At 44.9% G+C, this 136,133-nt stretch overlaps 21 protein-coding genes and 1 long non-coding RNA gene across 53 annotated transcripts; 11 read left to right on the top strand and 11 right to left on the bottom strand.

The window, feature by feature from the left end:
* The first annotated feature begins 11,998 nt into the window (after window positions 1-11,998).
* Window positions 11,999-13,665, top strand: LOC6615104 (innexin inx6). Its single transcript, XM_002039484.2, has 2 exons — window positions 11,999-12,753; window positions 12,828-13,665. Exons 1-2 carry the CDS (start codon window positions 12,073-12,075, stop codon window positions 13,575-13,577), a joined length of 1,431 nt encoding a protein of 476 aa, XP_002039520.1. The 5' UTR covers window positions 11,999-12,072; the 3' UTR covers window positions 13,578-13,665.
* A 9,744-nt stretch (window positions 13,666-23,409) lies between these two features.
* LOC6615103 (N-acetylglucosamine-6-phosphate deacetylase) lies at window positions 23,410-25,733 on the top strand. Of its 3 annotated transcripts, XM_002039483.2 has the most exons (4): window positions 23,412-23,793; window positions 24,498-24,766; window positions 24,858-25,398; window positions 25,449-25,733. In XM_002039483.2, the coding sequence occupies exons 1-4, from the start codon at window positions 23,532-23,534 to the stop codon at window positions 25,628-25,630; spliced, it is 1,254 nt and encodes a 417-aa protein (XP_002039519.2). In that variant the 5' UTR covers window positions 23,412-23,531; the 3' UTR covers window positions 25,631-25,733. The 3 variants fall into 3 exon arrangements, with proteins under 3 accessions (XP_032582453.1, XP_002039519.2, XP_032582454.1); XM_032726562.1 differs by lacking the exon at window positions 25,449-25,733 and having other exon boundaries at window positions 23,410-23,793; window positions 24,866-25,230; XM_032726563.1 differs by lacking the exon at window positions 23,412-23,793 and having other exon boundaries at window positions 24,599-24,766; window positions 24,866-25,398.
* A 94-nt stretch (window positions 25,734-25,827) lies between these two features.
* LOC6615102 (ras-related protein Rab-10) lies at window positions 25,828-29,066 on the bottom strand. The gene is made up of 4 exons (XM_002039482.2): window positions 28,662-29,066; window positions 27,973-28,172; window positions 27,818-27,907; window positions 25,828-27,360 (listed from the first exon to the last, which is right to left on the bottom strand). The coding sequence occupies exons 1-4, from the start codon at window positions 28,786-28,788 to the stop codon at window positions 27,163-27,165; spliced, it is 615 nt and encodes a 204-aa protein (XP_002039518.1). The 5' UTR covers window positions 28,789-29,066; the 3' UTR covers window positions 25,828-27,162.
* A 262-nt stretch (window positions 29,067-29,328) lies between these two features.
* Window positions 29,329-32,105, top strand: LOC6615101. Its single transcript, XM_002039481.2, has one exon. The coding sequence runs from the start codon at window positions 29,483-29,485 to the stop codon at window positions 31,565-31,567; it is 2,085 nt and encodes a 694-aa protein (XP_002039517.1). The 5' UTR covers window positions 29,329-29,482; the 3' UTR covers window positions 31,568-32,105.
* A 350-nt stretch (window positions 32,106-32,455) lies between these two features.
* On the bottom strand, window positions 32,456-35,404 carry LOC6615100 (protein obstructor-E). Its single transcript, XM_002039480.2, has 5 exons — window positions 35,299-35,404; window positions 35,136-35,196; window positions 33,207-33,422; window positions 32,945-33,139; window positions 32,456-32,801 (listed from the first exon to the last, which is right to left on the bottom strand). The coding sequence occupies exons 2-5, from the start codon at window positions 35,185-35,187 to the stop codon at window positions 32,572-32,574; spliced, it is 693 nt and encodes a 230-aa protein (XP_002039516.1). The 5' UTR covers window positions 35,188-35,196; window positions 35,299-35,404; the 3' UTR covers window positions 32,456-32,571.
* A 1,816-nt stretch (window positions 35,405-37,220) lies between these two features.
* On the bottom strand, window positions 37,221-39,819 carry LOC6615099 (protein obstructor-E). Of its 2 annotated transcripts, none has more exons than XM_032726564.1 (4): window positions 39,659-39,819; window positions 38,443-38,649; window positions 37,936-38,139; window positions 37,221-37,865 (listed from the first exon to the last, which is right to left on the bottom strand). In XM_032726564.1, the coding sequence occupies exons 1-4, from the start codon at window positions 39,705-39,707 to the stop codon at window positions 37,609-37,611; spliced, it is 717 nt and encodes a 238-aa protein (XP_032582455.1). In that variant the 5' UTR covers window positions 39,708-39,819; the 3' UTR covers window positions 37,221-37,608. The 2 variants fall into 2 exon arrangements, with proteins under 2 accessions (XP_032582455.1, XP_032582456.1); XM_032726565.1 differs by having other exon boundaries at window positions 38,443-38,646; window positions 39,659-39,818.
* A 3,215-nt stretch (window positions 39,820-43,034) lies between these two features.
* Window positions 43,035-51,253, top strand: LOC6615098 (cytoplasmic dynein 1 intermediate chain). Of its 25 annotated transcripts, none has more exons than XM_032724783.1 (10): window positions 43,037-43,268; window positions 43,605-43,842; window positions 43,917-44,063; window positions 44,427-44,554; window positions 44,939-45,001; window positions 45,878-45,928; window positions 47,219-47,266; window positions 48,810-48,986; window positions 49,167-50,089; window positions 50,159-51,253. In XM_032724783.1, exons 2-10 carry the CDS (start codon window positions 43,688-43,690, stop codon window positions 50,510-50,512), a joined length of 2,046 nt encoding a protein of 681 aa, XP_032580674.1. In that variant the 5' UTR covers window positions 43,037-43,268; window positions 43,605-43,687; the 3' UTR covers window positions 50,513-51,253. The 25 variants fall into 25 exon arrangements, with proteins under 25 accessions (XP_032580687.1, XP_032580674.1, XP_032580679.1 ...); XM_032724788.1 differs by having other exon boundaries at window positions 43,038-43,268; window positions 44,969-45,001; XM_032724787.1 differs by having other exon boundaries at window positions 43,038-43,268; window positions 45,908-45,928.
* Window positions 51,254-51,928: 675 nt separating this feature from the next.
* LOC6615097 (annexin B10) lies at window positions 51,929-54,089 on the top strand. Of its 2 annotated transcripts, XM_032724677.1 has the most exons (5): window positions 51,929-52,085; window positions 52,531-53,242; window positions 53,312-53,493; window positions 53,603-53,605; window positions 53,884-54,089. In XM_032724677.1, exons 1-5 carry the CDS (start codon window positions 52,071-52,073, stop codon window positions 53,938-53,940), a joined length of 969 nt encoding a protein of 322 aa, XP_032580568.1. In that variant the 5' UTR covers window positions 51,929-52,070; the 3' UTR covers window positions 53,941-54,089. The 2 variants fall into 2 exon arrangements, with proteins under 2 accessions (XP_032580568.1, XP_002039513.2); XM_002039477.2 differs by lacking the exon at window positions 53,603-53,605 and having other exon boundaries at window positions 51,930-52,085.
* Window positions 54,005-55,307, bottom strand: LOC6615096 (TIP41-like protein). Its single transcript, XM_032724678.1, has 4 exons — window positions 55,169-55,307; window positions 54,774-55,108; window positions 54,467-54,686; window positions 54,005-54,402 (listed from the first exon to the last, which is right to left on the bottom strand). The coding sequence occupies exons 1-4, from the start codon at window positions 55,178-55,180 to the stop codon at window positions 54,154-54,156; spliced, it is 816 nt and encodes a 271-aa protein (XP_032580569.1). The 5' UTR covers window positions 55,181-55,307; the 3' UTR covers window positions 54,005-54,153.
* Window positions 55,308-55,548: 241 nt separating this feature from the next.
* On the top strand, window positions 55,549-57,488 carry LOC6615095 (xaa-Pro aminopeptidase 3). Its single transcript, XM_002039475.2, has 2 exons — window positions 55,549-56,035; window positions 56,093-57,488. Exons 1-2 carry the CDS (start codon window positions 55,664-55,666, stop codon window positions 57,356-57,358), a joined length of 1,638 nt encoding a protein of 545 aa, XP_002039511.2. The 5' UTR covers window positions 55,549-55,663; the 3' UTR covers window positions 57,359-57,488.
* On the bottom strand, window positions 57,453-58,855 carry LOC6615093 (delta(3,5)-Delta(2,4)-dienoyl-CoA isomerase, mitochondrial). The gene is made up of 4 exons (XM_002039473.2): window positions 58,715-58,855; window positions 58,411-58,573; window positions 57,716-58,340; window positions 57,453-57,656 (listed from the first exon to the last, which is right to left on the bottom strand). The coding sequence occupies exons 1-4, from the start codon at window positions 58,764-58,766 to the stop codon at window positions 57,558-57,560; spliced, it is 939 nt and encodes a 312-aa protein (XP_002039509.1). The 5' UTR covers window positions 58,767-58,855; the 3' UTR covers window positions 57,453-57,557.
* Window positions 58,856-59,845: 990 nt separating this feature from the next.
* LOC6615092 (PHD finger protein 7) lies at window positions 59,846-64,376 on the top strand. Its single transcript, XM_002039472.2, has 5 exons — window positions 59,846-60,028; window positions 61,144-61,226; window positions 61,287-61,592; window positions 61,685-62,187; window positions 62,252-64,376. Exons 3-5 carry the CDS (start codon window positions 61,491-61,493, stop codon window positions 63,216-63,218), a joined length of 1,572 nt encoding a protein of 523 aa, XP_002039508.1. The 5' UTR covers window positions 59,846-60,028; window positions 61,144-61,226; window positions 61,287-61,490; the 3' UTR covers window positions 63,219-64,376.
* Window positions 64,377-65,049: 673 nt separating this feature from the next.
* Window positions 65,050-68,585, top strand: LOC6615091 (ras-related protein Rab-35). Its single transcript, XM_002039471.2, has 3 exons — window positions 65,050-66,007; window positions 66,681-66,980; window positions 67,103-68,585. Exons 1-3 carry the CDS (start codon window positions 65,956-65,958, stop codon window positions 67,354-67,356), a joined length of 606 nt encoding a protein of 201 aa, XP_002039507.1. The 5' UTR covers window positions 65,050-65,955; the 3' UTR covers window positions 67,357-68,585.
* A 708-nt stretch (window positions 68,586-69,293) lies between these two features.
* Window positions 69,294-76,532, bottom strand: LOC6615090 (neurogenic locus notch homolog protein 1). Of its 2 annotated transcripts, none has more exons than XM_032725561.1 (6): window positions 76,409-76,532; window positions 74,468-74,645; window positions 73,935-74,173; window positions 73,736-73,817; window positions 69,985-70,601; window positions 69,294-69,716 (listed from the first exon to the last, which is right to left on the bottom strand). In XM_032725561.1, the coding sequence occupies exons 1-6, from the start codon at window positions 76,409-76,411 to the stop codon at window positions 69,507-69,509; spliced, it is 1,329 nt and encodes a 442-aa protein (XP_032581452.1). In that variant the 5' UTR covers window positions 76,412-76,532; the 3' UTR covers window positions 69,294-69,506. The 2 variants fall into 2 exon arrangements, with proteins under 2 accessions (XP_032581452.1, XP_032581453.1); XM_032725562.1 differs by having other exon boundaries at window positions 74,579-74,645.
* A 4,081-nt stretch (window positions 76,533-80,613) lies between these two features.
* On the bottom strand, window positions 80,614-81,054 carry LOC6615089. The gene has a single exon (XM_002039469.2). The coding sequence runs from the start codon at window positions 81,003-81,005 to the stop codon at window positions 80,679-80,681; it is 327 nt and encodes a 108-aa protein (XP_002039505.1). The 5' UTR covers window positions 81,006-81,054; the 3' UTR covers window positions 80,614-80,678.
* Window positions 81,055-83,889: 2,835 nt separating this feature from the next.
* Window positions 83,890-85,681, top strand: LOC6615087 (putative odorant receptor 19b). 3 transcript variants are annotated; one of them, XM_032726078.1, is made up of 3 exons: window positions 83,890-84,629; window positions 84,838-85,198; window positions 85,565-85,681. In XM_032726078.1, exons 1-3 carry the CDS (start codon window positions 83,893-83,895, stop codon window positions 85,646-85,648), a joined length of 1,182 nt encoding a protein of 393 aa, XP_032581969.1. In that variant the 5' UTR covers window positions 83,890-83,892; the 3' UTR covers window positions 85,649-85,681. The 3 variants fall into 3 exon arrangements, with proteins under 3 accessions (XP_032581969.1, XP_002039503.1, XP_032581971.1); XM_002039467.2 differs by having other exon boundaries at window positions 85,252-85,658; XM_032726080.1 differs by lacking the exon at window positions 85,565-85,681 and having other exon boundaries at window positions 84,833-84,968.
* A 95-nt stretch (window positions 85,682-85,776) lies between these two features.
* LOC6615086 lies at window positions 85,777-88,618 on the bottom strand. The gene is made up of 2 exons (XM_032725158.1): window positions 88,410-88,618; window positions 85,777-86,063 (listed from the first exon to the last, which is right to left on the bottom strand). The coding sequence occupies exons 1-2, from the start codon at window positions 88,616-88,618 to the stop codon at window positions 85,802-85,804; spliced, it is 471 nt and encodes a 156-aa protein (XP_032581049.1). The 3' UTR covers window positions 85,777-85,801.
* On the bottom strand, window positions 88,006-92,994 carry LOC6615085 (centrosomal and chromosomal factor). The gene is made up of 5 exons (XM_032725157.1): window positions 92,980-92,994; window positions 91,787-92,003; window positions 91,078-91,235; window positions 90,061-90,973; window positions 88,006-89,533 (listed from the first exon to the last, which is right to left on the bottom strand). Exons 1-5 carry the CDS (start codon window positions 92,992-92,994, stop codon window positions 88,635-88,637), a joined length of 2,202 nt encoding a protein of 733 aa, XP_032581048.1. The 3' UTR covers window positions 88,006-88,634.
* Window positions 92,995-101,936: 8,942 nt separating this feature from the next.
* LOC116802244 lies at window positions 101,937-102,947 on the bottom strand. Its single transcript, XR_004362610.1, has 3 exons — window positions 102,428-102,947; window positions 102,321-102,366; window positions 101,937-102,155 (listed from the first exon to the last, which is right to left on the bottom strand). It is a non-coding gene; the product is annotated as an uncharacterized LOC116802244 (long non-coding RNA).
* Window positions 102,948-103,605: 658 nt separating this feature from the next.
* Window positions 103,606-104,167, bottom strand: LOC6615084. The gene has a single exon (XM_002039464.2). It carries the CDS (start codon window positions 104,144-104,146, stop codon window positions 103,814-103,816), a length of 333 nt encoding a protein of 110 aa, XP_002039500.1. The 5' UTR covers window positions 104,147-104,167; the 3' UTR covers window positions 103,606-103,813.
* Window positions 104,168-116,260: 12,093 nt separating this feature from the next.
* LOC6621061 lies at window positions 116,261-116,727 on the top strand. The gene has a single exon (XM_002045216.2). The coding sequence runs from the start codon at window positions 116,319-116,321 to the stop codon at window positions 116,661-116,663; it is 345 nt and encodes a 114-aa protein (XP_002045252.1). The 5' UTR covers window positions 116,261-116,318; the 3' UTR covers window positions 116,664-116,727.
* A 1,642-nt stretch (window positions 116,728-118,369) lies between these two features.
* Window positions 118,370-119,140, top strand: LOC6615081 (fork head domain transcription factor slp1). The gene has a single exon (XM_002039461.1). It carries the CDS (start codon window positions 118,370-118,372, stop codon window positions 119,138-119,140), a length of 771 nt encoding a protein of 256 aa, XP_002039497.1.
* The last annotated feature ends 16,993 nt before the right edge of the window (window positions 119,141-136,133 follow it).

The following is a 136,133-nucleotide window of genomic DNA, read 5'->3' as shown; positions in this document are numbered from 1 at the left end:
GGGTGAAAGTAGGAGTAAAAGGCACAAAGGCGATATGGGAAACAACGGTAAGAGCGATGGGAATTGATTGAATAGTGGAGAGGCTCAGGAAAGCCAAAGGACGCAAGGACACAGGCGCTCAAGTACCTCACTAAAGAATTAAGATATACGATCGGGCCAACATGCTCCACATCCGTCCGCCCCTTAACGAGCTCCCCCAGTTCCCAGCCTCCGGCGATTTGATTATGCTAATGAAATAACAAGCCTATAATACTGAAAAGAAGTCGAGAACATCGGCAAATGGGTAATGGAAGTGAAAAAAATAAAACTATGCCAATGTCAATGCCAATTCCCATTCCCATTTACACGCACGCACATCCCCGGAATGCTGGTATCCTGGGAAAGGAGGTGTAAAGTGGAAAGGCTTCACATATTTGCGCCGTAAAAGGGGCTGCCCTAAATGGAAATGAGAAAGCCAAATTGGGCCGGGGCTGGGGAGTTGGAATTAAATCAGGAAACATTAGTGCTGTTCAATGGTCAGGTGCTCTGCGTACAGTATTACGGTTCAATTTTAAATTGAATTAATTTCATAGAACATCTTGGGTAAGTTAAACAGTGTTCTAAAGTTGAATGTGCGGGAGTTTATTTTAAGTAATACTAAAAGCTTCCTTTTTTTGTGATTTTTGTGTGAAACTAATAATTCTATGGCTTTAAAAATTACTTTTATTATTAATAAAATTATTCTATTTAAATATTTTAAATTTAACAAACAAACGCAATAGTTTACAATCCCTATCATTTGTATAATTGTTACAATTAATATAAAATTTATACAAAAGAATCGTCCTTTAGATTCATATTTATTTTCAAATCGAAAGAAAATTGGAAATATTATTTTTAAAGCGTGCATTTGTGTGTTCGAAAACGCTTAGTGAAGTGTAGACAGTTCCGAGTAACGAAACTCGTGACTGCTTGTTTTTTGAAGTGTACCAATAAAAAATACGGAGCCTTCCGCCTCACTTATGGGACACTCGAAATGCTCTGCAGGATTCTGTTGTCCTTCCGAGCACTCTTTCCTCAATGCCCCACTCTCCACTCCTTGTTGCCGGCATTATTCCGCCTTGCGCTTCTTTTCACGCGTTTCTTTTGGCCTTTTTGCATATTTATTGTATAGTTTTGTAGTCTTATCAAGTTAGCTAGTTAAAAGTCAAGATGCCACCAAGTGGCGGGTGGCAAGTGGTGGTAGGGGGGTGGTGCGATTGCGGGAGGCGGAATCACCTGCTGCAGGTGGATGAGCACGTGCACGGCGCCATGTCGGCAGCTGCCATCGTTCCTTCCACTCCGCCGGATCTCCATTGCCCCCAGCCCCTGCCAATGCCCCTGCTCCACCGGGGTTTTATTAGCTACGTGAGGCGGTCACAAAGGGTGGAAGTGGAAAGTGGGCGTTTGGTGGTGGGATGGGGTGGAAAGTGGAAAGTGGAAGAGGTCATCTGGCGATGGAGGTGGCGTGGAGTCTTGAGAACTTGCTAGGCGCTGGCGATAAGATGAGCGTGCTAAAGTTTTATTGGCGCATATTTAAGCTATTAAAAAATTCATGCATAAAATGACACACACACACTTACAGACGCACCCACACACACACGCAGCTCGAGGATGAACCAAATTAAAAAGAAAAACTCGCAGTGCCAGGATGGCCAGAAAATAGAGAGTAAAAAGTGTAAAGTTCCAGCTTAAGTGTGCTCCGAATGACTGCGGATATCCGCACTGCCGGTAATTGTCTGCAAAGAAACTTCCCGTGCGGATATTCAAGCTGTGCCGACTAGACGGGTACTAATTATAAACAAAAAGAACGCAAAAACTAAGGTTGCATAACGAAAAAGTTATGTGCAGGCCCGTTTTAGATTTCACTTTCAGAACATTTTGGCACAGTTTCCAAAGAAGCACAAGATATTTATCGCAAAAATTTTATAGATAAACTTGGTCTGATTTAACAGTAGTTTGCGTCAAGTTCTTAAGAAATATTTTTTATATTCAAGGTATATTTTAGATGAATGCATATTTTAGATTAGAAAAAGCGCGGATGTTCCGCGGATAATCAAAACTTCACACGTTTTACGACGACTAAGTAAGATTCGCATTTTTGACTGTGCAATGCGGATATCCGCACAACGGGTACATTTTCGTTAGGCAACTTCCAGCGCGAATATTCCGCGCATATGCAAGCAGTACAAGCAAGCAGTAATGTCAATATAGACGATCAGTAAGATTATACTACGAATATATATTGTGTACATACATATGTACATATATGGTCACTTAAGTTAAGATATTTCAAGTAATGCAATTGTATTGGCTCAATTTCAAGTTTTTTTTATACGTTTTCTTGCGCTTCCAGTTTGCATAACTGCACCTAGTGTTGGCTATGAAAGTTGAACGCAGCCCCAACTACGTGTTCTGTCCAACAACGATTTTCGTATGCTAATAATCCCACGCAGAATGCGTCTGCCGAGCGAGCGGATAGTTTGCGGATTGCACTTAAACCGAGTCGTCCACAGTATCAATCCTTTCCCTAAAAACCGGAAAATAACTTCAGATGGCAACGGGAGATGGCGGCGCAAGGGTGCAAGGGCGAGGCAGGGCAATAAGCAAAACGTTTTATGTTAAATACCGCATCGTTATCTCCACGGCGAGATGGGTTGGGTTGGGTTGCAAAAGGTCCTGCCCTTTTCCGGAGTCCTTTGGCGAACTGCTGAAGTGGCGGAGGCGAGTTGTCCGGTCCGGTGGCCCACGGCGCCTGAAATGCTGCAACACATTTCGCTGGAGTCCCTAACCCGGCGCAATAATAACTATAATAATCAACATGCGGCCACTGGCATCCTCACACCCACACACCCACACCCAAACACACACACACACTTGCACACACTCACGTATACTGTTGTTGCATGTTCCTCATTTCGTTTTCTTAATTTTATACATACGCTTATTTTCATTTGCTGCCTTTTTGTTTGCTTTTCCTGTGCTGCGGCTTATTCTGCCAGCCACCCACCCACCGCCCCCTCCACGCAGCTTTGTATTTATTGCGAGAAACCCCCCATTGCAACGCCCACCCCCGCTGCCCGACCTGTTCGCCACCAGTCTGGCATCTTTTTAGTATTCATTAAACTGCATAATTATACAATAAGTGCAATGGCTCCGCACCGACTTTGCAGCGTCCTTCCTCCGCCCAGAACCACCCACCACCCACCACCCACAAGCTCTATCACCAAACCGCACGCACTGCGACCGGCCACGCCCCCAGCCCCCGCCCAACCGAGTACATATACATACACATATGTAGGTGCAGTATATACAGCTTTGATGTGGCCTGTGTGCACACGCCACACATGTGAGTGTGTGCGAAAGGATCTAATCGAATGCAAGGGATAATATGCATGTACATACATACCCATACATACGTATATAGTATGCTATAGAAAACAGGAAACTTATTCGGAATGAGCTCAACATAAGCTGAACCAAATAAAATGGGTCTCGAAATGCAAATAATTTGTATTTTACAAAATTCTCCACATGCCAAAAGCGTCATAAATGCTATCTATGAACTTTTCAAAACCATTATTGTATTTACTATTAGTATTAATATCACTCGTAGTGTGAAATGCTATACTAGATTCGATCAAAAGTATGTAACAGGTGGAATGACCTTATAAAGTTTATATTCTTAATTAGGATCACTTGACGAGTCGATCTGTCCGTTTGTCAGGTTGTCCGTTTGTCCGTCTGTCCGTTTGTCCGTTTGTCCGTTTGTCCGTTTGTCCGTCTGTCCGTTTGTCAAGTTGTCCGTTTGTCCGTTTGTCCGTTTGTCCGTCTGTCCGTTTGTCCGTTTGTCCGTCTGTCCGTTTGTCAAGTTGTCCGTTTGTCCGTCTGTCCGTCTGTCCGTTTGTCAAGTTGTCCGTTTGTCCGTTTGTCCGTCTGTCCGTCTGTCCGTCTGTCCGTCTGTCCGTTTGTCAAGTTGTCCGTTTGACCGTTTGTCCGTCTGTCCGTTTGTCCGTTTGTCCGTCTGTCCGTTTGTCAAGTTGTCCGTTTGTCCGTTTGTCCGTCTGTCCGTTTGTCAAGTTGTCCGTTTGTCCGTCTGTCCGTTTGTCAAGTTGTCCGTTTGTCCGTCTGTCCGTTTGTCAAGTTGTCCGTCTGTCCGTTTGTCCGTCTGTCCGTTTGTCAAGTTGTCCGTTTGTCCGTCTGTCCGTTTGTCAAGTTGTCCGTCTGTCCGTTTGTCCGTCTGTCCGTTTGTCAAGTTGTCCGTTTGTCCGTCTGTCCGTTTGTCCGTCTGTCCGTCTGTCCGTTTGTCAAGTTGTCCGTTTGTCCGTCTGTCCGTTTGTCCGTTTGTCCGTCTGTCCGTCTGTCCGTTTGTCAAGTTGTCCGTTTGTCCGCTTGTCCGTTTGTCCGTCTGTCCGTTTGTCAAGTTGTCCGTCTGTCCGTTTGTCCGTCTGTCCGTTTGTCAAGTTGTCCGTTTGTCCGTCTGTCCGTCTGTCCGTTTGTCAAGTTGTCCGTTTGTCCGTCTGTCCGTTTGTCCGTTTGTCCGTCTGTCCGTTTGTCAAGTTGTCCGTTTGTCCGTCTGTCCGTTTGTCCGTCTGTCCGTTTGTCAAGTTGTCCGTTTGTCCGTCTGTCCGTTTGTCCGTTTGTCCGTCTGTCCGTCTGTCCGTTTGTCAGGTTGTCCGTTTGTCCGTCCGTATAAACGTCGAGTTCTCGGAAATGATAAAAGCTAAAAACTTGAGATTTAGCATGCAAATTCTAATTGCTTGAATTGTCCAATAATTCATACAGCTTTTTAAGTAACAAACATTGGATCGGAAATACAAAAATTGTCTTAATTTGCATCACTAATGTACTCTATATCAAACTTGAAGTGAGTATTCACTTCGGCATGGCTGTGCCTTCGCAACTTTACGGAATCCGCAATGCCGTGCAGCTCTTTTTCCGAGTAGAGGCTAATTTATTTAATATCCCTTGACCTCCCGGAAATGCCAAAACGGGAATTGACCGAGTTGGAAGCCGGGCCAAATGGAGAACGGACTGGGTCATGGGATTATTAAGCAGGATTATGAATAGATAGGCTCATTCATTCGGACCGTTCACGCTCTGGCCGCTCATTGTTTTTATGTTTTGGCAAACTGTTACCAATTTCAAATGGAGAAGGGGAAGCGAAATATGTGCGGCCACCTGAACTAGTCCAGTTGAGTCCAACTCGCTTCGGCACATAAACAAATCCCTTAAACGTTTTAAATGCCGGAGCCCAGCTGCATCTGACCACGCCCCCCGCCCTCGTCCTTGTTGAACCACCACAAACGTAACGGGAACCGAACGGAAAAAAAAACACCGAATAGACAAAACAAAGGGAACAGCATTGGCTGTTCGCAGTGGTCAGGCGAACTATTCATACACTATCCGATAGGTTCGGAACTTTAATCGTTTCATCGATCACATGCGATTGAATATATTCAAATTACAAGCGATCGATAACGATATCCTCGAAAAAGGATATGGACTGCTCACATTGGTTGCCTATGTTTTTGTATTGATGGTGAATAGTATTAAAATAAGAGACTAATTTGAATTTAAAATACCCTTTCGGTCTAAAAGCAAGATTATATTGCTTCTTTTAGTAATTTTATATGATTCCATGTGCATTTTGAACTAATTGAAACGAGTTCTTGCTAGTCAAACGTATCCACTCGGGCGGACGACCCCGACCTAAAGAATAGGGTATGGCGTAGGAAAAAGTGGACATTGGACGCACTTGGAGCATGTGTCCGCACCATTTCATGCTCGAAAATAGTTTTGGCCAACGATTGGGCAAGGCGTCGGCGCTGGCTGCCAGGAGGAGTCCGAGCTAATCGGACAGGATATGAGACAGGACCAAGACCCCGGGACCAACCAAGCATCGCCCTCTGGTGCATCGTAAAAAATAAGCAGCAGCAAATTGTATTTTTATGAGCTGAAACTGTTTTGGGGCCACATTTCAATGTCGATAAAAACAACGACGGTCCTCTAGTCGTGGCAAACAGGGGAGGGGGAGGTGCGGTTGGGGCAAAAGGGCGGGGTGGCTGGGGGCGTGACCGGACAGAGGGTTCAAAGAAGGCCAAGGAGTGTGGACAGCATGTGTGACCACTGGCAAGCTAACAGGCCGACTACCAAATACCCATTACTCTCTGCCTCGCATGGTAGCAAAACTCCAGAGTTGCCTAATCTGTTGATAAAAATTACGTACTAAAAATAATTAAATAGGTGTGCTCACTTAGATTATTTATTAACCAAGTAGTGCAAGTTCTCAGAAATGCACTCAGCACGAATACAACATACCCTATTTGTCCCCAGACGGCATGTATAAATACTGAAACAAAAACTTACAGCAAATTACAAATAACGAGCCAAAACCGGAGACCAGCGCCGAACGGGCGGTCAAACGGAATGGATTGTGGGGGATTGGGGAATTGGCGGAGTGGCGGAGTGGTTCGGTTTGGACTAATAGAAAATCGTGTGGGAAATTCCACAGGCAGCCTGGCCTCGAAAAACTAGCTCGGGAAACAGGAGACGTGCCCTGTCAGATGGCCATTCATTAGAGCTAATTAAACGTGATCAGAACCAGAGCCGGACTCCAAACCGGGCCTTATCCATATCCGTGTACGGTTTTAACCGGAGGTTAGTTGTAAAACTGTGAGAATACTGTGACTCTAACCGGTGGTTAATTGTCAGACTTTGAGAATACTGTGACTTTAACCGGAGGTTAGATGTAAAACTGTGAAAATAATATGACTTTAACCGGAGGTTAGACTGTAGACATGACCAAAACGCAAATTGTAAAACTTACGACGAAAAATAAAGAAAGTGCAATGTGAGTTAGCATAAATGTATGGTATGAATACTACTGTACTTTTAACCACAGGATTGCTGTATTGCTAATATTCAAAGATGTTCAAATGCACATGCACATTTTTCCACAATATATATTAAACAATTTCAAGGGGTTAAGTGCTTAGGAAGCAATCGTCACAATACTTAACCTCTGGTCACTTGAAATGACTTGGGCAGATCCCACCTTAACCCCTAACCCATTGTCCTGGGCGACGTAGCCATTTTATTTGGATGAGCTGCTCGAGCTGTGCTCCTTCGTCGGCAATATCACATCGAATATGTTCATCATGCGCCTCCGTTTGATTGCTACGGGGATTCTGATAATAATTAAAGGCTCAAGGCAGCCAGCCCCACTTGCTGGTGTCTCCCATGTCCACCACTCGTCTCCTCCTCCTCCTCCGACTCTGGGCACGCCCAGTAAATAAATATAATTAGCTGGGAGATGGAAGAGCTCCAATACCCCAATGCTCCAGAGCTATAGAGCCTCGGAGCTCCACAGATGGAGACTCCCCATCGCATGTGCTCTGTGCGGCACGCAAAATGAGATGACACTAAATCAAAGTTATTCAACTCACGTCGTTAAGTCATTAATCGAACAATGCACGGCAGGAACATGTGGGCACACACACTCGTGACATATGCTGATATCGTGGCCTTTAATTTAACTTGGCCTTAGCCTTTGTCTTGGCCAACGACATCGTATTGACGACCATGTTGGCACATAATAACGGACAGTACCCCAAAGACGATGAAGATGACGATGGTGATGATGATGATGATGGAAATGGAAATGGAAATGGAAATGACGATAGAGATGGGGATGGGAATGGGGATGGTGATGTGGCCTTTGAGGTGAGCAATGTCAACGCGGGACCCGTCGCAGTGAATGGTCGCGCCCAGGAACTTGGACTTTTCGACTGTACAATGCATTATTAAACGCATAAATTGCAAGCCAAGTGGCAGGGAAACCCGAAAACGGACACAGCCAGGCCCCAGGACGAAAGGGGCATCCTTTTCCGCACCAAGTGACGACGGTCGCTGAGTGGTCGCGCATTTCAAGTGCATTTGACAAGACGCCCCGGCGGACGACATTTCGCAGGTGGACAGGAGAGGCGACCGCACATCTCTTTGGAACTGCTTATGGTCCATTGGTCAGGAAAACACTTGAAGCTTAAAGTAATTGGGTGTTTCTAGGATATATGTACATGCATAAGTGCATCTCACCAGTTCAACGATAAGTTACGATGAAATAGAAACGAGAATTCTTCAGCACTTATCGAATATATCGAATATAACATTCAAACAGCAAAGCGCATCGGACAAAAGAAATTCTTTGGTATTTAGTAATCACTTTAATTAGTATTCTTTGGCATTTAGTGGAGCCTACAAATATCTAATGACTTTTAAATCCCCGTTTAGGCTCGGGCAAACAAACTAGAAACTTTGGGCGGAATTGATTAAATTCAAATAGTTTAGCAAGCTCTTTAAACATTTTTGGCTTGCGAAAGTGATTTAATAATGAGTTGCGCCATTGTGAAAATAAATGCTGCTATTCAGAGTAAAATGTTGTGACACGCCATGTTTTTTCTGGCATTACAAATTTCCATTTGTTTATCTTTGTCATCTATCATTAAATCAAAATCTCTAATTAAAGGCTTTAATGCCGTCAGACGCGTTCTTGAAATATGTTGCGTATAAATAATTTCAAATATACATATATGTATACTCGTATAGTGAAATGCAATGGCACTTGATTTCTTTATTAGATATCGATTTAAAAAACTAATTGAAACTCATAATTTCGAGAGTAAATAAAAGGCGAGCGATACAATCGAATAAATAAAATAATGAAAATTGCTTCAGATAATAAACACCCATCAAATGAATACAGGCTGATAATTAAAAGCTTCTATCTATAAATATGTGCCGACCAAACAGTTTGACCTGCGATGATGATGCGACTAAATCAAAAAACCCCTTCTCTCTGGCAAAACAACGGCAATTATGGAAATGAACACGAGCCGCGTTAATTTATTATTCGCAAAATCGTAGCCAACTTTAACAAAGTTTAACTAAATTGGCCATCAAATAATCGAGATGGGCCGAAAACCAGCTGCTTTGGCTTTGCCATATTTATGCAGAAAAGTAAACCGCCATCGACCATTCGCCATTCGCCATTCACCATACAGCAGTCGCCGCACCCAGGAGTTACATCCATGCTGATGAAACTGGTCATGGGATTGGGATTGGGATAGGTATCGGAATGGGCATGGGTTTTGGTAGTGCGAGTGGGCCAGTGTCGAATGGAAAGTGGCAACTGGCGAATCGGCCGGTAATAGGATTATGCTTGGGCTCCATCAAAGCCAAAACAACCGCAACCACGCATAATTGTTAAATTTATTTATTTAAGCACGAAATGCGTGGCCATAGCCATGGCCCAACGTAATGCTCGCGCTGAAAGCGCCGCCATCCATCCTTTTCGGCCATCCATCCTGCCATCCTGCCATGCTGCCATCCTGCAGGACATGCCGCCCCCAGAAGTGGCAACAGAAACGCCCACTATTTGCCAGCGGCTGTACGGCAAACGTTTTTCGGTTTTTGTGGTCAATGAAAAATCGCTTTAAATAATGCATTTCATTTAAATAAATATTTAAAAAGCTGTCAGCGAACTTTTATGGGCTCGCCCAGTTGGCGCTCGCACGCAGTTCGAGTTGTTCGAGTGCTGCCAGCTGAATGGGGTGACTCTATCAGGATCAGCACCTGGCTGCGATTGATTGGTGTCGGTTAACGCTTTACGCCCCATTGTGCTCCACACTGACCTAATGGCGGCGAAGGGCATCCCCAGCTCCAGCATTCTGCATTTTTGATGGTCCCGTAGAATTCACTCTACACACGTGACACATTTAAGTGACTTAACATGCCAGTGTTGCAAAGATATTCAAGATGACAGTTCTTCGGCAAAACTCCCGTAATACGTTGACATTTGTCATTAACTTTCATCTATTAAAAAGCAGCCATCCTTTTCAAAAATCAATCAAGAAATTCGAATCTTACCGCCTTAAATTAAAGCATTCAAGTGAATTTTAAACATTTTTTAAATGTAAATATAATAATCATTATTCTAGAAATGAATAAGCCTAATACCAGGCATTACTAGCCAGATTTAGGATGTGTTTAATTCGGGTTCCATTTTCCATTTTGAGACTAGCCCAAAAATCGGACATCCTAAAACAGTTTTCCAAAGGTATCTTAACAGCCATTCAGTTGCCTCAGTTAAGAAAAAGGTTACAAGTAGATACAATTAGTAATGCTCAAGTTTTGGAAGTGGCAGTGGAAATTGTCATAGTTGAAATCCGCAGTATTTTCGATTACATAAGTGCTGAGTGTGTGTTTTCATCTCAACTTCTGTGGTAATTAACCTTGTGTTCTTCTCTGCTAATTGTTAATTCCCCAGAGTACAGCAAGGCATGTATAACTAATTCCTAAACCAAATTTATTAATTTGCCCAAGGCGGAGAGCCAAATCGACTGGCCAGTCCAAATTGGCCAACTGTGTGACTTCTTCATCGGGTTTCAGTCCGCTGCCAATGCTGCGAATCATATTTCATTGTCATTCTCGTTTTATTGCCAAACAATCAGTGGACCGAGGGGATGCAGGATGCCGGGATGCCGGGGACTGCGACTGGGCAATTGGCAGACACGAGAAATTATAATTACAATTTGGCACCATATAACGAGTATACGGCCAGGACTAATTAGTCTCCTGAGCGTGTTGCCTGATTCCCGATTTCTGATTATTGTAAATCTCTGGTCACGCACAAACGAAACAATTCATAAATTTAATTTTTGTGCCAGAGTTGTGGCGGGAATAGGTGGCAGGATGGCAGGATGGCAGGTTGGCAGGATAACAGGATGGATGGATGAATCGATGGGGTCCGGAACTGAACTGTACCGAAACAGAAACTGAAGCTGGAACTGGAACTTGGACTCCAAGCCAGTGGACACGTCGCAGCCAGCGAATTCCCACAATAAACATTTGCACCGGCAAATGATGATAATGTTGATGACGATGTATTTGCCAGACCCACCAAGCAACCACCCACCGGCCCCAACTCCTGATTATGATGATGGCTATGCTGATGATGATGATGCCGATGACGGGGACTGCGATGTGGGTAATGACGCTGATGACGACACACCGCTGGGAATTATTTGTATATGCAGTCATGTAGCATCGATTAATCATTTTATTATTATTGCCATTCGCCGGCGCTCCCACAGCTCGTGATCATCATACATACGAGCTCTGAAAAGTCGACTCCTAGATGGAATTCCAAATGCTGTTCATAATCGCACCGGGGCAACGCCGCCCCATCGATGGGTGCACAAATCCGGCAGAGATGTCCCTTAAATCGGCCATCCCATTCAATAGTTGGTTGTGAATGGGAAACGGAATGCCTATTATCTTGGGACTAGGGTCTTTGCCATAATAATCCCTAATATACATTTAATATCAGCAATGCATTTGGAAAGATAATAATACAATAATACTCGTACATAATACAATGCAATTCAATTCAATTAACTGCGAAAGGATGTGACCAACTCGAAAAGCAAACTCCACTCGGATTAAATCAGCTCATAAGTGTATTATATTAATTACATCAGATTTCAATGCTACAAAGTATGTATTTTTTTTTTATTTTGCAGAAAGGACCCCATTCATTCTTTTCTTAATTGGCAAAAGAGCACTACAACTTTATATACTATTTTAAAACATATTTAATGTTGCTTTTCACAGCATGTAACTATTTAAAACGATTAGAAGCACAACAAAAGTTACAAAACACTAGATAATATAACTAAAACTTAGAGTATGTAAAATATTTAATTGAAAGTGACTTTAATCCAACATCAATAGCCTATTATACAGCTAAATGCCAGGCGAACTTTAGGTTTCCTGCTTAAGTACAAGATGTGTGACATTCGAAATTCAACGGTTATCATAATTAATCGAACTCTGAGCAACCCTGATGCGCTGGCAATTCAAAATCCACTCAGTCGAATTGTCAAGCAAAAGTCAGGACAGCCGAACAAATTCGAACAGAAGCAATCCATAACTCTTGAGACCAAAAGCCAAGCCCAAACGTTATCCCACACTTGCCACTTGAGTCCCGGAAAGATGTATGCCGCCATGAAGCCGCTGTCCAACTATCTGCGCCTGAAGACCGTGCGCATATACGACCCGATATTCACGCTGCACTCCAAGTGCACCATCGTGATCCTGCTGACCTGCACCTTCCTGCTATCCGCGAAACAGTACTTCGGCGAGCCGATCCTGTGCCTCAGCTCAGAGCGGCAAGCGGATTACGTGCAGTCCTACTGCTGGACCATGGGCACCTACATCCTGCCGGCGGAGGACGAGTGGTATGGCGCCAGAAGCTGGGAATACGCCCTCTACGCACCCGCCTCCGGCGCCGCCGACGATGTCAACGTGAGCAGCCTGCGCGCGCTGGTGGCCCAAAATGAGCAGTACGCCCGGCTCATATCGATCGCCGAAGGCGTCGGGCCGGAGACGCGTGGCGTGACCAAGCGGATGTACCTGCGCTACTATCAGTGGGTCTTCATGATCCTGCTCTTTCAGTCGCTGCTCTTCTACTTCCCCTCGTTCCTGTGGAAGGTGTGGGAGGGCCAGCGCATGGAGCAGCTGTGCTGCGAGGTCGGCGACGCGCTCATCGTGGAGGCCACCTACCGCACCCGCCTCCAGATGCTCACCAGATACTTCCGCGCCCAGTTCGCCCCCATCCACTGGTGCTACTCGATCAAGTACTCATTCTGTGAGCTGCTCAATGTGTTCATCAGCGTGAGTTAAACCCCATTGAAATGCCAAAAGCAGGTGTGACCTGGTGTGTAACTGCTCCTCCGCCTCCGCTGCAGATCCTCAACTTCTGGCTAATGGACGTGGTGTTCAATGGGTTCTGGTACAAGTACATCCACGCCCTGGCCGCCATACCCGTGTACGACTGGAACCTCTGGAACCTGATGACGTCGCGCGTCTTTCCCAAGGTGGCCAAGTGCGAGATGTTCGTGTATGGGCCCAGTGGCACCCCGAATGTCATGGACATCCTGTGCGTGCTGCCGCTGAACATCCTGAACGAGAAGATCTTCGCCGTGCTGTACGTATGGTTCCTGTTCATCGCCCTGCTGGCCACGGTGAACATCGTCTATCGCCTGCTGGTCATCTGCTGCCCGGAGCTGCGCCTCCAGCTGTTGCGCACCCACCTGAAGGGCATGCCCAAGGCGCATGTGCGGGAAGTCCTGGCCAGCGCAGGATACGGCGACTGGTTCGTGCTTATGTGCGTGAGCATCAACGTCAATCCTTCCTTGTTTCGGGAGCTCCTCGAGCAGCTCTACGCCAAGCTAAATCAGGCGCGGTGCACGGATCCCGTATTCGCGGAACAGCCTTCCCAGCAACTGCCGCAGCTGCCGCATCTGCAGGCCAAGCTGGAAAGGTGTCCCAGTCGCAACTGCAGCCTGTTGATTGATCCCACGGCCGATCGTCACTCAATTTGCACGGTGAGCAGCCAACGAGTGATGGCGGTGCCCACGGCCCCGACCATCAACATAATGGCGCCCAACGACGAGATTATCAACCTGGATATCTACTACAACGAGAGCCACGCATAGGTCCACAATGGTTGCCAGTCCACTTTCTGCGATTTATTAGCACTTCAATTAAATGAGCTTTAGCACAAGTGATTCTCAATTAACCAGATATAATCGCTACACATCAGTACTTTTTTTGTATACATACACATACATGTGCACATGTACATACATATAAGAATTAAGAAATATATGGATTGGTAGGGTATATACACTTTGACTTGCCGAAATATGCCGCTATTTCGATTTGATTGTCTTTCTTGAAGGATGAACTTACATGCATGTGCATACATATGTACATAGTTTCAAAACACATTATTATTATTCAGTTTTGCAAATAAGTGAATTGCATCAAAATGCAAATAAAATTCACTAATCAAAATGACAGCGGGAGGCCGGCGGGGTAAATACCAAATACCAAATACCAGCAGGCATAACAAAAACTTTAACAAACTTACAAAAGTTAAACAAGCCGACTACAAGATGCCATAGTAGCGGGGGTGGTGGGGCAGGGCGAGAACGGCGTTCGCTCTCGCTGAGAGATGATGACGATGATTGCGAAACTCTTCTCTTCCGCTGGTTAAGCTTTTGTCTGTCTGCCAACAGGTAAAACTAACAACAACAATTTGAGAGAGGGCAGGCAGCGGGAGTCAGTGCTGCCCGGAGTCGTTTCCGAAAAGTAGCCAATAGTTCTTCCAGTTTCTAGACAAGTGTGATTTAACAAAGCCGTTTCTTTCTTTCGAATTAAGTAATGACTTTGTTCAGTTAATAGGCTACAAAATAGCTGAATATACTATCTGTAACAGGAATCATTTCCAACAATGTCGGCTACAGACAAGTCTGGCTGTAAAGCAGCTTAACTGGCTGCACTCGCAGGAGCAGGATCAGCAAGAGGAAGAGCAAGAAGAGGCGACGACAACGCAAATGGCGGCAATTACATGCAGCTACAATAACACAACAACAGTAGGGGAGGACGGTGGGGTTGGGGGGAGAGAAGGACAGTGAGAGAGTAAACATCACTTTGTCTGAGGCGGCCGAAGAGCGACAGAGACGGCGGAGAGGTGGGTAAAAGCGCAAAATAAACAAAGTTAATTTTAATTAAAAACCGCAGGAAACCGAAAAAACAACAAAATGCTAAATAAAATGGGCGTGAACGGAGTGACTCAGCGAAGCCGATGACGATAACGATGACGTCGAAGGAGTGAGTGAGCGGGCAGGATGTCTTGCATATGCAACTGCGATAAAGAGAGATAGCGAAGGAGAGGTATCAGTGTTGTCAGCTGTTTTAAAGCGGAAACTTTGGTGGAAGTCTAGTGAGTACGATTATTGCTCCCAAAATAGGACAGAATTATGTTTGGTAGCCAAATTTTACCTAACTCAAGGAGCACACGCACTAGTTATTTAAAGAATACGTTTATATGCGTAATTACATAAATACGCATATAGTAAATAATAAGATGAATACGCAACTATTCGTATACGCGATAAGAAAACGTCACATCAATTTTGTAGCATACATTTTGGTGCTTGTGCGTTTTGAGAAAACGACCTCTTTTGCCCAACATTTAACAATTTAAGTTCATGTCTAAACTTAAGTTTCGTTAAATAATACATAAGTGAAATCTATCTGGAAAGTGGGCAGATCAGACAGCTCTGAACGGAATAGACAGACGGGCAGAGAAAACATGCCGCCAGCTGAAATGTAGGCTGAAAATGAAACTGAAACATAACATATTCCTTCGCTGCTCACAACCCCACCACCCAACCAACCTACCACCCACCGCCCACGGGATCCGGCGCCACCAATGGATAACTGTAACTGTAACAAAGACACATGTAAACAATTCCGTTTGTCTTCGACGCTGTTTCTGCCTAGTTTTAATTATACCGAGCAAAAACTTGCCCGCACTTTGCAACACCACTCTAATACACCCAACACCAACAGCCCACAATCCGCCCCCAAACCCCCCCCCCCCCCCCCCCCCCACACACACACACACACACTTCCTCGGCACGAAAGTTTAAAGTGAGCAACGGTAAACGATTTTTAGCTAACCACAATCCCCAATCCACATGGAAATTACTCAGCCTGCAAGCTTCTTTTGCATTTTAACGGAAAATCTTTGAAGAGATTTTGAAGGAAAAGCGGCTAGAAGACCGATTGAGATGCCAAAAATGAAGTAGGGTATATGCGAAAATTATCTATAAGTATAATAAATTACATATATCATGGAATAATTATGTAAATAATGCATTGAGACTTTAATAATATTTATAATAATAATATATAAAAATATAAATATTATTCCTTGATTGCATAGTAGTATAAGTATGAATAACATAAAAACTTTATATTTCATTTATTTATTTATTATCAACTTGTGCTACAATAGATATATACCATAATGTAGTTTAGAAACGAAGTTTAAAGTGATTCACCTATAAAAAAATATTAGGACATATTTTTTAACTATTCGCATACACTGAAACCAACTCAATATTAACATTTCCATGTTGTTTTCGGCAGAATATATGATCTAATGTGATTGTTGTTAACCCCCCAGCTGGTCAAAGTCTTACTAACTCAGTTTGCGTACTAAAGCTAGTCGGACCATTTAAACCAGGAGAATAGAAGCCGATTCCATAATCTTCCCATGTGCATCACTACAATTTGATTTGCTTGTTAATGGGCTGCCATCCTTTTGCGAAAATAGATTAGCCTGCTAGCAGAGCAGCAACTTCCATCCAAACCAGACGAACCATCCGAACCATCCGAACCATCCGAACCGTCACCTTGGTAACCCCAAAGTGGTTTTCAATGGCGAAGGACGACAAAGAAGATTTCAAATAAATTAACAAGTTAATTGAGTTTCGTGTTTAGGCAGCGAGCGAAAGTGATCCCGACCAGACGGGACCCGGGACCCGGGACCCGGGACCCGGAACCCGATACTCCATGCCCCATACCCCAAACCGATTCCCGAATCCCCAGACCGAGCCTTATGGCCAATAGTCGGTGGGTGTCGCCAGGTGACAGCCTCGCCCCCGCAATTGTGGTCGAAATATATTGACACTGCCAGCAGAAAGCCCAAACTTTATTAAGGGGCATCAAAGAAGGTGACAAAGAATGGAATTTATTTGGATATCGACAGAGTAGCTTAAGCTAGGAAGCTGGGAAAACCCTGTCCAGAAACACTTTTGAAAATTCCAGACTCAAGCTCCAAGTTCAGTACGAAGTATTTAGAATTCCATTTGGAAAAGATTCGAAGGAAAAATCGTGATCCTCACGCACTTAACATATGCAAATTTTTAAAAATAAGAACGTTTTGGTTAAGAATCTTTGTTTTCAGCACATTAAGCACTTAATATTTATTTATATGTTGTTAAATATTTGTTATAACTCATTTTTAAGACAATGAGCAAGTTGTAAATAATTAAATGGAAAACTGACTAAGCTATTTATTAATCTAGACAAACACTTTTATTCAAATGTGCCTATATCACCTTATTTAACTTTATTTTTATTATTATTATTTTATTATTACTAAAATAAAGCTATTAACCTTTAAAGTCAGGGGAAATCGATCAGAAATGTTAATTTCAAAAAGAGTGAACAACAATTAAGTTAAACTAAAGTCAACAGAAATCGATGAAATATCATTAAAAAAAAACAGGGGGCTAACGTGTTTACACTTTCAAAAGTAATCGGTGGAAAATGCTTATTATTTCAAAAAAAAAGTGTGAACAAGATGGTGAATTGAGTGATTTTAGTAATTCATATGCCCATCCATCCAGAGGTCGCCTTTCGCTCGGCGGCAGCTGTGTCCTTCTGCCCGTCCTCTGCCGGCGGCGAGTGTCCTTGCTGGTGACGAATGTCCTTGCTGATGGTGCTGGTCGGCGAGTGGGAGTGCGTTGCGGTTTGTCAGGTGCGTTAAACCGTGCGGTTCGCGCTGCGGTCGCCGCCGGTTATTAACAATTAACAATTAATGCTAAATCAATAAGCAAACACAATGGCAGGCATAAAGCGACAATGTCATTTATATGCTAATTAGCTGAGGCCAGGCAGCTCAAGCAGCTCAAGCAGCTCTCCTAACCAAGTTGATTCCGGCCAGGTCGGCGAATTAATTAAACTTTTTCGACCGCCCTCGAAATTGGCGAAAAGCCCGCCGCCGCAGCCCAAAAGCCAAGTGCCGAAAATGCAATCATCCCAGTTCGAGGAGTGGCCCGTCCTGGTTTTTGGGCCCATTTCTGGGCACTCTTCACCTGGCAGTGGGTGCCGCATCCGCATCCGCATCCGCATCCGCATCCTACCGTCCATGTGCAACAAAATCATTTTTCAATTACATTTTCGGGTTTCGTGTGCGGTTCTGGCTTTGGTCCCTTAAAAAGGCGACCATGACCACATGCCAGGTGGGATGGTGGGTGGCTACTTTTGCACCAAAAAGTGGCAGAAGGACAAGTGCCAAGTGGGCGGCATTCGCATTCGCATTCGCGCCCCCGATTGTTGCATATTGAAAATTTGCTGCAAAATTGATTTCACGGCATTTCTGTGGATGCGAAATGCAAAGCATTTTGAATGACCATTGATCACACCGGAGCGGAAATACAGGTGAAGGGGAAAGGGTTGCAATTGCTTTGGCATTTGGAAAACTATACATTCCGTCATCGTTTCACCACTGTCTGATGTTTTATATATGGCTAGCTATACTCTCAAAATGCCACGAAAATGATTAACAAATGTAATTACTGATCCTGATACGTTCAATTGTTTATAATATGAACTCATATGGTGGCTTGTTTGAGTAGAATCCCCTCAAATTAGATTTGTTTTTGGTAGTGACTGTAAACAAGAATCCAAAATCGGGTGTGTTGACTTAATCAGTTTTTGCTCGGAAAACGCATGAATATTGCCAACCACTGGACCGCATCAAATAGCGCGTACAAAGCGCAAAATGCGATCGGATTGTTTCCTCTGCTGCACACTGGCAAAAAATAGTGACTCCGACCAGTATTGCATAACGCACTAAAGTGATCAAACTTGGCAATGATTGCAAGGTGTAGATGTTTGGATTGGCAATCAGTGAAATCGTAAGACAACCTAAAATAAAGTGGATACCCATCTGTTTTGCACTGTGCATTATTATCCATTAGTTTGTGTAATTACTCCTTACATTTACTTTCAACACGTAAACATAATAACTTGATTATTTGATTTAAAAAACACAAGCTTCTAAGCATTTTAAGAGGCTTTGAGAAGGTTTACCACATTCTTCTTCAAGTTGCCCCAAAATGCAAAGTTCATGTTCCTCACATTTGACAAAAGTATCTTTGTATCTTTGGCCCACAACTCGCTACCCAAATCCCAGTGTGCGTGGCCCAAACGCTCGACCAGAAACAGCTGTAAACAGTGCTGATGCAATTGCATTTCCGCCCCCAGACTTCAACACCATCATCGGATTCCCAGGACGGGTTCCCCCCCCACTGCATCCACATCCACACCCACACGCACATCCACGTCCATTGCCGTGGCCATCATCCGTACCGTTTTAATCAATTATAATTGCTACCATTTTTGATTAGTTGGCACCTGCCTCAATCATCTGCAGCGTCCGAAATGGTCGGAATCGTTTTGGTCAACCGTGCACACAGCAACGGATGTTGGTTTTCGTTGGGCCGCTCGGTTCTGAATCGGATTCCATGAAAATCCGTTGCCCGAGCGGCGGGACTGGGTGTCTTGGTGATGATTATGGTGGATGGGTGTCGAATATACCGGCACGGATTTCGGGGGGCGAGGAGGAGCGGCTGGCAAACATTTTACGTAATTGCGCACATATTTAAATTGCGTTCCATATTGCAAAATACATCAAATTATGGCCCAAAGTAAAGTAAATCTGACACACGGACACGGATACGGACACGGACGGACAGGCAAACGGGCGGACAGACAAGCGGACAGAAGGACCGAGGACCTAAGGCCAGTCAATAAGTAAGCCGGAGCATTTATCCGGGCTGCCCGTGTCCGTTTTCCATTCGGTCCTTGGTCTTTGTCTCTCGCTCATGGCAGCACATGCATTTTCCATGAGATTTTTCGGGCGAAATATTCGGCACGGAGCATGCGAGCTGCACTGTAATTTATTTAGATTGTCTTGGCAAATATTTATGCACGTCGTTCCATTGACTTATAAATCAATTGCAGCCACCGGGGGGAGCACCCTCCTCGCTCCATGCAACTGGCCCTAATTAATAAAGACAAATTTCCCGGGAGCGATTTGGTTGCTGGCATTCTGGGAGGGAACTAGCCAACTAGCCAACTAGCCAACTAGCCAACTATTTTGCACAGTTCAAAGGTAATCGCCCGACCTGACTGCCCCATCTGGATTAGTCTTGAAGCGCCGCTCCTCGCATTACGGCAAAGTGTCCTTGAGTTTCAGCCGCCATTCCGACCGCATCCCACATCCTTGGCCATGGCTGGTTAGGTTTGCAACTGATTTGATTCCATCTTGGCCAATTTTCCCAGCTGGGCGTGCTGCCACGCCTACAGCTAAGCGCTCCATGACAAAGAGAACGGCTTAGAAGCACTCCTGCCGCCGCGCGCTCCGCAAAAAGGACTTATTGACACACACAGGCGGGGTCGCAAATCTACGAGATTTCGTCGCACTACGAGATTTAAGAATCGGAAAATTATACTAAATGCTATATTCAAATTTCCTAGCAAATGTTAGTATTTTAGGCATACTTTTGATTAAATGCGTTACTCTTGATTATTAAAAATGCTTAGAACTAAGGTAAAAGATGGTTCATTTATTCAAAAACATAAGCTTAGCTTAATTATACATAAAGCATTTCACTTTACAGTCCCTATTTCATAGCACAATTACCAAAAAAACAGGGAAAATTTCACAAAACTTATCAAATTAGATTTTATTTTACACTTTATAATTGATTTAACAATTATACTTGCATCTTAACATTGCATCGATCAACTAATTCAAATACAATAAATTATTTGATTTCTTTTTAATTTCTTAATCTTATTAATTGCTGTATTTTTGCCAAATGCTATTTCGAGAGTAGCTACTCCATTAGTTATGTTTTCCGTATGTTTGATCGGTGGCTTAGTGTGATGACCTCAGTTGTGGACGATAGTATTGCGGCGTTGTGTGTGTACACAAAAAATATTTCACAGGCAATTTCACAGCCCCCCACACACATGCACACACCCACACACCAACGCACGCCCACACAAGCGTCTTCGCCTTGGTCCTCGTATTGGTCCTGTGGTCCTGCGACATTCACTATTGTGCATACACAAGCTGCAATAAAAAATTCAGCCCACGTCCCGAGCACTTATTGATACGTGAGCATAGAAGACACACAATCCCGCACACACAATGGATAAGCAGCGCATACATATGCAAAAGGTCCTTTTCGCAGTTGAAGGCGCCCAAGGATATCGCCGCAGGCGAACAGAAGAGAACAGGACAAAAGGACAGAGCAGAAGGCGTGCCAGCCACAGGGACAATAAGTGACCATGAAAAATGGACAGGAGTCGCGACATCGATTGCGAAGGCGACTCGATCAATATCGGGCAGATGAATCAATTTGTGGCCGGCGAATCACAGGGTATCCCACCAACTGAGAGTCCGGATAAAAGCAGCAAGGATATCTGCAAATTGTCTTTAAAGTGAAAGTATTCGCTGAATGCTGACTGAATAAATGTGCATGGCAAAAGAAAAGAAACAACTGCGTCTATTTCTCTAGAATCTGTCTGCTTAATCTGAACCTTCTAGCTTTTATAGTTCCTTAGATCTCGACAGATAGACGGACATGGCCAGTTCGACTATTGATCCTGATCACGAATATATATATTTTATATGGTCGGAAACGCTTCCTTCTGCCTGTTACAAACTTTTTAACGAATCAAGTTAAAAATTGTTGCCATAATCTGGCAAATAATGGCATATCTCAGTTAAAGACCTGATCAAAACAAGAAAGAAAACTATAGTCAAGTTCCCCGACTATCAGATACCCGTTACTCAGCTAGTGTGAATGCGAAATTTCTTCATTTTTCAGGAATATCGATAGATACTGGAAAATAAATTTAGCATATCGACAAAAATTTTCAAGCCAAATAAAAAATATCGACAAATTTTTTAAAAGTGTGGGAGTTTGTGGGCGTAGGAGTGGGTGTGCCAACATGGGACAACAAACTTTCGCTGCATTTATGTATGTCTCTGGATATCTCTGGATCTGCATAATTAATCTCGACATTCTAGCTTCTATAGCTTCCGAGATATCGGCGTTCATACGGACGGACAGACAGATCCTGATCAAGAATATATATACTTTGTATAGTCGGAAACGCTGTCTTCCGCCTGTTACATACTTTTCAACGAATCTAGTATACCCTTTTACTCTACAAGTGATGGGTATAATTATAAAAATTTTATTTCGAAACTGTGGGATTGCAAATTTTTTAAGAACATCGCCGAAGTGCATTGTTTAAAGCATACTGTTGTGCAAGCATTCAAGTGATTTCAAATCACTAGAGACTCCCATGGCCATAAAGGGGAAACATGGGGCCAGCACACACAGAGTGGAGCATTTCGGTAAGGCCACTTTGCGACATTTTAATTTAAATGCTAATCAGTTGCCAATAGACAAAAAAGAGCGAACCTATCCCACCTCGAGTGCAGTTCATGTTCCATGAGCCGGCTGCACAATGTGTGCCTGGGTGTGTGCAAAAATTGCAACTCATTTGGAAGTGGGTGGCCCGGCTGGATGGGCTGGATAACCTGGATGGGCACAACAGCAACAGCGCTGCAATTTGTATTTAAAATGTCGGCCATTGTGGATTAGCTGAGACAGAGGAGCACCCAGCTCCCAGCCACCAACATTCAACACCCAGCAGCACGTCAAACACGAGGCACTCGGAGAAAAACATAGTTAATCATATCAAGTAAGTAACTAAAATAAAATGAAGCCGGTTTGGAAAAACGGAAACTGCTTTTGGGAATTTTTAAGTATGTTTATATCTAATAACATTATTTTGGTGCGTATGGTTATATCTTCTTGATTTGCTTTCTTAGGTATTTTATTATATATGAAGTTATAAAGTATTTTACTAGTAAGCAACTTCCACTTTAAATTTAAAAGGAACTTGATAAAGTGTGTGCATTATCGAACAACTTAAAATTCAAAGGAAATTCGATCAGTGAGCTTTCCTTCAATAAAGTGTACATGAACAGAGGAAACGCGTGTTTTTCCCAGTGTTCCCAGTCACCTGAAGCCCCTCTGTTGTCGCTGTTTGGGCGCCGTGTCGTCATTATCATCTGCATTTGCATTTTCGGCCTGCTCACCGACGGCTTGTTGGGTAAATATTGCCATTTTATGCAGCGTCCACGAGATGCCATCGAAGGAGCCGGCACTTTGGCTATAAAAACAAATTGGACGGGGTCGGCGACAACTGGTTAAACAGAAGGATGGCTAAAGGATGTCACCGGAAATTGATTTAATTCGGTGGATTCCAATTTGAATCTAGTCGATAACGATTGGCACAAATCGAATGCCCTCGACCAGAAGCTGATTGCTGCAGCACGTCAGTGCTGCCGCTTAATTAGCTAGAGAATAGCTATTCTCCTACTACAAATGCTATATATGTTGCTGTGTTATTTAAATCAACAATCATCCTATATGTGATGCATAAAAGTGATATTGCACGCAAATTGGCAGTTAGTTTTTCAGACAATCATGTTTAACAACTATTGGCGCTACGTAATGATGTAGCGAAGCAAATAGCCAAAAGGGCTATAAAATAGCTTATTTGACAGCACAACATCGGATTGTTGTTGAGTTCGTTTTTGTTTTTGTTTTTCGTTTTCGTTTCAGTTCAGTTTACGCTCCCCTGTTTATTTGCGAACCATCGCTCATTCCGCCCGCATCGCCAGCCCCGCCCTCTGCGCTCCGCAGCCCCCACCAATGGACGTCCGGATGAAGTGCAGCAGCGAGGAGCCAGTGTCTCCGGAGCAGATGATCCCGGCGAGCAGCCAGCGCCTGCTGCAGTTCACCAACTGCCGCCTGGTACGCGACCACCGGATCATCCACGAGGATCTGTGGGTTCGCGACGGTCGGATCGTGAACCCGGAGCCTGTGTTCTTCGACGAGCGGGCCAAGGCCCATTGTCGCATCGACTGCGGAGGCGCCATCATCGCGCCCGGCTACATCGACCTCCAGATCAATGGTGAGCCCTGAGAAGCGCGCGCGACCCCATCTCCCCGATGCACTGAGAAGAACGTATGACATCATGTCTCTAGGTTCTCAAGTGAAAGAACCCATATGGAATCCACTTTGTGTGCAGTAGATAAAGATAATTTAGGTTTAGGATCTACACATTTCGTTTTGGGGCTCTGCAGATTGCAGAAATCACATTCCTTAGCTATGATTTCCAAAGATAACAACTTAATCGTTTTAGATAAAAATCTCTGTCAAATTTATAGTTCCACGATCAAAAATTGAAACTTGTAAAAGAAAGAGCAGCTAGCTGTGGTCGTTGAACCCGGTCCCACTTCCACATTCATCATGTTTCCCATTAGAATAACATGTTGCTGCGCTCAATTCCGCGCCACTCGGCCTGGAATCCCACTAATTGGCACCGCGCTCCAATCAGCCGCCAAGGTCATCCGTTCTGTTTACCCGTTGACAAACGGCAAGCCGCAATATGGAGCACTCGTAATCGGAGCGAGTTAATCTTATCGTGACTTCGCAGGCCCCAAGCTGCTGAGCTCGACCGCAAGTGGACTACAGTGGGCACTTGCAGCGAAGGTTCGCTGTGGTCAAACTGAGTCGCGATAAGCGACCTACCTCCTTGTCTTCGGGAGACAAAGGCTGTCAGGAACATAATCCAATCTAAGATGGCTGATTAACCCGAGTGCACATTCTCCACAGGTGGCTATGGCGTGGACTTCTCCTACGACACGGAGACCATCGAGGAGGGCGTGGCCACGGTGGCACGCGGCCTGGTCAAGAGCGGGGTCACCTCCTTCTGTCCCACGCTGGTGACCTCGCCCAGCGACAGCTACCACACCATCCTGCCGCGCATTCCCGCTGAGGTTCCCAAGGGCGCCGGCATACTGGGCATCCATGCGGAGGGTCCGTTTATCAATCCGCAGAAGAAGGGCGCGCATCCGGAGCACTGCATACAGACTATTGATAAGGTGGGAGACCAGTTCTCATTGCTGATATCCTGATATCCAACATCTGCAGCGAGATCATTCAAATGTTACCTTTCGTTTGCCTCGCTTGAAGGGACTCAGCACGCTGAAGGAGACGTACGGCTCGCTGGAACGCATCAAGATCATCACCCTGGCGCCGGAGAAGGTCACCGATCCGGAGGTGATTGGCCAGCTGGTGGAGCGAGGCATCACCGTGGCCCTGGGCCACTCGATGGCCTCGCTGAGCGATGGAGAGAGGGCCGTGCAGCAGGGCGCCACGCTGATCACGCACCTGTTCAACGCCATGCTGCCGTTCCACCACCGCGATCCCGGCCTGGTGGGACTGCTGGCCTCGGACGCAGTGCCGCACGGTAGGACCGTGTACTTCGGCATCATCTCGGACGGTGTGCACACGCACCCGGCGGCACTGAGGATCGCCTACCGCACTCATGCGCAGGGCCTGATCCTGGTGACGGACGCCATATCGGCGCTGGGCCTCGAGGAGGGTGTCCACCACATCGGACAGCTGCCGCTGCAGGTTAAGCAGGGCAAGGCGTTCATCGCAGGCACAGAAACGCTGTGCGGCAGCATCGCCCCGATGGACGAGTGCGTGCGGATCTTCCAGAAGGCGACCGGTGAGTGCCAGATCCCCGCTAGAATTCGCATTAAGTACTCCGTTTTGCAGACTGCTCCGTGGTCTATGCCATCGAGGCGGCCACCTTGCATCCAGCACAGTGCCTGAAGATCGAGAAGCAGAAGGGCACCCTGGACTTTGGCTCGGACGCGGACTTCGTTCTCCTGGACGACCAGCTCCGGGTGCTATCCACCTGGATCGCGGGCGTGTGTGTTCATAGGACTGTCAAGTAGCGCATCGAATGCGCGACTGTTGCAATTGTTTTTATTTACCTGATGCAGGATGTATTCTACACCGAAGATTCTCCAAATAAATTGTTAAACTTATACATTCCAATTGAAGGAGCTTCGGATTTCTGTTGCGGGATGCCCAGTGAGTGCAGCCAAGGATCAAGGATGATACTTTGCCATTCGAAATAACGAGCCACTGGTTTATATGACATGGTTTAGGTTGTTCTTTATATTTTAATCGGTAAATCATTTGGTGTGGACAACTAAACTAAATCCATATACAGTTACAAATAATAGGTTTACACGACAAAAAAAAATGTAGAATAAAATTACAAGGAGACGGGAGGCGAGCGCTAGGTGGTGCGTTCGGTTTGTGGCGCTCCTCCCTTGCGGATGCGTATGCGAATGCTACAGTGATGGCGTGCACCGTCCTTACATACAAGCATGGAGATATACACGCGCGCACACCCACGCCCCCTTAAGTGTACAGATACATGTATATATATATATATATAAATTGGGTGTGCGGGCGCGAATGCACATAAAAACGATGCGATATAGTAGTTTCATATATATATATATATAGATATATATATATATATATATATATATATGCATAGGCAATTATCAGAAAACGATTTCGGAACACCTCGATCTCGAAACTCCCTATGGAACTGCAACTCTGGCCGAGGATCTGGCTTGATAGCTTGAGTGGCCAGGGCGCAGAGCAGGGCGTCCAGAACCCCCGCCCGCCCCATCGAACTCCTCCATCCTGGCTTGGCTTGGCGTCGACATAGAAAGCGAAAGCAAGCTAGGTATGTTTAGGCTATATACTATCCGATGTATTATATGTATAGGTGTTATTTATATCTAGGCTGAAACGCAAAACAAAAACGAAACACTAAGTGGGGCGCCTGGGGAGTGCGAGTGGTGGCGAACGAGCGAGCGAACGAATGACTGAGTACGGGAATCGTAAGACTATATGTGTATCAAAAGTACGTTACAAAAGTTGCTTATGTCTGCGTCTGCGTCTGCGACTTCGCTATCAGTATCGTTTCGTGTGGCTGGACAGTGGCTGGAGCTGATCCTCGTTGTCCGATCCACGATATGCCGATCCTTGCGTCCAAGTTGTTAGCTAACGTGGCCCATGCCCCGCCTGACCATTGCCCGACCACCATCCATCGTTCGGAGTTTTGTAAAGTTGCTTCCAAATGTTCGTATTACAATATCTGTTGCTTGTTGTTAAACTTTAGGTAGGTTGTTTCTGTTGCTTGTTCCATTTGCGTGTCCTCGTAATAAGTAAGTTTCCTACGTGCGAATGACCCCGGCTCTATTGCTTTGTTATCCTTCGTCCGTGCGGAGCGGTTTCAGAAACCGATCCCCACTGCTTTCGGTTCGATTCGTTTCGTTCCATTCCAATCCAATCTAGTCCAGTTCAATCCAATCCAATCCCATCCGTCCTTCGCCGCCTTCCCCACGCACAGCTGAGCACAAACTGGGCCAAACCACGCCCCGTTCGCCTGGAACGCCGCTTTTTACGCGCAGCACTTGCTGTAGCCCGGCGCCTTCTCCTGGTTCCGGCGATCGATGATCACGCGCTCCTGGTTCTCCGCCGACTCGCGTCCCGATGTCTTGTCCAGAATGGCCTCGGCCAGCTCGCAGAAGGCCCGCTCGATGTTTATGTTCGACTTGGCGGATGTTTCCATAAACCGAATGCCATGTTCACGGGCAATCTGAAAAACGTGGGCAGAGATGGGAAAGGGGAGCAAGTTATTGGCTTTGTAAACAAATTGATCAAACAGACGTGGAGCGTGTGCGATCATTGAGTAACAATCATAATAAATAACCAGAATAGTTCTAACATAAGTTGTATGCCTCCGGAAATTTTCCCTTGCTTTCATTACCACGGACATGCTATAGCACCTAAATAGTTTCGTCTTGAATGTGAGATATATTCGCTGTGTTCCAATTCAAAACGATAAGTGTTTTTAACAATTCAAGCAATTGAAAACTATTAAGAGACATGGAATTCGCTTGCAACAAACAGGTGGCTTTGAAACCTAAACAGACTAATAATATATGTATGATCGACTTCCGAACTCAACTCATATGGCCTAACTACGACTATATTTGCTAATCTCTGGCACTGATTGCTGTTGTGGGGGGACTCCATGGATGTCGGATGCTCACCGCTTCGCCGCGCTCCTTGTTGACCACCCGCTTGTCCGTCATGTCGCACTTGTTGCCCAGGATCATCTTCTCCACATCCTCGTTGGCGTGCTAAATGATGAAACAAGATTTCAGACTTTAGAAGAAGGTCATTACTCGCAGGGGGGCACACCTACCTCGTCTATATTCCGTAACCATTTGACTATGTTCTCGAAACTCTTCTCGTTCGTTATGTCATAGACCAGCATTATGCCCATGGCGCCTCGATAGTACGAGGTGGTTATCGTGTGGAACCGCTCCTGGCCGGCGGTGTCCCATATTTGCAGCTTGATCTTCTTGCCGCGCAGCTCGACTGTTTTGATTTTGAAGTCGATGCCTGGGAAAAACGGTTGAACGAGAAAGCAAATGTAGCGCGGAAAAACAAACGCAATTGGAGCCGAATGACGTCACGGCGGTGTTATCGATTACATTGGAATGGGAATTGAACAAAATAAAGCAGTTCGACAGTGATATCACGATGATTCATTACATTAGACGTACATATATGGAGCATTCATTCGAACCAAATGATCGCACGTCTGTGTTACGTGTTGCGAACATGCAGTAGCTTAGTACGAAAAGTTCAAGTTCAGGGAGTTACATAGCCCACATAAATTGCATATTTTGCTCACTTCTCCTCCGCTCTCCACTCCGCAGGCGATCGAGTCAAGCAGTGCATACGCCAGTCGATAAGGCAGTGCCACGCCCAGTCACACACCCACACACACGTATATATATCCTGGCTGTGCAGCTGACATGTGCGCGTGTGTGTGTGTGTGGTGCGGGTGGACAGATGCAAGTATGTGCGTACGGTCCCGTTACTCACCTATGGTCGATATGAACGTGGACGTGAATGCATCATCCGAGAACCGGAACAATATGCACGTCTTGCCCACTCCTGAATCGCCGATCAGCAACAGTTTAAAGAGCAAATCGTAGGTTTTCTTTGCCATTTCCAAAACGCAACGGAACGCTCGCAGAACAAAGCACAAACACACGCGACACTCTCACACGCACGCACACACACACACAAACGCACGGGCGCAGGTGAGAAGCGATATTATTATTATTATTGAAGCGCCCGCCCTTTTTCGCGCTTTCTCTCGGTTATGGCCGCTTAAGCAATGATCCTGAATCTCGAGCTAGCTCTTTTTACTCCGCGTGGTTTAAATGCGCCGAATTAATTAATATTTTCGCTTGAAATTGTTGCTATTAGAACTAGAGCTGGAACATGAATCGATATCTGTTCGATACCATTCATGCTCTCAAAAGTGTGGCAACTTCGATGGTTTTATTACAACTATCGTCTGTTATGGAGTCACAGTTTTTAAATAACAGCTAAATAACTAATTAAAGTTTTGAGATGTATAGCTTACTCTTGATATTACCTTAAATGTATTATTTATTTAAGTATTTTAGCCAGTAAACTTATAACATGACTTTTAATTATTACGCCATTGGGCAGCTCTCTGCTATCGATACGACGGCCAATCGATAGGTAACAACTATCAATTATCGCTATCGTAAAAAAATAACAATTTCGCAAAATCCCAAACCAATTCGCAAAAAGGTGGATTATTCACACAAATCAGAGCGAACAACGTTTGGATTACAGTGTGCCCAATCCCAGCAAATCCACCGCAGGCAATGGACATCGACTGGCAAAACGGCCTCACCGAGCTGAAGGATCGGGGCCAGTACCTGCTGCACTCGGAGAAGTGGGCCGACTGCCGCTTTCTGGTGGGTTCCTCGCCCACCCAGCGGCTCATTGCCGGCCACAAGCTGCTGCTAGCCATGGCTTCGCCGGTGTTCGAGCGGATGTTCTACGGCAACCTGCCCGATAAGACGGACCCCATAGTCATTCCGGACGTGCAGCCGGAGGCGTTCGAGGCGATGCTGGAGTACATCTACACGGACCGCATCACCATTGGGTCCTTCGACAAGGCTTGCGAGCTGTGCTACGTGGCCAAGAAGTACATGCTGCCCCACGTGGTCACGCGCTGCACCCACTTCCTTTGGGCTGATCTTAGTCCGAAAAACGCGTGCCGGGCGTACGAGTTCGCCAAGCTGTTCGATGAGCCGCGCCTCATGCAGAGCAGCATGGATCTGATCGCGGCCAACACGCGCGAGGTGCTTTCCGATCCCAGCTTCCTGGACATCGAGGTCTCCACCCTGATGGCCATTCTTGACCAGAATCGCCTGAACATCGACTCCGAGCTGGATTTGTTCAACTGCCTGCTGAAATTTGCCAGTGAGCGGGGCATCCTGAACGAGTCCGGCCAGGAAGAGGCTGCCGGCGGAGGTCAGGTGCTGACCAAGGAATCGCCCGACAATGCTGCCGGCCATGTGCTGGTCGAAGAGATCAAGATGGAGCCCGATGTGGCGGCCATGGTGCAGCACATGCACCAGGACGACGAGGCTGACAGCTTCGAAACGGACGCTGGGATGGCTTCTACTTCCTCTGCGGCTGCCGTGGCTGCAGCTGCGCCCACGGCTGCCTCCCCGCCGCTGGACGTGGCTTCCGCTTCCGACGACCTGGTAATCATCGACAGCGACGCTTCGGCCGATGCCGCCGCCAACATGATTAACATCATGGACGCCCAGCGCACCATTCTCGATGGCGCCATGCTCAGGCAGGCGGTCAAAAAGATTCGCTTTCTCACCATGACGCCGCAGCAGTTCGCCGAGGGACCGGCCCGTTCCAAGCTGCTGCAGCAGCACGAGGCCCTCTCCATCCTGATTAAGATCTCCAGTCCCTCGCTCAACGATTGTCACATGCCCGAAGGCTTCTGCGTGTCGCGGAGCACGCGCAACTTCTACGAGTCGGGCCACCGACACGCCCAGCGAGAATTGTCGTCCTCGTATCGCACTGGAGCCGCTCCCTCGGGCGTCTGTTTCCCGGGACCGGGTCCGGCAGTCCGCAGTGGAGGCCCCTCCGGCGGCGGTATGATGATGGGCAATGCGCCCCGTTTCGGATCCGTGGGCACGGGATTCAGCTTCGCAGGCGAGGAATTGGTCATGCGCCCGCCGGAACCAGTGGGCGTTCCACCAGATGCCGCACCGGCGCCAGCACCACTGCGCTGCTTTGGCGAGGGCTACGAAAGCGGAGCGCCAGTCCCAGCGCCCGCCAATGATGATGATGGCGGCGATCGGGGCGCACCGGCGCCCACTGGCGGCGCTGCAGCTGGGGGAGCTGGATCCGCAGCTGGAAACTCGCACAACGACATGGTGCGCGCGTACTGTATGCGCTCCCTTACCCGCCAATTTGACTTCCGCAACACCAGCGTCACGGATGCGGGCGTGACGTTCCAGGTGGACACCAACATCTGGATCCTGGGCGTCCAAGTGCCCACGCGCGTGCTGTGCGGCGAGCTGATGACTTCTGCCGGCTTTACGGAGCGGTACACCGAGGTGCTGTACGCCCACATCCAGGACATGCACGGCTCTCGCATCACATACACGCACTGCACGGCACGCGTGCGCTACGACTCGCTGCTGGACATCACGTTCGATCGACCGGTGTACATATACCGAAACCAGATCTACAAGATCTACGTGGTGTTCAACAAGACCGGCTGGTATCCCATGTACTCCTGTGTGCCCGATGCCAACTGCAATCGCGTGAAGTTCATGTTCAACGTGGGCAACCCCACGGAATCGGTTCGCGACGGTCTGATCTACGCAATCATCTTCTCCACGCCGCAGGACCACGGCCGTCACTTGGTCGACTGAATCCGGAGCAATATGAGTTCGTTAGTTTAGCTCCTTCCTTGTATTTCCGATGTGATAGTCTTTGGTTGGCGTCCTTGGCCATGAAAATTATTCGATCTGTTCGCTAATTTCTTCCCTTCTCAAATTTACCAGATGGGAACCAATTGTGCATAGTTTTTACATCACTTACCATGTGTATGGATTGTTTGTGTTCCTTATCTGTTTAGGATCGCCTAGCACATCAGTTTTCTGGTCAGCGATGGCTAAGGCAACTGCAATTGTTGCATTATGTGTGTGCACGTTTATTGCCAAGTTCGATTTGTTCTAAAACGCTTTAGCCAATTATGCATTTTTTGTTTTTTGCGTGCTTGATTTTAGCCGCCAAATGATAAAGATTTTCCGAACGTCCCTCTCAACGAACACCACTTAAATGTTTTTCTTCCAAACGTAATATTTTTGAGCTTAAGTTTTGTAAGCAACAAGCAAATATTTTAAGATTTACACAAGACTAAATTGGTATATTTCAATTTAATAAAACATATTCAATATATTTCCTAATGCCGTCGCGTGTGTCCTTCTTCATTTTAAAGTTCTGGGGTTTAAGAACCCTCCAAACCGAATCCCCACCAAGAATGGCTAATGTACAATAAATAAAATTAACTTTATTGCGATTCATATACAAAAGAGACCAAACAACAAAACAAGTTAATAATACGGAAAGAAGAGCAGGATACAGACGGTTTGGTTAGAAAGCGAGAAGGTTAACAAGCTACTGGGCTAGGACGTTTTTTACAGTGCAGCGAAGGTGCGGAGACGGAGGGACGAAAGTAGTTGGTTAGTCGGAGCCTACAGTGCGCACTCGAAGCAGCGAACCAGCGAAAACCCAGGGGGGCTGCAAAACAACATAACTCCAAGTTTGCAAGTACACATGTATGTACATATCTCCTTTAATTCGAACGTTCACATTATCGAGTTTGCACTGCAGTTTGTTTGTTCGTGGGCGTGTACGGATCGCTCGGCGATCCCTACTTGCCGTAGTTGGCACAGCTGCCGCTGGCGTACTCCGGCTCCTCGCAGGTCAGCGTGTGCTCGTCGAAGACCTTGTCCTCGCCGCAGCTGATCAGGCGCGGATGGCCCTCCACGCAGGTGATCAGGCGGTGGCAGTCGCCGGCGACGGGGAAGCGGGGGAAGGGCCAGAAGCGGGCGGCCACCGAGTTGGGGTCCACCTTGGTGGGGCACTTGAAGCCAACGACCGCTGCAATGGTTGGAGTTATATAAAATATCTACGTGAATACATCTAAATAGTCGGGAAATAAAAGGGGAAATGGGAAATAGAATGGAGCACCGAATGGAAATCGCTTGGAAGTCTAGGTAGTTAGCTTTCGCTTCAGATCTCACCCTCGGGATTGCAGTGCTCCAGCAGCTGATCCGGCCAGTTGCAGCCGTGGATCCTCTCGTCGTAGGCCAGCCCGGCGTCGCAGTCCTGCTCGTGGGGCTCACCGTGGGCGCACTTGATGTAGGTGGTGGAGCAGTCCTTGGAGACCGCGTACAGACCGAACTGGTACTCGCAGGCCGACGTGGAAATGGGAGTGGCTAGCGGGCGAGACAGAATAACCGCTTTAGTTGGGGAATCCGGCTCGTTGGACCAGCTGCTACTCACGATCCCACTGGCGGCCCTTGCAGTCCACCGCCCAGTTGTAGTTGCAGTGGTTGTGCACCGCGCCCTTGCCGTCGAAGAGCAGTCCGTTCTCGCAGGTCTCCAGGGTTAGGGTGCCGTTGGTGCAGAGGAAGAACTGGTCGCAGTTCTCCGTGTGGGCGTACGCCTGCACGCCGTACTTCTCGGGGCACTCCGGGGATCCCACGGCCAGGGCATGTCCTGCAAATCGGACAGATGGCAATTGATAGTGGGGGTCAAAGAACTATTTTGTTATGTTTGTAATCTAGGAAGGTAATATGTACTATACAACAAACTCACTAAATGCTTCACCTATTTCCCTATCCTAGAATTCATCAAATTACATTATCTTGTTTTTTTCAGTGTAGAAGTGCTATAGGCATATGCAAACGGAGCGATCGAACCGATCGATTGTTTGAATCAGTGTGTTGACCACTGTTCCCACCATTGTCAAACCCGAATCGCGCTGGCGTCCACTTCCTTCCTGTCCGCCAGTCGGTCTCCTCCTCCTCCCCCATCTCCTCCTCCACCGCCTCCGCCTTTCCACCTGCCCAACTGGTTTTGTTGCAAGTGCAAGTGACGCCACAATCGCGACCACGACACTTTCGCGCATCTTCGCACCGCGTCTAGCGATTCGAATCGCTTCGGAAATGGAAATGGAGTTGTGGAGATGGAGCTTGGGAGCTGGTGTGATGTAAGCCGTAAGATCGGGCAACAGGTTGATGGTTGACTGTTGACTGTTGACTGTCGGTGGCTAATGGGTAATGGTTAATGGCTAGTGGCTGCCTTTTCTCGAAGTCGCCAACCGAAAACCAAAGGCAAACACGCAGCTAAATTTAAATCTATGAGGATTTCCGGTATTTAAGTCAATGAGTTATGGACTAAATGTCATCGCTGCCTGATTCTTTTGTTCCTTATCGCAGAGGTTCAACTTGGTCCAATCTGATATCAGCTTGCCTTGGAAACTTTAAGTACTCCATTGAGCACAATGACCACCATGCTGTTCAACTAGTAGAGATTTGTAGGACCATGGAAGGTACTGCTTAGGATCATGGTGGTGAAGGAAGGCATGGTGGTTGTTGGGACACAAGCGACATTGATGGCTTTTCGAAAAGGCCAAAGCGGTTGGCGATTAATTAGCTATATCTGTGGCGATAATCCGATGCGATCCGATGTGATCTATGCACCTACCTTTCTCATGGGCCGGTTGGAAACTGGTTGCCTTGGTTAACCCAGAACTAGATCGTATAATGCGAACGATATCGTACCTAATTGTTGTCAACTGGTTTGACGGGCCCAAGTTCTACTTTTGTCGGGGTTTGGCATTTGTTTTACTTAGTTCATTAGCTTGCCGGATCGACTGGCCGATTTAAGATGGCTTACGTCTGCAGTCTATATGATATTATATGATATGATACACATGTGCATAGATATATGTTCAGCGCCCAGATCTCTGGCAGTGAGTCAGTGGTGGAAACAAAAGCAAAAGTGATCGGCCGCCTGATCTGCATGCCAAATCAGCTATGGTTATATGGCTATAGGGTGCGGGTAGTATATAGATAGATCGGCGGGCACCACCACGCCTAAGTGGAGCAGCAGCCTTCGGCTCGAGAAACCAGTAATTAAAATACATTAAGACTGGAGCTCGATTCGATTCGTTTCGATTCTAGAGGCGAGAACAAAAGAGCAGACCGTTAGATTCGAAGGGGCACTGCGATATAGACGTTCGTCCATAAATTATATATATCGCATTTGGACACTCCACGCGATTGCAGTGGAATTTTTGAAAGTAAAAGCTCCGTTTTCGAGGCGCAAACACGCGAGTAATTGAAAGGTTGTGCTAATTGTGAGCCAATCGTTTGAGGGGATCGCTCTGCCCAAGGCCCTGGAGCTATAATATAGTTGGACACTTACCACAGGCGATCCAGGCCAGGATCAGGACGCTGCACACTTGGAATCGCTGCATGTTCGCTGCCTGGCATTTAGAAACACATGCAAATATGTTACAAACAAATTATTAAGGCGGAAATGCATGGGGTGTTAAGTGGAAAAGCACAAGCAAAGCACACACACGCACCGTAAAAAAATATATATTCAAATGCGCGCAAAAAGTGGAATGGAGAAACTTGAAACTTCCGCTCCAAGATTGTACGTTTTAACGGTTACGCGTTCCAAACTCAACTGAAAAGATTTGTACCGCGCTCCAAGAAGAAGAAGAAGAAGCGGCCGAGCTGCGACTGCGCAGCGTTGACTCGCCAGCAAAGCCAAAAAGTCAAAAATCAAACAAAACACAAAAAAACATGAAAAAGGCAAAAATACAGTAGTAACCGAACAAAAGCGAAACCAAACCGAATCGAAAACAAAAAACCCCACAAACGACACCACAGTTTTGCAAAACTTAAGTTTTTCACTTCTTTTTTTTCGATCCCGCTTTGCCTTTGATTTTTTTTGGGGGCGGCAAAGGTGGGCGGTGGGCGGTGGGCGGTGCTGTCTGTTGTGACAGCTGCCATTGTTGTTGCATTGTTGCATTGTTGCTGGCTGGTGTTTAATGCAAAACGGGATTTGGGACTGCCAGTGCTGCCAATCCATCCAGTTTCCAGCCAGTGGAAATAGCCCCACAATAGCCGCAATTTGAGAAATATATATTTGATCTGAGGGCTTTTCGTTTGCTTTTCCCAATACCAAGCCATATACCAAATTTTATATCGATCGAATCCGTCTTACCAACTTGAGAGCCTATAAAAGCCGCAATTTAAGGGATTTATTTTCGATATGAGGACTTACAACTTGGTTTTCGAAATACAAAACCACATACCAAGTTTCATATCAATCGTATTCCAGTGCTTCTAAATCTCCTATAATGGTGTAAAATTCTATATTACGTTTCAGCTAGTTTTCTAGCTAGTTCGTGTCCATTTGCTGGCTTGAAAAAAACACGCCAGGGCGGAAATCGAGCTTCTCTGGCAACATGTGTGATTGAAAGTAAAAGGCAAAGCTCGCGCAGACCATAAGCTTCATTCATGATTGGGCCCCGTTTGCCGATTGCCGTTACATTGTTAACTATTGCAAAACTCTTGCTTTTGCTTTGCTTCGCTCGTGCTGCGGCGATTGCATAAGCACTCTTGCCTGCTTTCTGTGTTCATTTACATGTGTAAATGTGCGGTCCGCTTGGCCACTCGGCCAATTAAAGACTCTTTGCAAGCGATGGAGGGACAAAGGGCTATGATGGATAATGGATGCACCGATCCCGCCCGTCCACGGCGATTATCCGATATTGCGTGTGGAGTGAAAGGTTTGATGGATTGGTCAATCGCCGCTATCCCCCCTGCTATTTCCCCACGAGGTGCACACTAATTTTGTATAGATTCGAAATATATAGTTTTTTAATTCGAGAAAGATCGGAGAATGTGGAGTGAGGTTAGGTGTCATGGGTTTACAGTCGGTTGCATGATTACTTAAATAAGCTACGTGAAAGTTTCTTATCGTTTGGATTTTGCAGGCAAGTCAAGATGTTTATTAATAAATAATATAGCACAGTCTAAAAGAGTATTTATACATCGAAATACAAGAAAATATTTATGAGGAAGATAGAATGTATAGAAAAGATTTAGATTTAAGACTTGAGGTAGAAGTGAAGTACAAGATTACAGGATTGAAATGCTTATAAAAGAGCATTTTAGGAATAATAAACTTTAGCTTAACAGTTTACACACTTTAATTGTTTTGAAATATGAAATTTTTAGGGTAAAAAGGAAGAAATGAAGGAAATAGAATGGAAAAGATTCGAGGTTGAAACTTTTAGAAGAAGAGAAGTTTGTAAAGAGGGTTTCCTTATAGACAGGAAATTAGTTTAGGAATATAATAAGAAGTAAAGTAGAGAAAACAAAGAGAAACCAGAGGAAAATTGAAATTTCAGGCGAAGATTACATAGGATAGCTAAAACAGTATATGGAGTAGTAGTAGTCTTAGGATTTGGAAGATAGATCAGATTGACAGGAGTGGTTTATAAAAAATTCAGTTTATTCTTTTTGTTTAATAATAAGGCGAAAGTCTGAAAGCGGGAAATATATACACAACAATTTGGTAGCGTTCGGTTGGGCACAGAAATGGAGATTGGGTAGTTGGAAAAGTAGCTAGAAGTAGGTGAAGAACAGTCAGGAATAGAGAAAGATAGCTAAGAAATAGATAGTCGGAGTATTGAAGTTTAACTGCTACACATACGCTCTATAGGAAATGGGCTAGAACTACTAAATTTAAGTGACTAAGACGCGAATCTGTGTGTTTCGATTTGATTTGATTGATAATTTCTCTCAGTGTGCTTGTGTGTGCGTGCGCATGAGTGTGAGTGTGGATGTGATGAGGAGAAGGAGAAGCGACCGGAAGTGGCTTAGTCCTTCTTGTCGTCCACATCCTTGTACCAGTCCTCGCAGCCGGGCACATTCTCGGGAGCATCGCACATCTCGGTGGCATCGTTGTAGACCTCGCCCAGCTGGCAGCCCAGATCCCTGGGATCCTCGCCGTTGAGGCACACGTAGAACTTCTGGCAGTCGGTGGGATGCGGGTACTTGGGGTGGGTCACCACCTGGCCGCGGTCGTCGGTCTTCGGCTGATCCTTGGGGCACACGAAGCCGGTCTCGGAGGTTCCTGAAAGCACACACAACATGCCAGACCATTAGCCCACTCCGCCGCACTGCGACTCAACCGGTCCACTTACTCTGCTCCGGATTGCAGCCCTCGCGCTTGGCGGTATCCGGCCACACGCAGGTGCCCGAGTACTCGTCGAAGTGCAGGCCCACGGTGCACTTGGTCTCCAGGGCGTCGCCCTCGATGCAGTTGTAGAAGATGTTGCACACGGCGGGATCGGGATGCGCGAAGAAGCCGTTCTTGCGCGGGCAGTACTTGCTGGACTTGGGCTCCTCTGTGAAGGGAAACCGAACAGGGTTAGTTCCTCCGTCTACCAAGGAGCTACATAACTGCAATGAGCTATCATCTGAAGTGGCAATGCCAAAAGACGTAGGCCTACTCTTGGAAAGCTCATTGTAATGGTGTATTTGCTTCAAATATAGAGATGTCCAAAAGTATGCTACGTTTTTGGCAAACGGCTCCTTATTCTTTACCAACTCATCTTTTCAACTGATGCGCCCATTAGCAAGTTAATGATGCAATGTAATTGGAGTAACCAGTTTAGCTTTGCCTTGACATAGTTTCGGAAACAACTTACGGAGCTCAGTGCGGTCCTCGCAGTCCACATTGAAGGGCTGGTCGCACTTGTTGAACTTGCGGTTGAGGGGATCGAAGACCAGGCCATCGGGACAGAGCTTCGCCTTGGCCACTCCGTCGTCGCAGACGTAGAACTTGTCGCACTGCACCTCATCGGCGAACTGGCCATTGGGCTTCGGGCACTCGAAGTTGGCGGCGGACACGGCTGCTGGTGGTGGGGGGTGGGAAACAGAGGAAAGAAACAAGCACTTTAGTCAACTGGTTTTCCCACTTTCACTTTCCTGGCGACCCCCAGTCGCACTCGAAAGTGTAACAGATTAAACGCCGTTCGATTGCCGCTGGCAATTCCGCATTCGCGGTTTCCTGGTTGCCGCCACTCAGTGCGGTGGCCCAAGAAATGATCAGTGGTTTTCCATTGGAACAGGTTGCTATCGGTGGATAACTTTGACCAGAAACCCACTATGATATAGGGTGGTATCTACTCTATTTACTCAACCCATCTGAAATCTCTCACTTGGGCGCCTAAAAGTGTGCTACAAAAATGTACACAATGCGAAAATCACTGCATACTTTTATACATCTTTGCATCCGCAATGCTGAGAATATCTTCTACAAACGAAATTCGGAACTGAAACTTCAGATTTCCTCAACACACCGGTAAGTGATTTCAAATGTCGAAATTTAAATGTCAGAGCAGGCTTCATACTCAGCATGATGCCCAGATTACGACGTTCGCTCCGGGTTCAATGCACTTCTCTGGCGGCCGAGAAGAGCGGTTCTCCACTTGGCCAACAAAGTATGCAAGAGTTGCATAACCAGCGGCCCGACAGCCAGACACCCAGACAGCCAGACAGCATCTTGGGCTTGGCCAGCATTCCAGTTTTTCCAGACGGAAAACGGCCCTCCATCTCGATCTGCATGTGGCCCGTAGATCCGCAATCGCGACCAGATTCAACATTTGAGGCTGGGCCCAGTCTTGCTAAGTCGGCTAAATGTCATTAGCCACTTATGGCTCTTAGCTCTTAGCTGGCCAAAAACTCTCGATATGCAAAACACACAGCGACAGACCGAGGTAGTCTTGATTTCGGTGTCAGTGTCAAAGTAATTAGCAACAATTTGCGACTGTGACTGGCTGGATGGGCTGGGCACCACCACTGATCCACTCTGAACGATCCACATTGTTCCCACGGATCCATGATCCATTGATTCACACTCACTTGTCGCCACACACAGGGTCACAGCAATGGCACATAAAAATAACTTCATTTTGGACTCGGGATTTGAGAACAAAAAAAAAACAGCAGAGCAACCAACGATCCTGGCAACTGGGTACTTGAGCAACTAATCGCGACTCAAGCGCTGCGATGGTTAAACTAAACTAACAACGGAACGCCAAAGAGGCGCACTTTTCAAGACTTTTTACCGGCTCTGCTCGACGTCGCCGTCGACGACGCCGTCGGCTGCGGCAGAGTGATGCCAATGGGCGGGGCCACTACCGCCCCCGCCACTGCCACTGCCACCACCACCACCACCACCACCACCACTACTACTTCCACACGAAACCGAGCCAGGCCAAACGAGCTGCGGCTGGAGATGGGAATGGGATTGGGAATGGGGATGGAGCCGAGGCTCCAAAGGCGACGAAGAAAGGCGAGCCGGAGATGTAATGGCACAAAAACAAGAAAGTCCAGGGGCGAGGACCGGAAAACCGCTGGCGAGATGCCCTAGCTTAGTGTGCAATTCTTCAGTGTTGAAAGCGCCACCTGTATCAGATGATTTGGAGATTGCATCGGAATCTTGGAAGAATTAGGGAATGATTCGATGCATTTATAAGCGAACTCTTGAGGATAGTCAATGGCAATGTTATTTATTTATTTATTTTATTTATAATGTTATTTATCGTACCTAAAATTTAAATGCCGCGAATTCTTTAGTGCTCTTGACCTGCAGAGCCATCTAGCGGTAGCGGTCATTCCTGCTGGTAGAGCAGATGTTAAATGGATTTCCATTAGTGTTTCAATAAATAAAAAATAAAAGTAGATGCTAAAAACGGGTTGTTCTTAAGCATATAGGGTAATAAATAGTTGACACCGTGCAAAAATAAAAAATCGCCGCTTGTAAGCTGCACATTTCCGGGTATTGACCGTCAAAAAGCCAAATGCAATGGAGCGGCCAACGGATGCGATTCGAGTAGGGTATTCGTTCCCTGCGATCAGTGTGTCGATGTGGCCAAAAAAGCCACACACACACACACTCCAAAATGAACATAAACAAATTCATATGCGTCAACGGTCCCCGAGTTCAGGTGGCTCGAATTGAGTTGATGGTCCGCATGCAAATGGCTTACACCGATCGACAAAAGGCCAGCACACAAATGACCATAACAAATGAAGCCAAGCAGGTACAATCCATTTGGTGAAAAGTTGGAGTGGAAGACCGTCCTTTCGTCCAAAGTGCCAGCCAAAAGTTGAGGCTTCAAGGCTGAAGAGGACACGCCATGGGCGTAGTTTCGATCTGGATCGGTCTTTTTGTAATTATACTATATACACAATGCAAATATGCATATTTTAAGTCTTGGTAATGAGTAACACACCCAATTGGTCTCGAACGCCACTCCCGCAAATGGAAAATGTAGCAAAATTAGGTGAGATAATATATACGATACATGCATAATTAAAATACGAGCCCACTTTGATAAACTGTCATTTAGAAATATTAAAACATGATGAAATTAACAAGAGCAAGTGAAAATGTATAAATGTATCTCACAAATTGATATCTCTATTAGAAACATGCAGATCTATAGGAATCCAATGAAATGCCCGATACAATATAGAAATTCCAGTTTTGGGAACTGATCTACTGAGGATTTGGGGCGAGACGCAGCCATTTCCGAGGAGCTACGCCCATGAGATGGAAAACTGTGTCATCCCGATGCTTCCAGCGGCCGAGCGGCGGAGCATGCCGGTAATATATGTACATAATATATGCATAAATATGCTAAGCGACCACGAAATGACCCAAAAGCCGCTGTCCTTGGGAGATGCGATCGATCCGCTCCGCTCGGAGTAGGAAAGAAATAAAAAATAATGAAAATAAAATCAGAGATCGGAGATCGGAGAGATCGGAGATGCGGCCAAACCAGACGGGCTGCGAAACTAGTTTAGGTTGGCGGCGCGTAGTGGCTAATTAACAATACACTTTTACTCTCGCCCGATCCCATGTGGAGAACCCAGGTGGAGGTGGTTCTTGGTAGCCCGGCCAGCCGTCTAAATCTGAAATTCAATTGGCAAACTAATTTGTAAACTAATCGCGCTGGCATCTCGACTGGTTTGGCCTGGGCAAAAAGCGAAGATATTAAGTATCCGCTCATCGGTTGGCCAACACCCGCCCATGTGCAAGATCTGTCGGCCTGGAGCAAAAAGTTGAGCAGGCGGAGATTTGGCAATTCAAGGTTTTTGCTGCAGCATGGGGATCATCGGAGCGATTCCAGTTCGAGTCCGGTTTATCAATGCGGTTACGAAACGAGCCACTCGCTCACTACAGCTTTTGGGTCGTCCAATGCCTGGCATTTAAATGCAGATGTGCGGATGTGCAGATGCGCCAAATCGAAACGAAATAAGATCCCCAAAAAGTTTAATGGGCGCATTTACCCCATGAGAACCGCTTCCTTGGATTCGGTATCTTACAGATACTTTCAGTTGCGACCGAAGGCACGTACTGGACTCGGTGGTGCAGCAACAGCTGGCATTGGTGGCACAAATTGTGGCATACATCGCCCAAGTGCGCTTTCTATTTCCACGGCGGGTTCTGGTGATTTCACTGGCCCAAAGACCAAAGACGCGCATTGAATGTAATTGTCGCTTTGGAGGGGCAATTAAAACACGACATGGTTGCACATACATGGTTGTACATACTTTCAGAAGGTTTTTTGAAAAGTCAGTTAGTTTTGAGTCACCAGGGGAATTTCAGCGGTATTTCTTAATTCATTTTTACATTTCGTAGTACTTTATACTCCGCTTTCTTATCAAACAAATCCAATAAGTTGTAGGCATTAGCCGAATTTTAGACCTAAAAGGATTATATAATTTTGCATGCATATGGGGCATCTGTGTACCATCATTAGGGTTTTATTATTATTATTCCAATTTACCTGCAGATACCTATCTTGGATCTATAAATTAAAAGTTACGATTCAGAAAGCAACACAGATATTTCATAGTTAGATTATGAGAATACAGGTGCATAACTGTAAACCACCTATTACATAACAATTTTAAAATACTGCATATCTCCGTATTGACATATTTTTTACCTATTATTAATTATATGGTAATATAATTATATATTAAGCATGATTTCTAAATAATATAATATAATAAATAAATATAAATATTAATATATATAAATTATGTTGCAGTGTAGGCGAAATGTAACTGTAACTAACAGCGTGCTGTTAAGCGCAGCAGTGCTGCCAGACCGCTGCGCTAGAGCATGGGAGTAGTGGAACTATCGCTGTCACGACAGCTGTTCACAACTATCGTCGTACAGCAGTAAAAGCTTATTCTTGTGTTTAAACCTGTGTTAATTGAGAATTGGGAATTCCGCTAGGGATCCTAGTCTTCCACACCCTTTGGGCATATTTATAAACCAGCCGCGCCCATTAACTCCTTCGTATGCCAATAACTGTCCCAAGTAACTGGCCGTGAGCGATGTTCCATCTCTAGTTAGTCAAAACATTAAAGTCAGTCGCATTTTTACATTGTTGAAAAATGATGATTTAAGTACTTAAAAAGCAGCCGAACATCGAGTAAAGACAGTCAAGAGGTGGGTTTTTGTGCATTTCATGGAAAAATCACCAGAGCAGTGAGAGAAGGGATTTGAAAAACGCAGCCAGGGCGAAAAGACGTCACAGTCCAATCGCTGGATTATTGATTTTTTTTTTTTGGCCGAGCAAAGGAAAGTAAGGTGACGGCCACTCATTGGGTTACCGGGGAATGAGCTCCACTTGGCGATAGGAGACCATATGCGTTGGCTGCGCTACGCCAAGCGAGCGGTGGAGAACCACACAGCGCACCCACTTTCATTGCTTCTGGCCAGCAGTTGGTGACATCATCAGAGCTACCAATATTGGCGACCATTAATCATGCTTTCCCCTTGCAGAGAACTTGGCCCGCCAGAGATCGAGAGTCCCGTACCGAAAGCCCACTCGAACAGCAAATCGCAGCAGCTAATCCCCCCGAGAAATGGATCGCAAGGCTGAGCTGGAACGCAAGAAGGCCAAGTTGGCCGCCCTGCGCGAGGAGAAGGATCGCCGGCGGCGCGAGAAGGAGATCAAGGACATGGAGGAGGCGGCCGGTCGCATTGGCGGCGGAGCAGGCATCGACAAGGATCAGCGCAAGTGGGTTTGCCATACGCTGCTCCTCGGAGCTGACTCAGCACCGCCATCATCCGACTTTTGTTCGCCTCTTTCAGGGATCTCGACGAAATGCTGTCATCGCTGGGCGTGGCCCCCGTCTCCGAGGTCCTTTCCTCACTCTCCTCCGTCAACTCGATGACATCGGACAACTCCAACACACAGACCCCCGACGCCAGCCTCCAAGCCACCGTCAATGGCCAGAGGTGAGCCAGCTTATAGCAAAGCCTTGTGGGTAGAATTGCCATCTTAAGCAGAAGTGAATTAGACATATTAGGCATATTATACATATGTAGGCATTTCTATAGTCATAGAGATTTTATTCCCCAAATTGAATTAGTAAACAACTGTAGAATATGTAGAATCCTGGTTAGGAAGCGTGGCAATCCAGACACAATTTTTACGATTCAATTTTAGCGCTAGTCGTTTTAAGAATTGTTGAGGCTTAGTATTACACAAATGGGACAATGGGCTTTTTACGATCTATGTATCCTTATTTGAGGTACTATTACTATTGCTATTTAACCCATTCCTAACTAATACCGATTTTTTATGTACACCCTCACCAGCGGCGGAAAGAAACAGCCCCTCAACCTGAGCGTCTACAATGTGCAGGCTACGAACATTCCACCAAAAGAGACGCTGGTCTACACGAAGCAGACCCAGACGACCAGTACCGGAGGCGGAAACGGCGATGGTGCGTATTGCCCCCGGGCGGGGATCTGGTTGGGCTCTACTGTAACCACTATCCATAGTTTGACTCCATCTTTCGCTACTGTCGCCGTTCTTATTCTTGGTCTCGTTGTTAACTGTGTTTGGCTTCCCTGCGCTCCTGTTTCCCCGACTCCGTCTCCGTCCGCCGGAGGAGCAGTGCATCTCTCACCCTCACACTCTCTCTGTCCATGTCTGTGCTCCCAACTGTCCCTTTCTGTCTGGTGCTAGTTTACACCGCTGCATGCTGACCCTGTTTCCGCGCTTTGTCCCCCATCAAGTGCCCCCAACTCCCGTCCCTCCCATCAGAGAAAGAACAAAGATCCAAACAGAAACCATAATCCATAGTGAAATAAAATAACAAATACAGTTCTTTCTTGCCACTCCTCGCCTCTGTCAGGATATATGGAGGACTGGTGGCGTCCACGTAAAGGTACTAATCTTAATTTTAAGCAAACTCCACACCTAATCACACATCAGCACACGAATATTGTTGTGACAAAACGAAGCGGCTTACACATGTGAATACACGAGTGGCTCCATGTGAACCGCCCACACGACTTAGTCTAAATTTGCTCCAAGGCTCTGCAGGCAGAAGGATGTCAGCATCGTACATGCGCAGACAATTCGGCGGACTATCTACTGGACTGCTTGAATTTAGACAGCTTCCTTTTTGCCTCGGCCCAATTTGGTTGCAATGCCCAAGAAACGCAGTTGCTGGTCGATTGATCATCTTATGGCAGCTTTCTCTTGATTTGGCCTATCCGCATTATTGGTTTTTGCTTCCTTCTATCTATTCCATCATTTGTTTTTGTTAGTTTATTGTATATAATTTAGGAACTAGAAAAGCTCAGACACGACGCGTCACTATTTTGTTTACTTTTATGCAATTCAGCACACTCTCTAAACGCTTCGATCCGAACTTATTAAAAATATCGTTCCTGTCCACCCCTATGAAGTCTAAACTTTAATATGATATAGGTTGTAAATAGTACTGCAACGCAATGTTTACCCCCTCTTTAAACACTCATTTTTATTATTATTACTTTAATTTTTGTTGCGTTTTTGTAAAGGTTGTTGGTAGCACCAAGCATTACACCAATTGGCCTTGTTTCGCTTCATTTACGCCGCAGTCTCGACTCATTTCCGCATGGCTATCGCTGCCAAGCATCAATCTGTCCATCCACATGCATATCCATATCCACATCCATCCATGTCCACATCCGAACCCATAGATCATTAGAGTGTACACCGTTCGAGCGCATTTAATAATTTGTCTATTTACTTTCTCTTTCTTCCCTCTTAACTGTTTTTGGCACGCACGCAAAAAAAACTGCAGCTCATGCTACGGATTATTATGGTGAGTAGTCCCCGTTGTATGCGTAATTCCGTACCTAGAACTTTTCAGCCTCCGTAGCGGTCTGTGTGCCACCCGTAAGAAGCGTATCGTATTTATCTATACCCGTAGCCGTATATATTACCATTACCTTGAATCTAAACCTCTCTATGCCGAACTTATCTATATACTCGCATTATGTATTTGTGTAGTTTGCTCTATCTCTATCCACAACACGATCTATGCTCCTCCTTAGAGTTTTTCTGACTTGCTTAGTGTACGCTTGATATCGTAATCCTATCCTAGAATATACATACATCTATGTCTATGCCCTATGTCCTAGCCTCTCGTGGTTGCTTCTTCGATCTTTGTTTCCGATTTGGTCGTTTGATTTGCATCCCAACCGGGATTGTATACAAATATTTATTACATTTTATATGATTTATATGACATTTGTTTCAATTAGCTCGATAACTACCTGAAAAAAGATTCGTATCAGTTCGTATCAGATCTTATAGACCTTGTGTAAAAATCGTTCATATTGAATGGAAAATGAAAAGCAAATTTGTAATCTCCACCCAATTTTTAAGTTCTTTATTCGTTTAAGTACTTTTCGTAATCGCTTTAAGTTGAGTTTTAAACTAATTTTTTTTTGTAATTTGTTGTCTTAATTTATGTATGACCCATCATAAGTATTGACGGTTCTTCTAAAACATGCGTACCAAAGGTATAATTTAGATTTTTTGTACTTTTTAGCATAACCGATCTATTACTTAAATATTTGAATTCGATTTCTTTTCCCCAGAGTATTTTTAAGTCTATGCTACTGTCTAAGAATCAAATGCATAACCCACCCAAACATACACACGTATAAAAGAACCTCCATCTGTAAGCACGAATAGCCTTTATCTTAATATCGTTTGTATGATTGCGTATCAGATATATTAGCTAAACATCCTAAGCTGTATTATAAACACTTTCTCCTCCCCTCGCTACCTTTTGTGTTCCATTATATGAGCCAGGCTTGTGTGCTAATAGTACTTATACATATACCCTACTTAATCATATTTTAAATATTCGTGTGATAATTTCGCCAAGCAACAAGTGTTGAGCACACTAAAAACCAACATTTTTCACTTCTTACCGTATGCATTTTGTTTAAACATTGACTATCGATCGATTTGTCGATTTAAATGGGCGGTATGCTAAAGCCAAAGTCATGTTTTTTTTTTTTCGTTTTGATTTGAAGAATCACAAACTACCAAATACCAGCAATGTTTGTACAATATATTTATTTCTTTATATTTCTTCAAGATGAATACAATCTTAATCCGGGTTTAGAGTGGGAGGATGAATTCACAGGTAGGTACAGGCCAGCCGCCCGAACCAAAATATTGAACAGTGACGGAATCGACATGAAGCAAAATAGGAACGTTCCAATTCTCACTTTGCCAGCGAAACAAAATCAGAATTTAGAGCAAAATCCCAGAAAAGTCAGCGCGTTTAAATCGGTCCTGTGAGGTGTCAGTGTTGGAAAGCGAATTAAAAAGCAGACACACACGCCCCCACAAAAGTGTAAAAAACGGACCAATGCCCTTTCTCGCTCTATCTCCCTCTCTCTCTCTCTCTCTCTCTCTCTCTCTCTCTCTCTCTATTTATCTTTCCGACTCTTTCGCTCCTTCATCTCTGCTTGTGTACATCCTACATTTGCATGACTGGTGATGCTCCCGCATTGCCCGCCCCTCATTGTGTGTCGTGTTGCTAATCCCAGTCATTCATCCTGAAACCCGAGTTAACAATGTCCTAACCACTAACAAAAACTTATCGCACAAGAAAACAACGAAAACGCAGCAGCGACAGGAAGCTAGGCTTGTTCCATTTCACTCACTCTCATGCAAACTCGGCAGCGAGTGACTTCCTGCCTGTCTCTCTCGCTCTCTCAGCTATTGATCCCGATAACCGATACCCTCTTCAATTACAGCACTGTTACAGAATCGAAATCGATCAATCGGCCATTAGCTTAACCTTGTTTAATATATGTGTAATATATTTCTAGCATAAAACTAAATAATTTTAAGTGCAAGCAATTATAAATTGGGTGGAGAAAAATGCAAAAACGATGTACAATAGCGATAACGTTGATTCAATCGAAACAGAACCAGAGCAAAACCGCAGTAGGAAAAATGTAAATTTTTGATTTCAGTAATTGGCTTTGTATATTAACCAGGTGAAAAACAAAACCGAGAACCGAAAACCAAACACCACACCAAGCGCACACACTCGCACACTCACCTGTCCATGCCCTAACACTGTATATATCGATAACCAACTGCAGTCTGATATATGCACCTGTGTGAGTGCCTTTAACAGTGTTTAACAGTTTATTAACAGCCATGCACCTGCCGCCACATCTTCCCTTTCTCTCTCTCTCTCTCTCTCTCTCCCTCTCACTCACTCACTTTCTCTGCCTCTCTCTATCCCTTTCCCCCGATGTGATGCACGCACGCACACAGCCACACTCGAAAGAAGACGAGGACAGGCGAGAGGAAACAATGTGCTGCAATGCTTCTTCCCTCCCTCTCTCTCGCTTTCCCCCTCACACTTAGAGCTTCGTATAGCACCACTGCCACCAAAATCATGACACTATCCCATCCAGTCTCCAAATCCATACCAACAATCCCGCCCCAAGGAGCCCCACAAACAAAGCCAAATGTCTCAGACAATTGCAGTTCCTAGCCAAGCAAACGAAGGCGAAGAAGAACGCGTAATGATAACTCAATCTAAACTCAAATAAGTTCAAAACCAAATCGAATCAGATCGAATCAATCAGAGCCGAAAGTAGAATTGTTCCTGTTCTGTCGATTGTCATGTTCCTCTAGCTGTGTTAGTTTTATACCTTAAACAGTGCTTGCATTTGATGCCCAAGGAGACGACGAAGAGAGCTCACTGCAGAACCTGGGCAACGGATTCACCTCCAAGCTGCCCCCGGGCTATCTCACCCACGGCCTGCCCACCGTCAAGGACGTCGCCCCGGCCATCACGCCCCTGGAGATCAAGAAGGAGACCGAAGTGAAGAAGGAGGGTGAGTTAATGCTGGCCAACTATTTTATTATATTTAAGGTTTTGTTATGTTTTGCTTCAAAATGATGATGATATCATATTGATGCATTTTATAATAATAAAAGCTCAAATGCTGTTTCGATCAGTGCTAAGCAAGTAACAAGCTCTCCACAAATATTCCTCCTCTCCATCTTTCCCACAGTCAACGAGCTGTCCGAGGAGCAGAAGCAGATGATCATACTGTCGGAGAACTTCCAGCGGTTCGTGGTGCGCGCCGGCCGCGTCATCGAACGGGCCCTCTCGGAGAATGTGGACATATACACGGACTACATCGGCGGCGGCGACAGCGAGGAGGCGAACGACGAGCGATCGCATGCGCGGCTCTCGCTGAACCGCGTCTTCTACGACGAGCGCTGGTCGAAGAACCGCTGCATCACCAGTATGGACTGGTCCACCCACTTCCCCGAGCTGGTGGTGGGCTCGTACCACAACAACGAGGAGAGCCCCAACGAGCCGGACGGCGTGGTGATGGTGTGGAACACCAAGTTCAAGAAGAGCACGCCCGAGGACGTCTTCCACTGCCAGAGCGCGGTGATGTCCACCTGCTTTGCCAAGTTCAATCCCAACCTGATCCTCGGCGGCACCTATTCGGGCCAGATTGTGCTGTGGGACAATCGCGTGCAGAAGCGCACGCCCATCCAGCGCACGCCCCTCAGTGCCGCGGCGCACACGCATCCCGTCTACTGCCTCCAGATGGTGGGCACCCAGAACGCGCACAACGTCATCTCCATATCCTCGGATGGCAAGCTGTGCTCCTGGTCGCTGGACATGCTGTCGCAACCACAGGACACGCTCGAGCTGCAGCAGCGCCAGTCGAAGGCCATTGCCATTACATCGATGGCCTTCCCGGCCAACGAGATCAACAGCCTGGTGATGGGCAGCGAGGACGGCTACGTCTACTCCGCCTCGCGCCACGGCCTGCGCTCCGGGGTCAACGAGGTGTACGAACGCCATCTTGGCCCTATCACTGGCATATCCACGCACTACAACCAGCTGTCGCCGGACTTTGGCCACCTCTTCCTAACCTCGTCCATTGACTGGACCATCAAGCTCTGGTCGCTAAAGGTACGCAGTTCAAGTTGCCAGCTCGCTGTCCTCTCCGGAATGAATTTAAATATACCGCACCTCTTTCAGGACACAAAGCCGTTGTACTCCTTTGAGGACAACTCCGACTACGTGATGGACGTCGCCTGGTCGCCCGTGCATCCCGCACTCTTCGCCGCCGTCGACGGCAGCGGCCGCCTGGACCTGTGGAACCTCAACCAAGACACGGAGGTGCCGACCGCCTCGATCGTCGTGGCGGGAGCACCAGCCCTTAACCGCGTCTCCTGGACCCCATCCGGCCTGCACGTGTGCATCGGCGACGAGGCCGGCAAGCTGTACGTCTACGACGTGGCCGAGAATCTGGCGCAGCCATCGCGCGACGAATGGTCGCGGTTCAACACCCATCTTAGCGAGATCAAGATGAACCAGAGCGACGAGGTCTAGGACGATATGGTTAACTGGTAGTTGATAGTCGATACCACTTTTGCTAAGCTTACAGGAGCGTCCTTGAACGAAATTTAATTTGTATTTTTGTATCTTTTGTGATCCCGCTACTGTGTATAACCAGCCCAGAACTCAAAACTCAACCGCTGTCCAAGTGCTCAGAATCACTCCAAAGCCCCCAAGAAATCAGGGGAAACTGCAACATTCTCTATAATGAAACTCGACATACATGCATATACATATACGAAGAGCAGAACTTGAAGTTTATCTATTTGTTTGGTATATGCATTGTTTTGTTACTCCATATTGGTTTCATTCTATAGGTATTTCCCCAGTTCCGTTTCCACCACCAATCGCAACCAAATTGGCGGAAATTGGCGGAGTTTCCACATTTTCTTATCGATTCCGACTCCGACTCCATGGAAATTTGATTAGTGGTGGCAACGGAACAGCAAGTAGGATTCATACTTTATTTTAAATTAGTGGAACTAACAGGATTGCAGAATAATGATCGTTTACTCGACTGTCGGGCAGGCTGAGAGCCACACATAAATAAATTAAATGCTACATATTATACAACAACGTATTAAGAGTGGAAGTGGGGGCTCGGGAATGAAGGTACGAGCACTGACGATGGAGCTGCGTCCCCTCTCAACTGAAAGAGCCCAAATGTAAATGTATTATAGCGAAGCCTATTTAACGAGATTAAATAAACGTAATATCTATATACACCTACATGAACAAGATGTCTATTATTTGGCTCGGATATGAAGTGTATACCCTCAGAAATGATTTTATACGGTATTTTGAAGCATTGCTGATTGTTTTTTAAGATCTGAAAACATTTGAAGCGACTTTTTCCAAGCCACTTAAATCAATTTTTAACTCTTTCGGCACAAAGCGCATTAAAAATTCCATTAAAACCGAGATGTCTGTGCACATTTTACGGTTTCAATTAATTAATTCAAAAAATGTGCCGAATGAATCAGTTACTTTGGAATTCAAGTGAAGCTTCCATTAGAAGCGGAATTAAAAGCTCTCTCTCGCGCTCGCGAAAGCTCATACACTGAGAGAAACAGGATGGGCTTCAAACGGTGAAATAGCAGGTAACTTTGTTGCAATACATCGCATCCATTATCCAATACAGACAACAAACGCTTTTAAATAAAAATCTTTCGGTTTATATTTCGAAAAGAATTCAAAAATATTCCTTCTATGTTAAAACAAACGAAATTAGATAAAAACGATCGCTTTTGAGCCAAAACAAATACAAGATGTGTATTTTATTACGTAGCCGAGTGCTGCCTTCAGATTCTCCCATCCAAACAAGTCTCATTTTTCTCCGTGTGTAAAACTTGTGCTCTGCAGCGAGCGCAAACCGGAGAGCACGGAAAAGAGACCCCGGTGCAGTGCCTCCCAATCCGAATTATTCAGCAAAAGCAGGCGGAGATTGCAAGACGTCGCAAGAAGAATTCGCAAATAAGTCCCAGTAGAAAGGCTGATTCCTGTGAATTCGTCTACTGAAGAGCCCCAGGAACCCAAGGAATCTTCCAGCTGCATGATGGACTACAAAGTGAGTGGATTGGACTGCCAGGCTAGATATGATTCCATTATTGCACTTATGCATTTTATTGATTTGCCACGGCGATGCGTCACTCGCTACACGGAAAGAAAAATGCATATGGTTTGGAGGTATCAACTTTCCAAAATATTAGTTTCTATCGAAAACAGAGAGTTACCATAGGAAGAGCATTGTATGCAGCTACCAGTTGCATATACATACTTTCTCCTATGTGAAATGTGATATCGAAATGGAAAAGTTTAGGAGGCAGCGATGGTACTTAAACCCAGACCTTCCTTACTTTGCATGTTCCAGATATTGTCTATGAATGGAACAAATTGAGATCATAGAAATCACTATTGCAAATGTATGATGTGAATATGACCGTAATATGTGTTAGGCTGCTAGTATTAAAGATTACTTTTTTGGTAAAAATAAATACATTTTCACTGTGCAGCCCGTGCCCACGGTTAAGGACGCAGCTCCCTTCGACGCCGCCCAGGACGCCCAGGTGCTGCGGGCGGCGATGAAGGGATTCGGCACCGACGAGCAGGAGATCATCGACGTGCTCGTCGGCAGGAGCAACCAGCAGAGGCAGACGATCAAGGCGGTTTACGAGGCAGAGTTCGAGCGCGACCTGGTGGACGATCTAAAGGACGAGCTGGGCGGCAAGTTCGAGGACGTGATCGTGGGTCTAATGATGCCACCGGTGGAGTACCTGTGCAAGCAACTGCACGCAGCCATGGCGGGCATCGGCACCGAGGAGGCCACACTCGTCGAGATCCTGTGCACCAAGACCAACGAGGAGATGGCCCAGATCGTGGCCGTCTACGAGGAGCGCTACCAGCGTCCGCTGGCCGAGCAGATGTGCAGCGAGACCTCCGGCTTCTTCCGCCGCCTGCTCACGCTGATCGTGACCGGAGTGCGTGACGGACTGGACACGCCCGTCGACGTCGACCAGGCCAAAGAGCAAGCCGCCCAGCTCTACTCGGCCGGCGAGGCCAAGCTGGGAACGGACGAGGAGGTATTCAACCGGATCATGTCGCACGCCAGCTTCCCACAGCTGCGACTCGTCTTCGAGGAGTACAAGGAGCTCTCCGGGCAGACCATCGAGCAGGCCATCAAGCACGAGATGTCCGACGAGCTGCACGAGGCCATGAATGCGATAGGTCAGTATATTAAACTGTTCATTGTTGTAACAGACACTTGCCCAAATGACACACCTCTTAACCTTTCAGTTGAGTGCGTCCAGTCACCGGCAGCCTTCTTCGCCAACCGCCTGTACAAGGCCATGAATGGCGCCGGCACCGATGACGCCACGCTCATCCGCATCATTGTCAGCCGCTCGGAGATCGACCTGGAGACCATTAAGCAGGAGTTCGAGCGAATCTACAACCGTACGCTGCACAGCGCCGTGGTGGTAAGTGGATCTCGCAGAATCGCGAGTGCCTCGCACATGGTTAACGCATCCCTTTCCCCTTCTCTTCACCTACTTGTCGGTATTTGTTGCGGTGTTTGTGGTGTCCTAGGACGTAAGTATTGGCCACGCCTATGGTGAAACGGATGCATTCCTGGTCTTGGTTATTCCACGCTATCAAGTGCTCCTTTTACGCTACATATGCTGCCAAAATCCCCACCAAATTATTTCTAAAACGCCGAAGCAAACTGGCTCTTGGACTTTTTTCAAAATCTCATTATCGGCTTGCCAAAAAGTATTCTTGGGCAAAGTAGTAATTGTAGTGTAGAGGGCATAGCCAAAAAAGCAAGAACTTGGATCTCGCTTCAATACGTTCCTTTCTTTACTTTCCAGGCGGAGACCTCTGGTGACTACAAGCGGGCCCTGACTGCCCTACTGGGATCCGCCTAGGCGCGAGGATGTGGCAGCTGGTCCGCCCAATATTGTATTCGTGTTAATAGCATTACTCGTAGTGTGCCTTTTAGGAAAATCGCTTTTAATGTCGTCTGCGCATGCGCACACTGTTGGCAATAAATAAACGCATATAGCAGCAGTTTTAACCAATGCGAGGACTGACATAAGCCTAGAGATCTGGGATCTGGCATCTAGGATCGGACATCGGGACTACTTAAAGAAGAGCTTGTGCAACTGCTTGGACTTCACGGGCACAAATTCTTGCATTGCATCCGGGTTGGTCCAGGAGGCCACCGAGTTTTGAAGCTCCGTGCAAGGCGCCTCCCGATGGATGTACTCTTTCAGGATAAAGTCATTCTCGATCTCGTGGTGGAAGCGGGTGTCGTGCATCCGGATTAGCACGTGGTCCACGCGCAGAAAGTGGCGCAAAAGGATGAAGAAACCAGAGGGCATCACGCGCTGTGCCAGAAAGAGTTGGGCTTCTTGGAGAAGGGCTCTATAATATGTATATATCAGCACTTACGATTCGCACGCTCATCACCGAGATCCCGTGGTCGTGCAGCTCGTCCTCGAACAGAGTTAAATCGTGGTAGAAGATGATGTTCTCGCGCTGCATCAGCTTGAACTTGTTCAGCGTCTGATCCGTGGTCTCCGACCGCACTTTTTCGTTCATGGTGCCCTGGTATGTGGAGGTGAATGTCCAGTCGAAAGGCTTGAACTTCTCCTCCATTGTCTGCTCGTTACTGGAGTATAGAATTCAATCATTGGGGCAAATTATAGAAGAACAACAGTAGAACGATCCATATCCCAATCTCAATGGGAGTACGCACCGCGTTTCCCGCCACTCCTGAGCACAAGCGACCTCCAGCGGCTGCTTCCCATTGTCCACCAGCGCCAGCGCGTCCATGGGGCAGAACTCGAGAGCGGCGCCGTCCTTGTGCTTCAGCACCAGCCGATTCTTGTGGAACACCATGTCAGGCAGGTGGGGCAGCTGGAGGGAGTGCTGGTAGTGGCAGAGGTCGCAGCGGTCGGCCGAGTCCTTGGGGCAGCACTCGGCGGTTCCCAGTTGGCAGCTGCTCTTCAGGATGTGCGACTTCTCGTAGCTAATGACCCAGTCGTGGAACTGGATGGACTCGCTGTCCACCGGCAGCCGGGGCACAAAGCTCTGCAGGCCGGGATTGCATTAAGTGTTTGGCCATTGGAACTGGGATATACCAACACATACCTCCATGGACATTCTACAGATATGTCAAATGATTTCACAGCGTCTTTCCAAATCGAAAATACCGTTCCAAATCCTCCTATTGATCCTGTTAAAAATCTTTGTTATTATGTTAGGGATGCCAGTGTCGATTACTTCCGAAGCTTAGCGGCGGTACTATCGAGGTTTTTCGATTGCAGCGCAATATTTAAATGCTATGGGGCGGAAACAATCAAGTTGGCGTACTTAAGTGGATTCATAAGCTTAATAAGCCGTGGTCATCCACAATTTGAAAATAAGCGCGTTTTCGAAAAGCTGCTATAGGTAAGGCGAAACTACATTCACATATTTGTATAATTTTACAACGATAGTTGTCGACACCTGTTAAGCAACCGTCTGGCAGCCCTGGTGTTTTGTTTTTGTCCAGGATCGTTATTGTTTTTATCAGTTCGGGTTTCTTATGTGTAAAATATTGTAAAGATTTTAGTTGGCTACCAAAGAACCGGAACCGGCAGCACGATGAATACCCTAAGGCGCCTGGACCGCCTGATCGCTCCCAGCGTCCGCCGCAGAGCCGCCATTTCCACCAGCCTGTGGCCACACCGCTGGATGAGCCAGTCAACCACGATCGCCCCAGGAAGTCCCAGCAGCAAATCGACAGTGAACGCGGCCGAGGTGCGCGGCGTGGCTCAGATCTTGCGCCAGCAAAAGGGAAACCTGGGACAGCCCACCAGCGTCTCGCATCCACATCTTATCCAGCCGGACGAGCTGGTTCCGGGCGTGGAGCTGACCGAGATCAAGGAACGCCGTTCGCAGCTGATGCAAAACATCCGCGCATATGCGCGCAGCTTCGGCGGCGAGTTCAATGGGCACTCGAGCACCTGTCACATGGTGAGGATCTGCAGGCTACATAGAGAAACACAATCTATAAACTTGAATCTCTTACAGCTCGTTCTGGGCGCTGCCTCCAAGAAGTATATGAGCGGCAAGATCCCGTACGTGTTCCGCCAGAACTCGGATTTCTACTACCTAACTGGCTGCCTAGAGCCGGACGCCGTGCTACTGCTGACCATCGACGATGCCCAGAACGTGCAGTCCGAGCTGTTTATGCGTCCCAAGGACCCGCATGCCGAGTTGTGGGATGGTCCTCGCACTGGGCCCGAGCTGGCCGTGCCGCTCTTCGGAGTCACTGAGGCCCATCCGCTTTCCCAGCTGGAGGCGGTGCTGGCCAAGCGCGCAGGCGCCCTAAAACCGCACATCTGGTTCGACCAGAAGAGCACCGACCTGCCATCCCTAGCGGAGAACATGCTGCGATTGAGCGGCGATCAGCACCGTCCGCTGCTGCCGGCCTACACTTTCCTAGAAGCCATGCGCCTGCTCAAGTCCCGCGACGAGATGCAGCTAATGCGGCGCACCTGCGACATAGCCTCACGCTCGTTCAACGAAGTGATGGCCGAGACGCGGCCAGGTCAGTCGGAGCACCATCTGTTCGCCGCGATTGACTACAAGTGCCGCATGCGCAACGCCAGCTACCTGGCCTACCCGCCGGTGGTGGCTGCCGGTCAAAACGCCACGGTGATCCACTACGTGGCCAACAGCCAGTTGTTGGGGCAGCACGATCTGGTGCTGATGGACGCCGGCTGCGAGTATGGCGGCTACACCAGCGACATCACACGCACCTGGCCGGCGAGTGGGCTTTTCACGGAGCCGCAGCGCACACTGTACGACATGCTGCACCAGCTGCAGGGGGAGATTATTGGCAACGTGATGAAGCCAGGCGGCGAGACGCTCGATCAGCTGTTCGAGACCACCTGCTACAAGCTGGGCAAGTACTTGCAGGAGATCGGGCTGGTGGGCAAGTCGTTCAGCGAGTACAAGGAACTGGTCAGCCAGGGCTACCGCTTCTGTCCGCACCACGTCTCCCACTACCTTGGCATGGACGTGCACGACACGCCCCACGTGCCACGCAACACGCGCATCGTGCCCGGCATGGTCTTCACCATTGAGCCGGGCATCTACATTGGCCAGGATTGCGGCGACGTGCCGCCCGAGTTCCGAGGCATCGGCATCCGCATCGAAGACGATCTGCTCATCAACGAGAACGGCCACGTGGAGGTTCTAACTGAGGCGTGCGTCAAGGATCCACGCGCCCTGCAGGAGCTTTGCAAACAGCAGCAGAGGAAACCCGGCGCCTCATCCGCGGAGGCGTTTTAAGAGCTCACAACGAAAACAAAATTCCTAGTCATAAGCCTTTCATTCTCCCGACAACCTAAAGCGCTGATTTAGGTCCTAAAGTAAAGGCAGATGGTGTATTTATAAATACATTTTAAATTCTGTCCCCCGCCGTTGAATTATCTTTCTCATGTGCGGATTACAGATTGCATATTACATATTACAGATTACCCATTACCGATCACAGCTTGGCGAACACTGGCTTATCGTCCTTCGTCAACTGGGCGGCCACAGCCTGGGCGAAGTCCTCCGACAGCAGGTTGAGCTTGTTCAGCAGGAGCTGCAAGGTGTGAGGCGTGGTTAGCTCGTGCAAATTGGTCGAGAAATTAGGATACCCACAATGTGATCCAAGCCCTCTTGATTGGTGTGCTCCAGGGAGTAGACGAGGCTCTCCTTGGTTGTCTTCACGGCGACGGGACTCTTGCTGGCGATGAGCTCGGCCACGGCCAGGGCTCCGGTCAGCAGGGACTCCTTGTCTGGGAAGAGGCGACTCACCAGGCCCGAGGAGTGGGCCTCGGCGGCCTCGAATTTGCGCCCAGTGAAGCACAGCTCGCGGGCGAGGGACTGACTGCCCACTGCCTTGGGCAGACGCTGCAGGGTGCCCACATCGGCGGCCATGCCGATGTCCACCTCTTTGACCTGGAAGAAGGCGTCCTCGGTGCAGTAGCGAATGTCGGCGGCGGTAATCAGATCCACGCCGGCGCCGATGCACGCCTTGTGCACCGCCGTGATGACCGGCTTGGGGCAGTGCTCCAGGCTGCTGATCGAGTCCTGGTACACCTTGATCATGCGCTCCATGATGACGCCCTTGCGGGCGTAGTCATCGGTCTCGGCCAGCGTTTGGCCCAGGTTCATCATGTCGTTGAGGTCAATGCCGGCGGTGAAGTGCTTTCCAGCGGCAGACAGAACGATAGCCCGGCAGTCGGGATTAGTGGCCAGTCCGTCGAAGCACTCCTTGATCTCCCTGGAAATGGGTAACGCAGTTTTGTTAGCAGTCTGCGGAACCGGAAACGGGAAGCTATTGGATAACCCACAGCCACATCTGCTTGCTGATGGCGTTGAACTTGCTGGGCCGATGGAGCTCCACATGAAAGACGAACGGCTTGGGCGAACTGACGGCCAGCGTCTTGAAATGGCCGGTGGGTCCGGATTCCGGGAGGACGGAAAGGTTTCTCTGCATCTGGAGAGATCCGATGGCTGGCGGAAAGTGCAATTGATTGGACTTTTAATACGATGCTGGAGACAAAGGTTCATTCACCGGTGTTCGGACTTTGAACCGAACCCAAATTTCAAACGCATAAGACTGGATGTCGGATTATGGAAGCCACCGGTACTTACCCGTGGGCTTGGGCGCCAGTTTCATCAGAGTGTTCAGGCGGGAGAGCGACATAATAAGACTTCTTTTCACTTAAAGCAACTGGTTTCAAATCAAATCCACTTGTTGCGGCAGCGAAATTTGTTTTGTTTGTCTATCGATACGCAGCAGTGCTGCCACCCGGCAGGAATATTCAAAATAAGGCGGGCTCTCGGCTTATCAAAGCTTTTGGTTATATTTCGCTAGCAGATTTTCCATGGCGATCAGGCTGTATAACGACATAGTTGTTGCAATAAATGGGTTCTAGGTAAAATGCAGTCGTTGCGGCAGAAATTTGTTTGGCTACTATATCAATACGGTGTTGTGCAGCCACCCGGCTGGGGAATTCGAACTTATAAGGATGTGCGTCAAATTCGCGCCAATGACTTAGCAGCGATGGCGGAACGGTGGAATTTGGAGCTTGGAAATGTTTTTTAATTATTTATTTTTTCGTTGCTTAGAGGATTGGAGGAATTCCAAAAAATATAAATGCAAACATCTTCAGAAAATAAATATCCAACTATATATGTACGCCTTAAGTTTATAGGACTCAAGAAAGTATATAAAATGCGCAATTGAAAAATCGGCTCACCACTCTTTGGAGAATATTTCCACTCGCAGAGCGCGTTCCAAAATGAAAGGGCCTAGCGTAAAGGATATTTCTTAAAGTGAATTTCATGAAGAACTTATGCACAGTTTTTGAGTGGAGTAACAGTGGATCCAGCTATGAACCACCCCATACCAGAAATAGCCCTTGAAATTCATTTTTGCTTGTGCTTGTTCACAGATCGTGTTGCGAAATGCCGTGCATATAGACTTGTGTAAGCCTAATTAAGTAATGGTCCTGGAAAAATGCAGTGTGAGGAGTTTAAAGTCTCCTGGAATTCACCTCTAAATAACGAAAAAATTTATATATAAATAAAAAAAAAAAACCTTAATATATAAAGAAAAATACCACGTTCCATTTTCTACCGTTCCGCCATCGTCGCTAACTCATCGACGCTACCTTGACACATAAATTACATTGCCTGGAACATATATCGTCCCAGCTTCCATCACTTCTCGAAGTTATCGAAAGTTTGAGTTCTGTTAGTCAGAAAGTCAGAAAGGTGCCAAGTCTCGAAGCGGCAGCACACAGCTCGGAGAATAAATTTTCGGAATAAAAAAATACTTTGTACAAGTTTAAAAAATAGCTCACCCAAACCCATTTGACAAAATCCAAAGCATAAAGCAGTGAATAGTGCCATTTATCAAAATTTACCACAAAACAACAAGTTTTGGAATTCCATGCTGTTTCGGTAAGTTTTTATAGTGAATTACCATTGTGCAAAGAATTGAAACACAAATATATATACTTGAAAAGGAATTAAATAAAACCTATACACACACTTTGAAAAAAAAGGACTGCAACTTCCATTCAATTCGCATTTGCCGCGAGTTGCGCCAATTTTTGAAGGGAATTCGTAGAAATAGAAATAAAGCCGAGCGTTTGACGCTTGCCACATTTGAAAGTAGGCTTGCCTCTAAACAATGACAATCAGAAAATCATAAAGGTGCACAATCTCGAGGCAGCAGCACACAGCTCAGAGAAAAAATATTTTCGGAAGAAAAAAAAGTAATCTTAACAAGTTTTAAAAATAACTCCACACCAAACCCATTTAACCAAATCCAAAGTATAAAGCGAATAGTGCCAATAAAGTGAATAGTGCCAATTTACCACGCAAAGAACAAGCTTGGAAATTCCACGCTGTCTTGGTAAGTTTTCTCATATTGAATTAGCATTGTGCACAGAAAACACAAATAAATGTACTTGAAAAGGAATTAAATGGAACCTATACACACACTTTGAAAAAAAGGACTGCAACTTCCATTCAATTCGCATTTGCCGCAAGTTGCGCCAATTTTCGAAGGGAATTCGTAGAAACAGACAGTTTGACGCTTGTCAACTCTGACTTATTTGTGCATGAATATGCGTTCAATTTGCACACGTGCCACGTTTTTGTAATGCTAGCCCAATATACATATATTAATCATTGAGAAATTGTGAAGTAGGGAATATAGTAACGTTGAAAGGTATGTAGCAGGCAAAAGAAGAGTTTCCGACCCCAGAAACCTTACCTTATGTATATTCTTGATCATTAGCTAAATAAAATAACTAACTGGCAAATTTTGTTCAGATAAGACTTTCAGAAACCCATTAGAGTTTAAAAGAATTCATTGCGCCGCCGTCTTCTCATTGCATACAAATGCATTCAATCGCCGCGCGCTCTACAGCACTCGCCGTTCTTCTTGGAAATTGTAATTTCTCTCGCACCAGCTGAGTAACGAGTATATAACAGCTGGTTTTATTTTGTGATATTTGTATATTTATTTTTGAGATTGTTCCCTGATTTTTTATTTTGTTCCAATTTAGCTACGCCCATTCTCTTCGGACTTCGGACTTTGCAATAAATTGAAAGGATCCCTTTTTCACATCAGGGTTGCTTTGGAAAATATGTATGTACATATTAACTTCACAAGCTAAACAGTCAACTATTAAGATTAATATTTTTTCAGAACGGCAGTTTTCGGCAATTCGTGCCAACATAAATAAAATCAAATCAATTCGCGGCGATCTGGCATCTCTGTCTGCAGGGCTACTCCGATAAACCGACGTTCATTGCGCGCGAAAACAGTCAATCGCTTCTCAATCGCCGAGATTTGTTATTTTCGGCTGCTGTTGCTGTTTTAGTTGAGGGATTGGCCACCGGAAACGCAGCCATGGTGCTAACCTGCAAGCTGTGCCGCAGCAGCGAGCAGGACGAGCTGATCTTCGGCACTGTGCACGTGGTTGGCAAGATGATGGTGCACCGCAACTGCTTGGTAAGTAAGAGTGTTCGGGCAGGTTGCCGCGTCCAGGTAACTCCTTCACAAGCCGACCTTCTCACTGCCCTCGTTCTCCCTTCCTCCGGCAGTACCTCAGCTCGAATCTTATCCAGCGCGGCGACAGGAACTTGGACATCATGAACTTCCGCAAGGAGGACATCGAAGCGGAGGCCGAGCGCTGCCGTTCGCTTAAGTGCTGCTATTGCCGCCGCTTGGGCGCCAATATTATGTGCTGCAAATCGGGATGCCGTCGCACCTTCCATACCAAGTGCGGCGCCGATAATCTGGCCCAGAACCAGTTCTGCGACACGTACAAGTCGTTCTGCCATCAGCATGTGCTGGTGCATCGCCGCCGTCCGCTGTACAAGAAGGACGAGGAATGTCTCATATGCGCGGAGGACCTGATTGCCAAGGGCGAGCGCTTCAGCGTGGTGAGCTGCCTATTCGCGCCGTGCTGCCGCAATGGATGGTTCCACCGCAGATGCCTGCAGCGCTACGCCAACTCGTCCGGCTACTTCTTCAAGTGCCCGCTGTGCAACAACATTGACGTGTTCCGCAGGGTTGTATATATGGGCATCGCCGTGCTGAACCAGTAAGTTAAAACCTAATACAATTGGAGCAACCAAGCCCAACTAAGCAGTACTTGTCTTCCGCAGAGACGCCTCCTGGGAGACTGAGCCGGGCGCCTTTGCTGAGCAGTTCCGCCGCGATCTCACTTGCACGGCCACGATTTGCGATGCGGTGTCTGGTCGCACCGACATTGCCGCCATGATGGTGTATTGCACCGCATGTGGCGCCAATCCGTCGCACTACTTTTGCACGCTGAAGACCTACGATACCTACGTCTGCAAGGTTTGCTCAGCCGTCACCCCGGAGGCAGTGCCCATTCCCGAAGTGGACTCGGATGACGCCGACTCAATTGACGAGAACAGCTCTCATCAAGCCGTCGCCCACCGTTCATGGCACGAAAATGGTGATGAGATTCCAGAGAAGCTATCACCCTCCTGTTGCCAAGATTGCGGCTCCTCCGACGATGATGCCGTCTTTCAACGCGCGCTCGATACCCAGTCGCATGGTCGCGTGCAGACCCTCTCCGATGATCAACCATCTACTTCTGCGGCTGCACGCGCTTTAGCCAGTCGTGAAACTCGCACATTTGAATCACAGGGAACGCAAACAACAACAGTGCTCTCACGTGCAATGACCTCGTTCGCAGAGTCGTTTCGCCCTACTACTGCAACTGGGACATCCACATCTACATCCACATCTACATCCACATCGACATTTGATAACCAGGAAAACACTGCGCCGTCCACATCGACTAGGCGTCGTATCTTGCGTCCTAGATACACCATGCCAGTTAGAATCGCCGAGTCGGATAGCGATGACAGCGATGAACATGAGTCAAAAAGGCACCAACCTTCGCCCACTTCCGCTGCACCGTCGAATCGCAGGCGTCTATTGGGCTCCATCTCGCCGGAGGCGAGCACTTATGCTTCACGTGCCTCACGTCGCCGCACTTTCGCCAACGCGCGTCCCACGTACGCCAACATGGATACATCCTGTGTGGCCAATAGGACCCGCAATCGCTTGGCCGGCCACATGGCCACCCGCAGGGAGTAGGAGAACAGATGGCATTACGATTGATCACACTCGCACAAATCCATGTACACAGCAAGATCAATATGGATTTACTCTGAGTGGGCAGGATACCTAGAGGGACTAGGAGTTATCCTGTTCCACTTCCACACTTCCACATTCAATTTACACAGTATCAATATGAATGTATCCTGAGTTGCCAGGATACCTGCAGGGACTAGGAGCACAGCAGACATCACGACACATAACACTCGCACATTCCATGTACACATCAGTATATCGATATTGATGTCTTCTGTGCGGCCAGTTTACCTGCAGGGACTAGGAGCACAGCAGACATCACGACACATAACACTCGCACATTCCATGTACACATCAGTATATCGATATTGATGTCTTCTGTGCGGCCAGTTTACCTGCAGGGACTAGGAGCACAGCAGACATCACGACACATAACACTCGCACATTCCATGTACACATCAGTATATCGATATTGATGTCTTCTGTGCGGCCAGTTTACCTGCAGGGACTAGGAGCACAGCAGACATAACGACACATAACACTCGCACATTCCATGTAAACATCAGTATATCGATATTGATGTCTTCTGTGCGGCCAGTTTACCTGCAGGGATAAGAACGGATGACACTACGACAGATCACACTAGAGCACAGCGCATGTACACATCAGTATCAATATGAATGTATCCTGAGTGGGCAGGATACCTGCGCAAGGACTAGGAGAACAGATGACACAAACATAACACTCGCACATTCCATGAACCATCGCATCACATCGACTAGGCTGTGGACCAAATTCGTGCGTTTGGTTCGCACCTACTATTCTCATTGTAGCTTTAATTTTCAGCCTTTTGTACATACAGAATCCCATTAAATTCCTGTTCTCCTAGCGGCATTCGCTAATAAGATGCATTTACTAATTATTTGTTTCGTAAGTAAGCTAAGTAAGTGCTCCTTTGCACATGTATATATAACTTGTTTATATGTTTTTACTTTAAGTAGTTGTACACATTATTTTCCCTCATCTGACACTCTTTTTCAGCAACTCGCAGTGCCTATACAGCATTTCAAGTATTCTAAGCATTACATTTGTGTGACTAGCGATCTAAGAATCCCTGACCAGTGTCTGAAAGCTTTCATAATACACCTGAGGACCACCGAGCTTAGTATATATCTCCTTAGCAGGAGACATCCTGTTGGATTGGATCGTCTTCATTTTTGATGATCTTAATGTATTATTAATTCGCTGATAAAGCGCATTATTTCTTATACAAGTTTTAACTTTTCGTTTTGCAAATGGGGGATGGGGGAGTTCTAACTTATTTGATAAAGTTATATATGTTTTACCATTTATGGTTGTATTTGGATGTTGAAAAAAACTTCTCAAAAATTGTACAATACGAATACTCATAGAAGAGTACGGTGTATTTGTTGTTTGCTTCCTTTTGTATCATTAATATGGGGTTTATTATGTAAAATTACATAAACTGGAAGATGGCCAATTTATAATTGATCGAAGTTTTTAAAAAATCGCGCCATTCTTCATAAGTAAGTGCTGGATATGGCCCACAGCTTATAAAAAGGTGGCAACGTCAGCAACCCGTTAGACGGCAACACTTGCGATAGTCTTCTGTAAATATATCGATACATATTGATATTTTTTGAGCTTGCACATCGGGAATCGTAGTTAAAAAATTGTATACTATAAATTCATTTAACTAAATTTATGTATATAACGTATATTTAGTTAGGGAAAAATTCGACGTTATGCTCCGGTTGAATGAATCGATGGTTGTGGGGTACTATCTATCCTAAAGTATCGATAAGCATAAACATCGCATTTGGTTCCGTCTCTAGTGTGGGTGCGTTAGCAATAGTTTATCCAGAATATGAATTAAGCAGAGTTAATCCGGAACGCCGACGCCCACAAATTCCCACAAATCGTCGTCCTTTCAGCGCTGCAAGAGCAACCCGGAAGCTGGAAAGTTCGAGACCGCCAAGAAGCCCAATATAAATTCAACAGTCAGCCAGAGCTTCACTCCTGTGTGTGTGTGCGTGCGTGCGTATGTGTTCGTGTGTTGTGTCTGTGCTGCAGTGTTGGAGAGAGCGAGACGCACGATTGCGAGGGAGTCGAGCTTTGCGAAAATTTGCCAGCCTATATTGAAGTATTTTCGGCACCAAATCGCCGTCTTATCCGCCAGCAAGCCATTGGATCTGATGGAAATGAGCCTGCCGCTCGAATTCTCTTCGCAAATCCGCTGATAAAGCAAAAGCTACAACTGCACCAGTAGAGCCAAAAAAAGTGAAACACACCTAATCAAAGGAAATTAAATAACAAGGCGGCGGCAACAACACTTACATAAATTAACTCGCAACGCAACAATACTAATAACTATAGCTTATCACACAGCAACAAAAACATAACCAGCAGCAACAACAACAGACCAGCAGCCAGAAAGAACAACAGCTTATCTCAGATATTCAGCCGGCTGCACTAGTGCGAGCGAGAGGGCCGTAGCTTGGGGCGAAAGGGAGGGCGCTTCCGAAAGAGAGCGAAAGAGAGAGAGAGAGAGCGAGTAAGCGCAGGGAGTGTGCTCCTGTGTGTGTGCGTGTGGGAGCAGGCAGCAGAAAAAAAGAAAACAAAAGTATATTTTGCATTGTTCGACGCGCCTAACTGTAAATATAAAAGCACTTGCAAAAACAAGGAAAAACACAGAAAAACAGCGAAAAAACGACGAAAAATGGCACGCGGCTTCGATCATCTGTTCAAGTTGCTAATAATCGGCGATAGCGGTGAGTTTCCCAGGCTTTCCCGTTTCCCACAGACCAGGTGCTTAAAAATAGCTAGCATCGCGTTGAAAATAGCAGGTGTAAATTGCAGTTTGTCCCCGATTCCTGGCCAAAAATGCAGTTGTGTCTCCACTTTCCTTTCGCATTACTGAATCTAGCTACCATTTATGTATGTTACATTTGAAATGCTCACGCCAACATGGCGTATGAGTAATGTTGTTTTCAGTTTCCATAATACTTTCAACATTCGTCAGCTTCTTGTTTCTATACTCAATGTGTTAGGCATAGTCAACATGTGTTTGGTTGTACTAATTTTATGTACATATTTAATCTTAAATGCATAAGCACTTTATATCAGTCCTGTCCTCCTCCTAACGTAGCTATCTACATATTCATTTGGTCGTATTTCGAGCTTGTGCCAAAAGAAAGGTTGTCTGGTCCGCGGATCAGCAGTGTGATGCGGGCAAAACCAGGCTCATGACTAATGGTGACGCACTGGCAGGATATACAGCTTGATATGCGAGCAGTAGACCTGCTACGGCGGTAACCGGAGCAGGAGAACACTCCCCGCTCCACAGCAATGTCATATGCCGAATGGGCCACTTGTGTGTGTAGTAAAGATATCACATGATTGTAATACGAATTCCATTCCATCTTTCCATCTGATCCCCTGCAGGCGTGGGCAAGTCGTCGCTGCTTATCCGGTTCTCGGACGACACATTCTCGGGCAGTTACATCACCACCATCGGCGTGGACTTTAAGATCCGCACCGTGGACATCGAGGGCATGCGCGTAAAGCTGCAGATCTGGGACACGGCCGGGCAGGAGCGCTTCCGGACGATCACCAGCACCTACTACCGCGGCACCCACGGCGTCATCGTCGTCTACGACGTCACGAACGGCGAATCCTTCGCGAACGTCCGCCGCTGGCTGGAGGAGATCCAGAACAACTGCGACGTGGTTAAAAAAGTATTAGGTGAGCCTATACCGTATTGCGCTTAGAATTGGCTGAAGTACTTGTTGGCTATGCCAAGCGGAGCTTAATTAGTGGGCAACTTACATTAGCGATATATACTCACGTTTCGATTCCTCCAACAGTGGGCAACAAGAACGACGATCCGGACAGGAAGGTGGTCATTACCGAGGACGCGCAGCGGTTTGCGAAACAAATGGACATCGAGCTGTTCGAGACATCTGCCAAAGACAACATAAACGTGGAGAACATGTTCTTGTCGATCACGCGGCAGGTGCTCGACCACAAGCTGCGCACCTCCCCCAACGAGCAGCAGAAGGACACGCTCCATCTGAAGCCCAATCCCAAGGGCAGCAAGGGTGGGAAGTGCTGCAGGTGAAAGCGGCTCCGGCACGGGAGCTGGCATTGCAACTGGACCGACGGCGGCGGCGGCGGGACGGGAATCGGAACTGAAATTAGGACCAGGACCTGGATCAACTCCGGGGGCGGACGGAATCGTTGTGGGGGCGCGTAGTTTGTAGGGTTCTTGGCGTACGATGCGGCACACACACTCACTCACATAGACATAGCTAACACCACCAAACAACCAACAACAAGAAACCACACAAAACAAACAATACGGGACAACAAAACAAACAACACTCACCACCCACTAGAGACAACAATTTTTTTTGTTTTGTTTTTTTTCCTCCTGAGTTTTATTCGGAATAATGCCAGATAGCCGTAAATTAAAGTGTAAAAGTGTAAAGCGCAATTAAATGTATTTAGCAATTTATATACATATTAATATATACATACATAAACAAAATTGAAACAAATCGCATATTTATATACAAGAATATATTTATATTTCAAACGGAAAATTGTATTTACAGTAACAAGCAGGAACAGGCACGAGGACGCAAACGCCTCGCTCGCTAGCTAAGCTACGAAACACATTTATAGAAATATATACATAGATATACATATGTAGGGAGATAACACATCAAATTATGGCTTCCGATCGCGACTCTCCACTTTTCATACTCCTCCCATAGTTTTAAAATTTAAAAACGAAAGCTCTGATCTGTCGACTGACTATCAATCGCTAAAGACACGTTTCGAATGAATCCGGACATTTTATTAGCTTGGAGTGATGCTTTGAAACATTTTGTTGCACTAGAAACTGCCTTACTTGTTAAGATTTCATTTGTTATTTTTGTCGTCATTCCGTGATTGATTCAACAGGATAAAGTAAAGAACTTCAGGGACTGTTTCCAATTCATTTCGATTTGTTCGCTTACAATGAAAAACCTGGAACTGTCAGTAAACATGATTTGGAATGCAAATTTTCGAAAGAGAAATAAAGTTTGTATTTATTCGAAACCGGGGAACCAATACTTCAATTCTCAGATATTACTTATGTACCCTCATCGGATAGAATAAAGATTGATCTTTGGAAAAAGACGATTTCTTGCGCTCGGACTGTAATTCATATCCATGTTTAATCAATCAATGTTTAATATGCCGAAAATGTAGCCACTTTTCATTTAAATCCTCAGGCATTGCTGATTTTAAATTATTTTAAATATTAAATAAATTTGCAAACACGTTTGTTATTTATGGTAAGCTTCCCGATCTTAAAATTTTTGCCAGCTTTTAAAAGTAGTTGCATACTTTTCGGCGACTCTATGAAAAGAGTGAATTTATAACGTAGTAACGAAGCGCACTAGTATTTATATTTATTCTGGAACATCTCAGCGGAATTTCAGTTTCTTATCTAATTCAGAATGTACATTTTGTGGGAACCATATATCCTATTAATTGGTTAGTTTTGGATAAAAAAAACCATAGATTTATTTTAAATTCCACACTAATCGATTTCGGTTCTAGGCACATAACTCCGAGTATATTTACATGTAAACCTTGAGCTATACCCAAAATTCAAAGACATGCTATGGCGTTTGAATACCAAAAAGAACATCCTAGTTATGGGTTGGGTTGAAAAAAGCTTTCAGAAAGTCAGGCAAACAATATATATATATATATATATATATATATATATATATATATATATAGATGTATATATTTATCGATAAAAATAAAGAAGGCAATTTGATTTTATAAAATGTTTGCGTTTAGCCGTTAAGATTTTGGGTTGGATTTCGGTACTAAGACAATGTTATATAATCTGTATACCTTTAAAATAGAATTTTGTTCCTTCTGCAGTATTTGAAAACAATTTGCTTAATTTTTTTATGATGTATGCAGTTTTTTGTTGTGCACGTAGTTTTGTGGCCAGAGTAGTGACTTGGATCCCAGTAAAACAGCAAATTGTTATTATTATTATTTACTGGTATTATTTATTGTTTTTCAACGCATTTTTTATCGCTTCTATTGGGGAGAGCACGAGGTTAGGGCAACGACTAGTACGGGAAGTGGGCAGATGCAGATAGACTGGTGCGGATTGGGATGGGGATTGGCTGGGTTGGGATGGTGACTGGTTTGGCAGGCAGTGCGGCTCCGGGACTGTACGACGCCCATCCCGCCTCAGTGGTACTTGGCCACGGGGAAGGTGCGCGTCTGGCGACAGGACACCAGGGCGTCGCCCGACTGTCCCTGTGGACAGCGGCAGACCGCCAGGTGGGCCTTGGGCTCGCAGCTGGCTCCAGTGGCACACTTGCCGATGCAGGGATCGATGCACTGGTAGTTGATGCAGGCGCGGTGGTCGGGGCACTCGTTGTTGCTCAGGCACTCACCCTGTGGACGAGGGTAGGTAGGTTAGTACAGTAGTCATGCCCCATTACCTTATCTTATCAAGAACTCTATTTAAAATCGAAATACGGACGAAATTTCGACATATTTGCCTTTTTCACTTAAAGGAGCGTTCGTCACTAGCTTGTAAGCTCTTTTTTGGTATAATCAACAAGTAGAAACAGCAGAAAGAATACTATGATTAGGATCACCGGCAGCGTTGTTGCCCAATCCGTATGATTGCCTATGATGTATGATTTGGCCAGTGACTCACCCGGGTGCAGTGGCTCAGCGGATTGCCGGTGTGGCCGGGCAGGCAGTTGCAGACGGGCCGCTCGCGACCGGTGTTGTCGTGTCCGGGCACGCAGATGGCATTGGTGCCGCACGGATTGGGGTCGCAGAGGTCCTCCTTGGTGAAGGGGCGGCAGCGCACGAAGGGGTCGCCGGTCATGTCGCGGGGGCAGCTGCAGACGGGGGTGAGGCCGCGCAGGTTGCAGTCGGCGCCGATGCCGCAGGCACCCTCGCAGGTGTTCTTGCAGATGCCGTAGAAGCAGGCGGGTCGTCCGGCCGGGCAGTCGGCATCGCCGTAGCACTCCGGGCGGCACTCCGTGTACGGGCTGCCAATGTAGCCCTTGGGGCACTCGCAGACCGCCCGGTGATTGCTGACCGTCCGGCAGGTGGCGCCAGTGCCGCACTGCCCGCAGGCCGGCACGCACTTGAAGTCGCTGGAGCACATGTCCCGGCTGCTGCAGTCGCCATCGTGGTCGCACTCGTGGCGACAGCCGCTCAGCGGATTGCCGACGTAGCCGTGGACGCAGGAGCAGGTGGGCACGCCGTTGATGATCTCGCACTTGGTGTTCACGCCGCACGGACTGGGATGGCACTGCTCCTCTGCGGAGTGGGAAGAGAGTTTAAAGTGTGGAAAGGGACGTGCACAGGGGTGCCGTAGAATCGCCCACCCAGCTGTCCGAAAGTATATTTTGAATGATAGATTCACTACACTGCATACTTTCGGCTTTCTCACTTGGAACTATCAGTCCATGTCCATTAGGATGGTGGTACAATAAAATCAACAATTATGCCATGTATTGCCAAGTTCAAGTGTCGATTTAGTTGACTCCACGAAAAGTTCCCATTCCCTTTCACCATCGATGGGGTTGTGACCCCTGTCAACAGCCGCTGTGTTGCTGCCCCATTTTTGATTTATGCCGGGGTCATATGACTTGTGTTCCGGTCAAATCGGGAAAATACCTCCAGTGGAATCCATAATTGGGGGCCGGCCACTCAAAGCGGGCAAATGGAAAATCATATTCAAATAGCCGGCGCTCATTTATGCGCATATTTTTGGTTTTACCCATATTTTCTTTTATTTTGGCGCCAATTGTTGTTACTCGTCCTTCAAGATGATGATGATGATGATGATGATGATGATGATGATGATGATGATGATGATGATGATGATGATGGTGGTGGTGCGGTGAGCAAGTCAAGAAATTAGTTTGCGTTGTTTTCCGTTCCGATGGCAAAAGTTTCGCCATTATCAGGCCTTTTCTCTCACATTTCCTTTTGACATCATTTGCGAGAAGCTCCAGCAACTTTTCCGCGCCCGGAAAATGTATTGTAATGAAATGTGGAGTTTGTTTCGAAAATCGATTGCAAAACGTCTTTTGCAACGCAAGTGGAAAATGCTCGTCGGCGACATTAAATCGATGTATTGGTAGATTGTTTTTCCAACTACATCTAACCAAATAGTTATTTTTATTATTGTGGAATTAAATGAATGCATTTCATTTGTATTCCTGCACGGAATCTTTAAGGCAAATGTCCGTGAATGTTCTCAGATGGTCTGCAGCACGCCCAAAGGGAATTGCAACTGCATCTGCTCCCAAGGAACATGAATGGAAAAGAATCCGGAGTCCTTGGGGCGGCAGCAGGGAACATGGTGCATGGAGCAGGGAGCAGGGAGCAGGGAGCAGGGAATCCGAGCTCCTTACACTCCCCGTAGACTGTTCGTTTGCAATTATTGTTTCCAAGTCAGTTGCTAATTGGAAATGCAAATAAATATTGTATTTCAATGGGAATTGCACGCAAACGGAGGCCGGAGTAAAGGCAACACAGAAAGGGATTTAAGTGAAATCAAGAATATATATATATATATATATATATATGTGGAGGCCCAGTTAAGATGCAGAAATCGGAAAAGGGCGGGAAATGCCAGACCCTTGGACTCGACTCGAATCCCGAATGAGCAACCAACGGAGAAATGCAATTTATTGACGCCGGACAGCAATTGAAATTGGTTTCGAACCGACTTTATTTTAAGGAAATTCAAGCCAAAGATAATATTTAGCAGCTCGAGATTGGCGTTAAAAGTTAAGGGATACAGTAGATTCGTTGAGGAGTATGTAACAGTACACACTTTCCGGGTTAGAATCGCTGGTTGATTGCCCTTTTGACCATGTCCGTTTGTCTGTCCGTTTGTCTGTCCGTTTCTCTGTCCGTATAGAAGCCAGAATGTTGATAACAAACAAGCAGGTCCTAGTGAATCACACGTTTGGAAAAGGTGTCAATTATGTGTTAATTTCATTATTTGTCTTGCCAATATTTATAGTTCAGAATTTCCTAGCAGGAACAATTTTAAGTAATGACGAAACTTGCTTTGCCACTGTTTATAGCAAGTTCTGAAATGTTACTATTCCCATTTATATCGGATAAATATTTAAGCCGAACAAATTACGTTCATTGTTCCAGTTTGTCGTTAAAGAGATCATGTTTTTCAATCAGTTTCTGGCAGTGTAGCCCCCTGGTGGATCAAGTTGTCGTCTCCCAGCGAAATTCCCAAGCCACTCGGCCGACCTGTGCTACCTGAATTCGCTGGCCGACCTGCGCAGCTTATGACCATAATCGGATGTTGACTGGGGCCACCTTTCGGTTCCGTCGGATTCCAGCTCTACTACGCTCGAATACGGATACTCGTTGGCCCTGGGAGCTCGCCCACTGCGTCCTTGATCTTGACAATTGCGAAGCGGAATGCTCTGCTAATTACCATAAAACTACAAAGGCCCCAGTGCGATTCTGGCCGAATCTTGGGCGTTGGCCGCTGGCTTTGGATTATTATTATTATTATTATTATTATAATTCTCATTATCATTGTTATGCAAGCAAGGCAACCCACACGCTGCCCAGAGGCCCAGCCCCTCGTTTTTGCCCATACCACTACATTTGGCCAAATTTGGCGATGCCAGTTGGATTTGCGACGTCATCTTGGCACGTATTTAGCACCTCTTTGGGCAGAAAGGGATTCGCGAGTGGGCTAATTAATCGATCCATGTCTATATCGATGCATTTCCGGAACAGTCAGTCAGTCGTATGCCCACCTTGCATGAATGCGATAAATATAAAACATAATAAACAACATGAGTTGTTTACAAATTGTTTACAAATATGTCGCGATCTATTATTTAGTTTGGAATTTATCTATAGGATCAGACGTTGCAAAATACGAATTTCCAAGTGCATTCGTGCATCCTCAATAAAATTCCACTCCTCTTGGTTCATCTCATTGTTATGTAACTTAGTAAAGAAACCTGTTTGCCCTGATTTTATTCAAGTGGTCAAGGCTTATTTCTGGGCTTGGTTTCCACATCCACACTATGTACGTACATATATGACCCCTTGCATCTTTCAGCTACTTAAATGTTTAACCAGCTAAAGATACTAATTCATATATTCTTAGTACATAATCAGTGTAAAGAGAACTGAGAACTTTTAACTAATTTGATCATCTAATCGGGGGAAGGCTTTAAGTTGACCCTTGCTACTATAAGTAGTGCCTTTCTCCAGTTTCCAAATTAATTAATTAATACCTCGTGAAACGAAATACACAATGGCAGCGGATTGATTTCGACTGACATGGGAGCTGTGGAGCGAACGATTCTTATGACACCCCGCATTTTAATCGATTTTCCGCTCTGCCACGCCCACCCCGCGCCTTGTGGGGGCGGCTGTGGAGGTCAGGCACTTACCCGGATCGTTGAGGTGGCAGGCGTGGTAGGGGTCGCCATTGTAGCCGGCGGGGCAGCTGCACACGGCCACGTGGTTGCGGGCCTGGAAAGAGCGAGCGGAGGAGGCGGCGAGTGCCGTTGGTCAGAATGCGAGGGAATGCGGCAGAAGGTGGAGGAGTGCTGGGGACATAAAAGTCCCTCTGGCGGTGGCGGCACTTACGTCACAATTGGAGCCAATGCCGCAGGCACCCACGCAGGGATTAACGCAGCGATTGTCCTTGCACTGCAGGTTGCCGCGGCAGTCGACGTTGTCCAGGCACTCGCCGCGATTGCAGTGGGTGAGCGGATTACCGCTGAATCCGGGCGGGCACGAGCAGACGGGCCGTCCTCCGGAGGCCTCCTGGCACACGGCGTTCACGCCGCACGGGCTCCCGCTGCATCCGCTGCCGTAGGACTGCGCTGTGTGGGCGAGAGGAGGGGAGAGAGGCACTGGCGGTGAGGTGATGCACTGGTGCGCAGGTGAACTTGTGTCTCAATCTAAACTCTAATGTTACGCTACTACGAGTATAGTATGTACAATATATGCTCGGTTAGGGGTTAGGGGTTAGCTACTGCAGATACATTTGAGGGGCGGGGTCAAGGGTCAGGGGTCAGGGGTCAGGGTGCTGGCGGCGGTGCTCTCCTCCCATGTACATCGTGCTGGTGCGGTAAGACTACTAATACGGGATACTAATAGGCAAGCTGTGTAAATACCACGTGTGTAGACCGGATCTCTATAGACAACCCGCTGCAGGGATCGCCCATCGCCGTAGGTGTAGTAAGTGCGGTACGTGCAGTTCACGCAGCGCTTCCCCAGCTTTTTACCTGCGGCCAGTTGGGGCAAGGACGCGATGGCCACCGCCACCAAGGCCACGACCAGGAGCTGCTGCTGCTGCAAGAGAAGGATCAGCGGCGGTTAGTGCTTGAATCAAATTCAATACAATACCGATTTAAGATGAATGTAATGTGAATATATTTGAATACTAACTTGGAGTAACTCTAAAAAAGAAGTATCTACACATTTAATTCAAGAGTTCTTATTAGTAACGAAACTAAGTAAGAGGCAAAAGTAATTCATAGATAAATGATGACATATCTGCGTCTATTTGATCACATTCAATCGAGGAGCCAGTTGAATGAAATGAGTTTGAACTGGAATGGGATTCATTCACTAAAGTATTCATGTGAACAAACAACTCAATCGAATCACGACCCCTTTGCCGGTTTATGTGTCATCGCATTCGAGTTCTGAAAAAGCCCAATAAACATGGCAAATCCGATGATCCATCCGCTGTTTGGTGGCAAACATTGGACTGGTCAGTGGGATTCTGGTGGTGGCTGACAGTAACCCGACACCATGTTTGGGCTAGCCGGGCATGGAGACGAGACGATCGAGATGATGATATGGCTTTGCGCTCAAGGTGGCGAATGACACATGGGTGATAAACTTGTTGTCCGCTTCCTTGGAAGCTCAATTCGGGCTAAAAACAATTATTCAAATCGGCATACAATAAGAATATGCAAATGTGGGTCGGCTGCCTTTTCGAATTACTCTGAATGACCAATATGGTAGTCCATGTTCGGATCAACTAAGTTGTCGATCATCACGTAAATGGTTCGGATGGATCCACCACCGAGGGAGGAAATTGGATTTCTTTAGTCGCACATTTTGCAGGGTGACTTATAATCAGATTACATTGCGCAAGGGAAGTGAATCATATCCATATTTGGTCTATGCTATAAATGGTAATATATACATTTAAACAATTGTTTTTGGAAAGGTGAGAACTAAATAGTTAACTATATTATGATATGAAACGATCGGTTCTATATTGAAGTAGTTGAATAGGACGTAAAATCAATGCTTATATCATATAAGGTATCATTTCCTAAATTTGAATAATGAGCAAGTAAGTAAAAAGGTAAACAATTCAAATCTGTAGGACTTTTTCACTCTTCTGGTAATGGCAATTAAAATAACAAGCTATGCTGAAGTGGTAGAAACTAATTGGTTTGTGCTTTTGGCTTTGTGCACAAACAAATGAATAATGGGCTTGATGTTTACTTGGGCAGCTTAAAAAGCGTTGAGTGATTGATTGATCATCGCCAAAAAAATGGGAAGATAAAAGGCAGATCGAAGCCACTCAAATGAATAAACCGATCGTGGGCTTCAGAAACATTACGAGTATGTGGGAATATTTCTGGGTTCATTCGATGTATTTGCAAATCCATTCACTATTCATACTATTCATCTAGCCGGAAGTCAATAGCAAATAGCAAATAGCTAAGTTAAGTCCTTAGGTTGTGAAATGAATATTTCTCTCGTGTTTGCTTTAAGTACATCCATATTCCATTCACGTATCATTTACTGAATGCATATTTTATGTACTGCCTTTGTGCGTAACGCAACACTCAAGTTTTCGCGATGAAGAAAATGAACAGCAAATAAATGTTGAAGTTTAAATTTATATACTCATTCGTGATTCACATTCTTTCCTTCAATCGAACCCATATTTATTACTTTTAATAAATTGTTTATAATTTATCCAGCGTTGAAAGATTGCTGCACTGTTTATATGATTTTAAAAAAAAGTATATATTCCTTAACGCACGTTTATATACAGCTAGATTTTGGCTTTTCCCACTGCAACTCACCATTTTTGGGGTTCAGTTCTTAGAAAACACTAGCACTACAGCAGATAAACAACGTAAAATAAAAAACAAAAAGTGTCAACTAATAAATGGTTGCGATTTCCACTTGGCACGCTTCGCTTTCAACTGAGTCGGCTTCTAGACGAGCTTGGGCTATTTATAAGGCCGCAGCTCTTAACTTGGCCGAGAAACAGCTGAGCGACGTTGGCGTCATCTCTCAGCTGCTCCGCTCTGATCTGCTCACCTTCCCTTCCCGACTTCCCCGCCACTCCGCATCCATAACCCTTCCACTTACACAGTGAAAAAACTATAGTATATAACTAAATTATCTGGGTATATTACTCCTACTGGGTATATAACATCCAAAAGTTGATGTAATTACAAAATGAAGATCGGAATTTACCCAACTCATCAGCTTTTAAAATGAAAAATTAGTTAGTTAACCATTACATTGGCCATTACGTCTGCATAAGCTCGTTTTGCTAAACTAGAAACATTTCGAGTAACGAATGCAGTACATCAAATTGTTGAAGTAGTTAATTTAGTTATTTATATTTGTCAGTTGGAAAACTATTTCTTCCAATGCACCAGCATTCTGGCTCATAACTCTGTTGACAAGCTTGTTTTGCTGTTGACTTTGTATTGTGCTGCTCGATTTTAGCTAAAAATCATTTCAGTCCAAATCGCTTCTCACACTGAGTCATTCGCACACATATTTGTTTGCCTGGGCATCGGGCTATTAATAAACGCGTACTTGACGACTTTGCTTCGGATTGTTTTGGCCATGCCGGGGCTTTGATGGCCCGATTTCTGCGTGGGCCGCTGCATCCGAGTGCCGTGGGTCGAACTTGGCTGGGCTTCCTACTGAACCCGGCTCTGAACTTGGCTGAGAACGAAGAAATTGCCCACTTGACAATGGGCAGGTACGCGGATAATATATTTCTAGAAGCATCCAAAACTTTGGCATTTAAATTTACAAATCTATTCTCCTGCTAAAGTGGAAGTGCTACAATTTATAACGATTCTTCAAACAGAATGTATCTTATCCGCACCGGATGCCTATTACTACTTACTGGGCGAAATATGGTCATTTCGCTAAGGTTTTTTTCATTCCTTCTTAATTGGGCATAACATATATGCTGGATAATCGTATTACAAAGTTAATTAACTTCACGAATTTGCATATTTTTCAATCTGAAAGATGTCGGAAATCGAGCAGAACAAAAAATCACCCATTTCCGTTCAAGTAGTAAGCGAAAATATAAATATAAATAAATTAAAGAAAATAAAATAAGAAAAAACCTTAGAGGCCTAAATCTTTTTTCGATTAGCTTGAGGTATTTCATTGAACATCTTCACCATCTCACTCTACCGTTTCTAAGTCCATTTTAATGGCTATTGAGTTTAAAACATATGAGCTTAGCAAGACCGGCTCCACTTTCATTCGATTTCAAAAAGAACGGATTAAACCCAAACGAATCTGCACTGGAATCGAGCCAATTAAAACGAGAATCTTGACTTCTGCTGGCTGCGTGGGCACTGGCTAGAATGAATAATAGAGATGCTTTGACCTATAGCCATAAGATAATGGCCATTTGGCAATTTGCAATCGACTACCATTTTCGAATGAAACGGCATCGTTGAATGGCATCCCCGCAAATCGAATCGATATGGGAATATTACAGATTAAACTGCAAATTGAAACGTACGCCAATTGGCCATAGTATAATGAGCATTCACCTGACGACCGCGACACTGGCACCTGTTCTTTTGGCCAATTTAATGATGCCGTCTTGGTCCACAAATCTCTGGGCCAACTTGGCTGCCCATGTTTTTCTTCCTTTGTTTCCAACAGGCAGGCAAGGTCGCGCGACAGGTTGCCCTGATGGATCAGGTTGTCCGGGATCTGGATCCCAAACTCCCCTGCCTCCTCATAATTCATACCGCCCAATATCAATCATATTCCATCATGGTGCCTTGTGTGTGTTTTCGTGGGGTCTATTCTACTCCGGACGGGTCATTCCCGGCAGATTGCCATTGACAAATGTTTTATAATCAATTTGGCATTATTAATTTGAATACACACCACCTGCGAGCAACCATCGCCCCCCATCCTCACTAAATGCCCCATCTGGGTGGGATGGGATGGGATGGCTTTTGAGGTGAAGCTTGGCCAAACTAAAATGTGGTTAGTCGAAGGGGTTTGGCAGAAGTGATGGGTTTAATTAATTACCTGAAAAAAGTGATGCCTATTCAGTAGAGCCATTCATCAATAAATAGTATCTAGTAAAGATTCGTACTATATATGGCATTTTTGATGACATGATTAAGATTTTCTTTCGATTTCTTGTTCGATTATAGATATCTTAAATGATCTTATCCATTAATAAAGACAAATAAGATAATCGATAAAATAATAAGTATATGAATACTCATGTTCATTTTTGCAAAGAGCTTTATAGAATGAAGTTATCATTTAAAGATTTATGCGCAAACTGCAGCCGAGCAACTAACGTCAACATCACTGAAACTGCCCAGTTTTCCTGTCCCGGCAATAAATACATTGCAGGAGGTGGATAACAGGACAGCCTGGTTCATCTACAACAAACGCCATTATAATGGCTCCTTACATTCATCGACTGCTTAATCGACCCCTTCATACCAACCCCAATTATTCACAAGCACGAACACAACTACGGAAAACAACCAAAGCTAGGTTATAAACTACGTATCCGAAACTGATGAAAGGAATTTGCGGAGGCTACGGGAGGAAATTAGCTTAGCTGCGGCTGAAGCCATGTCAACCTGCTCGGATTCTCAGAACAACGACAACTTTGCGAACGACAATCCAAGCCCGGCAATAAAAAAGAAAGCGAAAACCCTACCGTTAAGCACATCCAACAAAACCAAAAGGCTACTTAAAGGCAAACTCGACCGAAACCAGATTTTTACCAGATCAAAACTAAAATCACGCTCATCTGCCAAACCTTTCCTTATCCTACAATTATCCTTATTTCGTAATAAATAACACTTCTAACTCCTAAAACATATATGACTACTACAATTGAACATGAATGGATACCAGAACAACTAAAGCGAATTACCAACGCTAATAAAACGAAACATCCCAAAAATCATATCACTTCAAGAAACTAGAAAAAAAAACAAGAGAGAATGCTATAGTCGAGTTCCCCGACTATCAGATACCCGTTACTCAGCTAGTGGGAATGCGAACGCGAAAATTCATCATTTTTCTGGGATATCGATAGATATTGGGGAATAAAATGAGAGGAATTGTTTCAAATTGTTCAAAAGTAGGTGTAAGGAAGGGCGTGGCCAATGTGGTTTTGGTATAGCTGTAGAAATTTGCAAGATAAACAATAAGACGAAGAAAAATCTACACATTTTTCAAAAATGTGAGCGTGGCAGTAGTGGGCGTGTCGAAAAGTTTTTTGGCAAACCGATAAAAGCTATAGAACTAATAAAAATATGAAAAAATATCATATTTTGGAAAAATTGTGGGCGTGGTAGTTTTGGGCGGCTTGGGGCCGTTAGAGTGGGCGTGGCAATATTATGAAACAAACAGGCGCTGCGTCTATGTCTCTAGAATCTGTATGCCTAATCTCAGATCGTGATCTCTCTTTCTAGCTTATATTGTTCCTGAGATCGAGAAGTTCATACGGACAGACAGACGAATGGACCAAATCGCCAGTACGACTCGGCTATTGATCCTGATCAAGAATATATATACTTAATATGGTCCAAAACGCTTTCTTCTACCTGTTACTTTCGAACGAATCGAGTATACCCTTCTACTCAACGAATAACGGGTATAAAAATGTTTTACAGAATTTCCTAAATTTGTTATTTGCAAACATGCCAACTTTGAAGACACAGATCAACTGTGCGCACCTCAGCTGTGCAGCATTATCTTCGTTATCTAGGCAGAGAAGCTGCGTGAGCATCTAAGCTATCACCCCCCACCCCCCACGGGTTTACTCACTTCATAGTTCTCCCGCGCAATTAAGTCGCTTATTAACACTGGCTTTCGTAACATTTGCATGCGCGCATCGATGGAGAATCTCATTCGATAACATAAATAAACAATAATCGTTCGAAATCACTGCAGAAAAATCAATCCCCTTTTCATTTCTCGAAATAGATAATAACAAATTATTAATTATTATTATTATAATTATATTTATGCGTCAACACTAAGACTATTCGATAATACATTGGCATTTTGGGAATAGGTTAACAAAAATCGCATATACTACTTCTTCTGCAAATGTAGATTTTTTTCTATTTCAACTCCGATTATATTCAGGAGACGATTGAATAACTGCCTATTACAGTCATTCTCCTTCAGGGCAATCATCTCTTCCAGGTCCTTTATGTCCTCATCGATCGGCACGGTCACTTTTCTAAAGTATTCTTCCTCGGCCTCTGCGGACTGCGAATCCTCCTTCTGGGTGGTCGATTCCTTCTGGGTGGGCGATTCCTTCTGGGTGGGCGACTCACTCGGCTGCTCAGGATCGTCCTCCACCAAGAAGTCCTTGTTTCCAGTTTGGGTTGCATCCTCTTTCAATTTCTCTGCCATTTTTTAATTCCGTTGAGCACTGAAGCTTGTTTCTCAGTCAAGTAGTGAAAGAAAGTGATCTCAGTCAATTCATTCACAGCGAAACGTAATCACAAGTGAAAGCTACTTGCATGCCAACTTGATCGAAAATCAATGTGGATTTTTAATGGTTCTTTTTAAATTAGGAAAGCTTAAATATACAAAGTGAGGAAAATATTGCCATATTTATATAATTTAAGCAATTTGACTAATCTCGAAACTTGTCTCTCAGTTAAAAGACTGATTGTTTATTCTATATTAGAAAGACATTATTATTTTGTATATATTATAGAGTCAAAAGCGTTCTCTCCATAATAAAAGGCGCCAGGATAATAAAGCAAACCAATTTGGAGGTAAACAAGCAGGAAAAGAGAGAATGTGCTAATTAACGAACCATTTCAGGAATGCCTATATTATTTAGTTACACTAAGACCATTCGATAACATAGTGTGACCATAATACATTGGTATTTTGGGAAAAAAATGCAAAATGGCTTGCACTATGCATAAATTGTATCAGGACTGGTCATCCAGGTGTGCAACTCCAGCAATTGCCGTGCTTGCGAATCTTAGCTCCACACTTGGCCTCGCCTTCACCACATGAAGGATCACAGCCTGGAGAAACGTTTGATTCTGACTCACATCATGCCGTAGAACCCTCAGCATTGCAATAAAACATCTGCTGCTCTTCTTGCCCAGAATCTTGGTAAGTGAGGAACCGTCCAGGAATCTTCGATCCATGCCGTGCTCTGTACGATTGTGGATCTCAACTGCACCTTATAACATCGCGATTCGCGAATCAGCTTCATCTTAAGATGGCGGGAGCTTTGAGACAGATGGTTCGTCAGTAGATACATTACTCCAATAGCCTCCAATATTATTGAAAGTCAGTCGTGCTTAAGCATTGACACTTGCAGCTGGAACATAACCCAAAACCTTAAGCTCGCGCACCCAGAGATTCATCATTGCCCGCACACTAAAGGATCAGGAAAGTCTAGCATTCTAGCAGCCTAGCTCACGTGCCTCGCTTGCACCCTTTGTTGACCCAGATGGCCTTCATCGAGTTTTTGGTCAACTGGAGATGGAGATTAGGAATTCTGTTGAAAATTGTCTTTTCGTATAATAATAAAAATAAAAAAGCATATTAGCTCAACACCATTATAGAAGAATGTTTTATAAAAACTAGCCAAGAAATGTTTTTTTTTTATTTATGAAATTATATGTAACTCATGTGCGCCTAAAATGTATTATTGTAGAATGGTTATAGATTAGAGTACTATATATTGTAGCACTCTTGAGGATCATAGAATAGTTCTGGCGGCTCTGCTTCCCAATCATCCTCAGTCTCGATCAGAAATTGGAAAGCTGTCCAGCAACTTGTTGCTCTTCACTCGAAGATGAGGTCCTGAAAATCTGTAATATCATACGCCACGTTGGAATAAGTACAATGATAAGATTATCTTACCTTCATAGGGGCTTCCAAAATCAAGTGATCAGTCGAGGCTTTGGGAACTATGGAGGCTAGAAACTTAGGATTAAGTAATTCTATATACGTTGACGCAAGCTTGCCACGCCTAATCTTACTCCCATAATCCGCCCTAATTTTCATTCACCGTGATATATGATATATGACCAAATTACTTTTACATCGCAAAAAAAAGGGCACGTCTGCAATATTTATCAAGAGAGAATGCTATAGTCGAGTTCCCCGACTATCAGATACCGGTTATTCAGCTAGTGGGAATGCGAACCCGAAATTTCATAATTTTTCTGGGATATTGATAGATTTTGGGGAATAAAATGAGAAAAAAATCAAAAATTGTTCCAAAGTGTGGGCGTGACCATAATCTCGAAGCGACTATGGTGGTTTGTCACAAATAAGAAACTACTTAATAGTCAAAAACTCGCTTTCAAGAAGGGGAAATCTGTTATGGATTGTCTACTGTATGTAGACGCTCTCATTAACAAAGTCCTTTCCATTTCCTTACTTTGCAAAAGCAATGATGCAATGAGCAAAAGATGGTCACACCTTTTTCCTCAGATTCTGTGCATTTAGCCCAATCTTGGCGGGTATCGCTATCCAATTTTGTAAGCAATAAGAATAAGCTCCTCACATTTGAAGCGGCGGACAAAGATAAAGGACGCCTTGTTCGCGAGAATACAGGTTGTCTCGTTCCCAAACAGTGCTACACATGTGCAGCTCACAGAATTGACAATGCTTACTACAATGAGAATAATGCAAGTAAGTATACGTATAGATTCTTGATCAGGATCAATAGCGGACTCGATCTGGCCCTGTCCGTCTGCCCGTCCGTCTGTCCGTATAAATGTCTCGATCTCAGGAGCGATTTTTATCGCGGTTGAGATTAATCATTCAGATTCTAGAGAGATAGACGCAGCGCAAGTTTGTTTACCCATATTGCCACGCCCACTCCAACGGCCACAAACAGCCCGAAACTGCCACGCTCACACTTTTGAAAAATAATTTGATATTATTTCATATTTTTGTTAGTCTTTTAAATTCCCATCTATTTGCCAAAAAAAAAACAATTGCTACGCCCACAAGCCGACCAACCCTTTCACGACGTTGGTCACAACGCTTTAGATTAAACAATTTAATTTAAATTTAAAAAAAATGTAATATAAAAAACCATTCCCTTTTCGTTTTCCAGGAATCTAAGTGGCTCTAATGATGATAAGGCGGCGATTGATTTGCGAAAAATGATTGTCATTGTAATTGCTGGTAGGTTCAAAATCGAACTTTTTCGGTCTAATTTGCAGCAATTTGCATAATTTGCGGCATAGGTGGCTGATTGGATTATTATAAAAAGGGCGGAACACGATGAGCTGCTTCAAAGAAGCGGACATCCATGGACATGGCGAAGGTGGATTCAACGAGGGCTCTGGTTAACCACTGGCGCATCTTTAGGATTATCGGAGTGCATCCGCCGGGCAAGAGGACCGTCTGGGGTCGCCACTACACGGCGTACTCCATGATGTGGAACGTAACCTTCCACTTCTGCATCTGGCTGTCCTTTTCGGTCAACCTCCTGCAGTCCAACTCGCTGGAGACCTTCTGCGAGAGCCTCTGCGTGGCCATGCCGCACACGCTCTTCATGCTGAAGCTGATCAATGTCGGCCGGATGCGCGGCGAGATGATCCGCAGCCACCGGGTGCTCCGTCACTTGGACAGGCGGCTGGGCTGCGCCGACGAACGCCGGATCATTGTGGCCGGCATCGAGCAGGCCGAGTTCATATTCCGCACCATTTTGCGCGGCATTGTGTGCACCGTCACTGTTGGCATCGTTTACATGGCCGTGGCCAGCGAGCCCACACTGATGTACCCCTCCTGGATTCCCTGGAACTGGAGGGACAGCTCCTCCTCCTACCTGTCCACCGCCATGCTGCACACGACCGCTATCATGGCGAATGCGACTGCTGTCCTCAATCTGTGCACCTATCCGGGCACCTACCTCATCCTGGTCAGTGCCCACACCAAGGCGCTCGCCCTGCGGGTCTCCAAACTGGGATATGGCACGCCACTCCCGGCGGTTCGGATGCAGGCCATTCTGGTTGGGTACATCCACGACCACCAGATCATTTTGCGGTGAGTGTGGGGAAATCTCATCTCCCAATGCAAGAACTTTTAAAGCATTTCGGGAGCTTTAACCTTGACACCATTTATCGGTAATTCTGCACGATGTACCCAATTTTCCGATCTCTCCAGCAAAAGGCGTATGTACACACACATTTTGGGGTGCCACACACATCTTCATTGTCATTGAAGATTATTATACCTTTTTCCTCCAGTGCAGCCTCTTCAAGTCACTGGAGAGATCCCTTTCGATGACTTGCTTTCTGCAGTTCGTCTGCACGGCGTGTGCGCAGTGCACAATCTGCTACTTTCTACTCTTCGTGAACGTCGGGATCATGAGGTTCATGAACATGTTGTTTCTGCTGGTGGCCCTGACCACGGAGACGCTCCTTCTCTGCTACACGGCGGAGCTACTTTGCAAGGAGGGGGAGAGCCTCCTGACCGCTGTCTACAGCTGCAACTGGCTGTCCCAGTCGGTACACTTTCGGAGACTCCTGCTCTTAATGCTCGCACGCTGCCAGAATCCACTGATCCTGGTCGCCGGCGTTATTGTGCCCATCAGCATGAAGACCTTCATGGTGGTAAGTGCTGTACAAAGCCAACAGTTATCCTCCTTATCAGCGATTTATTGCAGGTGATTAAGGGAGCGTACACCATGCTCACTCTGCTGAATGAAATTCGAAAATCGTCCCTTGAATAGAACTGAACTCGAAGGCAATATAGTAATTATAATATATTATTATAATTATATATAATATTACTATAATATTATATCAAGAACTAACTCTCTTACTAGTTCTCCCGCGCTTGCACCTTTGGCTTAGCGTTTTGGTGTGCGCTCTGCAATTAAGTCGCTTATTAACACTGGCTTTCGTATTATTTTTTTTTATTTTTTTTTTTGTAAATTTTATTAATTGGAATTAAACACGGGTTTACTCTCTTCCTAGTTCTCCCGCGCAATTCAGTCGCTTATTAACACTGACTTTCGTAACATTTGCATGCGCGCATCGATGGAGAATGTTGTTCGCTAACATAAATACACAATAATCGTTACTACATTAAAATCAACCGCCTTTTCATTGCTCGAAAATAGCAAATAAGCATTTTAATTATTATTTTATTTATGCGTCAATAGATTGGTATTTTGGTACAATTTGGTAATAGGTTAACAATTCTCGCATATACTACGTGGCCAGCGATTGTTGCTTTTGGTATAGTACACTTTGGACTATACGTATGAGGTGTAAAAACAGCACTTCACATTCCTTCTCCTTCTGGGCAATCAGCCTGTCTATGTCCTGTATTTCCTCTTCGATGCGATGGATCTCCTCGCTGTAGGATTGCCCTGAAGGATTGTAAGTAGGCGGATTCATCGTACTCGCTACACTCGGCTGCTCAGGATACTCCGTTACCAAGAAGTCGTTGCCCCAGTTGGGCCTGCATTTTCTTTGAAATTAAGAAAGCTCAAATATACAAAGTGTGGAAAATATAGCCATATTTATATCATTTGAGCAATGTGATCAATCTCAAATCTTGTCTCTCAGTTAAAAGACTGATTGTTTATTCTATATTAGACAAACATGATTATTTTTTATATTTCATAGGTTCAGAACTGGTCTCTTCTCCATAATAAGAAGCGCCAGGATAACAAACCAAACCAATTTGGATGTAACAAAAAAAGGCAAAACAGAGAATATGCTAATTAACGAACCATTTCGATCAAAGACACTAGAATGTCAGGATGTCAGTAACGCCATACGATATTTTTGCACCCGATATTTTTGAGCTGGTTCCAGGCTCCCTCGAATTTTTGTTGAAGAGTCAGAGAGCGGAGAGCTTTACAGCCAGCAGCTCTCTTCTACGCATACAGTGAAAGCCTACAACTGTATGTGTGCTCACGTATGCTCATGCTTTGTAAATTTGATACAATATACAAGTTCTTAGACTTTAAATCTATATTATTTTTGATCAATTGGCACCATGTAAAATGTTCTCTTTTTGCATTGCCTTAACGTTATAATTATTTGAATATAGCATAGAAATATTAATAGCCGAATCTATGTTATAATATCAGAAACAAATTTTTAAAAATTACTTTGTAATAGAACAATTGTCATTAGAGTAAGAAAGTCGTAAGAGTAGAAATAAGTTATTCTAATTCTATTCTAGAATTCAGCGAAGAAAGAGTAGTCTATTGCATACCCTCTCCGTCTGTTAAATTAGTCTGTCCATGTCCTTTATAGCCTCATCGACGCATTGGCGCTCCTTTCTCCTTTCTGTCGGTTCCCCCAACTCCCACCTTTTCCGTTACACGGGAATTTGGTTCCTTGAAAATCCTGTCGATGTCATCGATGTATTCAGGATCAGGATGGATATCAAAGACGAACTCGCTTGTCGAGAGAGATGTCTCTGAGGACTGCGAACCCTCCGTCAGGGTGGTGAAATCAAAAATCAGTGTGTCCCTTTACTCTACGGGTATGAAAATAAAACAGTACTGCAAAGTCATCTTTGTTGTTTGGCAAATCGATAGAAATTAACAAGACTAATAAAAAATATGATAAAAATATCAATACATTTTTCAAAAGTGTGGGCTTGGCAGATTTTTGGCAAATCGAAATTCACAAGACTAATAAAAATATGAAAAGTACTAAGGAAAGTGTAATATCTCACCCCATTTCATTCAGCGAAGCTCTTTATCTATCGCTCCTGCGCGATTATTGCATTTCAGGTGAGGGATTTTCACCTGTCTGTGGCTCTTAATTATTGCTGCATAATGCAGGCGGTATTATTAAATGAATTGATCGGAAATTGAAGTAACACAAACTCCTCTGACAGCTGCACCACACGAACGCTGACCAGCTGACCAGACGCGGATTCCGTAATAGACATTTTAATTGAAGCCTCCCCAAGGTGGGCGTGGCACTCCTACCGATTAACTTATCATATTTGCAAAAATGACCATTTGCCCAGCTTAACGTGGCTTCATTCTTTCGAACCCTCGATTGCAATTCCACTCTGCTCTCTGCACTGTGAGCCTGGTCAAGCGGGATGATAGTCTTTTTGAAAAAATAAAACACAATTTAGGAAAGGTCATTTGGAATTTAAATTAATTTAAATTAGTTCTTATGAACATTCTGTTTATTTTATTCCCATTTTGACAGCGAGCAACACTGTTTGGCCCACTGTGCTTGGCTAAAGTCAACATAAGTCAATTAATGGATATGCGATTAATGATTTAACCAATGCGCGGTTCCAGCGACAATTTCCATCTGATTCATTTTCGTAGTCATTGCGCTGAATGTGTACTTAAATATTGAATTACCAACATAATTATGTAACACATCAGTGGCAATTTAAACGGTACGACAACAGGCTTGACATAAGAATAGCGATTATAGTCTCACGGATATAACAAATAAAAAAATCGCATTTAACGGATTTTACTTACTCCTTTACCGAATGAAACGAAGCGTTTCCAGTTTATAGAATGAGTTTAATTGTGAGTATAATTGTTAATATTAACATACAAATAACGAGTTCTTGGGCTAAAACAGCGGAGACGTACGTATATGTAGGCTTAGGCAAATATTTATTTGGCGAGTCTATTGGAAAATTTCTTAAATATTTACACAAAAACCGAACGAGCGCAAAAACCGTCGAGTACGGGCGAACTCATTAAAAGTGGGAAAAGCAAACGCCAAGGCACCGCATTTGCATAACAACAGGGAGGAGCTTGGGCTCCAAAGGGGGTTTTTGAAATCGAGTAAAATACGTAATTAGCGTACAACGTACCGAAAACAGGAGCAGCAAGAGCGTATAACAAATGGGAAATCCGAACACAGGTCGCCGGGCGGAGTGGAAGGTCCTGGCTGCTCCAGTTGCCGGGTCCTGAAACCGAGCTTAAAGCTTAGCTCCATCCTCGCCGATGGCGATGGGTGATGGGTGATGGGTGGTGATGTTGCTCCTGGCGGCGATTGTGTTGCTGCTGCTGCCGCTGTCATTGTTGCTTTGATCGCCCTAGGGATATTTCACAATATTGTTGCTGTCACCTGGCAGCTGTCCCCCACTTGTTGCGGTCGACTGTTGCTTTGGTCCTGCTGCTCTGGGCCCAGCTGCTACTGCTGATGTGGCCGATGCTGTTGCACCCAATGCTGTTGCTGCGCCCGGATGGTACAAATGCGTGCCATAATGCACGGCGCCCGGATGGCTGAAGTATGGTATAATGGCCGGCGAGGCCGCGGTCATGAGGGGCGATGGCGTGGGTCCGGCCAAAAGGGAGCCGGAGCTCGAACCGGAACCGGAAACGGGTACCTGCGACTTGGGACCTTGCACTTTGTCGCCGGTCGCATAGGACGACACATACTGCTGCGGGGCATGGCCATAGAGCGGCTGCAGCATAGGCGTCGGCTGGTAGAGGTGGTAGTGATGGATCGGGGGCCCATTTGCCGCCGACAATCTGACCACGTGAATGGGACCCGCTGCCGCTCCCGCTCCCGCTCCCGCTCCTATTCCCGTTCCTGGCCCCGCTCCCGCTGACTCGTGGGCCAGGCTGTAAACGGCCTTGGGGTTACCATTGCTAAAACGTGGCAATATGGCAAATTGATGCTGCTGCTGATGCTGCTGCTCGGCGGGTGCCTGCACGTAAATGGGATTGTAGTGCACCAGGGGCAAGTGTTGCTGTCGTGTCGCTATTGCTGCTGCTGCTGCGGCAGCCTGTGGTGTTCCTGATGCCGCTGCTGTTGCTGCTGCAGCTGATGTTGCTGCGGTGCTCGTTGTTGATGTTGTCAATGCTGTCGGAGATGTCGGCGCTGCAGGCGTGTATTTGTGTTGCTGCTGCGACTGATGCGCCTGTTTCAGGGGCTGTTGCTGGTGCGGCTTCTGGTACTGCTGGTGGTGTTGCTGCTGCAGCGGATACGCTGAAAGGCGCAATGAAACAAGGGGATTACTCGCATCAGATTTCACGGCTTAATTCCTCTCCCAGAGCACTTTGCCAGCCTCTAATTACCCAGACCACCGATTTTGCTGGGGCTTTATCCGAGGAGTCAAACGTGTTAGCCCTCGAATCGAGGGCATAGCCTGCCCAAAACGAACCTGCCCAAATGCATTTGCACAAACTGCGCTCTTTACAGACAGTAGAAGCTATATTATTTCGGACTTTAATATTTAATCTGTCTTTTGTATTGAATTTGAATTGCTGGATCATAAGGTTCCTAGGTTTCGCCCGTTAGTAGCGAATTTAAAAAATAGGAAGTGCCTCGACTTTCGGATACTCTTTGCTCATACAAACGGAAAAGCGACAGTTTTTTTTGGCTTGTCCAGGAAAATACATTAGTGAGAATAGCTTTAATGCACTTTAATGCAGACAGAGAAATGGGTATTCGATATTCGAGCGCTGTCTTTTGTTTTACTTGACGTAGTAATGCAGTTTAAAATGCTGGCTTACCATAAAGTGGAGCTGGTTGCTCGGCGTAGATGGTGGATTGCTGAGGCTGCGGTGGTTGCAGGAAGATCCGCTGCAGCTGCAGTTGGATCTGCGGCTGGTGGTGGTGCGCCTGTGCCTGCGGCTGGTAGATCAGTTGGGCGGGCTGGTAGCTGGGTGGTGCCGGTGGTGCAGGTGGGGCTGCCACTTTGGCGTAAACAGCCTGTTGTTGTTGCTGCTGCAGCTGCTGGGCGGCGGCCATCAGCAGGCTGGTGGGTATTTGCAAGTACGGCTGGTGGATCAGCGGTGCACCGGGTCCCGCCAGTGGTGCACTGGCTGCATCCGACTGGTAGTAGGGCTTGTACTGACCCTGATGGTCGCGGGCCAGCGGACCCAGCAGCTGCACCAACGGATGCTTACCGTTTGCCGGGCTTGCTGACGGTGGTGCCGTGCTGGTGGTGCTAGTGCTAGTGCTGGTGCTGGTGCTGCTACTACTACTACTACTGGTGGGCGGCGGACCCAAGATCAACTGATGCTGCTGCTGCTGCTGTTGGAGCTGTTGCTGCTGCTGCTGCAACTGCCGCATGTAGGATAGAGGTATGGCGATTATGTACTGGATGCGCTGCTGCAACTTTTGCTGCGGCTGCTGCAGGTACTTCGCCTGCTGGCTTAGGTGGTGCTGTGGGAGGTGCTGCTGCTGCTGCAGCTGGTGGTGGGTCAGTGGTGCGGTGGCCCTCGCCTCCGGCTCAAGTTCGCCGTAATTGAAAATCGGCTGCTGATGCTGATGCGGATGCGAATGCGAATGCGAATGCTGATGTGGCTGCGTCGAGGGGGCAGCTGGCTTAAACGCGACTTGTCGCTGATAGGATTCCACTTGCGGCGGCACTGCAAAGCTGAAGCGGTGGTGCTGCGGTGGCGCCTTCTGCCCGTAGAATGCCTGCGGAGTGGGAGGGGCAAAGAGCGTGAGTGGGCGGCACTTGGGCGATGCAAACAGAGATTGCGGCGCCGTAATTAAATGCACTCGCTGTGGTTGCTGCCTACCTGTGGCTGTGGTGCCGCTGCTGCCGCCTCCGCCGCCGTGTAGCGCAGCGTGGTGGGTCCGAAGATGGGCGTGGGCGTCTCCGCCTCAAATTGGCTGCCGGCTGGGTAATACGGTCGGAACGGCGGGTCTTTGCTCGATAGGCTCAAGTACGGACCACCTGCAGGGGTAAACTTGCGGTCAGTCACTGTAAATACTGCAAATCACCTTGTGGCGCTAACTGCAGTTGGTTGGACAATTAAATTGTTACTGCCACGGAGAGAGCGCCATGTGTGGCGTAATAACTCGTGCACGTGGAGATAATGTATCTTAGAAAATGATAGACTTGCATTCGAGTTCATGCATCTCGGATGGACACATCCTCTAGTCACATAACTTTGAATTTAAGCTTAACAATATTTAATTGATATTCCATAGATACTTTTAACCCTGAAATTGTATCCTAAAACGCATTCATTTAGTGGATATCTGTTAGCTGGAACTAAGACTAAGAAGTCTAAATTGTAATCGTCTGATAATCGATTTTTAAGGAACTTCCATCGGGACAAAAACTACTTTTCCATCCTGCTGCATTGTTATGAACAGAACCTGGCTTAGACCCGTCTTATTTCCTGTGAAATCAAATTAGTTTCTAGCCATAAACCTCGAGAACATTCACTACAGACCCCCTAAAGACTGCAGCCAATTGAAATAGCCATTACCGCCGCCCACCTGTCTGATCCGATGAGTCGCGCTTCTCCGTCCTGCTCTTGGAGTCCTCCGCGATGGTGGGGGTCAGCTTGGTGCTGATGCTGGTGGTGGATGTGGGTATGGGGATGGGGATGGCCTCGACCTTGTCCGCGGCCTTGCTGGAAATGGCCTCGATGTCCTCGGCTCTGCAGGAAGTGGCCAAGAGGCAACAGATGGCGATGGCGATGGCGGCCAGTACCTGGAACAGGGAACATCGAACATTGGGGCGTGAGCGTGAGAGGATTCGTTTGCGAATCGAAATGCAATCAACTTAAATCGGAATCAACGCAATAAGTTGGCATTGGATGGGCCAATCGTCCATTTGGTGCATTAAATGTCGGAAAAAGGCGTTCGATTAAAAATCTTTGCACTGCCATTCATAATAATAATTTAATTAAAATGATTTATATGCAATTATGAAATTTTATTCACTGAAGTGCAATTGTTTTCCGCTCTTGTCGCACATTATTATTTTTGTTTTTCCACTGCACACGCTATTAATAACTAATACTCGTAATTAAGCCGAGTGTGTACAATGAACCTGGCATAAAGGTAATTATTAATAAGCTGCATGGCAGCAAATACCATTCCATGTATTTGCTCTTTGTATTCACATATGTACATACATATGTATATAGTACATATAGTATATAGTGCACATGAGGTAAATCCGATCTGATCTTTTGAGATGAGAAATGACTTGGCCACGTTTATTGTGGTTAGTTGACTGCTTTTGGTGGATGGATGATGGTTTCATCCATAATGGCGTAATTATTCGATGGCGACTTTTTCAATTCAATACAATACAATCTTATTTGCTATAATTTACAAATATTTCTAAAAAGATTTTGTGGAGTTTCATATGATTGTAAGACTCATGACTATGGAAGGGAACTTCAAAGGATGGGTGCTTAAAATTATTCAATATCATGTATCATCTGCGTATCATCCTCTGCGTTGAAACATTTAATGAATTATTAAGTTGTGCTATCGCGACTCGCATTACATTCGTAAGAATTATCTCCCATCGATTATCTGAATGCACAGGATGGCAAGCAATCGAGCGGAAATAATCAAAATAGGCGCTGATTTATATCATTATCAATATTTGATGGGCAACTTTCAGTGGGTTCGATTTCAATTATATGGGCTTAATCCTATTTTGCATTATTTACCCGTTTGAGCGGCATTATTCCCATGGCTGCTGCTTTATTTATTCAAACCAACATAAATATATACATACATGTATATGGGCGAATGGATATATTTAATTTATTTTGTGTGTTCACTTATTTTTTCCGCTTTAATTTGGTTTCCTTCTGTCACTCAATTAAAATTCGATTCGCGTGGCGGCAAACCAAAACAAAAAACGAAAAAAAACGAAAAAAAAAACTAAACCAAACAAATTTATAAACACTTTTCACGGCTATTTGCTCAATGCAGACGTTTGCTCTTGCTGCGGTTAAGTAAACGCGCCGAAATCGCTAGCGATTTTACTGCGGCGGCTTAAATCGCTAGCTCGCGTGTTGGCCAACAAAGTGAGAGTGAAATTGGTTCGCCAGACTTGCGTCGTTTTATAGCCAGCGCTTGGCATTGCCGCCTTGCATCTTGCAGCTGCAAACTGGCCACCAGCCACCAGCAACATGCAGCATGCAGCGCGCAGCGCGCAACCAGCAACAAGCTACCAGCAACCTGCCACCGTTGGGGGCAAGCACCTTGTGGTGACGCCGCGATCCGACTGAGCCATTTGTGGAGCACAATGACGGCCATTAACCGATGGTCATTGTCAGCTGCAGATCCGCCGCTCCAATTTGGCTTGCGTCATCGACTTTTTGTGCTGCATCGCTACCCATCGGTGATCGGAAGTAAGAGGATCGCGAAAGCCAGGAGTTTCAAAAACTAAACAACTGTATCTGATGAAGTACTCCTACGCTTATTACCAGTTTTCCAGAACCCAATCTAAATTCCTAAAACAAATGAAAACATTATAATATTATATTATTAGTATACTATTCCTTGTATGATGCACTGCAACAAGGCTGGAAATATGACATAATGCAAAGCTGGAGCAATCTTTTTTACTTCTAGAAGTATCTAACTCCTCTAAAATGAGTTTAAAGTACTTGTTTTCAATCCTTGTTGTTTCCTCAATTCATCCATTGCGAATCGATAAGGCTTAGCACGAGAACTTTTAGTTCAATTGAACTTGTACTAATTCCTCACATTACATTAAGTAGCACTTCTCGCTGCATTCGCGTTGTTTGCTCTAGTGGGATTAGCTTGCACTCATTAGGAGTTTGTTGCTTGCATCGCAGGTCCTGTGGCGACCGCGTCCTTCGGCTGTTTGGATGCCAGGCAAGCCTCGTCCTGGCCATTTCCTCTGTGGAACGAAGAGTTTACAACGGACGATGATTTTATGAGGGCTCCTAATAAAATCAAGTGGCTTTCCATAAAACTTAACTGTTACTTTGGAAATGGCACACAACACCACTAGCATTCCGCCCCCGAACGACCCGCCCCATCCCCTTCCTTTCTACCTTTGGCTGCCGAAAAATGCTATGCCCATGCCATGTCAAATAAAAGTCCCTCAATTTGCAGTCGGACATAAAATGTGTGCGGCAAGTTAAGAGCTCCTCATCTCCATCCACAGGTCCATCCACAGCTCCATTGGCATTCCCACTCTCGGATTTTGGGATGACTGGAGGTGGAGTTAAAGTTAAAAGTCCCCCAATTCTTGTGCACATCATGCTGAGCCCGGTAACATCCATTTAATTGTTCCTCGTACAGCAAAGTGTTATAATTAGTAGTGCCAACGAGATGATATGGGTGGCAGTGGCAGTGGCAAGTGGCTAGTGGCTAGTGGCCAGTAGCAAGTGGGCGAAAAAGCGGTTTCGCATGCATGGTTAGTTTTTGGTTTTTGTTTAGCAAGTTTGTTGGTTCGAAAGGTTGGCCAGGATGAAAAGCATCTGATGTGATGTGCTCCAGTGCGAAAATTGTGCTAAAATCAAACGGAGCAAACTTTTTCACATTCAGCAAATTGTGCTCCTGCCAGCTTTTCTTTTTATACACCCGTACTTACCGCAAATTGCCTTTGGTGTGGTATAAAATATTCAAAAAGCCTGGCACAGCTTAAAAGACAATATTGCCCAATATCTTTGTGCTTGAATTTTTGGTATTTACTTATGTTTCATGTTTGCAAAAGACTCTTTCTAAATGCTACCCACCCTGAGTGAATGATTATTATTTGAAATAAACTCGACAGAAGAGCAGCTTGTGAAACGGAAATTGTGATTCTTACAAATGCGATTGCACTTTTTCAAGAGCAGCGAGAAAAAAGGCAACGTGTTCAAATCCCTCTGGCAATCTCTGCCAATCCCAACGAATTGCGAGTAATTACAAATTAAAACGTGAAATAATTATTAATTCGCTCGGAAATCTAACCTAATCTAATTTCAACACCACAGAACCAATTTTCGGCCACGAATAATTGCATCAGTTCTATAATGAAATATTTTAATTTGCCACCCGACCCGGCCAACTTCCAGCGCAATTTGCGTACCAAATTATAGACGGGGTTGCACAAACGAGCTGCGCGCGATGCAACCCGATAATCCGCGGCGGTATCAAATCGCAAATGATTGTGTCGCCAGTTTGTCATTTCATTGCCTGGCCGCATAATTTATGGCCAGACTCGGACCGTTCCAGAAACTAAATAGGGAGCCCAGGATTAGGGGGTAACTGCGAACTAAAAGCTGGCAACTGGGAACTGGCAACTGGGAGGCGGTGCACATGGGGCCAGGAAACTGCGTTGCGATGCGTTGGCAATCGGACTTATGCAATCGAATGGCTCGAAATGGCCGAAACTAAATCAGTGCAACGCAAAACTGGTTATCAAAGCCCCAAAAGGAAGCGTGCAAAGCCATCGGCCATCGGCAATCGGCTGGCGTCAATTATTTTCACGGAAATGCACCTCGGGCTGTCGCATTTTGGGCGAAATGCAGCCTGAAATCGAGATCCGCAGCCAGGTGGGGTCGCCAAATCGCAATCTCCCAACTCCAAGACCCCAGCTCCAATGTCCAATCCCCAAATGCGACAACCCCCCCCCCCCCCATTCAATTGGTTTCGACGGACGTTTGCTCGACAAGTGCACTACTAGCCTTCTTTCGGGCCTTCCGACGATCCGCTGCTGAGTATTGACTCGAGTACACTTGGAAAACTTGGATGCAGTGGAAAAGTAGTAGGGTAATATATTAATAATATTATTTAAACTAATCCTTAAGGTATTTGTCTAACTCTCTAATAAACAAAAGAGCAAAACTAACAGTGAAGACTATTAAATTAATTAAAATCAAAGCAATTACAAGAAAGATACGATCTTAAATACAAGGTATATAAATCAATACGCCCTATTTCTATTTTGAAAACGATAAATTTCCATTGCGTTTTGTATTGCTTAGTTCTATGAATAACCATAATTATCATTCACTTTCATTCACTACCATGCAAATTGTTGACTGGGAGGTAGTTTATAAAGCATATTGCATATTTTCAAGGTCTTTTGCCCCTTTTCTTCGGAAGTAGAGATACATGTGCCCAATGTGGCAAATGTGGCTGGTGCAGCAGTCTATCTTTCAGCTGGGCAGAATGTGCAGCCGAGCCGGATTCAATCTCGGATTCGCTTCCAGGGGCCTACTACAAGTCCGCTGGCCAAAGTGGTTGTCAACGCAACCGGGCCAGGCCGAAAACTAAGCCCCTCCACTTGGCCATCCAAACCAGATTGCGTGGCAGCAGCAACTCCTCCAACTCCGCAGCATCCCAGCATCGCGGCATCCATCCAACTTTCCAACACCCAACAGCCAACTTCCCACCTCGGGCCAGCTAAGTTAGCTAAGTTGGCCTGCTCAGCGCTCCCCGAACAGTTAAAAGCTAAATTATTCATTACAATTTCCGCGCTGACGAGAAAAAAAGCGCGCACACACTGCAGATACGGGCGAGAAGACGAAAAACGACGAAAAAGGCGAAAAAGTTTTCCATGGAAATGCTTCAAATGCTCATTTGAATCTGCCACGTAATTTAGCTTGCGGTCTGTGTGCCCCCAACTTGCTGCGTAAAACGAGCGCGATTTCGGCGCTGTTTAAAACGCAGCCGTTCAGTTGACTTTAAATAAGTTGGCGCTGCATTGAAACGATGCCAATTTCTGTTGCCAAACTGTTTGAATTGTGGCTGTGACAGTGGCTCACATCGTTTGGGGCCGAATTGAGTTTTCAGCCTTCGTCTCTGCTTCCGCCTACAGTCCAGACTGCTTAAGACGAACTGCAGCTAAAATTCAACCAAAATAGAAAGGCACTTGCTTAAGATTAATCTTCTAGTTGTAAGGAAAATATACACCATGAATTCTTAGAAAAGAGCCAATAAATATGAGTATTTTTAATAAAATATTCTGATTAGTTAAAGTTATAAAGTTATTAAGTTCAGTTTTCTCTGTATGTTGTTATTCGCGTGGCTCTCCTTTTTTATTTGCTTACGCAGCTTATCATGCATTCAACGCGATATATTGTGTCCTTTGCCACTTGTTGTCACTCCCTGTTGGCCGCCCAGCCGCCCAGCCGCCCACTTGGCTCCCTTGACTTTTAAGCCAGGCCAGAAACTTTCGTTAATTTTAATCTAAAAACACTTTGTTGTTGCTGGCGGCTGGCAAAAAAAGCGTTTAATTGGGCAAGGGAATACGCACTACAAACATCCAAACAGCGGCAACAATAAAACAGGCCAGCGGAAAAAGTTAGCGAAGAATGAAAATGAGAACAAAGTGAATACAAGCTGACAACTAATTTAATCAAATACAGAAAGGGAAATCGTGATATTTCGAAGCGGAGAAAGTGAAGGAATAAATGAATAAAAATAAAAATAAAAGTACTTGCCAAGTACGAATGATTATCATTCATCATCTTCTTGCCTTAGAATCGCAATCTATGAATCTATGGTTGTGGAACTTTGTAGAACGAGAATGCCCTTCTGAGCGAAGTTTTCTGCAATGGACTATTGGATTAGTCCTTTGGCCAAAAAAGGACCTGTCCTGGAATTCATGGAAATGCATGGAAACGAATTCAACCGTGCCGAAAAGGCCGCAAACGAATCTCGCATCGGGCATCATGGCATATGAATAAACAAACACGGCCAGCAAATGAACATGACATTTATCTAAGCATAAATCAGAAAAACCTGCAACTGACAGTGGGCGCTCCGCTCCTTTGCCAGTGGATCGGATCCAGTGGACTCCAAAAATGCCAAATGCACAGAAAACGGTTGCCTAATAAACCCACCGATGGCCGCAACTAAAATAAAGAACACAATTGCTCAGTCGAATGAAAAACTCTTTAAATGCAATTGCTAGCCAGTTCAGGCCAGGCCAGTCCCACTCCTGTCCAGGCTGCGCCGAGCCGGGCGTCGATTTGTTCACTGAATATATTTTGTGGATGCATTCCGATCCGAGGCGATGGTCGGTCGATGGGCGGCAATGCGGCGAGGAGCGGAGGACCAAGTAAACATTACGAAACCAGTTAGCAGATAGTATAATTTCCGCTATCCGCCGTCCGTATCCGGCGAACGACAAGGAATGCCGTGCAGGGCTGGACACTCCGGGCTTTGGTTGCAAGCCATCCGTGGGAAGAATCGAGTGAATCCCTTCGGACTATTTGATTCCTTCTACGTTCTACTTCGAAGTTGAAGGTGATCATAAATAAGGTTCATATGTGCAAGCTTAAGATATCTTTCAATTCATGTATGCAAGTGTATAAGTACCAATCATCTTGCCTAACTCTTCTAATACTCATTATACTTCTCATTATACGAGTATACCCCATTTCTTAAAGGGTAGCAAGCACCTTTTCCCTGCAATAACGACAATTGGCAAGCTCCGAATGGAAGCCATGCCATGAGAAAGTAAACAAGCCCCCAAGAAGTGCCTGCAATTGGGTGCCATGCACTTGGTGCATCTGGTTCGGTTCCTTCTGCTCATTCAGGTCCTTCGTAAGCTGCAAAGCTTATTACGATTCGAAAGAATGCCTCCGTTTCGATTCGATTCGTAGGAAAGACGTCCTCTTTTCTTCCAGTGCCTTCGAGAAATCATGTGCCCGCATAAATTTTCGACCAATGGACAAGGTGTACACCCATTGTGAACATGCAAATATTTCCAGAACTGGAGTTAAGATTCAATAGATGCGCTGGACACTAACCTTTGTCATTGAATGTAGAACCAAAACTTGATTTTAATAGCCATAAATAAGTTTGGAACTTTGATTAAATATATATGAGTGTAATATTAGTAAATGTAAGTTAATTCATTTAGAATTTAACGTTGGTTGCAGCTTGCATCCGATCATAATTCGAAGTAATTGCACGATGCTCCCGAAAAGTCCATTAAAAATGGAGCCCTCATTGACTGGCAACGCCAACAACAGGCGGGCAGGCAGGAAATTAAAGGGGAGCTTCGAGCTGGGAGCTGGGAGCTGATCCCCAGCCCGCTTGTAATTGACGCCCAAGGGGTGAGTGGGGGAAGTGGATGGGAGGGGAATTTCGGATAAGTCAGCCGAGTGGGTGGTGAACGCTGCTGGCAATTGGGGCGCTTTCATCGTGCAGCCCAGCCACCCTTCGTTCAACTTGCCACAGCCATCATTCGGGGCAGTCAAGTGTGCAACACTTTGGGGCATTCGCAGCATGCGCGGCAACTTTGCATTTTACCGGCACCCCGTTTTCTTATGAAAAAACCCCACATTTTTTTCGAGCCCAGTGGAGTCGAGTCGAGTCGAGTCACTCACTCAGTCAGTTAAGTTTCCTGCCCCAGCAATTATATCATTTCCCCGCTACCAAGTCTCGTTTCATTCGTGCGTGAACGAATTCCAGCTAATTTGCACATTTTTCATATTTTTTATTTGTTCGACGCCTAATTTCGTTTCCTTTGCCGCCACCGCTTTCCATTTACTATTCATTTCGTTGCCACGATCGAAATGCGGCACTTCGACTTTCGTATATATCTGATGCATACTGGCATCCAAAGCGTCAAATTGTCGGTTGTTTTCTGGCAGGAAGAGGAAGGTGTACTGGCTACTGCCTCTCCCACGCAGCAGAAATAATTAACATTTAGCTTCGATCAAGTAGCCATTAAAATAGCTCACCGCACTGCTGCATTTTTTCACTAATATCTTTATTTAAGCGAGTCATTCAGTTGCTTATTTGCCAGCGAAAGGAATTTTAAACTAGACCATAAAGTTATTAGTTCAACTTTTTAGATGCAGCTTTTTGGCTTTTAAAATTATTTATTTTTAATAAGAACATTATTTAAAATGTATTAAATATACCTGATATCTACATGGAATTTTAATTCGTTTTAGGCTGAGTTTAACTTGATTGGCCGCGAATTAACACTCGTGTCTCTTGTTTTATTCAAGTGAGTCAAGTGCTTCCGCATTCTTGAGCTGCACTTTCGACCCAATGCACAGTGGTTCCCATTGTATGGGGAAAGCGGCCAAAAATACTTCTAGTTGAGGTAGACATTTGAAACTTAGCACAAAATTTTCTTATAAATTAAAAAATTATATGCAAATTTATATAAAATTATATGAAATATGAAAGCACCTGTCGGCACTTGAATTAAACGTTTTCTTAATTTTAAAATGTTAATAAACGATATACAAAAATAATTCTTAAGTTAAGTGGAAATGGACATAACGAAACCTCCAACGAAAGAAAGCAAACATAATCAAAAAGCATCTGCAACTATATACTAAACACAACACTAATTTACGCAAAACACAGAACGTCGTACATATAATTTTTTTTTAATATACTAAATACCATTATTTATTATACGAATGCCTTCCATTGCAGAGTAATGTCGATTTTCCTGAAGCGGACAGTTAGAGCAAGACAAAAACATGAATAAATTAGAATAGCTAGACCAATTATGAGAAAGTAATGATACATTTAAAGTCAAAATTTGGACTTTGATTTTATAATTTTTGACCTATGGGGGAACCACTGTGCAATGGAGCGCATGTGAATCGAATTTGTGACTCACGCACGCGACACCGCCCTGTTTTTCTGAGCCCGGCCAACGTGTGGTATGAGTAATGAGTTGCAAGCGCAGGGCGACAGGGCAAAGAAATAAATGAGCAACTGTTTGCTCGCTCCGGTTGAAAGATGAAAGGTTGAAATGCTGAAATACAGTAAGGGAGTGGCTGTGAGTGCGACGAGGCGGCTAAGTGGCGCAGGAAATCCCTGTGGAAGGTCCTTAAGTGACATAGAATTTTTCATAATTTTCATTTCTCCGAAATATGCACGCAAAGTTATGACCCGTGCAGGAAGCGAGTAAACTTTATAATGGAAATAACAAATCAATTATCTCTCGTTTTATTTTTTGCACACACTTCTTTGACTTGGCCATATATGCTCATGTTAATGGAAACAGAGTGAACAAAAGCACACAGTGAAAAACTGGTTATAAGTGTTCCCGAAAAATTCATTAAATTGTTCAAAGTTCTTTAAACTCAATTAAGTGAAATTTTATGCAAATAGCTCTCAAGCAATTGTTTACATCAGTCCATAAGATAAATAGAAATAAAAGTTAAGCATCCATAAAGATATGATTGTAATGCCATCATTGCTTTGGCTATATGCTGTCTATTTCTTCGAGTGCAGACTGTACTTTCGCACTTCCCATGACGTTTTGTGTCCAGCAAGGGCTGCCAACTTGGTTTTCTACAGCGGACTGCAGTTCTCAGCACTCTCCACGGCAGGTGAAATGAACAATTGCAAAGCGAGAATGAAATTTCATTTGGCGGAATCATTAAATTTGCAAGCAAATGGAATGTGCCCAAAAGCCGACTGTTCCCAGGGCTAATAGGTTACTTAGTGCTCTCGGCACAGGCATCACATCTTCGTCACAATGTGCACTTAAAGTGGGGAGCTTGTTCCGAGGCCACCGGAAGTGGAAGCGAAGTTCGAGGGTCGCAACGATAGGTGGCGGCAGCGTCCTGGGGTCCCTGTATCCTGCAGTGCTGGAGATGGGGGGTCAAAGTTAATAGCTGGCACGTAGTTCGGAGCACACACACACACACACACACTCCTGCAGCCAAAGGATCCCACGGCCGTCCTTTAATACGCTTCTCTATTCGGCGTCGCCTTTTTACATATTTAATGAAATTATTTTCAACAATTTATAATTGCCACGAGCAGTCAGTTCGGCCGGCATAGTCGCCACCTCACATCCTTCGGCAGGACCCTCCCATCCTTCCAGCTCTCCATCAATGCTGTCCTTGGCTGTGCTTTAGTTAAATGTGCCCCGGGGAGAGTTTTGCTGGCAAACAAATTATTATAAAGATATACACGAAAATATGTATATTTTTATATGTAAGCCGGGGGGAGTATCTGCCATCAATGTGGAGCCTCTGCCTGCATCCTGGATACGCCATCCCGTGTCCCCCGGCGCCAGTTAAGCTGCCCCCTCTCGGAAGCGACTTACCTGCTGCCCCAAAACGATTAACAGTCTAACTAATAAGGCCCAGCATCTAATCGGACGAGATGTAATGAGGCCAAAACTACGCATAATATTTAAAAACTTGTACTTACTTTAGGGGAAAATTCCATCATGATCATGAACTATTACTTAGTGCAATTTGCAAAGGCGGTTTGAAGTATACTTGTATATTTGTTCATAAGACTGGCGTATGTATATGCATACTTTGATTTGTTTTTTATCTCTGCATTGATCCCATCCATTGCGATATAATTGTGATAATGCGTGTCCTTATAGAAGCCATATATCTATAAATAATTCATCGTTCGAGCTGGGAACCTTCTGTCTTTCAGTTTGGCACGTAATTCGCCAATTTGGTGAGTGGCTGAAAAAAGGTTTTTGAATTTTTAATTGGAAAGGCATTCGTGCGTGCCTTGTTTTTGTGTAACTCGAACCCTGCTTTCCCGGGCAAGTGTTGTAATAATAACAATTCGCTATTCGCTCCACCTATATCCCTTTTATTGGGCTTGTCTGCTGCTTATCATTTGACAGCCTCCGGCCGAGAGGAGAACCCTTATCAAAAGCGAGAGACGTCACATTATATTGAGCTAAAATCAGTTTACAGCATGTGTGAGGGGGGAATAGAAATGCCAGAGCATACACGGATGGAAAATCTATTTCGCATTTACCCATTTTCCTTGTCACATCTAACTAGGCAAAGCTATGATTTGGGCAGTCCCCAGTCCCCAGTCCCAGCCCCGAAGAGCCCAGAGAACCCAGGGGGGGGGGGGGGGGGGGTGCGCACTTGGGGCAAGTTCAGCAGCTTATTGCACAGAACAATGCCATCAATCAAACTTGTCCAATAATGCGAGTATCTGAGACCTCTGACCGCCACTTCACCTCCTTCAAACCCACAATCCGCTGCGTAAATGTCAACTAATGGGTATAATTGGCGCGGCTGAGGCCCCCAGTGACATTCATTATTAAATCGCTGGCTCCTTGAAGTTCAGTTTGGATTTCGTTTTAATTGGAAATTCTTTTCACTCCTGGCCGATCTCAGTAACCCGTAAGTTATAATAACATGCCGACCCATTTGGTAATTAGCACAGCAAAAATGTTGCAAAAGTTTCGCTTGATGGGGATGGATGGGCTTGGGGCAAGTATCCATGAATATTCATTTTACCATCACATATTCATTTTATATCACAATTCGGATTGAATGCTCACCTAAATTCCTTTAAAACCTAACAACACTAGTTCTCCTGAACCCTAAAATACATGTAGCATCCAATAGAAGTGAATTTAAGATTTATTAAGGTTCTGCTTTTTCTAATCAGTGCATGTAAGTATGTAAGTAGGTCAGAGAATACATAATATGAGTTTGATTTGAGTCATTTGATTCACTTTCATTCATATAAAGTACATTTGCACAGTTTCGTCATATACATATATGCACTCAAAAAAAAAACACGATGTTTCGGCTCACTGTCAAAGTAGACCTAGGAGAAGCACTGGCAGGTGTTCTTCTTGCACTGGCCCACCCAGTGACCTTGGCGCTTGCAGTAGCTGTGGCACTGGGGTTGGTGTGGGTGGTGGGGCGAGAGCTGGGCGCAGTAGGTGGGGTCCGGCTGAATGTGGCGCACCTTGATCGAGACTATGCCCAGTGGCTTGTCGGTGGCGTCCTCCTCCCCGAAATCGATGTCCAGTTCGTTGGCATCGGGTGCGGGAATATCGGGATCATTCGCCTCCACGGGATTCGCCCGACCTTGGCCAAGGAACAGACCGATGGTAAGGATCAGGCAGAGCAGCAGGGCGGTGCTTATTGCGCTCATCTCGGTGGAAAACAAGCAACTGACGCCGTTCCGTTCCCAAGATTTCGATTCGAGCTTCCACTTCCAGTGCTCCAATGCCGCCTTATCAGTTTCACTTCCCGCTCAAGGTCACAGAGCCCAGCTCTGAGTATCTGTCCATTTGCGATTGCGCCTCGGTTTGACTCAAGTTTCAGATTGGATCCGCTTGAGTTCAGAGCATTTCTGCGACTTAACTCTAGACGAGCCAACAAATCTTAAGTTAGAGAACCTTCCAAGTACAATCGGTAAAGAGTCGCCTTAATCAATTAAATGTATAATAATTAATAAAAAACTAGACAGATTTCTATAGTCGAGTGTATCGACTATCAGATACCCATTGCTCGGCTTAAGAGCGTACGCGGACAAATGGAGATATGCTAGTAGGAGCGCCATCTAGCGGCTGCTACATTTTTTGCTTATGTTAACATTTAAGCTATAGATTTTATACTGTTGATGTTGAAAAAAGAACAACAGTTTTCAAAACTACGAGCGACAACTATCTAGCTTTAATAATTTTCGATCTTGTCCGATTTCTCAGTTTGTACGGACGGACAAACGGACGGACATGTCCATATCGACTCGGCTAGTGAATCTGATTAATATTTAATATTCTGAATAAGGTCGATTATGGGCTTCTTTAACATGTCACATATTTTCCAACGAATAAATATTAAAGGTTATTCAAGAGCTGTTTGAGTTTGATTTACTTGGAACCATCTCGAATCATCAATCCCTTAGTTATTGGAAAAGTGTACTTTTTCGTCAAAATGTAATGCGTTATTTTTGTGGGAAACGGCTACAATTTCGCTGATTTTCTGCGTTTTTGTACACAAAATAACAAATGTTGAGCGAACGATTTACGCGGAAATTTGATTTTTATGTTCGTGTAGCTGGTATCCCTGCTCCCTTTCTGCTTTCTGCTTTCTGCTTTCACATTTCTCCTTTCTCTCTGCCGCTGTCATTTCGCTGGCTCGCTTTCGCCAGAAGTTAGTAAAATTGATGGGCAACGGACAGGCAGTTAAAGCCACATAAAAACACCATTTCTGGGGTAATTTTTGGCGCACCCGCCAGCATACATGCGAGCTCCTTCCTACTTGAGTCGAGTCTCATTTGTTTTAAAATGCAAAAACCATAAAAATAATCATGATAATATTACACAATAATAATAATAATGATAATTACGGCGCTCAAATGTAATACACAGGGAACAGCTGCCAAGAGGCAACCCCTACCCCCCGATTTTCCCATTTTCGCAGCCTTTTACCCACACCCATGGGAAAAGTCAATAAAACCGAGTGGAGTGAAGATGTTAACATCCGGAAGACGAAGTCCACATACCCTGGGCCCAATTTCCGTGCCTATATAGCTGTAGAATACGGTCGTACTGAGTGATATACCACCCAGCTGTCATCGTAGTGATGAAATACATATGCAAATGTGGACAAAGCTGGCTTGAAAGTGCTTTTCAGCCTATTGTTATGCAACAAATGCCAGCCAGAAAGAAAGGAACCGACGGACTAATTGGCAAAACCCGGCATAAATCTCATGCAGTTGACTGAATAACGAAGAAGCAGCAGGAGAAAGTTTTCTCTAAACGCTTAAATTTCATTGCTGCAAATGAAGCGCAATAAGTAGAGCAACAACAAAAGCTAAGTGGGCGGGTTTTCCTTCGTTTTTTGTGGGTGGTGGTTATCAGGTTTAAGCGAATCGAAGAAAACAGGTGGAAAAATACGGCAAAGAAACAATTTCTGTTGTGCTTAACTTGTTGATGGCCGGGAGAAACATTTTGTCAGTGGCAAAAGTTTCATTTCTTTCCTTCTTTTTCCTTTTAATTAAAAAAGTTTCCGCCTCCTTCCGCTTCTCATATTGTTGTGGTTGGTTGCCTGGTGCTTAGAGGCCCAAGTTCTTCGACGGAATCAAATTCCCATATGGAATTTGGTGTTTCTCGAAAGAGATTGATTCCCTCGGCGGGAATTCAATCAAGTCTAATGTGATCAAATGTAACGCCACCTTGCCATTTAAATAAGTGATCTGAAGCTTACTAGAATAAACTAAAATATTTTAATTAATTAACATTAGTGTGTGTGTGTTATTCTAATTTACCGCCAATATAAAAATGGGGCAGAGTTTACGAATTGATCTGTGCCTACAAGCTAACACGAATCTGCAAGATATGCCTATGAAATCAAAAAGCGATGCCATCATTTCCAGAAATAATGCAATAAATCGTTTGTATTTTAATTCTCTCAGTGTAACGAGTTAATCACGGGCAAACGATACTCGCTACAGCGAAATCACTACTTCCCGAAATAAGCAAATAATTTTCAAACGAGTATACATTTCGATAAACCACAAAAGCTTAAAGCTTCTCTCAATGACTGGTGTCTTAAAGTGTGGTAATCAGCCATATTTAAGACTTTGCAGGCTGTCTTAATAAAATAATTATTTAATTATTGTTTCGAAACGAATTAATTTGAATCTCAAAGAAACAAGAAATGAAGCTTATATGCTTGATAAGTTCTGTCAATATATATATGAATAACGAATAAAATCAAAGGACAACAAAGGTATATATATTTTTTTATTTTTAAGTAGAAATGGACGGACAGACTGACAAGTGGACAGCCGGAACCGGATATATATCGATATATCTAGTCGGCTGTCAGCACTGAGTAAACTTCTGACTGAACTCAGTAAATCCTTTGCAAGGGTATAATTAAATAAATAATAAAACGAATAATGGTGTCGTAAAATACTTAAAAACTAAGATTCTTTACAAATGAGCTGATAATGATTATTTAGTCTAAATGGCAGCAAGGAACCATCGTTGGATATCCATAATGACGAAGGTGAAGCACAAATGTTTAGCATTATCTTGAGCATAAAAATTCAAATAGTTTCCATGCTACAAGCGAAAAAAAAATTAATTGTATTGAAAAGTGTTTTGGATTTAAACCACATGCTCTTATACACATGTTTCGTCTCACAGATGACTTTGCCCGAGAGACTGGAGTTCTTCGATATGTTTCCGAGCTGGGGGATCCTTGTGAGGAGCCGTATTGGAACGCTTGTCAACTAATTGGGTTACACTCGGAACTACACAGCGATTATGGCGTCTTGTGGGTAATATCTATGGCACCAAATACATCCTTCCCGCTTCCGTTGCTCCTCCTCCTTGTTGAACACACACACGTACACGGGTTGTGGGACGGGGTGAATTCTGATGACATCCTCGAACAACTACATGAGTTCGCAATTAATTTCTCAGTGCGATTTCTCTCCGAGAACGTCTTAAAACTAAACTGCCATCAAACCGTTTGCAAACACTTAAGCAAACTGTGTCCGAATTGCACGATGCTGGAGAATCCATTCCTAATGTTTGAATAGATGATTCCCAGAGAACTGAATATATATTCGAAACTGCCTGTTCGTTGGTAACTCTGATGTGATGATGGAGTGCAATTTTTGTCGGGACATGCGTGACTATAAATCGATTTGATTTGGTCACTGTAGCCGCAAGTAACTTGTACTTATATACACAAATTCAATGAAAGCCATGTTCTTTGATTTACTAACAACAGGCCTTGTAATCGAATCAAATAACAATCAAGTACGAATTTGATGTCCAGAAATCGGCTTCTGTGCCTAACTTTGTTTTCTGTTACTGCTCCAATTATTTTCCAGTCAAATTTATTGATATCTGTTTTACACTACTGCACACATATAGCATTTAATACATTTTACTAATGATGCCGGTGTATTTCCATTAATAACTCATTCATTATTGAAAGCAAACATGCGAATGTTTTGAAGCTGAAAACTGAAAGTCTTGTAAATCAATGATTGTAAATCAAGAGCGTTAAGCAAGTCAATATTAACGATTGAAATATAACATGATCACTGCTTTCAGATCTTCTTTTCTCTACTCTTAAGCTAAAGTAATTATTTTAGGCTTTTAGCCTAAATGGAATGGAATTAAGCAGAAAGGGCATAATGACTACTGCTTGGCGATGTTTTAAGAACCCACTTTCAGTTGCCATAGAACCTGGAAACATGCATTCCATATCATCTGTCACAAGTTGCAACTCGATACGGAATAACTTGCGTCTTATAATTGGTTGGGGAGAACAAGTGAGTCGTTTATTGGAAAGTTGTGTGATGTTGCGCTTGATTTGTGAAGTGAGCACGGAAATCAAGGAAGGTGGCAGTTTGTAATCTGGCTCACGTTTCGTGTAATTAAAACTTAAGGAGGACTCCAAGGATCTGACTGTCTTGGGGCACAATTGCAACGTGCTGGCGGCTGACTGCGGCAGACAAATCAAAAAGTTGGCCAAGATTCCTCGCGGGTGCCACTTCTCTTTTTTCCGTAATTTTTTAATTTCCTTTCGCAGTGGCTTAACCCGCAACGGAAAGAAAGTTTTCAGCCCAAGACATTGCCGCACATAAATCAGTCAGTGCGTAGCCACCTGCTGGTTGTGGAGATGTGCCAACTGACGGACATCCAGACATCCGGACAACCAGACATCCGGACAGCCGGACAGATGAGCCAGGGCAAAGTTCGCAGATTAATTTGAATAGTTCTCGGATTCAATTTGTTAACCACTAACAAACACGGCGGCTCCTACTGGCGGACACGCCATAAATCCTGCCACCAGGTACTTCCGCCAAATCAGGGCCACTGAGTACCAACGAAGTGAAGCTGAAGCACTATAACCATCCGAAGTTCATGTTATACTATTTGTATACTAGAGCCTGCACCTGCAGTGATTTTGGCCCCATAGCCCCTGCCCCAACTTCTTGTGTGATGCGCTTTAGGGCAGTTATTGTTGGCTAAGCAGCTCATTACTCATACGCACTGTTGCCAGCGATCGAAATTTGTACTTCCTCGTAGGCGGAGTAGACTTGGTTGTATTTGTTGTTAATATTAGGTAACAAAAAATGATAATATTTAAGACTATTTTATTTATTTATTATTTCCTACTATTTGGATTCCCAGCAGTGCACTTTAAGATCTCAATTTCATTAGCAGTAGTAGTGGTGTGGTACCCATGAAACATCTTAAAGCTGCGAGGCGGAAGGCAGTCGACCATGTCGACGAAGGACACGAGTCACACGGCCAGCCGAGTCCGCATCCTGAATGGCCAGCTCCATGTGCTCCATGTGCTCAATGTGCTGCTTGTGTGTGGTCGGCCTGTGATTAAAATGATATTTTTAGACAATGTCAAACAGCGTGTTACTAATGGGTCTATGGGTTGTCCGAAATGTCTGTTATTACTTGATAAATCTTGTCGGTCACACATTTTGGCAGGGCACAATGGCCGGCACACACGGATGGCCGTGTCCTTGTCCGTTTGTTTTATGCAAATCCTTCGGCCTGCCCGTCTGCAGTCAGCTCTAATGACAAATGGGTCAAAAATTTGCGGCTAATGACACAAATATGCTGGTCTTGGCCTATAAATTCTATGCATAAATAAGGCGCAGGGCGACCTTCGCAAAAAAGGGGCGACTCCTTATGATTGAAGACCTGCGACCGAGAGAGAACCTCGTGTGTGTCCTCGCCCATTAATCAATGGGCAAATAAACATAAAATCTGCGTAAATTGACATTTGGCCATCGACCGGCGATTTGCATCCTTTCCACACACAGCCTTCAAGCTGGGAAGGTGGAATATTGTTAATGGTTATGAGTTCAAATTTGAGGGTATGTAATGGGGAAGCATACAAAATTGAAACAGTTGCATAATTTGTATTGCAAAAAATTGTATTCGAATGAATAGCATGCGAATCTATAGATTTTTAAGGCATGTGCATATTTTGTATAATTTAATGGATATTATTATTATATTATTATTTATTATTAATTAATCTATCTAAAGTGACGATTAACTATAAATACCACTGGATGAATCTCATTATGGCATAATACTAAAAGATTTACTCGCTCTATTTAAACTTATTACCAATGTTGCGCAATGGCTGAGGAGGAGGAAGTTGGCCATATTTGCGCTTTCTCCGGGATGTCCAGGATGCTGAGGATGTTGGGCATGTTGGGGATGTCCAGGATGTTTACTTAGGACCTTCCTGGCCGGAAGATGGGAGTGGGTGCGAGGACAGACCCACTTCAGCTGATCCCGCATTTGCTGACGGCGGGGCATAAATCGCGAATAGCTTTTCCTTTTATGGCTGCCGCTGTCGAGGCAAAAGCAACAGTTGATGAATAAGATGGTTGGCCTGGAGGGGAAGGGAATGTATTTCGCAATTTTTGATTAAGTCGGCATCACCTGAATCGCCGCAAATGCCTCTAATTCCTTTGATACCGCTTTGCCGGCTAATTAGCAAACTTAAACTGACAACATCTTTGGCCAAGTTCCATAAACTTCGGCTCTTCTGGTCGAAAGCCGTTTATACACAGATTTGAAATACCCCGAAAAATCCAAGAACTTGCACACACATATCAAATGCTAATGCCCTTGATGTCCTGCAAAGGACGTGGGATTATAAAGGCGAAGCCGCAAAAAACTTGCTCCTCCTGCCATGTCCTTAATCTGAGCAGTCAAAGTAGCGGAAGAGTCCTGCGACATCGAAATCGACATCGAAAAACATAAAAACAAAAAAAAAATAAACAAAAGGCCAAAAAAACTGAGCTGAGATGAGATGCTAAACAAAACAGAAAGGCAAGCAAAACAATGTGGCTATTTGGAGCAGCACGAGTATCTTCCATCTGTGTGGGCCTGGTCCAAAAACTTTGATTGTGGTTCGAGTTGTAAGCGTATTTGAATTTCCTGCTCCTGCCTTTGGTACGGGTTCTGGTCCTGGGCTCCTCCTGCTCCCCTCCGGTTTTGCCCAAAAACTATCCAACTGGAGAGTGGCCAGTGTAATGAAGACAAATAAAAGCAATTCCTGATGGCCTGACTCCGTGACTCCAGTCACCCGTCACCCATCACCTGATATCACGGCTGCTGCATATTTGCTTAGGCTTCCACCCGGAATCAGTGTCCTGTGTTCCCACTCCTGATCCTAGTTCAGCGGATGTGTCCACTCGAATCGATATCTGTGCTGTTTACACTGGTGCCCTTGAATAATGACACTTGATACGAAAGTAGCATATTATTTACCAAATTATGTGTTATTTGTTTATGCTCTTGAAGAACAAAATCCATTGCAAGGCTCAATCAGACAGCTACTTATAGGGTTGAACAAAATTTGAAAAAAAAAACAGTAAGAATATATAGAGATATTTATTAGTTAAATTTATGTACGTGGAGCTCATTCAGTGTTAAGTAATTTCCACCTTTAGATATTGAAATATTCCAAGTTCAATAAAGTTTCATTGCATAAATGTGTCCATAAAAGTAACATAATTATTCGTAAACTATAATTCTCCTTTTCTATAAGTTCCAGCCATCTTATTTTCAGCTTCATCCAGAATGAGAAGAAACGACTTACAGCAAATATTAGTTTAGATTGCAGAGATGTTTGCTCCATTGTACCTCACTGCCGTTTTAATTATAAAACATTTATAATGTATTCAAACTTTTTAAACAACAATGCTGGAGCTCTACTTCCTCGAAAAAAGACTAGAAGAAACAAAAAAGAAAAAGAAAGGAAGAGGACATTTCGGGGAAAAATGAGTGGAGATGGCATTTCGTTTTCATTTCCTCTTTTTTTTCCGACTTCTTGACAATTTATGAACTAACATTTGTCTTCTGTTTTGGTTTATCTTGGACATGTGCATTATGAATGTTGCCTGAAACTCGCTTCTTCCTCGCCTACGCAATTCACGTCTACTTCCGTTTCCGGCTTGTTGCTACTTCAAAAGATAATTTTTATTTATGCCCGCTGATGTGATAAGCCATTTATGCGATTGAGTTTTATTGCCATTTGTAAAACACTTTATCGAAAAATGAGGCAATCTGCTTATCAACATTTGCTTGTTAATTAATAATTTATTATATATTTCTTAGCGCCCTTAAAAATGGTAGACAGCACGATAAAATGTGTAGTGACAGATACTGAATGCGATTTAGATACACTTACCTATAAGATGAATAGCCTTTTTCGAACGCAGATATTTGTTGCTTAGGGTCGCAGAGTGACTCTTTTATTTGGCAGCCAGAAATGTTTAATATAGTATGGTATAATCCCAGTCCTTTGCTGAAACTTGTCTCCAAATTGAAGGAAACAAATCAAATTTATGAACTCCCACAGCCGCAAGTCCCAGTCGAGTGGCAATTTATTAGCTTTCAGTCGATGTTATTTTCGTTGGCTCAGCCATTTCCATTTGCATTTCCAGTTCTGCCCCCATTACAGTATTCCAGCTTTTCAGTTATCAGTTTTTCGTTTTCAGTTTTCCGTTTTCAGCTTTCAGCTTTCAGCTTTCCCAAAGCGTCATTCATTTTATGCACGCATTTTTCATTGCACATGTTTAGCAAAGCAATCGAATGCAAACAAACTTCGTGGCTCGGCTAAATCCTATATACTCGAACATACATATATATGTACATATATAGACGGATAGGAACATCGGCATTGCAAAATGCTGGAGACACTGCACAGCGCCAGAACGTGATTCGCATTTTAATTTCGATTTGCATTCCGCCCCTGCATTCCCCTTTGCATGTTTGTTTGTTGTAATTGCAATTGATTTGGCTTACTCCTGCCGACGACGCGAACCTGCGAGACTTGCCATCTTGGCTAGATTAATATTTACCTAGTCCGTCCTCACAGGCTCCAATCCACTCTACTCCACGACACTCTTCTCCTTTTCCGAATGCGTACTTTTCCAAAGGACGTGGAATGATGTCATAGTGCAGGTCCTCCACTCGAGGGGGTCAGAATCGAAGTGGGCCAAAGGACAAAGTCGCAAATCGATTACAGCTCTTAAAGATTGACGGAATATGGAAAGGATATGTAGTATATATCACTTTTTGCATTTATGGAACGTGTAAAACGATATTTAAATGATTACACTATGTATGGAGTCCAAATCCATGTCAGATGCAAGTCTTATATCGTATAGAAATTTCTGCGGTACTTTCATTGAGTATTAATGTTTTACAGTGGATCTATATAAATCGAACTGAGTTTTGCAATAGCAAAAATGAAAATATGTTAATCATTTTGTAGTTTTATAATAGGTAAACAGGTAACAAACACATTTTGTATTCATTGCAGATTTACTTTGAAATTGTATAATCCAGTGTTGTAAGCCTTTCTTGTACTAGATGGCAACTATAGGGTTGCACTTATGTACGTACATTTGTATTCGTACTATGTATGTACATTTCATAGCTAAACTCGAGAACATAAAAGTTGTACGTTTGAAACACTTATTTGGGTATTAAAACCAATGGTTTGCAGTGGAACAAATGAGGCTATGGGATATTTCTTGCAGTGTCCTGACAAACCAAATAGTTGCCAACAATGCAAATAGGATTTGTATTTGTTTGCCTTTTGGCTGAGCATCGTCGTATCCTGAGCCCCTCGGCTGCCTCCTTTGGTGAACTGCAGCTGGCCAAGTCCAGAAGATGGCAGATGGAATCTTCTTGACTCTCGATTCTGCTCCGAAAAAGAGAGTGTTGGACAAACAAATTGTTTGTCGGCAGCAGGGGAGCGCTAATTTGATGTGCTACACAGCCGGCATTAAAGTATCGGTATCTTTCCAAAGCAGCAAGGCAGGACGACTGTTTGTGGTCCTGTTTGGCATTCGCAATCCCATGTGCGTGTGGGCAACTGTGGATGTGAGCGTGAGTGGGCAAATATTTGGTCACATGCGGCGTATGAGTAATGCGATGATGGAGTGCGATGGGAGTTTCCCCAGCCGCTTACTTCGGCTCCGCAAAGAGTTATTGCAAATAAGTGTAGCATACTCTGCGGCACTTGTGGTTTGCCTGTCTGTGTGCGTCGGTGTGCGTCTGTGTGCGACCGTGTGAGCTGCTTGTGCCTGCAAGTGTGAGTGATTGCTTCGGTGGCCTGAGACAAATGGGCTTTGAATCGCGAGCGATTATTAAGCAGCTAACCGCAAAGTCAGCCGCCAAAAGTGGCAAAGTAATTAAAATTTTCATTGCTGCTGGGCTGAGAGGGCGAAGGGGAGGGCAGCAGGTGAAAATATCCTTGACAGTTGGCGCCAGAAAATTAGGTAATAATTAGGATTTACTACAATCAAATTGCCTATGTATTGTCAAATAGTACATTATAATACTGTCACATAATAATATGATTAATCAGCAGACTGCCGTGGTTACATAATGGTTATATAGTATCGATTCGGTTGTGGTTGCCAAGTGGATTCGAAGTGAGTTCGGTTTTGACAAGCGATTAATTTGTAAACAATATTTTTCGTAGTGTAAAGGGTATACTAGATTCGTTGAAAAGTATGTAACAGGCAGAAGGAAGCGATTCTCTACCTGAATTTTATTTTTCAGTCTGCGGATGAAAAGAGCTCTGTTGCTTTTCAATTAGGAAACAATAGATAACGCTGGAAACGAACAAATCGAGTAACAGATACCCTTTTCTCAGCTGGTGGGAGTTAAGCTAAGACAAGATTCCAATATTTCGCGTCATATCGATAAAAGTTGGCAAGAAACGAGAAAATTTAAATACATTTTAATGTTGCAGACGTGGCCGTTTTCTTTTTTTTTTATTTGTCGGCGTTGTAAAAATAATTTGAGCATATTGATAGGAATTTGCAATACATATCACGATGAATGAAAATTAGGGCGGATTGTCGGCATAAGATTAGGCGTGGCAAGCTTGCGTCAACGTATATAGAATTACTTAATCCTAAGTCTATGCCTCCATAGTTCCGAAGACCTCGACTGATTACTTGATTTTGGAAGCCCCTATGAAGGTAAGATAATCATATCATTGTTCTTATTCCAACGTGGCGTATGATATTACAGATTTTCAGGACCTCATCTTCGAGTGAAGAGCAACAAGTTGCTGGACAGCTTTCCAATTTCAGCTGCAGACGCAGCTCATTCCCGCTTGGTCGATCCTGCTGCTTTATGATCTTTTGGACGATGATTGGGTTTCGCTCACTGAATCCAACGAAGACATCTCCAGTTGACTAAAAACTCGATGAAGGCCATCTGGGTCAACAAAGGGTGCAAGCGAGGCACGTGAGCTAGGCTGCTAGAATGCTAGACTTTCCTGATCCTTTAGTGTGCGGGCAATGATGAATCTCTGGGTGCGCGAGCTTAAGGTTTTGGGTTATGTTCCAGCTGCAAGTGTCAATGCTTAAGCACGACTGACTTTCAATAATATTGGAGGCTATTGGAGTAATGTATCTACTGACGAACCATCTGTCTCAAAGCTCCCGCCATCTTAAGATGAAGCTGATTCGCGAATCGCGATGTTATAAGGTGCAGTTGAGATCCACAATCGTACAGAGCACGGCATGGATCGAAGATTCCTGGACGGTTCCTCACTTACCAAGATTCTGGGCAAGAAGAGCAGCAGACGTTCCTGGCAATGCCGACCGTTCTACGACATGATGTGAGTCAGAATCAAACGTTTCTCCAGGCTGTGATCCTTCATGTGGTGAAGGCGAGGCCAAGTGTGGAGCTAAGATTCGCAAGCACGGCAATTGCTGGAGTTGCACACCTGGATGACCAGTCCTGATACAATTTATGCATAGTACAAGCCATTTTGCATTTTTTTCCCAAAATACCAATGTATTATGGTCACACTATGTTATCGAATGGTCTTAGTGTAACTAAATAATATAGGCATTCCTGAAATGGTTCGTTAATTAGCACATTCTCTCTTTTCCTGCTTGTTTACCTCCAAATTGGTTTGCTTTATTATCCTGGCGCCTTTTATTATGGAGAGAACGCTTTTGACTCTATAATATATACAAAATAATAATGTCTTTCTAATATAGAATAAACAATCAGTCTTTTAACTGAGAGACAAGTTTCGAGATTAGTCAAATTGCTTAAATTATATAAATATGGCAATATTTTCCTCACTTTGTATATTTAAGCTTTCCTAATTTAAAAAGAACCATTAAAAATCCACATTAATTTTCGATCAAGTTGGCGGGCAAATTGCTTTCACTTGTGATAACGTTTCGCTGTGAATGAATTGACTGAGTTCACTTTCTTTCACTACTTGACTGAGAAACAAGCTTCAGTGCTCAACGGAATTAAAAAATGGCAGAGAAATTGAAAGAGGTTGCAACCCAAACTGGAAACAAGGACTTCTTGGTGGAGGACGATCCTGAGCAGCCGAGAGAGTCGCCCACCCAGAAGGAATCGAATACCCAGAAGGAATCGCCCACCCAGAAGGAATCGACCACCCACAAGGAGGGTTCGCAGTCCGCAGAGGCCGAGGAAGAATACTTTAGAACAGTGAGCGGGCGCATCGATGAGGACATAAAACACCTGGAAGAGATGATTGCCCTGAATGAGGAGGAATGTAATAGGCAGTTATTCAATCGTCTCCTGAATATAATCGGAGTTGAAATAGAAAAAAATCTACATTTGCAGAAGAAGTAGTATATGCGATTTCTGTTAACCTATTCCCAAAATACCAATGTATTATCGAATAGTCTTAGTGTTGACGCATAAATATAATTATAATAATAATAATTAATAATTTGTTATTATCTATTTCGAGAAATGAAAAGGGAATTGATTTTTCTGCAGTGATCTCGAACGATTATTGTTTATTTATGGTATCGAATGAGATTCTCCATCGATGCGCGCATGCAAATGTTACGAAAGCCAGTGTTAATAAGCGACTTAATTGCGCGGGAGAACTATGAAGTGAGTAAACCCGTGGGGGGTGGGGGGTGATAGCTTAGATGCTCACGCAGCTTCTCTGCCTAGATAACGAAGATAATGCTGCACAGCTGAGGTGCGCACAGTTGATCTGTGTCTTCAAAGTTGGCATGTTTGCAAATAACAAATTTAGGAAATTCTGTAAAACATTTTTATACCCGTTATTCGTTGAGTAGAAGGGTATACTCGATTCGTTCGAAAGTAACAGGTAGAAGAAAGCGTTTTGGACCATATTAAGTATATATATTCTTGATCAGGATCAATAGCCGAGTCGTACTGGCGATTTGGTCCATCCGTCTGTCTGTCCGTATGAACTTCTCGATCTCAGGAACAATATAAGCTAGAAAGAGAGATCACGATCTGAGATTAGGCATACAGATTCTAGAGACATAGACGCAGCGCCTGTTTGTTTCATAATATTGCCACGCCCACTCTAACGGCCCCAAGCCGCCCAAAACTACCACGCCCACAATTTTTCCAAAATATGATATTTTTTCATATTTTTATTAGTTTTTATCGGTTTGCCGAAAAACTTTTCGACACGCCCACTACTGCCACGCTCACACTTTTGAAAAATGTGTAGATTTTTCTTCGTCTTATTGTTTATCTAGCAAATTTCTACAGCTATACCAAAACCACATTGGCCACGCCCTTCCTTACACCTACTTTTGAACAATTTGAAACAATTTTTCACATTTTATTCCCCAATATCTATCGATATCCCAGAAGCTGAGTAACGGGTATCTGATAGTAGGGGAACTCGACTATAGCATTCTCCGTTGTTTAAACATAAAATTTCTGAAAAATCCATAACAATTTTCGTGTTTGAATAAAATCAGATTTGAATATTTTGGAAATATAAAGAATGCCATTTGATTGAAAAGACAGTAAATAAGGCAGATTTGTAATTATCATCGCGTTTACTGACTGTAAAAGTAAGTAAAAGAAAAGTACCGATATTGCCATTAAGTAGAAATATTTCTAATATGATTATTGTGACGTTGACATCCGAAGCTAAATCCCACTCGCCTTGAAAGGGCTTGCTAATTCCGTATTTTTCCAGTGTGAAAAGGTATGAAACCCAAAAAGGACATCCAATGCAGGAGGCGCTAAGGGACGGAGGACGAAGGCTCCAGGGTCAGGTAGAAATAATCCAATTTAGAAACCGCTAGTCCAGCGCTAATCCGAAAACGTTTGCGACTCCCGTTCGTGGATGTGGATCAATGAATGAATCCGAAGGCTTTCATGAATCTGTTTGCGCGGCGATTAAAAGGGGGATGGATCGCTAATCCGCGGCCCAGGATACAGGGGTAATCCTCGAGCGCAGCCTCTTCCTCCCGTATAAATAGATCGGCGTCCGGTGGACCGGGCACAGTCGTTCTAAGAACTCAAACAGTGACACACATTGCAATATTATTACGATGGATACGACACCAATCTTCCAGTCCAGCTTCTCCATCCGATCGCTGCTCTCCGTGGACAAAAAGCAGGAGTCTCCCATTTCGAAACACAACTCAGGATGCAGCTCCAGCTCATGCTCGAGTTCCAGTTCCAACTCCAGCTCGGATTCAATGGCCGCAAAGAGCAATGCAAAGCCGGCTTTCACCTACAGCGCCCTCATAGTGATGGCCATCTGGAGCAGCTCCGAGAAGCGTCTGACCCTGAGCGGGATCTGCAAGTGGATCGCGGACAACTTCCCGTACTATCGCACCCGCAAGAGCGTCTGGCAGAACTCGATCCGACACAACCTGAGCCTCAATCCGTTCTTCGTTCGGGTGCCGCGAGCTCTCGATGATCCTGGACGTGGCCACTACTGGGCACTCGATCCGTATGCCGAGGATCTGTCCATCGGCGAGACAACGGGACGCCTGCGCCGCAGCAATTGGCAGCAGAATACGGTGGCGAGGCCCAAGGTCACAGGTCATCCCTATCAGCGAATGCCATATTATGGGCACGGGCACGGTAACGGCCCATATATCAAGTCCCACAGCGCCTACTTCCCCATAGTGGACCATCAACACCATGCCGCCATGGTGCAGCACTACCAGGCCATGATGCACAGATACCAGATGATGCCACATCCACACCATCACCCGCATCAGCATCAGCATCCTCATTTCATCCAGCAATCGAAGCCCCTTCATGTCCAGGAGCCGTATCATCATCACCGCTACCATCTCCACCAAGAGTGAGTTTCAGCAGTCCCAGAGGCATGAAGACTCACTCAAAGACTACGAACTGTGAAAATTCCTTCTTGGCGTAGAACGCGGCAATGTTGTTAGCTTTAAATCATATAGGGTCATATCCATAGAAACTATGCCCAGGCCTTAAAATAAATCCTAGTAAACGAATATAAATATAGATGATTCGACATTCGAAGTTTTTATTGTATTTTTGCTGAATGATTTATATATTTTGCTTATTTAACTAGAATTATTATAAACTGCCATTAAAATAAATCTTAACCTCCGAAAGACTTGGTTCTTTTTTCTTTTTATTTTTATATTTATATTGGATTTAAAATCGATGGGTAGGAATATTGATTTCATTAACTTAATTACATAAAATAGTTACCGCAAAGTCCATATGCTAGCAGGGCTTTAGTTTTGTGATATTCATGTGCGCTTCGTCACTACGTGAATTGTCGTCCGCAGTGCTGTAAGCCTTTCGAAAAACCCTAAGCGCAAAGCCCATGTATTGTTACAGCAGGTACATACTACAACTGTTTTTTTTTTTGGTTTTTAATTGCATCCCTGAAAACACTTGAATATTTCAACACAATTTAAATAAAGGGCTTCCCAGCTGGTCTACGAGCACATGAAAGTGCTGCGTTCTCGAGGATCCCAACTAGCCGCTGTTCCGGGAAGTTTTCAACTTGTCGTCGGTTGAAGCTGCATCGCCTCGTTGGATGCCACATCCAAATGCCGGCTGTAAATGACTTAAGTGCCTGGCATTTATCTGCTAAAACGTGTCCTGCTTTCGTCCTTGTCATCGTCACAGTTATTCACTTGGCTTTACTCGTTGGAGTGAAAGCAGCCGCCTCGTTGTTGCCGCTGTCACACCTGTTAAGTAAGTGAGTCGGGCAGTGGGTGTACTTGGATGCGGCTACGGCTGCGGATGTGTATGCGGATGCGGATGCGGATAGGGATGGGGGCCATAGTTGCACAAACATCCAACTTTTTTGGCCAAGCGAGAGGTTTTACATTAAATTCATTTCACCGCACGAACAACAAGAGAGTGCGCAATTGAATGCCAAATGACTTTGAAACTTCTCGCCGCGCAAACAATAAGCCGCAATGCAATGACAACAAGATTCCCTTAAAATATTACACATTTTCCGAATCCATTCTGTTTGCCCAGCGTGACAGAAGTGAATGATCCGCTTACCGGCCCGATTCCCAGCATAGGGACAACTTATTGGCCATCTCTCCCCGCCGTTCCGCCGGAAAACTACCGAGGCCAAGCAATGATATTGCACGGATCTATTGTGTCACCGTTCTGGAGTGGTCAAATCGAAAGTTTCCTTCGATTGTCTGTGGCTTGGCTTTGGCGTTTGTTTAGGTTCGAAAAGTTGCTGATGAACCATGAGTTCGAAGGCATTGTTTTCGGTGATAAGAGTGCGGAATACTTTCAAAACTCCTCTGAGACCCCTGTGTTATGCCAACACTGATCACACAAAAGAATGATTGGATTCAAGAATAAAACTGCAATGCCACAGTTGATTTGCTGAGGAATGCCCTTAGATGTCTTATTTTGTTCAAATTCTGCAAAGAGCACAACTTTATGGTGTTATGGTGTGTATGTAGCTCTCACTTCAGAAGTTGTTACCTTAAATTTCAAAATCGACTTCCATCCGGTTCTATGGTTTTAATCGCCGAAGAGGTGATGGTGGATGTGTTCCCGTGAGATTAGGGCATTACTGGACGAACTTTTGTTTCTGTTTCATGCACGACACACCCATTATGCTTTCTTTTTGAGACGGAGAGTGGCTTTCAAAGAATGCACTCGGAATTTTGCGAGCTTATGACGGCAGCACAGCGGACTCTAACTAGGTCACTAATGCCGCCGCCGTTGCCGTGTGCAACGTGCATTGTCACAGGGATGCGAGTGGCAGTGCCGGGTACATCATGTACTGCGCTTGTTCTCGGAATTTCATGAATATGTGAAATATGCAACACACACAAATTATGAAATACGAAAAAAGTTGCGAGCAAACTCGCAGAACTGACTTTGCAGCATGCCTCCTGAGTTTTTAAGCCCCTGCAGCTGCGGGAATTGTGTATTAGTCGATTAGAAATTAAAAAGTATTCAACCGAACGAAGTCTTTTACTTTAAAGTGGCTTGCCTTCATTGCTCAGTCTATATTGTATTCTTGTATTTATTTTGCATTAAAGTTTTATGACACCACATTTTTATCCGTGTGTGTTGACTGAGTAGAAACGCCAAATAAATCTCCTGCCCTTGAGGCAGAGCTCCGTGGTCCTTTGGAGTTTAGATATTCCCCGAAATATGGATTCGCAGGACGCGCAGGATACGCTGGAGTAATGTGAAAACTTCTGGCTGGGTGACCATCACCAGCCATCTCTATTGCCATCTCGATTGAGTGTTTAATGTTTTGTCGCACAACTTACGGCAACTTGCTGATGAGGCCACTTCTCATTGCCCTTCATCCGTCCATCCGTCCATCCATCCACCGCCTCACCCCATCCACCTGGCGCAGTGGAAAAGATTTATTTCTTCATCGGCGCCTTCCATTTGCCGACCTGCCATTTTCCAAATAATTACACATTTACATTTTCATAGACAATTTCGGCGCAAATCATGGAATCAACTTCACTTCACTGACACGAGTACATGCGAATAAAGTCAACAGAGTTCTCTGCTCTCAGTCCTGAGTTGCGGCTCCTTCGTCCTGCGAGTCCTGGCAGAGGGGGCAAGTTGGCCGTGGCCGGCACTGTATCGGGTCAAACGCCGGAAACGGAAGTCGGATGGAGCGATGCGATGCGCTGCGGTGCGGTGAGATAGGATGCGATGGGATGGGCAGCCCTGCACGGAACCGATCTGGATGGAATGGACTGCGCTGGGTGGTCCATTGTGGCGGCTTTATCTGGCCAATGTTTGCGCGCTGATGTTGATGGCTATCTTTAAAAAGACATAAATCATTTGGGGGGTGGAGGCACGCTGGATGCTGGATGTTGGACGCTGGATGCTGATGCTGGATGCGGGGCTACCGGCTGGGAAGCCACTGGCCTAGTCTACGTAATTAATCATGGCCCAAGGCGCTGACTTAATTCCTCGAACCGACGGCTGTGCATAGTTTTGGGCCGCTCGTTGCCATAAACATGGCCCTTTGTGAGTGCAAATTGTCGAATCAATTTGTAACGATTATGAAATCCTTTCGCAACGGTTGCGTAATTTGCGCAAATTAAGAGCCTGGCCCCTTTAATTCGCATTGAATGGATATGGAAATTCCAAATTCGGGCAAGGCGAGTGCAAAGATTGCGGCCCCTTCAAAACTGTCCAATGTCGAGCTGAAACGCCTGGTATTCGCACCCAAACTTCAGGCTAAATTAAATTCCACTCTTGGTCAATTGCACTCAAAGAACCGCAAATAGTTATTGCAATTGCAAAAGGCCTGTGGCCAAGAGCGAGTTTCTGGTTTCTGGTTTCTGATGGGCGCCAAATTGGGGTTCAAGACAAGGGCGGACACAAATGGCAGAGATACGTGTAACCGGAAGTGCCGTACACACACACACACACATGCGCACGCACACACAGACGAATATGTCATTCATTATTTAATATCTAATTATCAAATGTGGCTCTTGTTGTCATGACTGTTGTTTGTTGCTATTGCTGCCGCTGCTGCCATTGCTGCGGCGATAACAATTAAAACAAGGAAGGCGTCGAAATGAACATGAACAGCTGCCACCACAACTTGGCCACTAGCCACGCCCCAGCCCCCTGACCGCCGCCCTTTGACCTCCTGCCACCCACCTCGCATACTTCCGCCCCTCGAAAACTCGCATGACAAGCAATTGAAATTGCAAGTGGCCACGCCCACTGGCCCAAGCATAAGTTGTTCGCCTTAATTGTCACCGTTGTTGTTGTCGCAAATTTATGAGCCGCACTCTGGAGTGATTTTGGTTTGGCTTGGGCTTGGGCTTGGTTTTCGACTGGGGTTTGGGTTTGGGCCTCGGTGGCTTAAGAGAGCATTTCTGGTTATTGTTATGGCGGAAGTGGAGGTGGAAATGGAGGTGGAAATGGAAATGGAAGCACGGGCCCGAGTGGTTCGCCAATTAGGCGGGGCGCCACGGCGCAGGAAAGTGCCCTTCCACCGCATTTGAACTTGACGCCTGGATGGCAGGCCCCTTGGAAACGCAACTATCCGTAGATTGGAAGGGTGCTTATCGCACCGTCATTGCACAAGCCCTCTCCATTCCACTCCGGCTGATTCAATAAATAATGTTTGTCATTAAAGTTGAATGGCACATACAGTTTAGTTACATCTGAAACTAAAGTCATGCTCCTTTAAATGTTATTCGGTAAATTGTCATATTGAGTGCGATGTAATTTTTTTTCAAAAGACGTGAGAATCTAATCGAAATGAAAGACTTTTAAGACCACAAAAGTGCAGGAGTACCTCGACTATCAATTACCCCTTACTTAACTAGTGTGAGTGCAGGAGGGATAGGAGAAAGAATAGAATTTGTGGGCGTCACTAGATTCTGCCTGCTTTATTTTAATTTTTTAGCTTTTATAGTTCCAGAGATCTTATGTTCATACGGACAAACGGACTGTCGGACAGACGGACATGACCAGATCGACTCGACTAGTGATCCTGATCCAAAATATATTTACTTAAATTTACTTTATACTTATACTTAAATACTTTTCTTTCTACCTTTCAAGAATCGAGTAGATACTTTTACTCTTTAAGAAATCGGTAGAAGGAAAAGATAGAGATAAGTCTCCTGTTAGATGTGCAGATATTAAGGATTTTGAATGTTTGAATCGAAGGTCAAGCAAAATTCTCACAGATAATTACGTAATATACTTTCCAATACACTGTAGATTCTCCAATAAATACGAATCAACCATAATGCTCTCGAATATTTACATAATATTTAATCTGTTCTTCTTTCTAACAACCATTTTTACCATTGCCAGTGTTATTAGTTAAGACTTTAATCGCTGTAGCGACAAGAAAATGTTGTAAAGTCGGAAGTAAAGCATTTTCCCTTTTTTCCATTTCGCCCCTCTGTTTTTTAATCCGATACAGGTTTCAGGACTTAGGTCCCAAAGGGTCATGGCTCGCTGAAAGACAATGCTAAAAATACATTTAATGTACACTTGAATACCTTTTGTTGTTTTCGACTCGTCCAAAATATAATCTTTACAATTTGTTCTAAAACGATTAGCTTACAGCACAATTAAGTTCCAGAACATATTCTCTAAATGGCTAGTCCTTTTGCCAACCAACAATCAAAAGATGGGCGCATTTTGGTCGTCCATCGATTGATGGCAACTGATGGATCCGCTTGACTTTCCTGTCGCTCGAACACCCCGAAAAAACAAATGTCTCGTTGTGCGGTGAGGAGGGGTGAAGGAAAGAGTGGGAGGGGAGAAGTACGTGATAAAAATTATGCCACATGCAACTTGTGAGCAATAAATCTTAAATTTATTACAAAATAATTAAAATTAATGAGCGAAATTGAAAATGTGCACGTTCGTTTGTAACTGTGTTCATGCGCAGCTTGTTTCGAGAATTCACTTTACACGATATGTACTATTATTGCTACTTATCAATGCTATCGAAATGGAGCATTGTTGGTACTTTTAACGCGTATATGGGTTATTAAAAAGTACAAGTTGGTACTGCATTGATTTCACGAACTAAACCATTCCCAATTTTTGCTGCATAAACATGCCTGCGTGGCTGGTGCTTAAGTGTGGTTGTGCGTGCGTGTGGTTGTGTGGGTGTGCGTCGAATACAAAAATGAAACCATAAACTTTGCCAATTGCCAACCATTATATATTGCAAGGACCCAGGACAAAGGACGCAGGACCAAGCCAGGCTACGCAAAAGTCGTGGCTCGTGTTGTTAGTATCTGGAAACACGTGATTCGTGGCTGCGTTTCCGTTTCCGCTTGCGTTTTTGTTTCGTTGGTCTAAACAAGTGGGTTGGTTCATTGAAATTGCCTTATCATATTCTAATCGCAATTGTCTCTACGGTTAAGCCCCACAGTATAAAATATTGTATATTCATGCTCAGTATTCTTAGCTCAGTAGAATTTCTGCTCTTTAATTAACGCATTGATTATTTAGTGAGTTGCTGCCACAATTGCTCTCGTGCTAGAACATTTTATATAAAACCTAATTAAAAATGTATTTTTATTCATGTGAGCAATGCAATTTTACAATGTGTACGGACTGACTTCTAATGAGAAATGCATATCTGAATTTCTATTTGCAAAACCCCCTTCCAGTCTACAACTGCAATGAATGGGCAATGGTGTGGGCACAACCTTTTAAAGGCTTTAAGGATTCCTTTCGGTGCAGATAGTTGCATATTTGAGGACCTTTGAACCCAGCGCTAATGCGGTAATTCCGCAGCCTGCAGCTTCGTCCCTGGGCCATGTGCGAAAAGCAAATATTATCCTTGGCAGCTTTGTTTGGTTTAATTTTTTCTTCGAGCAGGAATTTCACCCATCCAGCCAGCCCAGCGCGGCACCCACCCTATCCGTCCCGGGATCCATCTATCTTCATCTGTCTGTCAGGAGAGCAATCGAAAGCCAATCATGGTCATTTAGCACGGCAAAATTGCTTGGCTGTATGCTATATGCTATGTGCAGACACCAATTTATATATATTTTTTATCAATTGAATTTGCTGGCAAAGTGCAGTGAGGACGCAATGTTTATTGGGCAACAATTTCCATTTTGTAAATTTGCAATAAATTCGTTCGACACTACGCAGTTTATTTTACCAGCATAGACAACTCAATTATCCCCAACAGAAGCGGCGCTTGTGGATAAATGCAGGGGCAAATCGGTGGTGCAATTTTTCTGGAATACGGATCCCCACATCCAGCAATTTCGTTAAAGTATCTGAAAATAGTGGAATTTATAGCCATTATGCGGCGCTCATATCCTGTTTATGTATTGGAATTCCGGCTGCCACCGAAATCTCTAGTGATTAAGATGCACGATAAGTTGCTCAAAAGTAAACTCGTCAAAATAACAGGAGTAAATGTTCACATCAGATCGGCATAATAATATATGTTATTGCGCGTATTCGTAAACATTTGGCCGTCTTTATTAATAAGCAAATGATTCATAGGTCGTAAACAATTTTATTATTATTTATACGCCAGAAAACAGTCCTGAGATTTTTTGGTTCGAAAATAAAGCTATATGAATGCCGAATACCAATCAAACTGAGTTTGCTGGCCACACATTAATTTTGGCACACTCTGGTAAGGAAAAATCCGGGAAAAATCAATTTATAAAACTAACAAAGTAATCTTTAAATAATAAAAAATCACTACAAATATGAAAAGATATTTCGGCTGGGCAAATACATGAAAAGTAAATCCTCGACCAATATTAACTAACTCACGAATGACTTGCCGTCCATTTTCCATCCTAAGCAAACAGCATAGATATGCTCCCTTGTTCCATTTTCCCTGTCTGCAATGAGGGGGGGAGGCCCTCCTCGAGAGCCCACCTAAGTATGCTATACTTTTGCCAGCGATTTAAAGCAGCCAAGGAAATGGCGCCCAACACACACACACACACACACACACACACTGAGACTGGGGCAAATGCTCACAGCTTCCCCACGCGTTGTGATAAACAAATTCACACATTTCGAAATTCGAAGTTCGAAAAAAAAACCCTGGCAGCCGAAGCAGCTTCGTGTGTATAAACTCCACACTCTTCAAGGACTCCCGAAGAGAGCCGCTCTCTTCGGTCCGCTCTTTCGGCCATCTTTAGTTGGTTAATCAAATTCGGCATTAGCCACCGAAAGTAAAACTGCTCGCAATTAAACGTCGCCTACTTGTGGATACATGGATGTGACCATGTCACGCGCCTTTTTGGTCAATTCCGCAAACGCGCCATCTTAATTGCAACGAATAAATCATGGCAAACACACTGGGTGTGTGTGTGTGTGTACGTTTTGGGGTGTTTGGGTGTGGTTTTTGGCGATGGAGTGGGCACTCCGCACGGAGAAAGTGCTAAAGAATTGGCAAGGACAATGGCCGGCTGGCTGACGCTCAGTTGCGTTTCGCACATAAATGTCAAGTGCGTGTGCTGGCCATGTTAACACACGCACTCTAAGTAGCTTTTCACGCACACCAGCGCAGACAATGCATCACCAGCGAACGCACACAGTCGCAGGAAGCCAGGATCCTTTGGACCCACGATGATGAATGCCAATAAGCTTGCCATAAATAAAATTGTTCGACTTGGTCCTTTGTTTGTGTTGCGGCTCCCGTTCTTATTCCTCTTATTTTCGTCGCATGGGCCGTGGAAATTATGTGGGAAAGAAGAATCACACGCTTCAAAAGTTTAAATGACTTGATTCGCCTGAGTTCGCAGAAGAAAGTGGCCGGCGAATGCCGCGGGAATTTCCCCCAGGCAGCAGATAAAAGTAGGTTAGACTAATCTTAGAAACCGGTTTCCCGGAATATAAATAAAACCGAATGAAAATCGAAAGCTTTGCAACTCATTAAAATATATTCGAGTCGGAGATGCTGAATTTTCCCTATAAGCAATCGGTTAACTTAAACTTTTCTAGCGCTTCAAAAGAAAATTTTGCAAAAACAAATAGACTGAGAGAAAGCAACAGATGTATTTTATTCGTAAGGCAATTACTAAGGTCCCAGAAGCAAGAAACCTTTGATTAATTATACAAAAATGTGCAATTTCTGAAAGGCTTGCAGTTCTTGGATACATTTCACGGTCTAAGAAAACAAAAACTTCGTTGTTTGATTATAAAATAATCCCTTGATTTCGGCTCTCTTGTTCCAGTTCGTTGGCATAACTTTTTTTAATCTCTCACTAATTGCTCTCCGTTTTTTCCCCACAAATGTTTTCACAACCCCGCCATTTTTTGGAAGCCTTTTTCGCGCTGTTTTTCCTTTGATGTTTGAATTTTGTGGCCAACGTTCACGAATCGGATGTCGGCAGTGAACCCCTTGAAACTGGCTGCTTCAAGGAGGCGGAGGTGGCCGGAGATGGGTATGGAGTTGGGTGCCCTGGTGTCACCACTTTGTGTTATGGCTCACCCAGGCACGATCCTTGCGGCTTCTCAGCTGCTGTTTCCAATCAGACCGGCGACACATCGCCTTGATTGAGCCGCACACGTAATTCCCGTAAAACGGCGAGAGTCCCTGACTTTAAACCCGAGCCGGCCTGTCTTCGAATGCGAGTACGAGTGCGAATACGAGTACGAGTGCGAGTGTGAATACGAGTGTGAGTATGAGTGCAAACAAGGCCTGAATCACAAGCGCACAGCCACCGCAAACCGGCATAATCAACAGGAGCAACAACAGCAATAAAAGTAAGCGGCCAACTCATTCTGAATGACGACAATCAACTCAATTTTTGGCTGGCAGCACATTCGACAATTTAGGCCAATCTCTATGTTTTTGGGGGATTGGATTTGGATGGTACGGGGATTGTCTGTGTGTATGATGGGTACCTTGAGCCGTTCCCTGGATCCCCATACACTCAAGCAGTCATACACTCATACAATCACACACCCATTCACCCATTCACCCCTCCACCCACCACTCATCCGGAACTCAGAACTTAGAGCCCACCCGGATCTACCGACAACGCGCATCGCATTGCACGTGCCAACAGTTTTGCATATTTCATATTTAGAATTTGATGCGCCACAGCGCGCTGTGCCCAAGTCAAGTCATTGAAGGCGGATGTCTGCGACTGAGACAACCCAGTCCACATCCACACACGCACCTTATCCTTGGGCTAAAATCCACCCACCACCCATCTAGGAAAACATATGCAGGCAACAAATTACGAGGCTCCTTGCGGGCTGACTTTGTCCTGACTTTGAACAGTTGGCAGTGCGCAAGTTTCCCGCTCTTCAAACTCTTCGATCTGTCAGCCATTGTGCGTATCCGTATCCGGTTGTCTGTCCTTCTGTCTGCGTGTGTGCGTGTGCGTGTGTGTGTGTGCTCAGTACATTCCGCCTATTTGCATAAACAGTAGCAACAACGGACGCAAGTATCTCAGCCTGGGCGAACACGAAATCTGCAGCACAGATGCGCTTGGAACTTTGGCAAGTCTCTGAATGTAAGGAGCTAAGGATTGTCAATAAATTCCTACATGAATTGCACTGCCTAGCAGGCACTTTGGAACCCAAATGTATCAATGGGGCTACGATTTACCGATCTGAGATACTCGTTGCCCGTTACTCAATTCATGAGTTATTTGCGTGCTGAGCACGATATCTCAATCAATGACTACAGCACAGGAGATGCGTTTACCGCACTTTTAGATCTCTCTGCTAACAAAAATTGAAGCCAATTTCGATTCCTGATGGCTTAGATTGGACAAAATAAATAGTACCAACTATCAGATACCCCTTGCACTGCACTTTCAATTCAGGTGCTGAAAACTACTTACGCATTTATTAAACTTCGTACTTTCCCAATGAAGCTCAAACTTATGAAACCAGTAGTCGGAACAAAAAAGTAGATATCAGAAACCAACTACATACGTTTATTTCCGTTACAACATTTTCAAAATGTCCAACACTTTTTCAAATATATCTTCATCTGATAGATATTTATTTTGTTTGCTGTGCAGTCTCCTTTTAACATTTTAAAAAATGTTTAGTACAAGGGCTCAAAATACCAAATATTGTACTTTTTACACAGTTACAGAGTGTACAATTGAATTTCCTTGAAATCAATTATTTGCTTATACAAATTAAACCTAAACTAGTTGTTATAAAGAGCACGCGATAAGGCCCTTGAGCTGTATATATTTCCATGGTATTTAAATGGAGAAGAACTTTTAAGGGGCCTTGCAAGATAATTTGAAACCTAATGACCTGGCCAACTTAAATCGATTATTTTGTTACAAGTTTGTGCCCCACACTGGAGTACCCCGCAGCTAAAAAGTGCTTCGTATATCGGCTCATCTTCGATTCCGCCTCAACCCTTCTTGAGTTCGGGGTCTGGAGATTCCAAACGTCGAAAGTAACGCAGGCTGAGGAGATGATGCCCTTCAGGATGAGGACGAGGGCCGCAAAGGGCCGGGGCCAGAGGATTTGGATAAGCAGAAAATATGGTTATGGCTTCTGTAAAGGGGATTTGCCAATTTGAGTTATTCCAACGCAATTAATGGCCGAACATTTCAGGAGCATCTTGCCGACTGATGCCCTATCCGAAATTGGAATCCGATGATTGAATCCGAGACTTTTGGCCGGGCTCCAGTAGAAAAGTGGCCAAGTCCGAAGGGGCCAGGTGCAAATGCTGAAATAGTAAAACGAAACATAAATTTTAAGTGCCTGCAAAGCTGGGAACGAAATCCATTTACATTTACGTACATACATTTTTTCTGTTGCCTCCTGTGACTCCTGGTTCCTAGTTTCCAGTCGAACTCCTTTTTTTCTCGGCAGACGCCGACCTTTTGTGGCAAATCACAGCCTCTGTCCGTTGAATTTTGCCTGATAAAAAGCGAAAGAGTGCCCGGGGTATCTTTAAGATACACGAAGGCAGCGAAGGAGAACCTAACTTAAGCCACTCGGAGGAGGCGAATTAAATATTTGCTTAGAATATATCAACTCATATTTTTTACACGTCATTGTGCATGCGAGATTATCAACGTCATAAATCATACATACTCTCGCAGTCTTTTCATAAATATTTACAAAGGCTCAAGGAGTGGAAGTACGCAGTTGTGGGCGGGCGGGCGTTAGGTCAGGGGATCGGCTTTGGATGGACTGGGTGGGATTGGGACTGTTAGATTGTTGGCTGCAGGGTGCAGGCGAATATGTAGCGAATGCAGAATGTATCCAACTACATCTGGTATCAAGTATCTGGTATCAGTTTACCCAGCTAAGCGACTGGGGCAATCCGGCGGAGAAATTGTTTCCACTGAGTCACTCATCATCTTGGATGCCGAAAGGTAACTCAAGCTGTGCTCCAGTCCCTGAAAATGAGTACCTACCACTAGGAGCTAGTAGCTAGTAGCTAGGATCTAGCAGCTATGGCAAAAGTGGTGAGGATGGGTGGAATTGCTTGTTGGCAACTTGTTTTTCTGTATTTTTGTCTTTTTGTTTTTTGTTGTCTCCCTGTCAGTCGGAGCTTATGCCTGATGAGGCGTGTTATATGCATTTTATTTGCAGTGCTCCTCTGGCACTCCGATACCCTGGCACTCTGGTATTCCATTTGCAGTCACCCGTTAGTGTATTAAAAAGAAAAAAAAGCATTCCCGCTCCCAAGCTGCATGTGTGCGTACATCTTCGGCGGTGTTTCTTTTTCTTGCTGCGGTTGTGGCAAAACGATACGCTGGAAATTGCATTTTGAGGTTTCTCGGATCCATCGCTCTGACGTGTTGTGGTGTGGATGTGAATGGGAATGGGAATGGGAATGGGAATGGGAATGGTTATGGGAATGTAGATGTGGGTGAGCCTGTGGATGTGCATGGATGGATGTGGATGCCAGACGCCCATCGAACTGGGTGTGTGCTGGATGGTCGATGAGTCATTGCACACACTCACACGGCGAATCACTCATTTGTTATTCCTGCCACACAGCGCTAATGAGCTGGAGGCGGCATCCTTTTGTAGCTTTCTGCTTTCAGCCGGCGTGCCATTATGCCACCTCACCACCTTGCCACCTTGCGGCAGCCTCATCAATTAACACGTGAGCCAACGGTACAGCTAATGTTCGGCAGTCAAATCGCTCAAAAGTTAATGATAGTCGATGGCGCGGGGTGATGCCCCACATTGCTGAGAGCCATCGGGTTATGCCATATGGCTGGCATCCCACTTGGAGCAGCTGGTGAAGAGCCAGCACCCTACATATCCCCGCTGCCTGGCAACCCAAAGTAGGCAAGTAGCCACCAGCTGAGGACCTCAATTGTCCACTGGGCAGTCAAGCACGGACACGGACACGGACACGGACACATCCGCACACATTCTAAATTGAGAGCCTATCCCATTTGATTTGCTTGCTTTTTTCCCATTGTGATCGATAAATGATTTTGTTTAGTGCTGTACACTTGTACGTGTACGCAACGTGGGACCGTGGTATTATGCCACATGACATACCTAAATGGATTTGGACTTAAGCAGCTTACCATGTAAACAGCGCGCACGCAACTACAGCCGAGCATTTGCACAAGCACACAAACACCCACACACACACACACACTTACACGAAGGCCATGCGAATTATGATGCATACTTTTATGTAGATTATGAGCATACACACACACATGCAGGCACCGGGAGAAAGGCGCAAAGACAAGGATATGCTGGTGTCGTTAGATCATTATTTAAGCCAGGACCTGCAGAGTGTTTTCCTTATGCGACCCAAAGCATCGCCCACTTGACGTTGTTCGGCACACAAAACCCTTTTAAAAACCAGAAAGATACCAATATGATAAAAGTAATTTCTCGGAGATTTTGGCATTGGCAATAAATAGTTGAATAGTTAAGGCGATTAGTTGCACTATGCACCTTTAAATAATCGCATAGTCATTTTCGTTTGTTTCACTGTAGTCCCTCGTGGCTATCATCATCCTGGGACCAAGGTACACCGATTTCGAGTGCAGCTGGCGCTCCAAACTGATGATCCCGACTTCCAGATGGCCCCCCGCCCGACCCTGATTTGCATACGGATACGCAGTCCCAAGTCTTTTGCATCTTTTGCCAGCCGCCTTGGCCGAAAATGGGCGCGCTTGCGCCCTTGGAAGGGAAAGGGGTTCGCACAGGGGGGTCGTCGGAGCGGAAAAATTGTGCCAACTGCAAACGAGTCCATCTGTCCCCCGTATCCTTCGTATCCTGCGCATCCTGGGCCCTTGATGGCGCTACTCCATCTGCACAACTTCCTGCATGCAAATGAGCCCCATATATCTGCCGTTTCTTGCCGCCTTTCCACTTGTTTTTTAGTTAGCTTGTTCGTCTTTATAGTTCTGCTGCCGTTCCTTCCTTTTTTTCCCTCTTGCACGTGTCGTCCCTTGTCCCGCCTTGGATTGAGCTTGTTATGTAAAACTTTCGACTTTTCATAGTTGAGTTTTTTCCCGGATCCGTCTTGTCTGGCACTTCTCTTCTCGCCACACCATCCCCTCTTCAACTGGGATCTCAAGTGGGGTCCTGGGAGTCCTCCGAGTCTTCCGAGTCCTGTGCCAGCTGTCTGTCAGCTCAGTTCAACCCAACTGCTTTGCATCAAAATATCAATGCAGACTCCGGGCCATAGGCATAAATTATGGCCGGGATTTGCAATCGAGAGCACGTTATCGTAAAACGGGCTGCTCCTGCGGACCCGACCTTTGCTGGCCATCGGAGAGCCAGGCTCATCCCCCAAAAACTTGACCATCCTTGTCATACGGCTTGCGATATGGAACGGAACGAAATGGAGATTGCCCGAGTGACAGACTTCGGGGAAGGAGGCTGACCAAGTGACCAACCCGAAATGGAGAGGTCGGTAATTGGGAGTGGAAGACTAGAGGATGGGTTCGAATAACACTGAAATATATGCTTCAGACCAAACATTGATTAGGTTGTATTATGGCTCTGCCAAAGTGTATAGTATAGCAAAGGGTTTACTTTATTTAAAAAGTATGAAACATATAGAAAGTGACTTGAGATTTGATATGCATATGCAGATTTCGAAGACTCTGGTTCAGCTCAAGTTCGGCACCCGGAATCCTTTGGCTGCCATAGCCAAGATTATATATTTGGTTAACTAAATGGAATTTATTGAGTACATCAATACCAAATTACATGCCAAAATGCTGAATAATGTTCGTGCTATTCAATGAAAAGTAATTAGTAACCCACAATTCTGAATAAGTTTCAGCACACAGCAAACAGCAAAGCAAGACCTCAGATTAAACTCCACCAATGTATTCACAATTGTGCACTAGTTTCAGATAATGTATATAACATCTATCTATAGAAAAGAAGAAACTTAGAACCTACGATAGTTTTTCAATTATGCTCTTCTATGGAAATGGCTCAAAACGGTTATTTTTAAGGTAGGTATTCAGACCTTATAAAAATGAAGTGTATGAGTAATATTGCATTTTAATTTAAGCTTGTAGGGCGAACAACTTCTTACAAATATAAATTTATAAATTTTATTTTTTTGTTGAATTTATTCTATGGAATTTAAGGAAAGAAAGTACCATTCATATTTGCAATTGAAGGTGCGACCGCCAAGAAACTCGTTCCCCTTCCAGAGTTGTTTTATTGTTAGATTTTTAAAAAATGTGTAATTATACATTTTTTGAAATCAAATATTAAATTAATCGCGGAGTGCCAACTCTGTGTACATCGTTAAAGTCTTGCATTAACAACGCGACATCAGATTAATGGGGATTATCTGGTGCTGCAGAGCATTGACACACACACACACACACACATGCTGGTGGCATGCAATAGCCAATTTGAATGTGTGTGCGTTGGCCATTCATTTGTCATCACGCTAATCGGGTTGGCTGTCGTTTTGGCCACCATAAGTTTACCGGAACGCTGCAGCCTCAGCTGCAACGTGAAAATGCGAAAATGATACCGCTGGCGGGCTGAGCTTAGAGTTGCGAGCTTAACGCATAATTTACGAGTGGTTTTCGGGGGCAATGCGTGGAATCTTTAATTAAAAATTGCATAATAACCGTCGATAAGCCAGCATATTTGCTATCGCGCCATGCCCCGAACACCACGCCCCTTGCACAAACACACACACACACGTACAGCACGCACACACACACGTACATTTAAAAAAGAAAAACTCGTACGCGTAGAGGGCTGATAATTACAAATTACGCATACGCCACGTTGCCCCCATTCCGACATTCGGCTCTCGCCCGCACGCGTTGTAATTTATTTATTTACGCTTTATCTGCACTCGCGCGCGCTCCACGGCGCAAATAGAAAAGTGAATTGGCCCCAATTTGGCGAAATTGTGAAAAATCAAATGCTGTTCAAGTTGTTTACGCTGGCTGGCATTTGCAACTGATGACTGTGCACACTTGTTTGCCCTGCATCGCTGCCATAAAGCGAGTGTGTGTGCTTAAGTGCATCCTGTTCCTTGACTTGCCAATTGTCTAGCTGCCAGCAGGAGCTGCGACTCCTCAGCACGGCAGTTTCCCCTGCCTTTTTAGCGCCAGCCCTCTAGCTCTCCAGCTCGCCAGTCTCGCATGCTCCGCAAGTTCCCCAAGTTCCGCAGTTTTCCGGGTCTTGGCAGCTGACTAATAGCTTGATAAACTGCATGCCACGCTTTCATAATGAGCGACACCCCCATCTTTCCACGCGGTGGCTCATTTGTCTATTTCACACGGCATTAAACGATCACGAGTCGAGCTTATTGTGGGCTTTAACTTGGGAGGCGGAAGTACGAGGCCCTCAGCTTATTAATTGTATGCTGGTCTTTTGAAGAAAAGCAACAATATTCGAAAAAAATACATCTAGAACCAACTGATGAAATCTAAAGTCAAGCATATCTACAGTTGAGCCTAAAGTGATTATTTTTAGAATGAAGAATACACCGCTTATTTGGTAAGAAATCCAATAATCGAACCTTTTGAATTCGATATTTGCAAAGTATTAAACGTACACATGATTCTGTTAAGATTACTAACTATGCTCTTTGAAGATCAATGCTACTAGAATCTGGCTCTATCCAGTAGTGTGGCTTTTTGCTCAGTGCACTCAGGGACGCCAGAAAGTGCCGGCGGGAAATGTGTTAACGCATTTGCCATGCCCATTCGCCCACATAAGTCCTGACGTTCAATTGCTCGTTTGCCGGGCGAAAAGGATTCCTGGCACTGGCTCTGGCTGTTGCTTCTGCTTGTGCTGCCCTCAACTTTTGTTCTTTTGCCGCGGCTGCGGATAACGGACGACGGCGCACGTTCCGGCGTACTGAGTGCGGAGTATGGATGCGGAATACGGAACAGCGGATACGGAAGACAGGGCAGC

The sequence above is a fragment of the Drosophila sechellia genome, chromosome X, assembly GCF_004382195.2.
Source record: "Drosophila sechellia strain sech25 chromosome X, ASM438219v1, whole genome shotgun sequence".
NCBI classification, from domain to species: Eukaryota; Metazoa; Arthropoda; class Insecta; order Diptera; family Drosophilidae; genus Drosophila; species Drosophila sechellia.
This window is presented reverse-complemented; position numbering and strand designations above follow the sequence as displayed.

What these genes read in the sequence shown, in the direction of transcription:
- LOC6615098 (XM_032724783.1), top strand. Translation starts at nt 43,688, where the DNA reads ATGGATCGCAAGGCTGAGCTGGAACGCAAGAAGGCCAAGTTGGCCGCC. An exon ending in CTGGTGGCGTCCACGTAAAG is followed by an intron (nt 45,002 to 45,877) that starts GTACTAATCTTA and finishes CCCTCTTAACTG; the next exon opens with TTTTTGGCACGCACGCAAAA. An exon ending in TCAAGCTCTGGTCGCTAAAG is followed by an intron (nt 50,090 to 50,158) that starts GTACGCAGTTCA and finishes CACCTCTTTCAG; the next exon opens with GACACAAAGCCGTTGTACTC.
- LOC6615102 (XM_002039482.2), bottom strand. Translation starts at nt 28,788, where the DNA reads ATGGCAAAGAAAACCTACGATTTGCTCTTTAAACTGTTGCTGATCGGC. An exon ending in GGTTACGGAATATAGACGAG is followed by an intron (nt 27,908 to 27,972) that starts GTAGGTGTGCCC and finishes TTCATCATTTAG; the next exon opens with CACGCCAACGAGGATGTGGA. An exon ending in ACAAGGAGCGCGGCGAAGCG is followed by an intron (nt 27,361 to 27,817) that starts GTGAGCATCCGA and finishes CACGTTTTTCAG; the next exon opens with ATTGCCCGTGAACATGGCAT.
- LOC6615089 (XM_002039469.2), bottom strand. Translation starts at nt 81,005, where the DNA reads ATGGCAGAGAAATTGAAAGAGGATGCAACCCAAACTGGAAACAAGGAC.
- LOC6615097 (XM_032724677.1), top strand. An exon ending in CGAGGCCATGAATGCGATAG is followed by an intron (nt 53,243 to 53,311) that starts GTCAGTATATTA and finishes TTAACCTTTCAG; the next exon opens with TTGAGTGCGTCCAGTCACCG.
- LOC6615081 (XM_002039461.1), top strand. Translation starts at nt 118,370, where the DNA reads ATGGATACGACACCAATCTTCCAGTCCAGCTTCTCCATCCGATCGCTG.
- LOC6615101 (XM_002039481.2), top strand. Translation starts at nt 29,483, where the DNA reads ATGGACATCGACTGGCAAAACGGCCTCACCGAGCTGAAGGATCGGGGC.
- LOC6615090 (XM_032725561.1), bottom strand. An exon ending in AGATCCGGTCTACACACGTG is followed by an intron (nt 74,174 to 74,467) that starts GTATTTACACAG and finishes TCGCCCACACAG; the next exon opens with CGCAGTCCTACGGCAGCGGA. An exon ending in CTGCCACCTCAACGATCCGG is followed by an intron (nt 70,602 to 73,735) that starts GTAAGTGCCTGA and finishes CCCACTCCGCAG; the next exon opens with AGGAGCAGTGCCATCCCAGT.
- LOC6615084 (XM_002039464.2), bottom strand. Translation starts at nt 104,146, where the DNA reads ATGAGCGCAATAAGCACCGCCCTGCTGCTCTGCCTGATCCTTACCATC.
- LOC6615087 (XM_032726078.1), top strand. Translation starts at nt 83,893, where the DNA reads ATGGACATGGCGAAGGTGGATTCAACGAGGGCTCTGGTTAACCACTGG. An exon ending in GACCACCAGATCATTTTGCG is followed by an intron (nt 84,630 to 84,837) that starts GTGAGTGTGGGG and finishes CCTCCAGTGCAG; the next exon opens with CCTCTTCAAGTCACTGGAGA. An exon ending in GCATGAAGACCTTCATGGTG is followed by an intron (nt 85,199 to 85,564) that starts GTAAGTGCTGTA and finishes CTCTCTTCCTAG; the next exon opens with TTCTCCCGCGCAATTCAGTC.
- LOC6615099 (XM_032726564.1), bottom strand. Translation starts at nt 39,707, where the DNA reads ATGAAGTTATTTTTATGTGCCATTGCTGTGACCCTGTGTGTGGCGACA. An exon ending in CGAGGACCGCACTGAGCTCC is followed by an intron (nt 38,140 to 38,442) that starts GTAAGTTGTTTC and finishes TTCCCTTCACAG; the next exon opens with AGGAGCCCAAGTCCAGCAAG. An exon ending in GGGCTGCAATCCGGAGCAGA is followed by an intron (nt 37,866 to 37,935) that starts GTAAGTGGACCG and finishes GTGTGCTTTCAG; the next exon opens with GAACCTCCGAGACCGGCTTC.
- LOC6615085 (XM_032725157.1), bottom strand. An exon ending in CGACTCATCGGATCAGACAG is followed by an intron (nt 91,236 to 91,786) that starts GTGGGCGGCGGT and finishes TTACCCCTGCAG; the next exon opens with GTGGTCCGTACTTGAGCCTA. An exon ending in GCAACCAGCTCCACTTTATG is followed by an intron (nt 89,534 to 90,060) that starts GTAAGCCAGCAT and finishes TGCGCCTTTCAG; the next exon opens with CGTATCCGCTGCAGCAGCAA.
- LOC6615086 (XM_032725158.1), bottom strand. Translation starts at nt 88,618, where the DNA reads ATGACAGCGGCAGCAGCAGCAACACAATCGCCGCCAGGAGCAACATCA. An exon ending in TCTTGCTGCTCCTGTTTTCG is followed by an intron (nt 86,064 to 88,409) that starts GTACGTTGTACG and finishes TTAATTTCAAAG; the next exon opens with AAAATGCAGGCCCAACTGGG.
- LOC6615091 (XM_002039471.2), top strand. Translation starts at nt 65,956, where the DNA reads ATGGCACGCGGCTTCGATCATCTGTTCAAGTTGCTAATAATCGGCGAT. An exon ending in GCTAATAATCGGCGATAGCG is followed by an intron (nt 66,008 to 66,680) that starts GTGAGTTTCCCA and finishes GATCCCCTGCAG; the next exon opens with GCGTGGGCAAGTCGTCGCTG. An exon ending in CGTGGTTAAAAAAGTATTAG is followed by an intron (nt 66,981 to 67,102) that starts GTGAGCCTATAC and finishes TTCCTCCAACAG; the next exon opens with TGGGCAACAAGAACGACGAT.
- LOC6615092 (XM_002039472.2), top strand. Translation starts at nt 61,491, where the DNA reads ATGGTGCTAACCTGCAAGCTGTGCCGCAGCAGCGAGCAGGACGAGCTG. An exon ending in TGGTGCACCGCAACTGCTTG is followed by an intron (nt 61,593 to 61,684) that starts GTAAGTAAGAGT and finishes TTCCTCCGGCAG; the next exon opens with TACCTCAGCTCGAATCTTAT. An exon ending in GGCATCGCCGTGCTGAACCA is followed by an intron (nt 62,188 to 62,251) that starts GTAAGTTAAAAC and finishes TGTCTTCCGCAG; the next exon opens with AGACGCCTCCTGGGAGACTG.
- LOC6615100 (XM_002039480.2), bottom strand. Translation starts at nt 35,187, where the DNA reads ATGCAGCGATTCCAAGTGTGCAGCGTCCTGATCCTGGCCTGGATCGCC. An exon ending in CAAGGGCCGCCAGTGGGATC is followed by an intron (nt 33,140 to 33,206) that starts GTGAGTAGCAGC and finishes CTCGCCCGCTAG; the next exon opens with CCACTCCCATTTCCACGTCG. An exon ending in GGAGCACTGCAATCCCGAGG is followed by an intron (nt 32,802 to 32,944) that starts GTGAGATCTGAA and finishes CAACCATTGCAG; the next exon opens with CGGTCGTTGGCTTCAAGTGC.
- LOC6615103 (XM_002039483.2), top strand. Translation starts at nt 23,532, where the DNA reads ATGGACGTCCGGATGAAGTGCAGCAGCGAGGAGCCAGTGTCTCCGGAG. An exon ending in CATCGACCTCCAGATCAATG is followed by an intron (nt 23,794 to 24,497) that starts GTGAGCCCTGAG and finishes CATTCTCCACAG; the next exon opens with GTGGCTATGGCGTGGACTTC. An exon ending in GCATACAGACTATTGATAAG is followed by an intron (nt 24,767 to 24,857) that starts GTGGGAGACCAG and finishes CCTCGCTTGAAG; the next exon opens with GGACTCAGCACGCTGAAGGA.
- LOC6615095 (XM_002039475.2), top strand. Translation starts at nt 55,664, where the DNA reads ATGAATACCCTAAGGCGCCTGGACCGCCTGATCGCTCCCAGCGTCCGC. An exon ending in ACTCGAGCACCTGTCACATG is followed by an intron (nt 56,036 to 56,092) that starts GTGAGGATCTGC and finishes AATCTCTTACAG; the next exon opens with CTCGTTCTGGGCGCTGCCTC.
- LOC6615104 (XM_002039484.2), top strand. Translation starts at nt 12,073, where the DNA reads ATGTATGCCGCCATGAAGCCGCTGTCCAACTATCTGCGCCTGAAGACC. An exon ending in TGCTCAATGTGTTCATCAGC is followed by an intron (nt 12,754 to 12,827) that starts GTGAGTTAAACC and finishes CCTCCGCTGCAG; the next exon opens with ATCCTCAACTTCTGGCTAAT.
- LOC6621061 (XM_002045216.2), top strand. Translation starts at nt 116,319, where the DNA reads ATGGCAGAGAAATTGAAAGAGGTTGCAACCCAAACTGGAAACAAGGAC.
- LOC6615093 (XM_002039473.2), bottom strand. Translation starts at nt 58,766, where the DNA reads ATGTCGCTCTCCCGCCTGAACACTCTGATGAAACTGGCGCCCAAGCCC. An exon ending in ATCAGCAAGCAGATGTGGCT is followed by an intron (nt 58,341 to 58,410) that starts GTGGGTTATCCA and finishes ACCCATTTCCAG; the next exon opens with GGAGATCAAGGAGTGCTTCG. An exon ending in AAGAGGGCTTGGATCACATT is followed by an intron (nt 57,657 to 57,715) that starts GTGGGTATCCTA and finishes CACACCTTGCAG; the next exon opens with CTCCTGCTGAACAAGCTCAA.
- LOC6615096 (XM_032724678.1), bottom strand. An exon ending in CAGGAGTGGCGGGAAACGCG is followed by an intron (nt 54,687 to 54,773) that starts GTGCGTACTCCC and finishes TCTATACTCCAG; the next exon opens with TAACGAGCAGACAATGGAGG. An exon ending in CGGTGATGAGCGTGCGAATC is followed by an intron (nt 54,403 to 54,466) that starts GTAAGTGCTGAT and finishes TTTCTGGCACAG; the next exon opens with CGCGTGATGCCCTCTGGTTT.